Raw genomic sequence first — 144,179 nt, forward strand, 5'->3', positions numbered from 1 at the left:
CTATTACCTCTTCAGTTTCTAGGTAATCCAAATTTATTACAATCTCACTCTCTACTCTATTTTGCATAGTCCTCTTGCTTCAAGTGGAAAAATGATTAGTTCTTTTAGTGCTCACTATTTGAAGTTGAACTTGAAGTTGAACTAGAGGAACATATATACTTCTACTTCAGCTTCATTTTGACCTTTAACCGAATCACCAATAGCAAAATTAGAGGGCACAATCAACTTTCTTGAAGGCTTCTTTTTTTTAGCTCTTGAATTCTTTTTGGGCTTTTCTTGAATTGATGCTTGATTCATCTTTTGAGCTAACCAATTTTTTGTTCCCTTAAAAACTCTTGTCATGCAAGAATACAAATCATCCTCTTCTCTTTTGTTCTAGTCTAGCTCAGGTTTAGGGAGACATTCAATTTGTTCAATATACAGAGGATCAACCACTTCCTCATTATCATTTTATTTTATATGACTGATGTCAAGTTGAACTTCGAATGCTTGTATTTGGCCTATGGTCAATCTTGACCACAATCTTTTTCTCACTTCAAGCTCATCAGAGCAATTGGCCCAGTAGTCTTCTAAGTAAGGGACGTGAGTAATGGATGATGTATATTTTAGATTTTTCCTAGAAAATCCCACATAATCGAAGTTCTTTCTGGCAAGGTAGGCCTCTAGGAAGAATTTAGACATTGTTGAATCTATCAACATAGCTTGTTTGACATTAGGACACCTATAGTGGTTAATTTCTATAGGAAATAGGGTAATGTGAGTCTTTTTATTATTTTCAGAGAAATAAGTGACATGCAGGACTTGCCTATAGATTTTAGAAAGGACAATATCATCAAGACAATAGAAAGGCAACTTAAGAGGTTCTCCAATGAAACCCTTGACTCTGATGTAGGTGAATCTAGAGAATTGTATGTAAAAACAACCATAAACCTTAATAGCTTGAATAGAATCTTTAGAGATACTACAATTCTCTTGACCTCGGAGTTCAAAAACTAGTCTCCCTAAGTAAACATCATTAACCCTCTGAAACTCCTTGTAGGGTTCTTTTGCTTGTAGACTACCATAATACTAATATATGGTCACATCTTCTATCCAGGGTTCATGTGGTAGCCCTTCCCATTCTTTTGACATAGCCAGGATGTAAACCAAAAAGGAGGACATGAAGAAAGGATTGAAGTTATTCAAACCTACAAGACCTGAGTGCAAACCTTCAACTATCAAATTTTCCTAATCAATGAACTTTTTTCCCTCAACAAATTTCTAAATGAACAAATACATCCATTCATCCCAATGAAAGGCATGCTCATTTTTTTTTACTCTGTTGAGTAGAAATACTATGTCAGCAATTTCTTTGATGAAATGCTCTATAGTTAGTGGTTTGGGTAACCTTGAGTCTCCTAGTGTTGGTTTTAAAAGCTAGGCTTGTGCCATGATAGAATCATAATCTTTCTTTCTATTTTCATACAAGCTCCCAAATTCTTCAAAAGTCCATGGCTCATAGGGTTCTTTGTGCAGTATCCTTAACAAGGAATTGACTATGACTCTATCAATTCTGACCAGAACTTCACCTATGACCTTTTTTTATTTAGTATAAGGATCATAATGATGAGTTTCTAGTAAATAGGTCCATCCTATGCATTCTTTGCTCTCTCTAGTAGTCAGGTTAGGTTTACATTGACTAGATATGTATCCCATATCTCAGACATAGAGCTTAACAAACAAGGTTTCTTAGGTTTAGGAAGCTTAGGTCAGAAAAGAGTCATGGTCACCTTTATAGGAAATAAAGAACTTAAATGCTTAAAAAGAAAACTATAAACCAGAGAAATAGGAGTAAGAAAGCAAAAATAGATAGAGGAAACTAAAATGTGCACTCACTGATTTCTGTTAAGTCAAGCACATCTAGTTTTGTTCTTACCAGATTGACATTTTGGGGTTTGAAATAGCAAGATAGGTAATTAAACTAGAAAAATAAGGATTTTAAAGCACAAGACTTCAAAAAATCAAGGACATATATGGAGTGTGCAAAATCATTAATACTAGCATACAAATTTATTTGACAAGACTTTCAACCATTCATCATTGCTTATCTCCATCACATCAACATGCAAACTCATTTTAATGATGTCAAATAATCATTACCTTTACTTTCCCAAAAATAACTGGTACTTTTGACACATGCCACTTAACTATCATATTTATTGCCTTTTCCATCTTCAACACATGGCAAGGAAGTGGGAGCTCCTTCAAGTAAAACATACATGCTTTGTTTAAATAAATTCATACGAGAAGAAAACAATAGCAATCATTAGAAATAAAAGAGACAAAGTTGAATTTGAAACTACCTTTTCTTACTTCAACTTCAACTCCCTCTTTGCATGAGATCTATTGGACTGACGAGGACTTGGAAAATAAGGATTTAGTATTTGAACAAAAGACACCGACTTGAAGTAGAAGTTGAAATAAATAGGAACTAGGTTCAAGTTCAACTTCATTTTACCAAAATTTTAGGTATCAATATCTACGATCAGCAAAACAAGTGTGGGGCTAACAAGTGAAGAGTTGAGTGTAAGGAGTTGAAGAAGCAAGTTTTGCTTCTGTGTAAATGCCATAATCACAAGGCTCGTTCCCTTGTAGAAGCCTCTACCAAAATAAAATTACCTCTAAACCATGCAAAGGATGTTGAAGTGGTTTCCAACCTTGAAGCACTCTTATAAGAATTTGATACTTGGGATCATCAGAGGGAGACTGTGGTAATACCTGAAACACTCTTATAATCATTTGATATTTGGACTATAAATTCTCAAAGACACTTGCAAGCTATGATTACAATTTCATAGTACCTATCACAAGACTTTATTGGATTCTATCTAGTGGCTCCCATAATATCCTCAATGTTGTCTAGATGTTGTTTTTGCCGTGTAGTCTTCTTTCTAAAGCCGCTCCTTCTCCTTCACTCTTGTGCCTTAAATTTTGATTATCAAACTTCTTAATATCTGCCTCTACCTTGTCTAAAATCAACTTCAAATTGTGTTGCACCTCTAGTATAGGTGTTTGATCACTGATAAATTTCATTTCAACATTCAAGTTTCAAAGATTGGTCGACACCCTCACTTGTGGACCTCTCACGACAAGCACTTTCTGCACTATTTCAACACTATGTTCTTGCTTATGAGTTAACCATTCTTTAGGTGCATTTTTGTATCATTTTATTTTTGATGTTATTAGCTTTTGCCTTCTTTTCATCTTCTATTCTTCCATTATTCATACAGTTCTTGGCAAGATGACCAAGTTCTGTATAGATGAAACATCTTTTGCTAGTATCTCTTTTTCTCAAGTGATGCTTTACACAATTCATTCCAATGTGTCCAAATTCTCCATAGTAATGGCATCTGCATCAAGTGTTATAGTCCCAACCAAATATAGCATTCACAATGTGTTCTACTAGATTCAATATCTCAGTTTTGCATTCTGATGACTTGTGCCCATGCTTCTTACATTTGTGACATTTTCCTTCAAACTTTGGTTTCTCTTTACATTCATTTGCTTTATGACCATGTTGATTACAATTGTAGAATTTTCCATTGAATTTTGCTTTCCCATTGATCCAACATTTGTTTGAGGTATGACCTATCTTACCATAGTGGTTGCAAGTAGGCTTTTGATTCCTTTGAGCTCCTTGCTTAGATGTTTCACCTTCTTTTGTATATCCAATTCTTGTTTTCCTTTTTTTTCTAAAGTGACTTTTCTCATTTAATTGATTCATGTCTACTTGGGATTTCATCATTCTTTCATTGGTTTTTTTTTCAATGTTTGAATCATTCTGCAATCTTTCATTTTCTGATCTTAGGTTCATGCTTTCTTCATTTGCATTGGTGAGCTGATCAATGAAGTCTGCTTGCTGAAGGGACAGGTGCTAAATTTCATTGTTCTTTCCTTCTATCTCTTCTCTTATCTTGTTTTTCTCTTCCAAGACTTCACACAATCTTACTGACTAAATTTATTGCTGTCTTCTTAGTTTTCTTACTTCTTCTTGAAGAGTATTATTCTTCTCTAATATTTCTTTGATTTCTTCATCAGCTTCATTTGAATTGCATGAATAGATGTCTTCAATTCTTTCTTCAATGTAGAGTGAATCATTCATCTAGATTGCAAGATCTTTTCTTCTTTTTAGGGATTGAGAGAGTTGCTCTTTTTCATTTTTCAGTTGTCCAATGGTCAATTCCAAATCTAGCTTCTCATTGTCAATAGCCTTGTCAAGTATGAATACCTCCATTGCCTTTGATCTTTGCTCAACCTTGTTAAACTTTTCTCTGAGAACCATAATGCTCTGATACCAATTGTTGGAAATATTATGACAAGCTAAGTTATTGAGAGGGGAGTGGTAAATCAGTAACTTTTAAAACTTTTATAATACTTTATCCTTGATTAGCAATTTATCCTTTATATGAATTTTGATCTAACTGCATTCATGAGAAACTAAAAACGTGAAAGCATACATAATACTTTAACACAAGATTTTGTGACCTAGAAACCTTTCAAATAGAAAGTAAAACTGGGGTGGGGATGATACCAACAAGCTTTAGTATTGCAATATAAAGTTGGCCTATTGAGGCTTACAATGATCACTTTTGATGATCTACCCTGTTAGGAGCAATAAGGACTGCTAGGTCCATGTTGCTAAAGGATTTACAAACATACAATGAAGTATGAACTCTGTAAAGAGATTTACATAAGACTGTTAGGTTTAGCTTATTAAAAGATTTAATTGATCCACCTATTAGGATGAAACAATAGTTGAACTCTAATCTGCAACTTGGTTTGCTAAATGAGATTCCTTGATAGATGAATCTTTGCTACTCCTTATACTATTGTAGCATTTGTAATTTTCTCTTCTGCTTTTCTCTAATGATTACATTACTTCCTTATATGATTTGGATGTGATACAATACATTACATATATATATCAATCCAATTACACAATTACAAAGTCAACCACAATAAAAGTTTACACAAATATTACAAAGTCTGCCAATTTGTAGAAACTCGATCTCTAAAGACAAACTAAGTGAGGTTCTGATACTAGGCATCCACTGTCAATGCTCGGCATCATCATGCACTCAGTAGACGTAGAAGTTTAGTCCATACTAATCACTTCCAAGTAGTCTTGAACTCATTCTACATTGGTGACATGATGAATACTATGAAACTTGATATATAAACTAAATCATTTGATTCACACTATATAGCTCGGTAAACATTGTCACTATGAGCTCAATAAAAATTGAGTCTCTTGGTTAACATTGAGTAGCTCAGTTAACACTAGACTTGCATCACATCAACTGCAAACTCAATAAGCACTTCACAACTCGGTTTACAATTGTAAACTCAACATACACTAAGATGCTTGGTTTATATTACTAATCGTCACCTTTGTAGTAACTGCTCGGTGCAAACTAAAATCTATTCATGGGACTCGGTAGCAACTGTAGAACACGGTAACAACTAAAATGCTTGGTTAACACTATTAACTATACAATATGCTTAGTATAGGCTTACAATATGAATAAGTGTATGTCACTAATAAAAAACATCACTAGAATGTCAACAATCTCCCCCTTTGGCATTAGTGATAAAAACACTTATCAGTCAAAACTGAATTATCCATCATGGTATGTCTCCAACTCGGTAGAGTATACTATTTTTGAGATTTTTCAAAATTGGTTTTGTAAAGGATACATATTTGTACATGGTAATGCTCCCCCATACATAATATACAATAAACTATACATACAATATATATTTCTTCTACAATTTGCAATTTTCTTCCAAATTTTTCTCATCATCTCCCCCTTTTATCTCCTTATTACATCTCGTTATAGCTTCTCCTTATAACTTCTATAGTTTCTCCCCCCTTTTGACATTAATGCCAAAGATTTATGCTTATATTTACATAGTAATGCCAAAATCAGACAAGAAGTCTAAATGAACCTTCAGTATGAGCGCCAAAGTCTTGTCCTAATTTTCTTGCAAGACCATGCATGTGTGTAATGCAACCTACACTTCTGCTAATAGTTCAATCATGTGGTCTACAATAGAGAAATTATTGTCATGGATGAGGGTTTTTGAATATGCAATATGCTTTTGCAGCGCATCTATGTTAGGGAGAATCATATTTTGGATATCTATTAAAGTAGATCTAATTTTTGGTTCTTCTTTGAGTAGTTTTACCTACATATCTATCATAAATCTGATTCTTTTGAAGTGAACAGAGCTAGAACTCGGGTCAAGCTACAACTGTTGTGCAATTTCCTTTAGATCTTCATCAGCTTTAGACAATTTGCCTTTTATTTCTTTTTTTAAAATTGATGTGTAACATAACTTTCCAAAAAGTAACGATACACTAATAAAAAAAGTTTCTAGAGAACCCAAAATAGTAGATAACTCTACTTGGTGAATGGAAATCTTTTGAGCAATAAGTTCTAGAACTTTATTCTCAAACTTTTTCTCAACTCTTTGCAATAGTTTATCCTATCCATGTAGATCTTCATTGTATTTTTAGACTGCCTCTGCTAACTGATACAAAATTGGTTAAGAAGTATCAACCTCTATATCTATAGCCTCTGCTAGAATGTTCTTTGCATCCTCAATGATCTTGAACTCCTTATTTCTTTCTTCTCTTAGCCTTTTCTACTTGACTTTCTTTTGTAGAAGTTCACGAAAGGGTTGTATCTGATTTGGAGTTAGTTGGAGATGCCCCATTTTGGAATGAAAATCTCCTCATCAAGATCTATATCCTCCTCCTTTTCTTTACCTTTTCCCAAAAAAATTGTGCTCGATTGAGGCTTGGTCTCAATTGTTCTTGCACTTATTTCTTGTGTACTCGGAATGGAAACAATAGTTGAAATAGTAGGACTCATTGCAAAAATTGATACTGCACTCATTGTAGAAATACTAGTGGCAAGAATACTTTTTGTAGTCAAAATTGATGTAGAGGGTAGAACTTTCAGCTCGGTAGATGAAGTGTTTGGTACTTCAGTCAATGATGTGCTGAGTTGGACTGGTGCAAAGATTGATTGAATGCTTGTGCTTGCAGTGCTAGTCACAATCAATCCTTCTGAGGTTGTCTCTAAGCTTGATGTTATCAATGATTCTCTTGGAGAGTGAGGAAGTGATGCTATAATCATTGTAGCAATCTTAACTGGGTTAGTTTCCTCAACATCTTGTGCATCTTCCTTGGTAGCCTCTTGCTCTTGTTCCTCTTCATCATCCACATTATCAAAATGTGTTTTTTCTTGATCATCTTTTTCTTGATCATCATCATCTTTTTCACTTATACTAACTAGAAAATCACTCAGTTTGTGAAGAAGATAGATATTCTTCCATGTATTTGTTTCTTTCTTCACAAGATGCTCTATTTCATTCAATAAAATAAGACAACTATTGAATCTTAAAGTCAAATTTTCTTCATTTTTCTTTAAAGATTCTTTCGCTTCCTTGTCATTCAAATTTGGCATAAGTTGCCTCAGGGTATACTCATGTATATCCTTTGCAGTTTGCATTGCATGTTCCCATCTTGGCTTGATTTTGTTCATTAATGCATCTATAATTTGTTGAGTGAGTTGATCAGGTGAGTACTTCCACTTACCCATCTTGGATATCAATATGTCTTCAATATGCTTCTCCTCATCAACTATTATGGTCTCATATTTTAATGCCTTGAAGTTTTTTATTCTGGAACTTGATTCCAATACTTCATTCTCTCCTCAAATGTGAGTGGAGAGCTCTTGAAAATTATGTCTCCTCCTTCTTTGTCTGCTATCTTCCTAGAGGGTCTCCTAATGAATATTGTAGTGGTTATACTGGCAGGCTTAGTAATGATTACCTTGCCCTTTTACTTAAGTGGCTCATCTTCCTCTAATTCTTCATCCTCTACTTCTTCATCTTCACATTTTCCCTCAGTCAATAGGAGAGTGGAACTTGTTTTCAACTTGGTAATCCTCTTCTTGCCTATGTTAACCACCTGAGGGAGCTTAATCTCTAGTTCAATTATGGTCTTAGCCTCATCACATGTGCCAAAATAAGCTTCTTTGGGATCAACTAGTTCATTTATTAATGCCTCAATTATAAGCTTTGTTTCATCAATATTTACCTCATATCCTAGAGGTTTCACCCATGCAAATCTAGGCCTAATTGCATGAATGTATACCTTATCACTATCTACCATATAACAAACACCATCTTTATAATCCTCAACTAGTTTCTTGGGGATTCAAAATTTCTTATTCATTTTCTCATTGAATGCATCAAAATAATTTTCCATGATATTAGTGTAATTTTCTCCCATTTCAACAATGTCTTCATTTATCTGATAAAGTGATTGAACATCTTTCCTCCAAACAATAGTACTTTTTGATGGAAAGAATTTTTGAACATAGAAGAATAAACATGTCAATAGTGAGCCAAACTTACATGGATTTTTCTTTGATGTCCTAATGCTCTCCATGTTCTTGTTGAATTGATTCAATAGCAGCTTGACAAGGTCAAGAGAAAGGTTATTCTTGACTACCTTGTATGCCAAGTCAACAGTTTCACATGACACACTATTCAACTTGCTTGAACTGTAGATTTTGTGTGCAATGAAATGAATACTAAATTTTGATTCCATGTCAGTGGCACTTATTTTTTCATTCCCTTACCATCCCATTCGGCTAGGGTTTTCTTCTCCAGTTCGACTTGACCTAAGGTTTTAGTCATTTTAGCTTTTTACAACACTAGGAGACCATTGATCTTGTGGATCATCTTCTTGGTTATCAGAATTGGTTGCTCTAGCTATAAAAGACCATTGTGCACATAACTAAGGATAAACCTAACCTATTTCATGTGGAACCTAGTGGCATCTGAGGAATATGAATTAAACCTTTAGCCTCGAGATGTTGATGCTTAGGTTTCAATACACCATCAATACATAACTCCTTTAAACATTCATCCATTTCTAGTGTACCAATATCTTGAATTGTACATTTAAAATGAGAATGGATATCGTTGATCAATCGTACCTTGGGAGGGATTTGTGGTTTTGCTCCACTTGGATCTAGGGTTTCAATGATGGTAGGTGTTAGCTTGAAATTTGGTGCTTTCCATTCCACACCATGAACCTCATTTTTCCTCATTGTTGGTAGCTACCATCTTCACTTGATAGGGTTTGAGAGAATTCAAAAAAAATTGGTAATAATACTCTCAAATAGCTCTAAAGCTCTTGAAGATCGCTCTGGGAAAATAGCTCTTGAAAATTCATGATGAAATTGACTTTGATTTTGTTCCTTTTATCAAATTTTATCATAAATTCCTAGTATGAATGTTAGATCAAATTGACAGACTGTCATCCACTTCGCTAGCATTGATTACTCGGTGGAGTCTTTTGTGACTCAGTAGAGTTTGTAACCCAACCTCACTCAGTAAGGAAGGTAACTTGGTAGAAACTAATACTTTTTACTCGGTGATCCCTTTGCATGTTGAATGCTAATATGGATCTTTTGTCCAATCAACTAGAACTTATTTAGATGTCTACTTTAGTAGCCTAGTTCTAGTCTTCTTCTAAGAAATCAAGTGGAAATGGTGGAGTCACCCAATTCTTGAGTGACTTGATCATCATTGCTTGGACTTGCATTCTTAGTAGACTTTGGAACCCATTGTTGTCTCATTTGATTTCTGATGTTATCATCTTTTTCCTTCTTTTCATATTCTATTCTTCCAATATTCATACAGTTCTAGGAAAGATGACCAAATTCTATACAGATAAAATGTTTTTTGGTAGTATCTCTTTTCCTCAAGTGATGCTTTACACAATTCATTCCAATGTGTCCAAATTCTCCACAGTAATGACATCCACACCAAGTTTTATAGTCCCAACCAAATATAGCCTCACAATTTGTTCTGCTAGATTCAATATCTTGGTTTTGCATTCTAATGACTTGTGCCCATGCTTCTTACATTTGTGACACTTGCCTTCAAATTTTGGTTTCTATTTGCATTCATTTTCTCTATGAGCATGCTGATTACAATTGTAGCATTTTCCATTGAATTTTTCTTTCCCATTGCTCCAACATTTTTTTCAGGTATAACCTATCTTGCAACAGTCGTTGCAAGTAGGTTTTTGATTCCTTTGAGCTCCTTGCTTAGATGTTTCACCTTCTTCTATATATCCAATTCCTACTTTCCCTTTTTGTTTGAAGTGACTTTTCTCGTTTAACTGATTCATGTCTACTTTGGATTTCATCATTCTTTCATTGGTTTGTTTTTCAATGTTTAGATCATTCTACAATCTTTCATTTTCTGATCTCAGGTTCATGATTTCTTCATTTGCATTGGTGAGTTGATCAATGAAGTCTGCTTGTTGAAGGGATAGGTGTTGAATTTCATTGTTCTTTCCTTCTATCTCTTCTCTTATCTTATTTTTCTCTTCCAAGACTTCACACAATCTTACTGACTAAATTTCTTGCTCTCTTCTTAGTTTTCTTACTTCTTCTTGAAGAGTACTATTCTTCTCTAGTAGTTCTTTGATTTCTTTATTAGCTTCATATGAATTGCATGAATAGATGTCTTTAATTCTTTTTTCAATGTAGAGTGAACCATTCATCTGGATTGTAAGATCTTTTCTTCTTTTTAGGGATTGAGAGAGTTTCTCTTTTGCTTTCTTTGGTTGTCCAATGGTAAATTCCAAATCTAGCTTCTCATTGTCAATAGCCTTGTCAAGTATGAATACCTCCATTGCCTTTGATGTTTGCTCAAGCTTGTTAAAGTTTTCACTGAGAACTGTAATATTCTGATACCAACTGTTGAAAATATTTTGAAAAGCTAAGATAATGAAAAGGGAGGGGTGAATTAGTAACTTCTAAAACTTTTATAATAATTTATCCTTGATTAGCAATTTATCCTTTATATTAATTCTGATCTAACTGCATGCATGAGAAGCTGAAAACATGAAAGCATACATAATACTTTAACACAAGATTTGGTGACCCAAAAAACTTCCAAATAGAAAGTAAAATTGGGATGGGGATGATACCCACAAGCTTTAGTATTGCAATATAAAGTTGGCCTATTAAGGCTTACAATGATCACTTCTAATGATCTGCCTTGTTAGGAGCAATAAAGACTACTAGATCCACCTTGCTAAAGGATTTACAAACATATAATGAAGTATGCACTTGGTAAAGAAATTTACATAAGACTGTTAGGTCTACCTTGTTAAAGGATTTGATTGATCCACCTATTAGGATGAAATAGTAGTTGATCTCTGGTCTACAACTTGATTTGCTGAATGAGATTCCTATGAGTGTACAAATCACTTTCTGTGATAGATGAATCTTTATTACTCCTTATATTGCTATAGCCTTTGTAATTCACTCTTCTTCTTTTCTCTAATGATTACATTATTTCCTTATATGATTTGGATGTGATACAATACATTACATATATATTAATCTAATTACACAATTAAAAAGTTGGCCACGATACAAGTTTACACAAATATTACAAAGTCGGCCAAAGTGTAGAAACTTGGGGTCTAAAGACTGACTTGATGAGGTTCTAATACTTGACATCCACTGTCAATGCTCGGCATTGTCATGCACTTAATAGACATAGAAGCTCAATCCATACTGATCACTTCCAAGTAGTCTTGAACTCATTCTGAACTGGTGACTTGGTGAATACTATGAAACTTGGTATATAAATTGAATCATTTGATTCACACTATATAGCTCGATAAACACTATCATTGTGAGCTCGGTATAAACTAAGTCTCTTGGTTAACATGGAGTATCTTGGTCAACACTAGGCTCACATCACATCAACTGCAAACTTGGTAAGCACTTCACAACTTGGTTTGCAATAGTAAACTCAACATACACTGAGATGCTCAGTTTACACTACTAATCATCAACTTTGTAGTTACTACTTGGTGCAAACTAAAATCTATTCATAGGACTTAGTAGCAATTGTAGAAGATGGTAACAACTGAAATGCTTGGTTAACACTATTAACTATACAATATGCTTAGTATAAGCTTACAATCTAAATAAGTGTATGTCACTAGATGTCAACATATGTATGTATGTATATGTATATATACATACACACACACATATCTTTGTGTCTGTGTACATATGTATATATACAGAGAGATCTTTTGGATTGGGGATTATGATTATAAACAAAAAAGAAAAGAAAACATGACATTAATCCTTCCCCATTTGTTTTGATTGATTATGGAGAGCTACACATGAAAGAGGGTCGGTAGAGAGCTCTAAATGTTGGTGGAGGTTAGTGGAGATCTAGGATTTTGTTGTCATGTTATCACTGCGTTTTGTTTCCATGTTGTGCCCTTGTTATCTCTATGCTTTTGTTCATATATAATGTATGTATGTATGTATGTATGTATGCATGCATGCATGCATGCATGTATGCATATAAATAGAGAGATCTTGGTACAACAAAAAAATGATAAAACTCACTAAACAGGTAGCATGGCCACAGTTGTAATGGAAACACTTATTAGTAAGTAGATTCCTCTTTTTCTCTCTCATTTTTCATGTGTTTATTTCACTTGAACTATTATTTCTTATGGGGCATTTTGTAATATTGGATTCATTTTATGTAGGAGGTGATAAGGACATTCTTGGATGTACCCGTGTGATGAATTGCTCATGAGAAATGAAGATGGACTTCCCCTAAGAGTAGCAAGAGGTGATGACAACATTCCAAGTACTTTAAAGATTGATCTCATGATAGTCCAGGTAACTTACCATGCTTACACACATATGGATGTTTAGGTAATCAACATTACATTCAATAAAAGGAATATGTGCTTTTGAAAAAGCTTTTTTCACATTGATTATTGTCACAATATTTTTAGCATAACTATATAAGGAGTGAGTTAGGACACATATAGGTTAACCTTACATTAACTGTAAACTACAACACAAAGGTTGCACTAGGGTATTACAATATTGTAATTATAGAAAACCGCATGATTTTCCTAAGTGAGTGTATGATGGTGAAGAGTTGTATTAGGTGAGTAAAGCTCACTAGTGGTTATAGGAATACAACTACATCAAAGTAATTAGAAACTAGAACTACGTATTCATTAGAGTGAGAGGTTCAAGGGTCTTGATCTTGTGGATACAGGTATGTAGGCATCTTCATAGGTAGAGTATGCCTCCAATGTGTAGAAGCCTTGGACAAAGCTAGGTAGCACTTGACTACTTTAAGACATTATATGTTAACTCACGAGGCTCATTCCCTTGTAGAAGCCTCTACCATAATTACATTACCTCTAAACCATGCAAAGGAACGTCTGTATGTGTATGTATGCATATATGTATGTGTATATATATATATGTATGTATGTATGTATAACAAAGGTCAAACTTACTTATTTTCCTCACATACTTGGAATACAAAAATAATCCTAGATTCCAAAAAATAGAACATCTCCTATTTGATATAATACCCTCAACTGGGCTATGCCTAACTAAGTTATGTATTTACATCACAAACAAGATTAAGTAAATGGCTCTTGAATTTTAATTCAGTGTCAATTTTCCTAAAGTGCTTTTTATTTCACCAAGACTATTGTTGTTTTTTTAGTATGAGTTTGGTTTTATGAAGACTTCAGTAACAACATTATTACAAGAGTGAGAATTGACACTACTAACTACATTTTCATATTTAGTAACAACTTATAAGTAACAAGTAGTTTGACACAAAACTTTGACAAATTCGCTATTTCCTTTTAGACACATTCTAATCCAACATGAACCAACAAGAAGTTAACTTTGAATAACTTAAGAAATGGTACCACCAAAAAATGAGTGGCCCATACACTTTTCAAACAAAAATTCTTGCTGCATGATGCATTTAAGGTAAAAGTGAAGCTTCAAGTGAAGTACATTGTTGATATTAATCAAACAACCTTCTAATTATTTTCAAAATGGTGAGCCCAAAAATATTGTTTCACCAATTTACAAATAGAAATATATTTTGAAATATAACAAAAAATAAATCTATTAATTAACAAATTCTAATATATAACCCACCATACCAGATTATGAGTTAATGAAAAACTAAAATATAAAACCTTTTACTTCTTAGTAACATGTCTACAGAAAGAGAAAATAAATTTGATACAATGGAGATACTAAATTGTACAAAATAATATCACTATTGTGGTCATAATCATATTTCCGATATCCTATCAAATGATTCATTGTCTAAATCTCTTTTCTTAGCGATTTTGGTCACAAATTTTATGCCTTTTTCATTGCAATTCATTTGTCTAGTTGCTAATTAGTTGGGTTGATTATGAATTCTTTAGAACTATCATTAGATTAGGTATGATAAAATGAACAATTAGCTATTCCTAGCTAGCAAGATCAAATATATATTTCCAAGGTGATAAAATTGCATATGCAGATGCATCACTTGAATATTAGGCATGAAGTGCATTCACCAATTTATAATGAATGGTTTGATATAAAGCTCCATATGCTAGCCCAACAATGAAATCCAAGGATGTAACTGTGCATGTATTACCATGCTCTTCCTAAAAACATCCCAAGTATCTATTATTGTTATTCATTTAGGCATCACTGTATGATCCAGAATGTTATGAAAACTCCTCCGATGTCTCTAGAAAATGTAGCATAGGTTTAGGGTCCCTTGTCTCCCAGGAATTTGTAGTGGCTATTCTCATTACTTGAAGAATAACTTTAGTGAAGAGTTGAGTATAAGGAGTTGAAGAAGCAAGTTATGCTTCTATGTATATATGTATGTATATATGTGTGTGTGTGTGTGTGTGTGTGTGTGTGTGTGTAGACCAGGAAAAATCTAGTAACTTTAAATTTTGCAATTATAATAGAAAAACAAATGGAATCTATGATGTTGGAGAGAGTGATTTCTTAACAAATCTACTTCTTAGATTTAACTTTGGTTATGAACATTATAAAGAGATTGCAATGATCTTACCCCTATAACTAGTTTTCTTATTATTTTTATCTTTTGGGAGAGACCAGATGATTCTTGTGATTGTCATAACTAAACTTAAATTTTAGAAATATATTTTTTTGGAAAGCACTCTCTCCAATGTCATAGATTCCATATTCTTTTTCTATTACAATGTCATCACAATTTTGAAGGTTAGCCATTGGACTCACAAAATTTTTGTTGCATAAACGTTGCATGTGCAATGACATCTCTGACGTATAGACATCATAATTGTGGCAATGTATAATCTTGTCTGGCCTCAATTCATGAAATCTTTTGGCATCACAATTTCAATAGAAGCCCTTGCCATCACAATTTTTGATGGTAAAGTTTGATTCCCATTCAATGGGAGCCAATTCCTATTGGTTTTGCTTGGGTGATGGGTGGTCATCGTAATTGCGGCAACCTATTGTCATAATTCAAACCCAAATGTAGTAGTGTGTGATTCACACTCCCCTCTTAGTTTATCTTGGTGGACCTTACTTTCTAATAATTTCTATTAGAGAATTAGGTCCTTGAAGGAAAATACTAACAATTTAAGGAGATCAATGACATGTCATTTTAGAAAAGAAAGTCTTAACTTTGATGGAGTTAACTATGAAAAATGGAAGTAGAAGATGAAGACACAAGACCTATTATGCATGGGTCAAGGATATTGGCCATTGACTAAGAATGAGAAGACCATGGTTGAAAAAAATAAATGGCTCGTCAACTAAATACCTCAGTGACAAAGGATTGGACATCCTTTCAGAGTGACTCCATGATTAAATAAAATCATGTGTTTTCCTAAGAATAACATAGTATCTTTATTTTTATTTTGTCAACCTAGAAGTGTAAGCTTGAGAGGGTGGCTGCAAAGTATATGCTTTAATTCCTCTTTAAGTCATTATGACTAAAACAAAAAAAGGAATGTTGAAGGAAACTAAGCTAGGAACTAAAATGACGTCTTATCTTAAAGCTTAGAATATTGTTGTAAATAGTAAATCTATCTATGCACCTATGCTGTAGGAACAATTAAATGATTCTATTATCAATGGTTGCAAGAACAATATAAGTCTACTTTGCAAAGGAAATAAAATCTATTCCAACAAATCAATTCACTCACCAAGTAGGCCCCCTTGGATGAGTGAACAGAAAAGGTGATCAAGGTAGAAGATGGAAACTTGAACTTTGTATTTTTTTCATTCATAGTAAGAGATTACATCTGATTTAAAATAATATTACACACTATTGTTATGAAAAAATAATCTATTATATCTTTCTCCCATAAAAAACTTCTTTCAAAGCTACAATGGGCAGTATTTAAAGGAAAATTACAACAACTTCCTACTTCTATGATCACTCCATCAACAAGGATCAATTATAGATTCATAAAGTTTTCAAAATAAATATCATTAACGATGATCTAACTCCTCTAAGAATATAGCAGGTTGAGGAATCTATATTTGTGCACTGCCATAATAGAAATCACACAATAATCTTCTTACTATGGTGATTCATCAAACTGGTTGACTTTGACGTAGCATTGAAATGTTGACGTTGAATATGCATGGAAAGTACCTACAAAACATTGAATGCAACAACTTCTACATACATATATATTCATTTCATCATCAATGTTAGAAATGGTATAATTTTCAAACTATCACTCTTTGCAAATCCTATGGCTATAGGAAGAAATACACCCAAACATAACATGGATGAGGAAACATTTATCAACATTTACTATTCCTTCATTACACTATAGATTCCCATAGATTCAAGTAAACACAACATATCTAAACTATCTATATTTCAATCTTCATGTCTTAACATATAGCTAATATATTCATAAAAATATAAGTTCCTTTGCTTAAACCATAGACTCATAAAATGTTTCTACAAGATAATTGTCTAAAAACAAGATAAAAGGTTCCTAAAATAATGGCCTTTTAGAAGCTCATCATTCCCCCCCAATTGATCGATTGTAGGTCCCAACAATCATGAAATTCCTAATCTGAGCCTGCACTCTCTAGTAACTAGGTGTCCTTTCTCCTAGCTCATTCTTCACATAATCAAAGTAACCATAATTTGTTTTGAGCCTCTTCCAGTGTTGAACTTTAGCTTTCATGTCGTAATCTTCTGCATTATCATTTGCTACTAGTAGTGGTTGCAGGAGAACATGTGGTTGATATCTTAATGGTAACCAATGTTTGCATTGATTTCTCCCCAAGTCAATATACCAAGAAATCCTAATTGTAGCAAGAGTCAAGTTTTGTGGAGAGTGAAGTTTTCTTATTTTTAGATCATGTGGCATTCTAACCCATCATTACCTTGAGACAACAATTGTTGTCTCAACATTCTAAGATAAGTGTTGTTCCTAGTCTATAAAGGTCCATTATTTGACTATACTCATCTTACCAAGTCCTACAAGATTTCCCAAAATAAAAATCCAATCTAGATATGTTCATCTAGAATGTTGAACTTTCGATCTCATGAACAAGGGTGCTACTATTTCATTCTCCCTATAGGGTGAAACTTGATGTTCTCTTCTTATTTCATTTTGTATCCATGACATTACTAATCTTAATTGAACATCCCCTCCATGCAGGACTAGGTTCTACTTAGTGTCATTAGGCATGGCCAGGTTATGAAGATAAAATTCACACAGTAAATTTTTCAAAGCCATGGGAATAGATCGAAATGCATCATAAAACTCATGTGGAGTAGAGATAGATGAATTAAGATCTTCCACAATTCTAGTCAATTTATAATTTGTAAATTGTTCTTTAAGAGATAAAGCATATACTGGTGATGGCAACCTACATTCCATTAACTCAGGAATCAATCCTATGATCTACTTAATTTTTCTCTTTAGGACTTCATTTTGATCTAAACTTTGTTTCAATTGGTAACTTTGCTCATTAATAACATGCTTTAATTTTTATTTTTCCAATTTCTATTAAGCTTTCTCCCATAACAATTGTTAAAAAAAATTAATTCATGTAGACAAAGCTGTAGATAGATCAAGTGGTGGCAATGGCTTTTGATTAAAGAGGTCTATCCATTCAGGTGCCAAATGGGGAGTTTTGTTGACACTCTATAGTGTGGAGCACTTTCCTTTTCTTATGACAAATGTTGTCTCCACATTTTCTTTCCTACTGGATTTAGTGGCTATTCTAGCTAATATGTCTAACCCTTCTTGATCCATTTTTTCTAGTACTTTCCTAACAGTTTCAGGTCTAAATTATGGATAGTTCTTTGAAAGGAGTTCTACATAATTTTTGCTAATATCTTGCACATCAGGGTTTTATTCAAACTCCTCATATAATTCAAGCTCACCAAACTCCATATCACTATCAATAAGAATATAATTGACACTACAATTAGCTTCCAATTGTAGATTCTAGGTTTTTCTCTAATTTTCACTAGCTTGAGTTTGTTGCAATTTTTCCTTCTGAGAGGACTACTTTTCACATTCAAAAAACTCAAGGGTAATTATGAGAATAGAGGCTTTAGGAGCCCTACTCTTGAAGAGTCTCATACATCACCTCATGGGTGGTGTTGACAAGCATGGAGGATTCTCTCATTTCCTCTTACTTATAGGTATTTCCACCATAGGCACTTCAGGAGATTTTTCTAGATCGTCCTCCTCTTGAGAGTGCAAGGGTTCATTAAGGTTACTTTCCTCATCTAGTTGTTGTTCTAACCTTTCTGCTTTAGGTTCCAAAATTTTACCTTTGTCTTTCCCAATAGGAGACCTATTGTTAGTAGATGATGGGGCCTTAGGAACACTAGCAACTTGTACATTTTTAATTCTCCTTTTGTTAACAATGGAGGGTTTAGCTTTGTAAATACTCTTCTTAGTTAGTATAGGACTAGAGGGAGGGGCTTTAGGAGGATTTTCAGCTCTGGGAACAACTTTATAAAAACCAATGGATGTTCTTTTCCTTTGTCCAACACCCTAGTCTCTAGGGCCGACCAACCTAGGCTCTACCTCTTTTAACTACAAGAACTCTTCCCATGACCCAATTTATTTCTTATTCAATTCCCTTTCTATGACTAATTTTATTAAGCAATGGTCAGAGATAGATTGATCTTTTCTTGACTACACTAGAGAAGCTTGCTTCTTAACAATTTTAAACAAGCAATTCGGAAAGTTTACCTATTTGTAATCATGTTGTAGGTGAGCCAACATTTTTAAATGTAGGGAATGTAGGTATGTATAACATCATTCACACATGAAGTAATAGATGATAAACATGGCTAGTTGAATAAACTCCATTGGAAAAAATAACCTAGAAGTACCTTGTTTCTTATCAATGTCTTGTGGATGATCCTGGTGTATACTAAATTGTGCCCTAGCTATCTTTAGGTCAAACTCTTTCTCTCATTTTTTTCCTTCCTAGGGCAACCCAGTGACCTCGACTACCACCTCCTTTGAGAACTCAATTCTTAGGCCTTTAACTATTGCAATGCCATAGTCATGAATTAACAAGAGACCTATTCATCAAATCCCTTTAAACTAAGGCAATAATCCAACCATCCCCTTATAAACATTTTGCAATTGACTACATCACTTAAAAGAACTTGATGATCAACTAGTTTGTTCCTTTGTATACCTCCACCCATGGTTAATTCTAGTTGAATTGTGGAAAAATTGTGACTTTTTAGAGCTTGGTGAATCAAAGTTTACAATATTACAGTATTGGCCCTGGTTATTTTACAAAAATGGCGTGTTCTTGGAAATGTAATATACAATATCTCATAATATCCTTCTTGCATCAAATTTCATAATTTCTTCTTGTGTACATGTCTGTCACTCGAACATGTTGTAAATCATCATTAAAAGTTAAGTAACTATTTTTAATGTCCTTAATTTCATAATGACGCAATCAAAAAAGGACAAGTCATCAACATGAGACATTAAGCATGCAATTATTTCCAGACATCTCAATGAACTTTTGAAGTTACATGTGATTTGAAAGAAAATATTAAATATTTCCCTCCCCAAACTTAATAAAGGCATGGGTCCCACCAGCCTAGGATATGCAATAGTGAATAATTATAAACAATACTAAATTCAAAAAAAAAATGAATAAAATAAAATAATATGCATGCAAAGTTATGCAGTAGGGACCTAGAAACTACTGGAGGAAGATGTTCTAGAAAAGATCATCAGAATTGACAAAGTAATGGGATGGAATGGTAAGATGGAAGAGAGAGAAGGTGAAGTGGAATGGATGTGAAGAAAGTGTTTATTATGAATGCCTTGAATGAAGTCAAGAAGTATTAGGAGTCAGGGTAGGAGACCCAGACTCTTTGGCTACAAGAATGAAATATCCTCATTGTGCTAGAATTTCTGTAGGAACTCTTCATGACTAACTAGTTTATTGTAAAGCTTGAGATGATGCCCATTGACAAGTAACTTGAAGCAAACAAGATCAATGGTAGATAGCTAAACTACACCATTTGGAAATATGACAACAATCTCATACAATCCTAACCAACATGTTTGGAACTTCCCTAGGTTATGTTGGCACTTTGAATCTTAAAGGAGTGCCCAATCGCCTACAACAATTTTTTTCTATTTGATAAACCTATTATGCCATTGTTTTCTCTGGTTTTGAATGAACTTAGTATTGTTCAATGCAGATTTCCTCCATTCATCAAGACCATTTAAACTCAAGATTCAATCTTGTTGGGCAATACTGAATTCTATCTTGTGCTCCAAGATAGTCCTCAATGTTTTATATTAAAATTCTATAGACATTGATGCTGACTTAACATAAACAAGCTCGAAAGGAGTAAAACTAGTTGTGGACTTCCAAGTGGTTCTATAAGCCCAAAGAGCTTCAAGAAGGTGGGTGGTTTAATCCTTCCTATGGAGTGCTATAGTCTTGGTGAGAATGGATTCTAGCTCCCTATTAGTAACTTCTACTTGACCATTAGCCTGGGGATGATAAGGTGATGATTTACCATGTCTGATAGTATACTCCTTCATAAGAGCAGTTATCAAATTTGATATAAATTGAGTCCCCTGATCAAATGTCAATTTCCTAGGAATGCCAAATCATGTAAAGATGGATTCATACAAAAAAATTTCCATTTTGACATCCCTTGGGTGTTTCATGGGTTTAGCCTCTACCCATTTGGTTATAGTTAGTGCACACTAGAATATAGGATTTGCCTTATGAAGTAGGTTCAATGGGTCCTACAAAGTCAATATCCCATTTGTTAAAGGGTGTGACAACTTGAGGCTATAGGGGTATTTCATCTAATTTAGTGGGTCTTCCCATTTGTTGACATTTGTCACATTTCTTTGTATATTTGGCTACATCCTTGTGCAAGTTTGGCCAATAATTGCTAGTTGTCAAGATTTTGAAGGTTGTTCTTTTGGCTACAAAGTGTCCTCCACGAGGCTTATCATGACATTCCTTCAAGACATCATATGTTTCATCCTCTCTTAGACACCTACACATAACTTTATTAGGTCTAGTATAGAACATAAATCCAACAATCAATGAATAATTAAAGCTCTTCTTTGCTAACTTTATTTCATGGGTAGAGAAGTGAACTAGCATTTTACCTGTGGTGAGGTAGTTAGCAATATTTTCATACCATGGACTTTGTGTAGACAACAAAAAAAGGTGATAATCTAGAAAACTATCATCAATGACTATAGGATCATTAAAGACATGTAACTTAGAGAGAAAGTCAAATACCACATTGACCTTACCAAGTTTATCAACTATGGTGATGTCAATTTCTTGCATGAGAAAAAACCAACGAGCTAATCTTCCTAAAATTGCAGGTATGTTCGCCAAATATTTTATAGAAAAATGGTCAATGTGAACAAATATTTCATATCCAATAATGTAGTGTCTAAACTTATTGAGGGCATAGATGCTTGAAATTAATTCCTTTTTAGTGATTGTGTAATTAAATTATGCACCTTGCAAATTCTTATTGATGAAATAAATGGCATGTTCAACTGAGTCTATTTTATGTCCTAGCACAAGACCAATAGCATAGTCTAAGGCATCTCTACAAATGTGAAAAGGAAGGCCCCAATTGGGTCCTCTCAAGACAAGCACTATCGTAAGAATTTCCTTAAGCTGCAGGAAGGATGTTGCACAATCAAAGTCCTAAGAAAATTTAGAATCCTTTTTAAGCAGGTTGTAGAGAGGTGTTGCAAGTTGACTGGAGTTTTTAATAAATCTTCTATAATATCCAACATGTTCCAAAAAACTATGTACATTCTTATACTTCTCTGGCACATGCAAGGTACTAATTACTTCAACCTTTGCTAGATCTACTTGGATGCTCTTAGATGAAATGAAATGGTCTAGCACTACCTCTTCCTCCATCATCATTAAACATTTATCACTATGTAGGGAAACATTATAATCCCCACATCTTTTGAGTACCATTTCTAAATTTTCTTTTGCTTCTTCAAAAGTAGCACCATAAATAGTAAAATCATCCATGTAGATCTCCATACAATCAATAGAATTATCTAAAAAGATACTGATGATAGCTCATTAAAATGTGGCTAGGGCATTACACAAACCAAAAGGAAAGACTGAGTAGGAAAACATTCCCCATGGGTAGGCAAAAGTTTTTTTTCTTGATCTTATGGGGCTATTTGGATTTGATTGTAACCACTGAAACCATCTAGAAAAGAAAAACACTTTTTTCTAGCTAGGTTGTCAAGGACTTGGTCTATAAATGGAAAGGGAAAATGGTCCTTCTTAGTGGCTAAATTGAGCTCCCTATAATCTACACAAACTCATCATTTCTACCATTCTTGGGTACTATAACTAGGGGTGAGACCCATTGACTATTAGAGATGGGGTATATAAAACCAACACTTAATAGTTTCTGCAATTCAGTCTTAACTATATCTTTTAAGACATGGATAACTCTCCTTTGAGGCCGTTGAATAGGTTTGAAATTAGGGCTAATGTAAATCTTGTGAGTTTAGAGAATAGGGTCTAATTCTTTCATGTCCATGTAATCCCAAGCAAATGTGCTTTGATTCTCCTATAGTAACTGCAACATAGATTTCTATTGAGAGGGTGATAAGGTATTGTTTATATTTAGTTCTTTACTTGGACCAATTTCCATCTTAATAACCTTATCTGCCATTAATAATTGGGTAATAGGAGAAGAATCCATCCCATGAGGTAATAATGAATGGAGAAACTATGAAGCTTTTGAATGATGTGGTGAATTCAAGGATGGTAAAATGGATTCTAAGATACATGCAGCTTGAGGACATATTTGAGATTCTATTCCATATTCATTCCAAATAATGGATGAAATTATTTCATCTTCTTCTTAAGTAGCTATAAATGATTCTCTACCTATCATCATCAACTGATGGATGAAATTGACTTCTAGATCATCATCACTCAAGTTTGGCCAAATTACTTGGTCATCTAGTAAAAATGATTAAGCAAGGGAGTATAAAGTCAGGTTCTTGGTATGAATACCATTGGATATTATCATCTTCCTAGATTGGCAAGCTATATAGGCATCTACAGTGGCCAACCATGGTCTTCCTAAAATTAAAGGATATCCTCCTATATTAGCCTTTGGGGAGAGAACAACAAAATCAACTGGATAGTCCCAGGAATTTAAGGTGAGTATAACATATTTTATTATCCCATCTAGTTTAAGGGTAGAGCTATCAATAAGTTGAAGTATGGTGGGTATCTCTCTAAGGCCAATGATGTGCAAATAAGACAATAATTCATTTTTCATTACATTAATAGATGCTCCTAGGTCAACCAAAGTATTTTGAACTTGGATCCTGTGAATAGTGACTATAACTATAGGACTCCTAGGGTCAGATAATTTAGGTACAATTAATTTTTCTAGCACTAAGTTAGACAATTGTCCTAGGACATGAATGGTTTTTGGATCTTTCTTCTTCCTTTGTGGATGCTTAATGCATGATTCCTAATATCTTTAGTATAGGTAGGGACTTCCTTAATTGCATCCAACAATGGTATTTTTACTATCATCTACTTCAATTGATTAAGAAAATCAATGACTCCATGGTTCTTTGTGAGCTAGTATTTTCCTATCAACCTATGGGGAAATGAAGGTTCTTTGGCTATAGGAGTGGTTTTCTAATTTGACTTATCAATATGCTCAATCAAAAGATCTTCAACTTTAGTTATTATAGGCTTTTGGGGTTTAGGAGGAGTGGCGCTTGAAATTAAGTTAATATCATTCAATGAGATGGAATAGCTTTGCTATTAAGCCTATTGTTTAGTATTGTTTGGATTAGGATTAGGTTGAACTGGTAGTTGGGTTTGCTTGGGAGGAGTATTAGTGGCTGTAGGAGGAGGCATTAGAGCTTGCTACTAAGATGGTGATAATAGGGTTTGCTGACTAGATTGGGTATTCCAATTTTGAGGTTGTTGCCAACCTTGTTGAGGTTGTTACTAACCTTGTTGAGGTTGTTGCCAACTATTATTTCCACTAAAACTAGTATTTTGAAAATTTTACCATTGATTATTATCATTATAACTTTGAAGAGGATCTTGTGGCATGCCTTGTCTTTGAGCCCATGGTCTTCTTTGAGTGACATAAAGTACCTCTCCATTTTCATCAATGGCTTTGAACTCAGTTGGTATTGGTTGTGTCTCCACACTTGCTATAGACTTACATCTAAAGTGTCTTTTCTTTTCTCTACAATGTGGATAGTATTCAATCAACATGGCATCAAATTCATCATTCTTTCTTCTAGCTTGCATGGTGTCTAGCTGAGTGGCTACATCATTAATGATGCTTTTCTTGAAATCTAACAATGAATTAGATAATTCCATCTTGGATACTCTTGAACTACCATTGGACTTATTTGGTAGATCTCTAAGTCCCCTACCTTTCTTCATAGTAGCTGTGGAATAATTTAGGAATATACTATGTATATAAGTCCAAATCTTTTGAGTGATATCTCCTCCTACCATAAGGTCGGAGCTTCAATGCTTCCAACATTTACACCTCTCAGAAAAAGATGTTTCTTTGATTCCTCATTCAATTCATGGTGTTTATTACGCTACAGGTTGAACATGAGCCAGGAAACATAATCTTCCAAGGTTTCATCATCCTTTTGGGAAATTTTGAAAATGTCATCCCATTTTAAATCTTGACCCTTGTAATATTCCTTATACTTTGTGAGAAACAAATTTCTCATTATAGGCCAATTCACTATAGCATTGGCACCCAATCCCATGAACCATCTCAAAGTGGCTTCTTTAAGAGTAGAAGGAAACAACTTCAGTTTGTCAGTATTAGTTGTATAGTCATAACTTTTATATAGTAGGTCAAACTCAAAGAGAAAGGTTTCGAGGCCTTTAGTGATCAAGCCATCAAACTTGGGAAGTGCAATAGTAGGTATGTTTTTCAAATTTTGGTTACCTTGCTAAGGAGGGATAAGAAAAATAAATGTTGGTTGAGATTGAGGTTGAGCCATTCCTGGAGGGGGTGTTGGCAGTGGTGCTTGATAGATGACAAGGGAAAGTGGATTTCTTGGTATTCAAGTTTAGAAAAGGGATCATTTAGATGTGAGGATTCATCAAAGGGTGAGGGTATTCATTCTTGAGAAATAATGAATGGATTTTCAAAAGGTTCTTTGTTTTTTATGTGAGTTTCTTCAAGTTTAGGATTAAAAATGTCTTCCTAAACATTATGGGGAAGAAATCTTCCAAGGAGGTCTCTTCTTCTATGCATGCTAAATAATGAAAAATCTAAACTAACATAATGACTTTAGGGTTGACTTAGATTGGCACCTTTCCTGACAACAATGCCAAAAATTACCGGTCAACTAAATACCTTTGTAAAAAAGGATTGGACATCCTTTCACATTAACTCCATGATTAGATAGAATCATGTGTTTTCCTAAGAGTAACACACTGACTTCATTTTATTTTGTAAACCTGGGAGCATATGCTTGAGAGGTTGGCTACAAGGTATATGGCCTAGTTCCTCTTTAAGTCATTATAGCTAAAACAAAAAAGGAATGTTGAAGGAAACTAAGCTAGGAACTGAAAAAACATCTTATCTTAATGCTTAGAGTATTGCTACAAATGATAAATCTATCTATACACCTATGCTATAGGAAAAATTCAATGATTCTGTTATCAATGGTTGTAGGAATACAAGAAGTCTACTTTGTAAAGAAATAGACAAGCAAATGAAATTTATTCTAACAAAGCGGTTCACCCACCAAATGGGTCCCCTTGGATGATCACTCCATCAACAAGGATCAATTACAAATTCATAAAGTTTTCAATAGAAATATCATGAAATGTGATTTAACTCCTCCAAGAATATAATAGGTTGAGGAAGCTATATTTGTGTGTTGCCATAACAAAAATCACACAATAATCTGCTTGTTGCAGTGATTCATCAATCTGGTCAGCTTTGACTTAGCATTAAAATGTTGAATTTGAATATGCATGCTAAATACTTACAAAACATTTAATGCAACAAATTTCACATACATATATATTCATTTCATCATCAATGTTAGAAAAGGTACAATGTTCAAACTATCACTCTTTGCAAATCCTATTGGTATAGGAAGGAATATACCCAAACATAGCATGGATGAGGAAACATTTATTATCATGTAATATTCATTTATTATACAATAGAAGTCAATAGATTCAAGAAAACACGACATATTTGAACTATCTATATTTCAATCTTCATGTCTTAACTTATGGTAATATATTCATAAAAACATAAGTTCCTTTGCTCAAACCATAGAGTCATAAAATGTTTCTACAAGATAATGGTCTAAAAACAAGATAAAAGGTTCTAAAAATAATGGCCTTTTAGGGGTTCATCACTCTTGATATTCAAGAAGAATTAGAGAAAACTAAAGGTAATCGGTTGTGGACTTTGGAATTTGATGGTAGTTGTGCTAATGTTAGTTCAGGTGTAGGAGTAGTACTGATATCACCTAGTGGAGAAATGACTTGTTTGGCATACAAGTTAGGTTTGAAGAATACTAACAATACTAAAAAGTATGAAGCCCTTCTCCTTGGTATTATGGAAACAAAATAAAAAGGGGTCAAGTTACTCAGGGCTCAAAGAGATGCGGAATTGGTGGTAAGACAAGTCAGAAATAAAGAAGTCAAGTTTGAGGAATTATTATAATGGAGTGTGGGGTGAAATTGAGAGTTTGGATGCTTTCTCAATTATATTAGTATTAAGAGAATATGATTCAAGATTTGATTCTTTGTTAGTCTCTACATCATTGCTTTTACCACATCCAAATTTTAAAGATCAAATTACAAAGTAGAAGTTCTTTTTAGATCAAATGTTCCTAATAATGAAGAATCTTGGTAGGTTTTTGAAGATGACAAACATATACAACAATTCATTAATGGAGAAGTACCTTTTGAAGGCTTGTATATTGAAGGAAGCACTAATTCAAGTGGCAATCCAGTGATAGATGATAAAAAGAAAATAGAACTTGATTTGATTCAATTGAAAGGTAATAAGATTCCACCTCATTTAATTTCTCTAACAAAGATTTTTGATAGGCATGATGCATACATTAAGAGAGAAAGAGATTAAAAAAATGAAAAGCCTGTGGTGAGTTTGATGGAATCAATATAAGGACAAAAATCAGTCCAAAAATGATAAATATAGGAAAGTGTTGCACACAAGAAGAGAGGGAAGAAATTCAAGAAATACTCATTGAATTTCAAGATGTATTTTCTTGGAGCTATGAAGACCCTTAAATTTTCATGGGTGGGACATTCAAACATGAAACCCCTCTTAAGATAGAAGCAACACCATTCAGATAGAAGCAAAGAAATTATAATCCTATAGTTGAAGGGGCAATCCTCAAAGAGATTGACAAAATGTTGTAGGCTAGGATTATATATCCTATTCATCACTCTACTTGGGTTGCTAATAATGTGCTAGTGAGTAAGAAGAATGGAGAGACAAGGATTTTTGTAGATTTTAGAAATATAAATCAAGCCTCACTCAAAGATAATTTTTCTCTTCCTAATATGGATCATCTATTACAAACTATTGCAAGATAAAAAATGATGTCCATGTTAGATGGTTTTTCAAGATACAATTAGATTCAAGTGAATGAAGTAGATCAGTTCAAATCTATATTTACCACACCATGGGGTGCTTTTTCTTACAATAGGATTCCTTTTGTCTTAATCAATGTTAGTGCAACCTTTCAATGTGGCATGAACCTGGCTTTTGGTGACTTGAAAGATAAAATTATTATCGTATATCTTGATGATTTGATAGTCTTTTTTAAGAAGAGAAAAGATCATATCAAAGATCTAGAAAGTGTGCTACAAAGATGTAGAGATCACGGTGTCTCATTGAATCCAAAGAAATCATTATTATGTGTGATAGAAGGTAAATTACTTGGTCATAATGTATCCAAAGGAGTGAATATTGATCAAAATAGGGTTAAAGTCATTCAACAATTAAGTCCACCATTGAGCAAAACTAGAGTGAAATCTTTCTTTGGCCAGGTAAATTTCTTGAGGAGATTTGTGCCTGATTTCTCTAAAATAGTCAAATGTATAGTTGATATGATGAAAGGTAACAATAATTTCAAATGGAGTGATACTGGGCAAAAGGATTTTGAAGATATTAAAGGTTCCATTGCCAAAGTCCCTATGCTTTTTCATCTTGATTACACTAAAGAGTTCATCATTTACTGTTATGCCTTAAAAAATACTATGTCAGCTATATTGATGCAAGAAAATAAAGAGAGAATACAAGCTCCAATGTCTTTTATGAGTATAACATTGAAGAATCAAGAACTGATATACTCATAGATGGAAAAATATGCATATGTAAAGGTGAGAGCCCTTAAAATTTTTAGGTTTTATGTGTTACATTTTCATTCAGTAATATATGTGCTAGATCCTATAGTAAAAATTATTTTGACACAACAAGTGGTTGGTTGTACTAATAGAGGAGTTTGGATAGAAAAGGTTCAAGAATATGATATAGAAATTAAGCTAACCAAACTTGTAAGAGGTAATGCACTCTGTAAAGCTTTAGTAGAGGATCAATGATTCAAAGAAGAAGATACTCCAAATGTTCTTATTTCTTAAAAATTTCTTATTTTATGACATATGGTGAATGCTCTGATGGATTGACTACTAAGAAAAGAAGAGATCTAAAAGTAAAAGCCTTGAAGTATCTGATTCATGATGATGTCTTCTACAACAGAGAAATTGATGGAACATTTCTTAGATGTATGGATAAGGAGTAGCAGGTAAAATTGTTAACATCTTTTCATAATAAGACATGTGGAGGACACTTCTCTTCTACTATCACTACATTAAATTTTTTGTGACAATGCTATTATTGGCCTGGCATGTTTAAAGATGCATATAAGTGGGTTGCTAATTGTCAAAAATGCAAGATGTTTACTAGTAAACCTTAGCTTGCTGCCCTACCTCTTAGGCCAGTGATAATTGAAGCTTATTTTCATCAATGGGGTTTAAATTTTATAGTCCTAATCAATCCTCCTTCTAGTAAAGGACATTCTTATATACTGACCACCACAAATTATTTTAATAAATGGGTAGAAGCCAAGCCAATGAAGATGACTTCATCAGAAGTGGTATGTGAGTTTCTTAAAGAACATATATTGATCAGGTTTGGAATTCCTATAAAGTTGAGAATGAATAATGCATCTTATTTCTCTTCTTTATAAATTATTGAATTTTTCTATGATAGTATTCAAGTTGGTCATTCCTTTGATTATTTTCCTCAAGGAAATGGACAGGCAGAATCTAGTAACAAGAATTTGATTAACGTTTTGAAGAAATTGGTCTTAGATAATCATAAAAGTCGGTATAAGAAGATTCATGATGATTTATGGAATAATAGAGACACACCTAAAAGAGTTATAGGTATCTCACTTATTGAATTAGTCTATAAAGTGGAAGCTAATTTCCCACTACCTTTGAAATTTGTTGCTTGTAAATTAAAGACTGTAATTGAAGAAGAAGTTTTCAAAGATGGATTAAAGAAGAGAATCATGTATCTCACCAAGATGCAAGAAGAAAGGGAAGAAATGGTTAATAAAATCATTGAACACCAAGGAAGAGTAAATAATTTTTTTGATAGAAGGAAAAAGCCTAGAAAATTCATGAAAGGTGATTTGGTACTGCTATGAGATAAGGGACATGAACCAAGAGGTATGCATTCAAAGTTTCAGTCTTTGTGGAAAGGACCACATTCAGATCATACATGCAAACTAGAATATCTCTTTCAAATTGGCATATCCCACTGGAGAAACCCTACCATGTTCTTATAATGGGTAGGATTTGAAGTTGTATCAAATGCAAAATTAGAAGTAGTTAACCCCTTCATAGTAGTTAGATAGGTAGGTTTTCCTTTCATGCAATTTTCTTTAGCTTAGTTTCTTGCTTTCATAGGCAGTTTGTTGTTATTTTCCTAGTTTAGTATATCCTTTTTGTTTCCAAGTTGTCACCTTTTGTGTAGAACTAGAGATTGCTAGAGTTTTTTCAAGCATTATCATGCTTAAATCCCTAGACAAAGACATTTTTTTCCCAAGTTTCAATTCATATCTTTCTTCTCTAGGGTTTTGAGTCCAGTCAAGTATTAATGTCTCGAATCTGAGTCTAGATTTTCCATAGAATGATCTTTCTTCTCATCATTCCTTTGAGCTAACTTGATGTAGGAAATCATATGAGAAATGCATCAACCCAATGGCTAGGTGATTAGGTTTTGGAGGGTTTGTTATGTGTTCCTCTGATGAGAAGAAGGTTTGGATATATTTTTCATGGATGTTATTGTAGATGATCAAGATAGAATGCAAGAGAAGCAAATAAATCATTAGAAATGGTGAAAGAATCTAGTCAAAGGGGGTATAACTCTTGTTGCAATGAAATCAATGACTTGTATTTAATCTACACATTTACATTGCAAAGTTAACAAGTCAAATGGCTCATAGACTAAATGTAGATTGTCAGATGAAGACTAGATTGATGCATGATCTTTTAAGATGAAATTATAAGTATTTAATGATGCATCTCCCCAAGCTATCAGATCTAAGCAGATCAATGAGACTTATATTCTCACTTTTCAAAGATGCTCGAGGTTTAACTAATGCAAGAATATGAGAACTCAAAACATGGAATGGATTGAACCACACTACAAAGAAAAATGATATATTAAAGTCTTCTTAATCTCAGCCATCACATATATGAAATCAATAATCATTGCATCATCGTGGGCTAGTCAAAGTAAATCATGGTTAAAGTCACAATTGAGTGAAAGGAAGAAATCATACTATTGTAGAGTTAGATGTAGGGTTAAAGATCAAGCTTACAACACAACAAAAACAAAGAGATCACATGGTCACTGGTGGTTAGAGATAACTCATAGTTAAGGTAGTAAGTGAGTGAAGAAAAGGAATCATGTTGTCACAAGAGGTTTAAAGTAACCTATAGTTAAAGATGTAAAACTGCAAGAGTTAGTCATCACATGGTCATGGGTTAGAAAAAAATAGTTAAGTTTAATGTTGTGAAATCAAAATCACAGCTAATGAGTAACTATCACCAAGTAATTGCGGTTAATGGAATAAAGACATGTTAAGCTACGAGCTAGCAAAAAAAGTTAAAGTCAATCATGTTAGAAGGTTTATTAGGATTTGATCTATACCGTTGATCTTAGATTGACAATGATAATTCAAAAGTGTAGTAACATTGGAATTTGAATTGTATGGACTTGGCACCAATAGTGGAATATGAAGAGAATTTTGATTTCTATATGATTTTCAAAATTGCATGAAGTTGAATAGTCATGGTATATTTTTCAGGAAGATCACAGACTCAAAATAATTGATAGAAAAGATGTCATGTGTTAATATCATTTCATATTATTACTTTTATTTTTTATTTTGTGATTGTTACTCTACTGAACTGAGGGAGGATATGAAACTATAAATTTAATTTCTTTTGATAATACAAAGGTCAACAAACGTGATGGTGAATTGGTTCCATAATTCCATTTATCCTATTTTCTTGTCATGTTTTGTTGCCCATGCATAGATTAGTTCTACATTGAGAGTTGATGAACAATGATATATGATCCTATGATAAATAGGTAGATTCCATTTCACTTTGATGTTTGTAGTATAGCTAATTCTATTTACTTTCTTCATGTATGATTCGACTTCATCTCTTGTTGATTTTATAACATGATAGATAACTTCATTTGGAATTTAAGGAAAGATGTGTATGAATCTATTAGTAACTTGTTGAATTCCATTTCATTCAAGTCTAGTAGTCAAAGTAATCCTATTTTTCCTCATGTGTATTTCCTAGATTCCATTCCTCTTTGCATTTAGATAAGTTAAATTTGCATTTAGAATACAAGTAAGAGTCAAAAAATCTCAAGATAATCAACTGCAGTAATTCCATTGAGTGTGATAGATTATTCAAATCCATGTTGCTTGAATTATTTGTGTCTAGAGCAATTTGGTTATCCTTTTTTGCTCTCAGGTTAAGGGCTTAATTTTGTTGCCAATAGTGGCATGTTGTGATGGTTAAGTTGTTATGTTTTTATCCTTGCCATCAAGGTTCAAATCTCATGGGGATGAGGTCCCCCATTTGTGGCCTCACTGGTTCATAGCTCCAGGTCAAAGCGTTTACCCCTCTTTAAAAAAAGAGAGTTTAATTTTGTCAAAACTTCTAATCTAATAAAGAGATATTCATTGCATATTATTGAAAGTCTTATGGGAGTTATACCATGTAATTTAGAAGGTCATAATAGAACACATACACTGACCCATTTTTTGGTAACATCCTTTTATATCTCCAAAACATTGGGTAATAAAGAGTCAAGATTAAAAAATCTAATAGGAGAACAAACTGTCAACAAAAATAATAATAATGATCAAGTGAACTCTTACAGCATCCCAGTCAAAGCAAGAAGGGAAAATTTTAGATGATATATAACTTGCCATTTTCTATGTATACAGTGAATATGCATTTGAATTTATTAGAAGAAAATTAATTTAAGGAAGCAGATATAAATGGATAGTATACCACAATTTTGTCTTAGCATGTTAATTTTTTGTTGTGCTAAAAATTGTTTTACATTTTCCCATGAAGTTTTCTTTTTTTCTAGTGTGTCATATTTGTGGAGCCTACATCCTTTCACTTTAATCGATACTATAGTCTTTTTCAAAAAAAAGTTTTTTCTTCTTGCTTCTCACTTAGATGTGCATTTCCCTATCCCACAATAACATTCAAAGCATTTTCCATGCAAAGAAACACTTTAGCATATGAGAAACTACTAGAAAAGTTTAAAACATCTATGAAATCTCTTAAGTTTAGAAAGTACTCTCTTGGTACCTCTTGAAATCTCACAAAGAAAAAGATAGTAAAACCAAACATAATCATCTCATTAACATCAAATGTTGGTTTGATTTTATTGTAGTGATAAGAACATCTACAAGCAATAAAAGTTAAGGCAATAGTGAACTAACCTGAAATGCCCCAGTGAAAGATTAGCTTAGCAAATTAGTCATAAGCCACGGAATGACAACAACCAATATAGGCATAGATGGCCTATATTTCACAGTTAGCCTAAAAAAAATATTGAAAGTCAAAATTATGTTTGATATACAAAGAAAAGGAGATATATTATTGAAATTATGCCCAATTTCTGAGAAAAAATTATAGCAATCATTCAAAAAGTAGAAAATTATGGGTACCTCGCAACCTGTCTTGATGATGTGAATACTACAATAATAGATGTCTTCACTTCAATTATTGCATGTACTTGAAAATCATATATTCCAAAATTCATATCCTTGGATTAGTGATTAAGGTCTCAAAGATAATAAGAAACAAAATATTGAGAGCAAATAACCTGCCACACTATAATTTGCATAAAAGAAAAACTCATTTCTCTATAGCGAGCAACTTGATGATGGAAAATTAGATAATAATGAAACAAAATCATACTACTAATGATGCTATAGATTCCAAATAAGTCATCAGATCACCAATATATATGATAGTTATTTTAAAATAAATAGCTTGTTTGAAAACTTTCTCTGCCAATATTCATTTGAAAATTCAACTATTTCTACAGTTCATTAGAAGAAATTTAATGGAATTTATTTGTAATAGAAAAGATTACAAGTTCAAATTTTCATTATGAAAACCCACAAAGATATTCTCTTTCATTCTGATTTTTGTTGTGGGTTTCATTTTGATTTCACACTCTCTTAGATAACTTCTTGGTTTTTAAGTCATTCTCAACAAAATTAATTAAGTTATTTTCATCCAAAGGAATCCATAATAGCTAAAAATTGATAAATGTGATAAATTAATTCTACAAAAATTCTACCCTCTATTTTTATGGTCTCAACAGGGTACAAATCTTGAAGAGTTTATGCTCCTAATAAGATTACATTTGTGCCTGTGATAATCAGGGTCTCTAACTAGTTAACCAAATATAAAAACAGAAAGAATCCAATTAACTTAAAAAAATAATGTCAAAAACTTCTTGCAAAAAAAGTGAACAATGTAACTACATTCCCTAACAAATAAAGTCAAAACATGGAATTGGAATATTTGAAAGCCAACACTCATCCATACATACCATCAAGGATAACATTTGCCACATTAGTTGCTTCAGCACAAGTTGGTCTTAGATTATCAGTCATATTCTCAACCATGCAAGTGATAATTGAAGGCTTCCCATCCATGTTACACTTGTAAATAAAAACTTTTTGAAAACAAAAAGACTTGATATGCACACATAAATGTTTAGAAATTTTATTTAGCTTAGTTATTAACTTAAAATAATTTAGAGAAATAGTATTATTTTACAATGTAACTTTTAGTTTTATTCCTTTTCTCCTTTGCCTCAAGATTGTAACCATATTTAACTTAAAATGGCATCACGATAATGTTAATTTACAAATTTTTTTGATTACATTAAACCTTTTACAGTTTTTGTATTCTCACAGATCATTTCAATGAAAAATGAAGATGGTTTTCTCACAACTTCAGGTCTTGATTCCAAAGAGAGTGATTGATTCCAAAGAAAAGAATATTCTTTCCTAATTGATTAAGCTTGAGATTGATCTTGGTGATCTCAAAAAATCTTGGATTCAATGAATCATGAAAAGAGGGATTTTGTTGTTTTGGAGAAGTCACCTAGATTTATATTGCGAGTGCACTTGCTTACAAGGACTTATCAAGATAGATGAAGAATCCATCGTATTTTCTTTATTGGGGTTAGGTGTCTTTGACCTCTAAAGAACAAATAATGCCCAAATTATGTACCACATAGATTATAGGGAATTAGTTGATTTATAGCTAACTATTTTGGTCTTTGTATGCATGTGGGTGAATATCATTATTTTTTGGAAATTAGCTTGAACAGTGTATGTTGTGGAGGATAAGTGTTATGGTTTGAAGGGACTAAAGAAAATCTTTCAACTCACTTATGGGAAGGATAGTATTGCCTTGTTTCTTACTATCATGGGCTTACCAAGTCTGAGCTTGCAAACTTTACTATTTAGACTACTTACCATTGTGATCTGAACAACAAGAATGAAAACTAAAAATCCCAGTACTTGTCAAAATCTATCTATCATACACCAAATTAGGAGAGGACCCATTTACTTATCATTGATCAAAATTTCATCTTTACAAAATTGGCCTAAACAATTGAAAATAATATGGATTCATGAGAACTACATTCAAAATAGATATATAATGAGAAACTAAGCAGAAGTTGCCCACCAAGAGGAGTCCAAATTGAAAAAAGAATACAAACCAATTATGTAAATTTTACCTGGGAATGGTACAACCATCTGGCTTCCATCTCCATTTATTTTGGTACGTGATTCCCAAAAGGAAGCCTATAACATTAGGAGTTTGCAAGCACAAAAACGTTAAAAATGGAAATATACCAAGGAAAAGAATCTTTCTTTAAACTTTAGGAAATCAACGGATTACAAATGTGGTATTACAACAATTAAGAAGTCTTTCCTTAGGACACCATAGGTCATCCACAAAGTATTGGTGAGGAAGCAAAAGAATGATAAGTGGAATGGCATGAACTCCACACTTTTTTTTCCTAATCACCACCTTCTGCAATATATCAAAACAATATATGTTGACGTTAAACATCAAAACAAAAAAAAATATGATTGAGTATTAAACACATCTAGTATGCAAAACAAGTAGAGAAAGGTAAAATGGTTAGTCTAAATACCATAGCAAGAAGTGGATAACCATAGAGTACAATGGTTGTAATGATCCCCACAATACCCACTAAGAAATTTTGAGTCTTATGCTCATGAAGACCAAAAGTAGACACCATTGCCATTATTGTGAACAACATTACAACAACTACAACCATCTTCCCTATTTTAAGCTAAAAGTGGCACAAAATAAAGTTTGGCATATGAGAAATACATAGAATTCAGCTATAGTGATACCCTTGTAATAATTGAAGGGAAAATAGTGCATACCTTGGCCTTGGAAGGAGCAAAGGATAAGTATGTGCAAATGACAAAGCATTTAGGAATAATGCTAGTGCCATTGACAATGGAAACCAAAATGTTTTCCCACCCTTTACTCACAATAGGCATTCCATACCAAGTATATGTAAAACAATTGAAGAGAGAAATCACATATGGGGTGCTTGAGTATTGCCCCACTAATTTCTCTCTTATCACCTTCACAAATGTAAACCTGCCCAAAAAAGATCAAACCTTGCCTTATGTTTTAGGACAATTACACTATGAGAGCTCATCAGGGCTAGAATTAAATTCAAAGCTAGATTTGATAGAGCCAATTTTGACAAGCATTCAAACACTCATTTTCTTCCCAATATTGTAATTTCAAAAACCTAGACAAAGGTAATGATGAGGAATTCACCGGCACTGACACCAATAAGCCCAAACACATGACATAGTACATGGACTACTTGATCAACATAGAAGAGGATGTTGCCCTACTATGATGTAGTGTGGTCATAAGTTAGGAAAACATCATCTTCTATGTCACAATAACAAATGTGGGATGGGGCATGGCCAAGCATCTATCTTTTGCAAGGTTTTTGGAGCCTACTTACGATCTAAAAGCTAGAATTAGGGGAACCCTAATCATGAATTTTTATAAAAGAAATATAAAAAAAGTATTTGGGTGGAGTAGTTATTTCATGCCTCCCTCTAATTATGTGTGCATTCCTCATTCTATTTCTAGACATAAGAGTGCAAGTAACATAAAAATTAGCAGCGCTTTTTCCTTCTTGCAATCTTCTTGCATGCCTCTCATGCATTACACATTGATGATTTCTATGTGAATGAATATAGGTATTCCTTCAGCATAGTAAATATTAAAAAGAAAGAGGTCCATCCCAAAATATGAATTTTACACTAAAATTGCAAAAAAAATTACTTTGTTTGATGCAAATGCAAAAATAAAATGAATGAAAAGAAGATTTAATGGGAGCACACCAAAATTTTTATAAAATATATCCTAAAAATAATCTTTAAAAAAATTAGGTCCTACGTACAAATTTCTAATAACCTCATTACGATTCACCATTATTTTTTGAAGTTCCATTTAGGGCAACTTTGAGAAGAAAGAGAAATAACAAACCAATGGTTTCCCCACTCACCCTTCTTCCTTAGAACCAAAAATCACTAACCATGGTGCCAAACACTTAAAAATCTAGCTCAATCTCAGAAAACACTTCCTCCTAAAATAAAATCATTTATTTGCCAACATAGACCGAACAACAAACACTTGCTGCCAAACAAACTTGCCAAATAACAAATGATGTTACAATTTTCTTTTCTTTTTTCATTATGAATCCATTTTGGTCAAAATTTTGACTAACTTGGGTATACAAACCCTAATTTGGTCAAAATTTTGACAAAATTAGGCATAAAAAAAAGAAATCATAGGCCAATATAGCCTTGGTCAACAAACAAAAGGAAATGTACTAGTGATACATCATGTGATGAGTTACAATTTTTATTTTTAAAGACTAGTAGTAGAGTATTGAATAGGGAATAATGACAAATATATTTGACATATTTTTTGTATCTTAGGGTGAGATGGAATTAATGCTAGTGAGCTTGCGATATGATAAAAGAATTGTTTTGTGCATCTATGTTTGTACTTGGGAGTTATTTAGATTATTTTGGAAAGGCCATTGTTGTGTAACGTGTGGTATATTTTATTGGTAGAAGATTGTGTTGAGGAAGAATATATTTATCATTGGAAAATATGATATTAATATTTTAAAATGTGGGACTGATATTCTAATAAATTTTTGTGATTCTTATAAGGGCATGTATGCCATAATCTCGACCTATATAATTTGATGTGCACATTAGGGAAACTCTAACAAGACACCATAATTAATTATTTGTAAAGGGGTATAAAGGAAAGATATTTTTGTTGGTTGGAAATCATCATGTATGTTATGTAAATGTGATTAGTGGTTGAAAAGTTTAATGTTGGATGATGTTTGATGATTGAGTATATCTTCAAAGGTACCATTTTGGCAAGGTAAGGTGCAAACTATTTAGTTCATGATTTTGGATATGTTATCTTGAAAGATTGTATTTCACACTTACTATCCAATATTTAGGAAGTGGGTCTACTTGTTTCATTTTAGCCTTTAACATGTTTTAAACCTTCTAACTAGGGTTCAAGGTTTCATAATAGGGATCTTCCCTCTAACAATGAAAATTGTACTAAATTCATTGTGTATGGCTCCTAACAACATCACATCCTTTCACAAGGAACATAAATATTAGTAAATTATCATGTGGGTGCCATATCCACCAGATATTTCCCTCTAATCAAGGATTTCCCTAGTTAAAAAATAATTTTGTAATAATTTATTATTTTATTTTATTTTTGTTCCTCATTATTTTAATTGTTGGAGATTAGATTTATAAGTATGTCTTTAATTATATTTTGTCACAACTAATTCACCCCCTTCCCCACCCCACCTAGTTGTGTGCATACTTTACTTCTTAATAATTGGCATCAAAGCATTAGGTCCTCTTCGAGAAGTAATATTAGCATCTTGAGGAAATTTATGGATTATAGGAAGGAGATTCCTATATTTGATGGTGATGATTATGAATGGTGGAATCTAACAAGATGAAAATATAGTTGATCTACATGATAATTATTTTTTGGTTGGTTAGAAAGACTTGTGATCATTTCAAAATAGAGAATGGGGTATCTTCAAGAATACATGAGGAGAAAAACATTTTTCAATGTAATATGATTGCAAGGGAGGCACTAATCAGTACCTTATCCAAATTAGAATTCTTTGAGGTAAAGGAACTTGACCTAGCATATGATATCTAGATTAAGTTAGAAATGTTATATGAAGGAGAGTATTTTACAAAGAAAGTGAATTTGCAAAATTGGAAAAATATGCTTGAAAATTCCAGAATGCAAGAATATGAAAGTGTTATGGCACATTTGTAGAGGACTACTAAAAATTACTATAGGGATTAAAAGCTCAAAATGAGCCATAACAAAAGATGATGTTTTATAGAAGATTCTCAAATCCTTGATACCAGCTTATGATAACAAGGTAAATGTAATTAAAGAAGTTATTTCTCTTATTAAAGGTTTTAATGGGGAAACCTTTATTAGTAAATTGCAAGATTTTGAAACTGGAAGATTGAAAGATGTTTTTCCTAGTACTAAGGCTATGTTCAAAGCTAGTGCAAATAAATATAAGAGAATACTAACCAAAAGTGCAAGTACAAGTAGTAGGAATCTTGGAGATTATGTGAACGATTGGAAGGAACTACAAGAAGAAGAAAGAAGGAAAGAAATATGAATTCATATCTCTTTTTGCAAGAAGGGAACCTTAAGGTAAGGGAATATTTAAAAATAAGGAACCTTTTGTTTGTTGGCATTGTAACAAGATTGGTCTTTTATGCTAGATGTCCTACAAGAGAATATAAGCTAAAACCTAGACCCTAAAAATAAAAAAGAGCTAAATACTGTCTCTATGTTAGTGATAGAGAGATTAAGGTTAGGGATATCAATTCCATAGATAGTGAAGATGAAGATGATATTGGATTTATTTCTATTAAAGATGAAAGTCTTGTTAAAGAAGAAAAAGAACTTATTTTTCATGTTGAGAAAAAGAAAATAGAATGGATTATAGATAGTGGATGTTCACATCACATCTATAAGTTTTTAAAATTTAACAACTAGGTTGGAGACTTTGTTAGAGTTTGTAACAATGCACCTTGTCCTATAAAAAGAAAAAGGATATATAACTCTGATGATAAGACTAATGCATAAGATGTACATTTTTTTGATGGATTGAAACATAACTTATTAAGTATTGGATAACTTGTTGAAAAAGGCTATCATTTACAATTCACCGACAAGAAATGTTCAATTAAGGATAAACATGGAAATGAGATTTCTGTTAGAAATGCTTTAAAATAACTGAGAGGCAAGGGGGTGAATCAGTTATTTAAGGTCCAAATGTCCTATTAAAACTTTTTCACTAAGTGTAGTGAGCCCATTCAACCATTCATTCATCCAAGCTTTAAATTTTCTATTCAACAAGTTACTGTAAATCAACATGAAAGCATAACACATAATAGATCAACACATAACATAGTGATTTATGTGGAAACCCAATTTAGGAAAAACCACCAGTAACATGCTACTCAATTCTCACTCTTATGAAGTGATGCCCTGTGAAAGGTTTTCCCTATTTAAGGCTTACAAAAAACTATTAAATGTGACCTTGTCAGAGGATTTGACCACCCTATTAGAAGTGGGCCTAGTTAGAGGACTTTAGAACATTCACTTGGAACACCACCCTATTAAAGGATTTACAAATGACTATTAAACCAACCTAAGTACATATGATTTCCATAGCTAATACAATTTCTCAAGAGTATTAGAAGATCTTTGATATGATTACAACATACAACATAACTTGTAGATTTTAGATCACTTCTCAGCTCATACCATTGCTTGGCTTTCAGTCTCCGCAACCCTTGACAACTTGCCCTCCTTTCAAGCTTACTTTTCTTAAGTCTCCATGCTCAATGTACTAGTGCAACAATATCTTCTTGACCACTTGTAGAAGTAGAGCCTCTGTGCTTCTTCCTTCTCCTAGATGTCTTCTCCTTGACACCCTTCTAACCACTTCGCAATTTGACACTTCAACAGTATCAACATTAGCAACATTTTCTTCTCGGTCTATGAATCCTTAAATAGAAGTCTAGAACTCCTCTCCCTACTTGATTCTTCCTTTGATTTCAATTCGTATGGATTAGGTAGGATTCATTGTATCTAACCCATATTTTGTTTCCTCTAGAAACTTCTTGAATAATCCTTTTGAATTTGCCCAAAAATGGTTTATATAGAATTCTCTGCCACTAGCTCATCATCCTTATCCTCCAACTATTTCAAAAAATTCAAGACTACAACTATGTCAGCTCAGATTTGGCAAATCTTCATCATTCAAAATTATGCAACAACTCAGCACTATTGAAATCCTAATGCTTGGTACATATTGTGTTACTTGGCATTAACTATGTTTTTATTGATGCTCGACACCTGATACTTTGCTTGGCACTTAAACTTCACTCGGCACCTAAAGATCACTCGACAAACACTAGATTTTCCTGTTGCTTGACTCTAGCTAAGAATTTTTTTGGCTTCAACTAGCTTGCTCGTCACCCACTAATGAACTTAGTTTAAGCTTTGTAGTCAACCTTGTTACAACTTATTCCTCCAATGTTTCTAAGTGTGACCAACCTTTGTATCTTTGAATATGTTATCAATGCATCATTTAACCATTGTCTTAACTAATCCTTGCACTTCATTATAACATCATAACTCAACCTTTCCCTTAGGTGCTTTTGTTACATCTTGTTGATCAAATCCTCTTCATCAATCAACTAAGTGATAGTACTTGGATCTTATAAGAAAATGTCATCCCTACAAATAGCAGGTTTGACATAAATGATAAAACAATGATTGAAAATATTCTTTTAACAATAATCGCCCTCTTCAACAATGAGCTTTTAAATCAGATTTCCAACAATCTCCCTCTTTGGCATTGATGGCAAACCAAACTGATCAACCATCAGATTAAACTATTCAACCACAAGCTAACTAGGTTAGAATAGTAAGTCAAATGCCAAAAAGAAATTGTGTAACCATTAGTTCTCACATCTCCCTCTACTATCTTGATTGCTTCATTTTTGCTTCTCCCTCTTAGCTGTTGTATCCTTTCTTTATTCTCTCCCTCTATATGCATTGTTCTTCTTTTTCTATTTTCTATTCTAATCAACTTCTTCATCTTCTCTTTTTCTTCCTTTGGATTTGAAAATCTCCCTCTTTCTTTGGATTTGATCAGTTTCTGCATTTTCTTTACATATCTCCCTCTTACTTTTGATCAAATGCTATTGATCGGTTTCTATTGATCAATTTCTCAATACTTCTCCCTCTTTGACAACAATGCCAAAGACATATTAGCATCTTACCATGTAAGTGTAGCATTTTTAGATTCATTTAATTTCTCCCTCTATCAGCTTGCTTGTGACTGATTTGGAACTTCACCACTTCAATTACTTCAAACATGAATCCTAAAGTAAATATCCTCTGCATCAATGTGTAAAATCTTCAAGAATCAGCTCATTTGATATAGGGCAATCTTGCTTATTCTTACGTAGCCTTGACTAGGGGTATCACCCCTAACTTACCTCTAAGATACTCAAAAGCATCTTTAGGTAGTGCTTTTGTGAGGATGTCAACAATCTATTCCTTTGAGCTTACATATTCCATCTTCACTTGTTTGTCTTCCACCAATTCTCTTACATAGTGATACTTAGTTGCAATATGCTTGGTTTTGGCATGCATTACAAGATTATTTGAAAGATTGATAGCACTTGTATTATCATAATAAAGTATCACTGGCTCATTTACCTCTTCCTTCATACCTTGCAGTAAATGTTTGATCCATATAATACTGTGCAATTGATAGTAGCTACAACATATTCAGCTTCTATAGTGGATTGTGAGGTACAACTTTACTTTTTTCTAGTCCATGTAACCAACCTTTCTCCCAAGAAAAGTTCTCCTCCACTGGTGGTTTTTCTATCATCAATGTTACCTGTCCAATCTACATCAATGTAGGCTCTCAGCTCAAACTTTTCACTTTCCTTGTAGTACAAACCAAAGTTAGCAGTTCCTTTTAGATACCTCAATATTATCTTTACTTCCATTAGATGATTTTCTCTTGGATTTGTAGAAAATCTTGCCACTATTATAATAGCTAATGTAATGTCTGGCCTACTATGTATAACATATTGTAGCTTTCTAATCATTGATCTATACAATGTCTAGTTCACTTCAGCTGATTCATAATTCTTGGATAACTTATGTCCTATAGCCATTGGTGTGCTAACTAGTTTTGACTCTTCTAATCCAAATGTCTTGGGTATATCCTTAATATATTTGGATTGGGTCACAAATATGCCACACTTCAATTGATGTACTTGCAATCTAACAAAGAATTTGATTTCTCTAAACATTGACATATCAAGTTCATGCTTCATTTGATCAGCAAACTCTTTGCATAGAGCATCTTTACCTCCAAATATTATATCATCAACAAAGATTTATGATATCAAAATATCTTTACCTTTTTCAACTTTGATATACAAGTTGTTTTTGTCATCTATTCTTCCAAATCCTATCTTCACAAGATATTTGTGCAATCTCTCATACCATACTCTAGGTGCTTTCTTTGGACCATAAAGTGCCTTGTGTAGTTTGCAGACCATGTCCTTGTTCTTGTCATCAACAAATCCCTCTACTTGTTCTATGTAGACTTCCTCTTCCAGTATACCCTTTAGAAAAGTAGACTTGATATCCATTTGGTAGACTTTGAAACCTTTGTATGTAGCATATGCAAGCAATGTTCTTACTCCTTCCATTCTCGCAAAAGGGGAAAATGTTTGTGCATAATCTAGTCCTTCTTCTTATGCATAGCCTTTGCAAACTAATCTAGCTTTTTTTCTTGTTATCTCACCATTCTCATCAAGTTTGTTTCTAAACACCCATTTGGTACCAATTACATTCTTGTCAGCTGGTCTAGGAACTAGGATCCATGTTTTGTTCTTTTGAATCCGGTCTATCTCTTCTTTTATAGCTTTATACTAGTCATCATCTTGTAGTACATATTTCACTATTTTAGGTTCAACCTTACTTAGCAGACATGATTCATTTCTGAGTCTATTCCTTGTCATTGGTCTGGCATCCTTGTCATTAATGACTTGATCTGTGGGGTGATGTCTTCTTCCATACTTGGCTAATCTTGGTTTTGTCCTTCTTCCCATGTTTGATCCTTCAGCTTCAGAGTCATTTTGATCTTCTCCATTTGATATTTCATTATCTCTTTCATGTGCACTAATTTCACAGCTAGAATGTGCATTTTCTACATTTTGCAACCTAGCTTTTGAATGTAGCTCAACATTCACTGGCTGTGACTAAAATTTGTTGCTGATTCCCAACTTGATTTATAGCATTTTCTTCAACAATCATTCCTTTATATAAGTATACGAAGGATCTATAATCTACTAATTGCTTAGTTTCATCAACCTAAACTTCTGCATGCTTATCAAAATTTACATTTGTACTCTCCATAATTTTGTTAGTGTTAGTATTCAAAATTTACTTCTGCTTTGCTTCTAGTGGAGTATCCAAGGAATATTCCTTCATCATTCTTTGCATCAAACTTGCCATTTCTAGTATCTTTAAGAATATAGCATTTACAACAATGTTTTAAATTAGGCCAGTGACCATACCATGGTTCAAAAGGTGTTGCATTTGTACCTTTCTATACTTGGACTCTATTCAAGGTGTAAACAGTAGTACTTATAGCTTCTCTTTAGTACTTTAGAGCAACATTTTTCTCCATCATCAAGGTTCTAGCACAGTCTATCACTAATCTATTCCTTCTTTCAGCAATACTATTCTATGGTGGAGTTCTTGGTGCTGATGTTTGCCTTTTGGTAGCTTTTTCATTGAAGAATATTTCAAATTCTTTTGATGTAAACTCACCTCCTCTGTTTGATCTTAGGCATTTCAGATTCTTCCCTATTTCCTTCTCAACTCTGGCCAAATACCACTTGAACATTTGAAATGCATCAAATTTTTGCTTCAAGAACATAGAACTCATTATCCTTGAATAGTCATCTACAAATAGAATTATGTGTCTATCTCCTAGGTAGCTTTGCACTTCTATTGGACCACATAAGTCTTTATGAACTAGCTCTAGTACTTCTTTGGAAGTTTGTTTTTTCCTTTTGAAGCTAGACATATTCATCTTCCCTAGTTGACATTGTTTGCACATTGTGTTTTTAGGTTTCTTCAATTTGGGAAAACCTCTGACTTTCTTCTTCTTACTAATGCTAATCAAATTGTCAAAATTAACATGACATAAGCTGTGATATTGCTATCAGGATTTTAACTGTGTAATTTTGAGTCAAACTCATTGACCCATATTTCATGAGGGAAACTCCATAGTTAAGCACACTTAGGCTGGAGTAGTACTGAGATGGGTGACCTCTTTGGGGAAGTCCTAGTGCTTCACCCCTATGAGCATCACCTATATCCAATGAGTGCTAAGTGTTCCATTTATTCTCATGAGAGATGGATTCATGTTGAATCACTACTCATGAAATATGGTTCAATGAGTTTGACTCAAAATTACACAGTTAAAATCCTGATAGCAATATCACAATTTGACTTGCTATGGAAATTATCTCCTACTTATCATGACACAAGTTTTTATGCCACAACCACACATCATCAAGTCTAACAACAAGATAGGTTGCATCTTCCATTTCTAGATAAATAGATTACTCCTAGTTTGTTCACCTTTTCCTATCAAATTTTTGTCAATGTCATAGATCTTGGCAGTTTTGTTTCCAAATTCTACTTTGCAACCTACATTGCCTAATTGTGATACACTCAATAGGTTGTAATTCAATTATTCAACATAGTATGCATTATCACATGAAATCTTCTTAGTAAGTTTAATGGAACCTTTCCCTTTTATTTGACATGGAGCATGATTACCAAATCTAACACTATTTCCATCATATTGAGTAAAGGTAATGAACTTACTTTTATCTCCTATCATGTGATGTGAGCAACCACTGTCTATGATCCACTTGTCATTCTTGTTCACATAGGTTACCAATGTTGTTGCTTCATCTTCATCTTTATTTGATTCATCCTTCATGGCCACATAGACTACTTCATCATCATTCTCATCAAAATCTTCTTCAACAATGTAGCATCTTTTACCTTTGTCCTTGTAGTCTTTGCTATCATCTTCTCTCTTGTTTCTGTATTTGTTTCCTTCTTTGTAGTTCTTTTTCTTTGTACACCTTGCAGCAATATGACCTACTTCATTGCAATTAAAACAAATGATAGGGAGCTTACCTTTGAGTTTACCTTTACCACTATGGAACCTTCTAGCCAGTAATGCTTCTATTTGTTCCACGTCTTCCTCATCTATGTTGCTATCACTGGATGCATGTTTTCCTTTTCTTCTATTCTTTCTTGATGTCTCCTCCTTAGTGTCTTTTATTTTCATCTTGGCCTTGAAAGAATATTCAGGGTTCTTAGGTCTGTAGTTATCAAAGTTAGATAGTTCAAATGTAGTAAGTCTTCCCACTATTCCTTCTAAGGTTAGTGTGTTCCCTTGTACACACCTTAGCTCTTGGATGGTTGAAACTCTAATAGCATAAATAGAGAGTAGAGTTCTTAAATATTTGTTTTTGACAATCTCTTCTTCCAATTGATCACCTAGACTTCTTATTGCACTTACTACTTCTTTCATTCTAGCAACATATTAAACAACATTTTCACCTTCCTCCATTTTCATGTCATCGAACTTTCCTCTTAGGCTTTCTCTCTTTTCTCTCTAGACATTTTGATCTTCTCCATATATATTTTTTAGGGCTTTCCACATCTTAAATTTAGTATCACAATCTTTGATGTCATCATATTCTACATAGCTGAGTGTAGAGGCAAGCTCCAACATTGCTTGATTGTGCTCCTTCCTTTTGCTCAAATCACCTATAGTAAGAGGTCCAGCTGGATTCATATGTTCTATTCCAATTGAGGTTTGTGCATAGTCACCTATTGATCCAAGGTGCAATTTCATCAAACTCTACCACACAAAAAAGTTGTCTTTGTTGAGCTTGGGAACTTCTCTCTTGGACATCTTGATCTTCCTGCTTCTAGTACCTTGAAACTAAATCAGTAGATGGCTCTAATACCAATTGTTATAAATTCTTTAGAATAATTGAGAGGGGGGGTGAATCAGTTATTCAAGGTCCAAATGTCCTATTCAAACTTCTTCACTAAGTGTAGTGAGCCCATTCAACCATTCATTCATCCAAGATTTAACTTGTCTAATTAGAAAGCTACTGTAAATCAATATGCAAGAATAACACATAAGATCAACACATAACATAGTGATTTATGTGGAAACCCAATTTGGGAAAAACCACCAGTAACATGCTACTCAATTCTCACTCTTCTAAAGTGATGCCCTATGAAAGGCCTACCCTATTAAAGGCTTACAAAACACTGTTAAATGTGACCTTGTTAGAGGATTTAACCACCCTGTTAGACGTGGGCCTGGTTAGAGGACTTTAGAACATTCACTTGGAATGTCACCCTTTAAAGGATTTACAAATGGCTATTAAACCAACCTAAGTCCATAGGATTTCCATATCTTATACAATTGCTAGAGAGTATTAGAAAATCTTTGATCTGATTACAACATATAACTTAACTTGTAGATTTTAGATCACTTCTCAGCTCATACCATTGCCTAGCTTTCAATCTCTGCAAACCTTGACAACTTTCCCTCCTTTCAAGATTAGTCTTCTTGAGTCTCCATGCTTAATGTACCAGTACAACCATCTATTCTTGACCACTTGTAGAAGCAAAGCCTCTATGCTTCTTTCTTCTCCTAGATGTCTTCTCCTTAACACCCTTCTAACCGCTTCACACTTTGACACTTCAGCAATAGCATCATCAACAACATTTGCTTCTTGGTTTATGACTCCTTAAATAGAAGTCTAGAACTCCTCTTTATACTTGATTCTTCCTTCCTTTGATTTCAATTCATATGGATTAGGTAGGATTCATTGTATCCAACCCATATTTTGTTTCCTCTAGAAACTTCTTGAATAATCCTTTTGAATTTGCCCAAAAATGGTATATATAGAATTCTGTGCCTCTAGGTCATCATCCTTGTCTTCCAACTAGTTCAAAAAATTCAAGACAACAAATATGTCGGCTTAGATTTGGTGAATCTTCATCATTTAAAATTATGCAATAGCTTAGCACTATTGAAATCCTAATGCTTGATACATATTGTGTTACTCGGCATTAACTATGTTTTTACTAATGCTCGACACCTGATACTTTTCTCGACACTTGAACTTCACTCGGCACCTAAAGATCACCTGGCATAGGCTAGATTTTCCTATTTCTCGGCTCCAACTAAGAATTTTCTTGGCTTCAACTAGCTTGGTCATCACCCACTAATGAACTTAGTTTAAGCTTTGCAGTCAACCTTGTTACAACTTATTCCTCCAATGTTTCTACATGTGACCAACCTCTGTATCTTTGAATATGTTATCAATACATCATTTAGCCATTGTCTTAATTGATCCTTGCACTTTATTACAACATCATAACTCAACCTTTCCCTTAGGTGCTCTTGTTACATCTTGTTGATCAAATCCTCTTCATCAATCAACTAAGTGATAGTACTTGGATCTTATAAGCAAATGTCATCCCTACAAATAATAAGTTTGACATCAATGAAAAAACAATGATTGAAAATATTCTTTTAACAACAATCTCCCTCTTTGATCTTCAACAATGAGATTTTCAATCAAATTTCCACAAATTTTTATGGGAACAAGGACTAGAGGTAATGTATTTGAGTTGAACACTATTGAGATAAGTTGTCTTGTTGTAAGAGTTGATGATATTTGAATATAGAAGACTTTTTTGTATAAATTTTGATAATGTATTAAAGGTGAGTAATTCTAATGTAGTTAGAGATTTACCTAAAATTGTGAAACCTTTTAACATCACGTATAAGGAATGTGTGATGGCTAAATAGAAAAGGAGTACATTTCAAAAAAAAAAAATTTACTACGGAAAACTTGAAGATTGTTCACACAAATTATGTGAACCTACAAAGAGAAGATAATTCTATGGTAAAATTTACTTTATTATTTTCATTGATGATTCATCTAGGATGACATGGGTTGCTTTCTTGAGAAAAATTAGAAACATTTGATAAATTCATGATATTCAAAGAAAAAGTTGAGAATGAATCAGGTATGAGAATAAAATGTTTAAGGTTTCATAGAGGTAGATAATTTACTTCTAATGATCTCAATGCATGTTGTGAGGATCATGTAATTTTTAGGAAACTTTTAGCACCTAAACCACCATAATATAACAATATAATAATATAACATAAAGAAGAAACATAATAGTGCATAAAGCAACAAAGAGTGACATTGCTAGAAGATAAGGTATCACATGTACATTGGTGAGAAGTAGTTAATATTATAGTATACACGATGATAAAATTTAGATTAGGACCAAGTAAAAAACTTTATGATCTATGATTTAGTCATTCATCTATATTTAAGTATTTCAAAATTTTTGGAAGCAAATATCATATCAAATGAGAAGATGAAATAGGGAAATTTGATCCTAGAAGTGATGAAGGTATATATTCCTTGGATATTCAACTAAGAGAAAGTTTTATAGATGATATAAATTGGGACTAAAGAAAATTATTGAAAGTTTAAATGGTAGAGTTGAAGAAAGATTCTAAGTAAAAAAAGATAACTATTGAGTACAATTCTAATGATGATTCAAATCAAGTAAGTACAAATTAGATAACAACTCAAAATTAGAATGCAAAACATGAATTATTCACTGAGATTGATAATAAAATTCAAGTTTAGATTAAATAACGTAGATAAGAATAGAGAAAACCCAAGTATGATACACAGAATCTTCATAATTCTCAGATTATTGGTGACACATGCATATGAGTATTGACAAGAAGAAATATAAGAGATGTAAATTTTTGATATCATAGATTGAACCTAAGAATTCTAATGAAGCATGAAAAGATGAATCTTGGATCAATGCTATGAAAGAATAGCTTGAGCATGAGAAGGAAAATACATGAGAATCAAGTAAGTACAAATTAGATAAAAACTCAAAATTAGAATGAAAAACATGAATTATTCTTTGAGATTGATGATAAAATTAAAGTTTGGATTAAATAACCTAGATAATAATAGAGAACACCCAAGTATGATACAAGAAATCTCCATAGTTCTCAGATTATTGGTGACACAAGCATATGAGTATTGATAAGAAGAAATGTAAGAGATGTAAATTTTTTGATATTGCAGATTGAACCTAAGAATACTAATGAAGCATGAAAAGATGAATCTTGGATTAATGTTATGAAAGAATAGCTTGAGCATGAGAAGGAAAATACATGAGAATCAGTCACTATTCCTAATGAAAAAAAGGTTATAGGATCAAAATTAAGGAGCTATTTAAAGTCATAAGGAACAAAGAAAGACTGATATATGAAGGCTATTCACAATAGGAAGGTATAGACTTTGAGGAAATATTTTCTCTAATAGCCAGATTAAAGATAGAAAGATTATTTTTGGCTTATGTGGCTAACCAAAATTTCAAAGTATTTTAGATGGATGTTAAATCAACCATTTTGAATGGAAAACTTAAAGAATAAGTATATATTGAGTATGATCTCCATGGGTCTTCTTTAGAAAAAAAAAAAAAACACATGGTATGAAAAATAAAGAAAGCATTATACGGATTGAAGTAATCACCTAGATCTTGGTAAGCAAGATTGGATAAAAACTTGTTGATTTTGTGTTTCAAGAAAGATAATGTACACAATAACTCATAATTAAGATTCAATTCAGATGCTTTATTAAATATTGAAGTATTTGTAGATGATATCATTTTTGGAGGTAATAATGAAGTAACCAAGAAGTTTTTAGATGAAATGAAAAGTGAATAGGAGATGTCCATGATTGGTGAAATGAAGTACTTTTTGGGATTGAAAATAACTCAAATAAAGGATGGTATCTTTATATATCAAATTGGGTATCTTAAAAATCTATTAGAGAAAAATGTCTTGGAAAATTGTAAACAATTTAAGACACCTATGATTATAGGAAGCAAGATGATTGAAAATGAAAATACACCTAGTAATATGAAAACAAGATACAAATCAATGATTGGTAGATTGTAGAATTTGATTCATATAAGACCCAGTATACTAGTGTAGTTGGAGTTATAGCAAGGTGTCAAGAAGATCCTAAGCAAACACATGTTTCAATAGTAAAAAGGATATTCATACATTTAAAGGGAATATTGGAATTTGGCTTGTGGTATGAAAGAACTAATTATTTTTTATTGTATGCATGCACTAATGCTGATTGGTGAGGAAATGTAGATGAAAAAAAAGAACAAGTGGAGGAGAATTTTTCCTTGGAGGAAGGTTAGAATCTTGGTTAAGAAAAAAGAAAGATTGTATTTCTCAGTACATAACCAAAGAAAAATATGTAGTAGCAACAAAAAATTGTAATTAGATTATGTGGACCAAGTGTATACATTGAAGGATATTCGCACTAGTAAATTTAGACCTATTTTTTGATGCGCAGTGGTTGAAAGTTTGATGATTCAACATTGAAAAACAATGTTGCTAGAATTTTGTCAAAATTTTGATGTACTCCACGACTATAAATTTATCAAAGGAGCACTCTAAAAAAAAATCATCCCCATATATGTAACATGGTGGCATCATACATCTAGTTCAAAACATCAAAATATCGATGACAACTAGAGATGATTCAATCAATTTGTCATACCATTAATGAAAGGCCATGTCAAAATATTGACTCTCAATAGAGAAGATTCATTGTGTTTGTCATATCATCAATGTATGGATGCATCAAAATATCAACAACATCTAGAGATGATTTGATGGCCTTTTCATACCATTGATGATAGGCCACGTTGAGATATTGACGACAACTAGAGTTAAAATAAATAAATCAAATAGTCTCATTGTATATGAGGCTAATAATAGTCTAATAACATAATTACTAGACATTTATGATTGTTGAATCTTTTTTTTGGTTATAATAACATCATTCTTGACATTTATCATTACAAAACCTCTTAGTTTTACAACTTTTTGAAGCTCATATTATGTTACACGTAGGTGAGAGATGGATGATTGCAGTTGAATATAGCTTGCAACTTAAGTCTCAAGCACAAAAATCAATCCCTAGAAATGAACATCCCAATAGCTTTAATTTTAAGGCCATTTTAAGTTGTTCACTTGCATAGTCTCATTGTATATGAGGCTAATAATAGTCTAATAACATAATTACTAGACATTTATGATTGTTGACTCTTTTTTTTGGTTATAATAACATCATTGTTGACATTTATCATTACAACACCTCTTAGTTTTACAAATTTTTGAAGCTCATATCATGTTACACGTAGGTGAGAGATGGATGATTGTAGTTGAATATAGCATGCAACTTAAGTCTCAAGCACAAAAATCAATCCCTAGAAATGAACATCCCAATAGCTTTAATTTTAAGGCCATTTTAAGTTGTTCATTTTAAAGTGTAGAGTTCAAATCTTGGATGAAGAATAGATTTGGAAACCTTGGTAGTTTTCATCCAAATGACTAATAAGAATAGAAACTTGAGGGTCTACCCATGTTTGAATTACAAAATTCTTGTTTTACTACTTAGAGGAGAGGAGTATACATGTCAATAGACAATGATCTTTGGATCATGTCACACAAATAGTTAAGGGGTTGAACTTTAAGTCTTGCAGTCTAAAAGAGGGCTCTATAAATTCATTTGTATCTAAATTGGCTTCAAGAAAAGTTGGGTTTTGAGTTATCATATAAAGGGGTATGAACTTAGTTGTCTATTTAAGCATGTTTGAGGGCCCATTACTCAAGTGCACACAATCTAGTCTAGTTATCTCCTCATCACTATGAATAGGAGTATTTAATTTTGAAATGAGCTATTTAAGAATATAAACAGCGTGAGGATAGGCTATGTTTAGGCATGATGTGTCTATATACCTTGATACAGAGCTTCTCGTTGGATATGGATATAGATTCTACGATGAACCAATTATGATTCTGACCACATCAATAAAACCACCAAATAGACATTTAGTGAGGTTTGTTATAGGATTATGGATAGATCCATTCAAAAGGAATCCATGGTCATATATCTTTAAAACATAGTGCATGAAATATTAACATATCCTTACTAGATATAAATATTAAAAAAGCTTTGTTGGAAAAAAAAGCATAAATATAACCAAATTCCTTTTGTTGTGTAAGAAAAAAATGTTTTGTCATATTGTGCATATGTCCAAATTAAAATGAAAATTCTCATAATTAGATTATACCGACAATGAAGGGAAGAGAAGACAATTAACCTCTTCTATATTGATTATAATTTGACCTAAATACTAAGCAACTAGCTTAATGATGAGATTTCTCTAGAACTAAAACCTAGCTTCCCAATCTGACCTTTGCCCATTAAATGCCTTAAACCTTAATGCACTTGTTATTACATCATCATCCCAATCTACCAAACAATGGTTGAACAACCACATAACTATATTGGTGAAAGAAGCTAATGAGAATTCTAATGGACTTTATAATCTATATTTTGATATTAGGTCAACACTAAAAACATAGGAACTTTAAAATAGCAACAAAACTATCATGTACAAACAATAAAAGTGATATTCAATGGAAGGGTGCATAAGAACAAAATTAATTGAATGACAATTTTAAAAATAACTTGTATCTTGAACTTAGGACCTTTATTAGGACCATCAATAGTTTTTTCATCAAGTTCTTTGATTACTTTACCAAGGTCCTATTACAAAATAGGTGATACCCATTCAACAACAAACTACAAAATATGCACCATACACACTCAACAAAGAAACCAAGCATAACAACCATTAAAAAATATGGAAAAATAAGTCAAAATAATATATCAAACCTCAAATGTGCTAAAAAATGTTGTAATTTTATATCAATCAAACTATGGCATCAAAAAAGAACAAAGCATACTTATGAAAAATTATTGTTGTGACATCTAATTTTATACTTACAACATGTGTCAAGAAGTGAATAAAGGCAACAAGCACATTACTCCTTCTAGCTATAGTAACTCTTTCTAACTACAACCACACACAAATATCTCAACAACCAATTGAGAAAATTGACCATTGTCAAATTTTCATTTTATAATAAAGAATGAAGAAAAAACTATACCTTCCCAAAAGGTTCAAACAACTTTCTTAAAAATTCTTCATTAGCATTGTTTGGAAGATTGTTGACAAAAGCAATTTTAACTTGCATTCCAAAAAGAAAATCATATCAAATTAGAAACATATGATAGTTGATATAGAATTATTTCTCTCATTCATGTATGAAAAGCATATAACCTAATACAATACCTTGAAACATATAATGCAAAGTGAAAAGCCTCTAGTTTGCTATCAGCCTAGTCCACTATAGGATGCCACTAGCTTCAAAGCTGAAAGTCTTGTTTGCTCCCAAGTCGATAGGTTTAGTTTGAGCTTCACTTGGTTTCAAGTATCCTTTCATACTCTCTACTTGACAAGGCCAACCACATGAATGTGGAAGCTCATTTGGCCTCTTCCCCCTATAATCACTCTAAATTCCCCATTAACACCTAAGTAAATATTTCATTCATTCATTCATTTTAGAAGTATATCATTGAATCTTTATAATTACATAACATTCATTAACACGACATACAATTGATTAATACGTATAAACATTCATCAATAATTTGTGAACACATCAATCATTATATTCAAATAACATTCATTAACACTACATATAATTCATTAAAACTTGTAAAACTTCATCAATAATTTGTGAACATGTCAACAATTATAATCACATAACAATATTCAATAACATGACATAAAACTCATTAATAAGAAACATTCATAAAAAATTGGCAACACATTCATCATCAAACAAGGTTTTTAACATTCATTTCTTCTTTTATTTTTCTTTTGTTGAAGATAAAGGCTAATAGGAAAAGTATGACTATCTTCTACATTCTCATGTGGCTCTTGTGGTTTTGATTTTATGACATGAGGCTTCCTCTTCTTTTTTTGAGGACAAGGTTGATGTGCCCCTACAATAAGAAATAAATGGGATTAACTCTAACCATATTTTTAATGTTATAAGTATTTCATTGATCTAAAGAACATAAAAGGAAATTTTCTTTACCTAATAGTGCCACATCATCTACTCTCACATTTTGTTTTACCCCAACCTCAACATGCTCAACACTAACATCACACTCTACATACTCAAAAATTATCACATAAAGGTTACACCAATTAAAATTTAAGATATTAAATTTTATTAATAATTACATGATTAATTTTCAATAGAAATTGAATATGTACTTGTATCATTGTGATGCACATAAAGGTCTTTGTCATGTATAGAATATGTGCCTTCATCATAATGAGTAAGATATGTGTTGGGAGTAGTATGCTATAGTGAAATGTCATGCACACATTGTTATCATTGTTCTAATTAACATCAAATATATTATTTCTCATGAGGTTCTCAATTACTATTATTATTCATAGGCCTATTTACCTATGTGTTAATTAGTGCACCAAAATCTTCTACATCTATTTGGCCACTAGAATCTGTGTAGTGGCGGGAAACCACTACTTTATAGCCTTTCCTGAAGCCAGTTTGATTTGTCTCTTCTGTGGGTGCTAGATTAAATTCAAAGCCCTACATGTTTTGCATAATATCATTAATATTGGATGTAAATATTATTTATAATTATATATATATAAAATGATATAAAATTTCATTGTTGCTACTTACAAGGCATGATTGAATTTTCATATATCTACCAAAGCCAAGATGGTGTTGACCAACCTTCTCTTTCCTAGCTTGTGTCACCTTTGATGTGTCCTGTAGCTTGTATATGCAAACTTTCAAATATGTTAAATTATATAAATCCACACTCACACTTCTATAAATATCTACCAAATTCTACAATCCAAATAAACACGACATTGTTTCCATACTATGTTGATTTTAGGGTGGTACAAATATGGTGCAAATTGCATGTTGTAGTTTGTATGTAATGCTTCAAGCATGTTGTTAGTGTCATAAAGATATTTGATGATTGATAGCATTATAGAACTTTCTAGGCAACTTGCTTGGTATTTTAACTTATGTAAATATTAGATAGTTTCTAATTTATGATTGTATCTTTATAGGAACATCATCTTTGTAACTCCTATAGATGATCTCTTTGCTCATTTATTTAATTCATTCAATTATTTTGATGTCTTCTCATTAAAAATTTAAATCAATGTTTTGCAAATGTGTTTTGATATATATATATTTTTATATGCCTTAATCCAAAATTTGTTTGAACCCACCAAATTCCTAACCACTGACTCTTATGAAGGGGTGAGGAGGTTGTTTGATTGCCACTCTCTATCAAATAGTATGAATTTTACACCAAATTCTACATGACCTATTTATCTAAATTCATGTCTTGAATTTATACTCACACCTAGCTTTCACAATCATCTTCCACATTCTTCACAATAACAATGACTAGGAGTACTTTGAATAATCAACAATCTTAGGTAATCTTAGATGAGTCCCAATGACTCACAACCTATTAGCAATGCAAAACTCATACTGCACTTTTTCTCTTCAAAATAAACACACAACTTTCATATCAGTTATTCTATAATCAATTATTATAGGAAGCATTAATAACTTTAATCCATTGTAATGTTGTTTGGCTTCCAACCTCATTTAGTTCAAAAACTACCTACACCATATGTTCTCTACATTTTAACAATATAAGTTCTTTCACTGTGACATGCTCCTAAACACATATAGGTGCTTTCACAATCATCTTCCACATTCTTCACAGGCACAATGACTAGGAGTGCTTTGAATAATAAAAAATCTTAGGTAATCATAGATGAGTCTCGATGGCTCACATCCTATTAGCAATGCAAAACTCATACTATACTTTTTATCTTCAAAATAAACACATGACTTTCCTATTAGCAGGTTATTTTGTAATCGATTATTATAGAAAGCATTAATAACTTCAATCCATCATAATGTTGTTTGGCTTCCAACCTAATCTAGTTCAAAAAATACCTACACCATATCTTCTCTACATTTTGATGACATAAGTTCTTTCATTGTGACATGCTCTTGAATACATAGAGGTGCTAAGGAGAAGACATTATTTTGCACATTTGACAACTCATAATAGTCTAATACTACATAAAGACAATGAAATCTAAAAAAAAAAAGAAATTTTACTTATTGATTCAATCAGATTCAAATGGATAATATTTTAAACTATTAAGAGGTGAACTTAAACAATGATCATATAGTTAGACAATTACTAATTGAACGATAGTTGGATGGTTACTAACTAGCAAAAACAATCTACAACATAGTCATTTGAGGGGTTGATGATATGTAATATCATTGTTTTGTGAAATTGTATCATTTAATTTCAGTCGAATGTCAACCACAACATGTACAAAATATGCTTAAAATGTGTTGCAAATGTGTATGTGTGTGTTTGAAATTTGAATGTGTAGATTCATTTTCTCTTGGTATAGTGCTTGCCCCTAAGTCGCATTTTAGTTATCATTGCCAAACTCTTTTAGGCCAATTTTATGTTTGATGATTAGTACTATTATTTTGGAAATTATTAGATATTGTTTTACACTTAGTTTATTATATGATGAGATTACTTGGTACTCTATATTTCGTGTGTGTATGATGATTATTCAGTGTTTTTAGTTACTAATGATGATTAGTTAGATGGTTTATTATCACATGAGTTTTCTTATGGATACTTACCCCATACTGCATGTGTATGGTGTGTGTGTTTGTTTTCTTTATGTATGATGTTTCTAATGTGGTTAAGGAAGGGAGTCGTAGTCACCTGCTAGTCGGGATCTACATGATGCACCACTTCCTGCCATTGCTTATTTAGCTTAGAATATTGTGTCTATACATGCGTGAATTTTATGCAAGTTGTAGGTATCGGGTATCGACTTCCCTAAATTGTCAGGATGAGCGTACCCTATCGCATTATCTCAATGGTACGAGAGGGGAGATAAATCTTAAGCCCAAATCCTAAACTCTTTAGCCATTTGTCTTAATTGATAATTAAAAAAAGTATCCAAGTTGAGTACCCTCTGAATGCGTCAAATGACATTAATTCATGATTATAACCCTTTGTTGATTTAGTATGTGTTTTGCTATGATGGGTTTTCATATGTTGTCTTTATGAGTCCTTGGTGTATTTTCTATTAATTAAGTCTAATTAAAAGATTAATTAATGATTTAATTTAATGGAAAATTATTATGACATTTTAATATTTAATTATATTTTATTAATTGAGTAATTAATTAAATAAAAAGAATTAAATTTGGAGATAAAAGTTTAAGGATAAATTTAGAACGTGATAATATTTATTTAATTTAATAATAATATTTTTAGAGTTCATTTTTAAATAAATGCTAAATATTATTGTTATTTAAGTTAATTAAATATTTTATCAATTAAGTTTCTAAAATAAATTTAAAGTAAAAAAAGATACTAAATTATTTAAAAGATTCTAGATTGCATGATGCGAGCATGAGTTGGAAATAAAAGAAATTAATTAAAAAGATAAAATAAGTGAAAATAATAATGTTATTTTAATTTCATAAAGTGCACATGGGATTAAAAGTAATAAATTAATTAAAAATAGAAGTCAAGTGGAAAATTAAATAAAGTCATTTAATAATCTGGTTAACGTGCATGAAAAGATAAAGAAAGATTAAGGAAAGTTAATTTTGAGTTTGAGACTGGTGAGCAAGGAATCCTCTTAGGTGAACACACAATTAGTGCCCCGATTTGAGGAGAAAACTCCTTATCACAACTTTGGGGTTCATTTTTGAGGACGGTGAATGTTGGAGACAATTTTTGGACACGAATTTTGGAAGTGAATTTCAGAAGGAGAATTCTAGAAAAGATTTACAGAGAAAAGTTATTAAAGGGGGGGGGGAATTCTCTCATAGTTTTTTGAGGATTTCGTATTAGCATCAGGATCAGGTAGGGTCTTGTGTTTTGATCCCTAATTATTTACGCAATTTCCCTATTTCTTGTTTTCTTCATGTCTATGGATTGTACACTTTTATGTTAAAAAATTTCAATGTTAGAATTTATTAGATGCTTATCAATTAACTTCCATATACATAAGATTTAAACGGGAAGGGTTGAATCTAAGACGAAAATTTTAAATTTGGATGGTTGAATTTAAATGGAGAAATCTTGTTTTTAAATAAATAAATAAATCCATATTGTATTATTTGATAGTGCTAGAAATTTTTTTAAATATACATACATATATATATATATATATATATATATATATATATATATATATATATATATATATATATATATATATATATATATATATATATATATATATATATATATATATATATATATAACATTATTGAAAAAAAAACATTTTAAATGATATATATATATCCAGTAAATGTTAAACAAATAAATAATAATTTATAAACATTTTTAAAAATGTTATAATGGATATTGGGAATTTTTTTTTTAAATAAATATATATATATATAACATTATTGAAAAAAACATTTTAAATGATATATATATCCAGTAAATGTTAAAAATAATAATAATAATAATTTATAAACGTTTTTAAAAATGTTATAATGGATATTGGATTTTTTTTTTAAAAATATATTAAAAAAATTATTTTAAAAAAAAAAAAATGTATATATATATATATATATACATATATATATATATACATATATATATATACATATATATATGTATATATATGTATGTATATATATATACATATGTATATATATATATATATACATATGTATATATATATATATACATATGTATATATATATATATACATATGTATATATATATATATACATATGTATATATATATACATACATATATATACATATATATATGTATATATATATATGTATATATGTATATATATATATATATATATATGTATATATGTATATATATATATATGTATATATATGTATATATATGTATATACATATGTATATATATGTATATATATATGTTGGGAGGGGTTTCACCCACCTCCCACTTACTTGTCGGCGGCTCTGCTATCACTGTCTACAAAGTACTGCGGCAGCCGCAGACCTATGGCCTGCTGCGATTTTAAATTGTAGGCAGTGCTTTTAATAAATGCATTTCCTATTAGATTTAATATTTATTAAATTTAGTTTATAAAATTTTAAATTAATTAAAATTTAGTTTAGTTTAAATATAATTTAATTAATAGTTTAATACAAATCTTAATTATTATTATTATTTTATAATTTTTAAAAGAAAATATTAATATTAAAATTTATTAAATTAATTAACTATTAATGGATATAAATTAATAAAGGGGTTTGTTAATAAGATTATTTAATTTAATGTTTTAAATATAGATAATTTTTAATTAGTAAAATTATTGATAATTTTTAATTAATAAAATTATTAATAATTGGTCATTGTTGAGATATTAATATAAGAATTTAGTTTGATATTCATTAATTAAATCAATGGAAAATTTGTTTAATTAAATTTAATCATAATGAATAAAGTTAAACAAAAATTGTAGTTTTTAAAAAAATATTGCTTACATTAGAATTACTCGCTTATCTTAAATAAGTTAAATGAATAACTTGTCCTTAGATCTTTTTTAGGAAATTGATCAATTATATATATGATTTTCCTTCCAATCACTTTGAGAGGATTGAGATGTTTTGGATGGTTTGATCTTGATGATGTCATGTTGTGACATGTTTGACTTGACCATTTTGGAGTCTTCAATCAGTATTGTGATCTATTATTGGGATACTTGTTGGTTGCTCATTGGAGAACCATTGGATATTGTGATTTATCACTGATGCCTTCAGTTGCTTATAGAGAACTGTCATGATCAATATGATTATCATTAGATGCTTTTCAGTTGCTCATGGAGGATTTATGTGATTATTGTGGATTATATTTATGATGCTTTCAGTCGCTTGTATAGGACTAAGGTGATTTTATTATGATTCTTTGATTTGTGATTTAATGAGCCTAGGGTAGGTTATCTATGTGCAGTGTCGGGAAGTGGCTTGCAATGGGGGTCGGGGCCCTAAGAGGCTGCTTGGAGAAATCCATTGTAAGTTGTTTTAATAAGTGAAAACATCTCATCTAAATACTAACTTAAATGAACCTAATAAGATAACTTTATGTTCTCTCCCATGCCTTGAGTGCTAGTATAGACTAGGATGGGGTAGAGAGAACACTTGGTTGTGACCTTGCATTCCATAGTATGCCTTGTCAGTACGAGAGGATACTAGTGGCTGCAGGATCATAGGGGACCCAAGATTCCTAAGGGATTGCTCAGGTAACTTCAAACATGACTTTTGCGATGACACTTTCCCACTTACATAGTAGGTTTCCTATGTGTCTTTGTGTGCCTCTGGGTCTAGATGTCGATCTATGTTGGAACCTTTGAGTTAGTATACTTTTAGGATTTACTGGACCTAGAGAGTATTTTTGTTATGTGATTTGATATCCTGTTTGGGACTTGAGACAATCTCCTCAGTGTGGTGGGAGTGGACCATTTAGGTTCCACGCGGTCGGGTGTTAGTGCTTTTTCACTCTTACCATTTGAGATCCATCTGTAGTCACCATGGCTGGAGCTTTCTTGGTTGGCATTTACCTTCATTCTATTCATGGATTATTATGATGGATGGTTGGATTTTATGATGGATGTTTTATCATTATGGATGTATGGATGTATCATGTATGGTGAATGATTTCATTTATTTTACTATACTTTGTATCATGGATTTGAGGATGATGTATCTTTATTTCTACGTATGTATATTCTTTTAAGCCTTTCCGAAAAGGATTGAGCATTTCGAATTAATTTTCCAAGATGCATTCAGAAAAAATGTATATTAAATGGACATTTGACTTTCTAATTATTCTTTCATGTGGATATGGTAGTTGATAGACTTAGAATTAATTAAATTTAAATGTGACTCAACATCTTGGGATCCTTAAGGAATGTAACATGTTATGTATTTTGTTGATGATTACATGTTATTGCTTCTACTACTATGTGATTGATGTGTATGTTATACTTTCTTACTTCAAAAAAAAAAATGTTTAGCAAACTTAGTAAAAATTTAGGTTATTTCTTTTGGATCCCTTGGTAGGGCGTCACACTTGGTAACAAATCAAGTAATGACTTGATATTTATTCATAGAATATAATTGTTTTCCAATGTTTATTTTTTATCTTAGAGTATCTGATTGAATGGATAATTAATAAGTGGGTGTAATGTTTGTAGCATTACAGAGCAGATCATGGATGAATCATATAACTTTATTAGAGATTCATTAGGTTTTGCATCAGATATTCTTGACACTCTGCCTCTATCAAGTCATCTAATGCTATTTGATTCTCTAGAGGTGCAATTGAGATATATTTTGGTTTTACATGGTTGTAAAAAGATGGTGTATAAAATGTCACTTTTAGTTTTCATGATTCTCATTTACATTATAGGAACTATTTACAAGTAGATTATGAACTCAAGGATATGAATACAAATTAATTGATACATTTTATTTCCACCATTGAAAAATTACTATATTATACATTTTAATATAACATAGAATCATATATATGATAGATATATAACTGTAATCTTTTTTAAAGATGAATATCTAACATAGAATATTATACATGTTAGATATATTGTTATAGTTATTGTAATCAAGTCAAGCATTTTAATGAATAACTAGATATCACTAATTTGTCCATAATTATATTAATACTACCACATACACTAGTACATTTGACCCCATTTTTGGACCAAATTTTTTGACCATCTATTAAAATGGGATCAAATTGGTTAGAATAGGCAAGGAAAAATGTCTTTTTTTTAAAAATCCATGCCCATGTTGGTCAAAATTTTGACCAAAATGGGCTTCATATGTTAAAATTTTAAAAAAAGTGACACAGGCTTCATATGTTAAAATTAAAAAAAAGTGAGAAAAACTCATTGTTGTTGTGTGATGGAAAAAATGGAGAAAGGGTTTAACAGGCTGGGGGAGGCAAAGGCATCTTTGTATAGGGGGTGCATGGAGACAGGTGTGGCAGTGATAGTGTTAATGAAATCACATGCATAAAAAATTATGGTCACAGGCATCGAATTTCTGTTATTTCATGGCATACCCTCTCCCTCTTTCCAAGGTAAAATCAAATCCAACCCACTTACAAGTTAGTTTTACAATTCAATATCTATCTCGTTTCTCTATGTCCTAACATGCACACTTTCTTTCTTAGTTTCAATGTTGCTCCGTCCTCTCAATGCCCTGGTATGTACTTTTTCTTTGTTTGTTTTACAATTGAATATTGATTAGATTTTTCAAACCCATTTCTAGATATTTACCTAGGATTATTTATACAAATTTGATCCTAACCCTATTTGGATAAATGACTATCACGTTTGGTGTTATTTATTTCTTTTTAAGCTCAATTTTAGTAGAAATCAATTGATCAATATGGGGTTTTTTTAACCTTTAAATATTTAATGTCCATATGTATTCACATATATATTTTCCAATGTATATACTCAATGATGAATAGTTTGATTTATAAAGGTGAGTGTAGTTCAAATGTGTATAATTTGTGTACAAATAGACAATGCAGATAATTGGCTATTTGATAAGTACATATGGGTATATACACACAAACATATAAGCCTAGAATATACCCAAGGATACACAACATCATGTGTATTATGCACACACAATAATAAATAAATGTCAACATATGCATGAATCCTCATATAAAAAAACTCTATTTTTCTATGTATGGTTTAGGACTAAATAAAATATGATGATTCATCATAACTTTAAGGATGGGCATTCAAAAGAATCATACAAAAAGCATCTTCTAGATCTAATAATTGGGAATGGTACAAATTAGATAAACCCTAACAAGTTCAAGGTAGGTATAAATGTTTTCTATGTCCAGTATCTATTTTTTTTTGTGGTTTGAATATTCTTTGTATTGGATGGGTATTAGAACATGGGTGAAACAACATGAACAGTATGAGCATTTACTACTTTATTCTTGTTTGGTGTGAATGATCTTTTGTAAGGATAAATAACATCATAGCAAGTAGTTTGGAGTAGTTCTCTTAAAATGAAACATTGTTTTGGTTGATTATGTCTTGAAGAACTACTACATATTTTGGGTATGCCATTTTTTGGGTACTACTTGGAAAACTGGTCTTTGAACAAACTATCTAGGTGGGAGTTTTCTAGGGTTGTTATTATGAATTCTTCTACTTCTTCTAATTTGTTTTTCGACTCCATTTTATTGGTGAATTTATAATAACATTCATTTTGTAGTTCAGAGTATTTTGTTTAGAGTATATTGTTTACTAATTATATCTTATTTGTATGTATATAGCTAACTTTTTTTTGATGGGGAAACTGGAAGCTATGGGCTTTTGCATAATGAAAATAATCAATGCAGAGCCTATTTTGTTTTCTTTGTAGCCAATTGATTTATTTAAACTTCTACCATCATTTGTTCAAACAATGGTTTTTTTTGTTTTACTTTCTCCAACTAATTAGAAAGTCTATCCAAAAGTTGGAAGCTATGAGATTTTACAAAATCAATATAGCATTTAGAGAACCTATTTTTGTTTTTCTAATGACTATTTGATTTATGTAAACTTCTTCTATCATTGCTTCAAACAATGGTTTGTTTTGTTTTACTGCATACAAGTAATTATGAAATTTATGAAAAACCATTGCTGGTACAACTTTGAGAAAAATAAAAAATCATTGATACCATGTTATTTAGAGATATGAAGTTTACACAATCCATATTGCTTATTCACTATGAGTTATTTTATTTTTCTTTTCGGTTTGAAAAATAAAAATGTTTTCAAGCCATGTAATTGGCTCAAGAAAAATGATGTAAATATAATACAATTAAGCTGTCCCATCATCTTGCATTTTAGGTTCATAGTAAAAGGGAGGCTTATTTCACAAAGGGTGTGACCAAATTCTAAAGAAAATGTACCCAACTAGAATACCATTTCTAGAAAATATTTGGGCTTCGTAGCAATCACAAAACTAATCATCTCATAACTACTAAATGAGATCTTTGGGATAAGCTATAGGCATCCATCAAAGCATAAAGAATATGGAAACTTAAATGTTTCAGTATTGAGTGGTACTTTGGGTTCTAAATCTTAACAACACTCTTCATATTTTGAGAACCTTAAAAGTAAGAGCTATGTGTTTGCACATCTTGTAGTTGCTTCATAGTAGAGCATATGATGCATCGTGCCAAGTAAATTCATTTGCATTTTGCACTTTTGTTGTTTCTCCCTTGTAGCTATTCATAGCAAACCAAGTCTTCACGACACCATGATTGACATCATTGGTGTGTATGGAAGACAAACTACTAATGATATTCAACATTCTCAATTGTTGAGGTCACCACCATATATATTGTAGGCACATTATTAAATAACACATTGATATGTTAGGATTGTGATTTTTCCCATTTGTTTACTTTTGAAGTTTATGATTTTTGGACCATTCCTTAATCTTGTGCCCAAACACTACATACTCTTAGGCATTTCCTTCATAGCTAACTATTCTAATGTTGTACTCTATAAAGTGGCCACTTTTACATGTTCTACCAAAGATTTGGTGCCTCTTGTAGCTATTTTATCTAGAAATCATAATTGAGAGTGTGAGAATTGGGGATAGAATTAAAACATTTTCATGTTCAAATTAGTGAACATCAAAGGGATTTGATGGGTGTTGCATTATCTGGTAGAATATAGAGGACTTTAGAAACTTTAGCTAAGACTAATGTCTGTCCATTGGGCTAGAGTCACCTTCTATTACCTGATTTATTATTTCCCTTTAAATCTTGAATTCGTTGCACAACTAAAATGCATCCCCTTGGGAGAATATTTAGCCAATCCTCTAATTTTATTTTATTTTGGATCGGTAAAAGTCCAAGGCCCCGTTGATTATATATATTAAAAGAATGAATAAATCAATCCTTCTCTTCTAAGTTCTTATTGTAGACTAGAAAGCTTTAAAAAAATCCCACTAGGTGGAAATGAATTTGCATTTGTTTCTAATTGACCCTGTTCTTTTTGGGAACTCTTAAGTTTTCCTTGCTGTCACTATCTTCCAAAGCTACTACTACAGAGATGAACATTTTCATGAATGCATCTTTAAATTTTTCATTCATCTTCAAAATCTCTTCAATATTATTTTGCATGAATAACTCTAAATTATTGAAGAGTTGCACTAGAATTTGGAATGAATGCTGACACCACATAGATCCAGATATGGGGCTCAGTAATACTACTGACAACATTTCTGATTTGTTAGAAGAGACACCACTAATTCTTTTGTTGAGTGGGGAGACTTTTACCATTATTTAATCAAGCTCTACTTTTCTTCATACTATCCCTTGTTTAACACAATTCTTGGATGCGCATTTAAGTAAACATGTCAAGAGATATCCCATTATTCAACATCTTGTTATAAAGCTTCCAGGCATTATCCATAATTGCATAATAACAGTAAAAATTAATAAGATTACTACATGTGAAATAATTGAATTGAAATATTATGTCTACTTTTTGGTTCAAGAGGTCATTTTCTTCTTGTTGTTTCTCTTCCTCATTTAGCATATAGATTTATAAATACATATTGTACATAAATAAATAAATATAGTTTTATAAATAAATATTGTCAAAAAATTCACATGCCTTGCCTATGCTTCCATTTTTCAAACATGTCTACCATGGCAATTGTGACTACAACATCTGACAAAATTCTTTATGCTTTAATGCATGTCCATAGCTTATTCCAAAGCTCTTGTTTTGGTACAGGCATCAATAATGTTGGAAAAGGTTGTGTGATTTAGCTTTATACCTACTATTGTGGTGTCCACAACACACACCCCATTCCTCAATAGGAATGGAGGCCCCCTACTTTTTTTGACTCCTGAACTCACAGTTTGAGAGTTGGGAGCAAATTGTTAGAGTCATCAAAAATTGAAAAAACTCAAAAACTTGAAAAATTGAAAAAATAAAAAAAATGGGAAAAAATTATCAAGTTTGGAGGAAGTGTGTGCACCCATTTTCGTGCATGCGATGCACCACAAGTGCCACACATCTATGTCATGCCACTACATGCACATCCATGCCATACTATTATGCGCACGTCCATGCCGCGTTGCTACACGCTCACCCACGATGTGTTGTGTGCCTTGCACGTGATATGTCATGTTGCACATTACATCCTGTACACACCCATGATGTGTTGTGGTCCACGACCATGTCAACCCAAATACTTTTTGTGCCACTTCACGTACATGCCATGCACCCCTACTCATTTTGCCAAAAAAAATAAAAAGTAAAAATAAAAAGAAAATAAAATAAAAGGACACACCTAGCACACCTTTAAGGTGCACAAGGTGCACTAAAATTTGTCTTTTAGAGGTGTTTTTCTTAATTAAGCATTTTCATCTCTTTGGACTAATGTTTGCTTCTTTTTGTAGGTAAGAAAGGTATCCTCAACTTGTCGGGGTCATAACTTTTGACCTAGAGCTTGAAATTTGAATCCCTTTACACTATTGGAAAGAAGAACTGAAGATCTTATTTCAATCCCTAAAATAATGAGCCTTCAGTTTCCCAATTTTAGGGACCAACGAAGGTTTTGACTTGAAATTTTGAGCAGAAGACCTCTAAAAAAGCCATTTAAAAATGCCTAGAAAAACTTGTGAAAAAATATGAAAAAGTTTCAAACATTTGATCATTTTGGATAATCTGGATCACTTGGTTTCTTGTCGAGAAGGATAGGACAGTTTGAGAGAAGACAAAGGTCGAAGATACATAGGTTGGACACATGAAGCAGAACAAGTTCCTCATCTTATGTAGCTATTAATGACAAGATTCAACACAGGTGCCCTGAGATTTTAGATTGAAGTAGGAGTTCAAGTTTATGAAAGTGATTAGCTATAAAGAGGGTATAAATCATCAAAAAGAGGCAAAGAATGTACACAAAAGGTGATCTAAAACCCCATTTAAGGAAAACCCAAAAACCATTTTCATAATTGAGAACTTTGATTTTTTGGCGAATTGAGCTTCCAAGGTGCGCAGATTCACAGCTCTATAGGTCTACATTTTCATGCAGCTCTATAGGTCCATAGGTCCACATTTTCATGCAATTTTGTAGGTGCATAGGTGCACAGGTCCACAACTCCACAATTCAGAGGTGCGCTGATAGTTAACTGCCAGTTCCAAAAATAATGCCTTCCATGCACTGGGAATGCATTCTGATGATAGTTTAAATTCGACACATGCCTAGTGAAGGACTAGCTTCCAGTTTTGACTCCTCCATGCACTTCCACTTTGACTGAAGGCTTCCTCCTACTTTCTCTCATGTTTTCTTTGTTTTTGACATGTAAAGGGCTCATGCATCCAATTAATGAATAAAATATGGATGGAGTCCCTCTAAGCACCAGACTAATTGTTAGTTTGTATATATTTAGTTTTTTTTATTAGTTAAAAGCATTTTATTGCATGAAGATATCTCTCACTCTCAACACAAATTGAAGAGACAATTTCTTTTAAATACCCCATTGTAAAATGTAATAGGGGCAACCGTTATTATGCAATAAAATTATGCTTTTGGTGCTTGCATTTGGAGTGTAGTCATTCTTTCTTGAATGTGTCATTGTTTTGTGAATTTTATTCATGAGATTGTAATTGAGCAAAAGTTTTATTGAATTGTTTTTGGTTGTGCAATCTTTTAGTCTTGGTGTTTGCTTCAGATTTATGAATTCTGCTAATGTATCTAGCTTGAGAAGAGATCATCAAATTGTGCTTGCATAGCCTTTTGTCTTGCATGAGCACACTTTTTGTGGCCTTGCAATTTGATGAAAGGTGAAATATCATATGATTATTAAAGTTTCTCACCAATGATTACATCAATGGATTCTAGGAACCACTGCTCCTATTTTCATTGGTTTCCTATCGATTTCTTTGAAAGTTTAACTCATGCATGTTGTTTTCTGTAGCTTATGTTTGTTTATGATTTCAATTTCATGTTAGTTTCTTTTAGTTTCATTATTTGCTTTGCTAACCCCTTCTTAGAATAGGAACTCATGTTAGTTGCACTATTAGATTGCATTCATTGAAAACCCAAAAAATGAGAAAATACAAAAAATATTGTTCTTTTGTGTGTTATTTTGAGATAGAAAATAGATTTACTTCATTCCAAGATCATAGTAGAACCAAAAAAGGCCTCCTCATGAACAATCACATTTATCTTCAACTGAGCAGATTTTGGTATGTCGCAAGACAAATACTAAACCTTGGAGTTGATCTTCAAAAGATTAGCTTTTCAAGAGAGAAATTGCACAATGGATTCCTACCATTGACCTCGTGTAAAATGATTGCCCAACACCAACTGATTGCATTTTCTTGAATATAAAAACGCATTTTTCTTGGAAAATTGAGTGGCTTTCTTTCTTAGTTTCAATGGTGTGAGCTCGTTCTTTACCTCTTGGTCTATGGATTGCAAAACTTTGAGCTCAATGGGCAGTCCATGGCAATCCCAACTAGGCACATAGTGCACCTTATACCCTTTAAGAAACATATATCGGTTGATAAAATCTTTCAGTATCTTGTTCAAGGTGTGCTCAATATGCAAATCTCTTGGCACAAATCCTACACATGATGAAGGCTCTGATGTGCATCATAGTGATAGAGGTACATATTCAATTTTTATTGAAAATTAATAATGTAATTATTAATAAAATTTGGCATCTTAAATTGCACTTGGTGTAACCTTTCTGTGACAATTTTTGAGTATGGAGAATGTCATTGTAATGGAGTCGAGCATGATGTTAGTGTTGAGCATGTTGAGGTTGGGGCTGAACAAAATGTGGTCGATGATGTGACACTATCAAGTAAAGAAAAATCCCTGTTATGTTCATTAGATTAATGAAATACTTATAACATTAAAAAAAATGTTTAGAATTAAACCTATTTATTTCTTATTACAGGGGCACATCATCCTTATGCTCAAAAAAAGAAGTGGAAGCCTCATGTTATAAGATTAGAACCACAAGAGCCATAGGAGAATGCTGAAGATAGTCATGATGTGCTTATTAGCATCATGACTATCTTCAACATTCTCCTATGGCTCTTGTGGAATATTGTTTTTTTTAATATAGGTTATTCAAGGATTGCAAAATTTACCTCTAGTGTCCACCATTTCTTTAACCAGACTAGAGATCTCCTCAAAATTTTGTCGCGCAAATTTCCTCCAACATTAATATTTGTAACCCTCTCAATCGCTATTATTTGTAATCCCCAATATGTTGGGAAGGGAATCTGGCTAAGACAGATTTTGATCCAACCTTATATTTGTTTTTGGAGGTTCTTCTATCAGAAATCCTCACTTTGTATAAAAGGAGGTATGCCTTCTTAAAGACCCTTATAAAGGGCATCTGTAATGTATATAGGCCTCTGGTCCTGGGCTATATCAGGGGTTTTCTTTGCCCTATTCTTTTTCCCCTAATACCTATAGTTGAATAGGGAAAAACTTTTGTAAAATATTTTGATAATATAATATAAAGTCTTGATTACTATTGCATATTAATGAATTTTATATCATATTAATAAATGTTATGTGATTGTATTGATTGAATTTTATAGTTCATAAATGGATGAATGAAATGAATGAAGTATGTAATTAGATGTTAATGGGGAATTTAGATTGATGTTAGGGGGAGGGGGGTGAGGCTAGATGAGTTTCCACCTTCATGTCGTTGGCCTTGTTAAGTAGAGAATATTATAGTATTCTTGAAACCAAGTGAAGCTCAAACTAACATACCAAGGAATCACAAAACCCAAATCCATGTACCTCTCATCTTCTCATCCCAATAAGTCATCTTTTTTACCACTTTTATTTGGAAGGGTCTAAAACCTGATCAATTCATCATCTGCATATCTTGAAATTATAATGCTCCAAAGAAAAGAATGATGTGCTTGAATAATGCACACTATTTCTTTCACCCACTTTATTTGGATGCCAATTGTTTGCATCACCAATTTGAGGTAGTGTAACTTGTAAGCTACCCAAAATATGTGCTCATATCTTGCCTCAACTGATGTAGAATCTATAGCCTTAATCCACCAAAATCTTCTTAAGTGCCTAGAAGCACCCAACCCACTACAGGATGCCAAGCAAGGTTAGTAGCCTTTACCCAATGCTAACCTCTATCTCTCCAAGTGGATTCCACTTCTCTAAGGTCTTAACCCCTTTCTAGGGCTCTTAGAAAACTTGGTTCAAATTAAGGCTTTAGGGACAGTAGCCCTCAATTAGGTCAAATATGGAAAATTAGGCAAAATACTTTCAAGGCTTCAAACAAACATAGGTTTTGTCATTCCTAGTCCTATATACCTTAGTTTTTATTAAATACAAATATAAGAACTCCACCACTTAACCTTTGATTCAGATATGGTCACTTTCCCTAATGTTGTTGATGCTATCTTGCCAAATGGATTTTTTAGTCACTATTATTATCCTCATATAGCACAGTTGTGTGAGAAAGTTGGTTTATATATGCATGCACTTCAGGTAGGTGATTCATTGGGAGTACACTTGAGCTTTAATATAGATTGAATATTTTGTATGAAATATTGTCTATATGAATTTTTGTGGAAATATTTTTTAGGTTTACTCCATTTTTCCTTATGTCAAATGGTTTCTTAGAAATATTTATGCATCACTAATATTGTAAGTTTGGTTACAACACTATATAGAGTTGTCTAATATCAAATTTGTCATTGCCAACACCCATGCTATTGAGCCATAGGTTTGTGAAACATCTTGTGCTCTTGAAATTGAATAGAAACTATCAATTCCCTTACCAATTCCAAAACTTTTTCAGGCCCTTGTCAAGTTCTTTGGGACCCTTTCTAGAGAGTGGGCATTGGAGTGCATGAAAGATCTCCTCCTTGGTAAAGTGGTGGATAGTGGCCCCAATGACCATATTTTCATCTATTACACTGACCATGGAGGCCCTGGAGTACTTGGTGAGTAACCATATTTGTTTAAAATTCTAATTACTATCTTTAATTGTCTCTAGTGGAATTTTTGGTCAATTCCTATTGTTGGGCCATTGAGGAGCCACTTGCATTTAGATTGTTTTATTTTTTCATTCCTCTAGGATAAATTTTCTTCTAAGTTACTGTCCACTTTTCTTAAAGCTTTTGGATAGCCTTTCTTTGTAAGACTTATTTTGTGATATTTAATTATCGCTTTCAAATATCTAAAAGCATATTCATTTTAACCTAAATATAAATATCTTTAGCACAAGATATTCTCAATGCGAGTTGAAAGTGAGCTTATGTTCTAGAGATTGATTTATTTGCACATTTGTTTGAGTTTTATGTGTTGTGTAAGGGTTTAATAAGGGGATTATAGTGAAGAACAATGTTGAGGTTTGTGGTCTTTCATCTTAGTAAATGTGTGTACTTCTACAGTTCATTTTTTTAAATCTTACACTATGGTTAATTCTAGAACTAGTTTTTTTTATTCAATGCATGTGAATATATATCAATTGTTCTCTATTTTTCAGCCAACTAGTTATTTTTTATTCAATTTAGTTGCAAATTTTAGATACTAAAAGCCTTGAGTGTGATTTAAGAACCTTTCAGGTCTTGTGCTCAACCTATGAGACTCAAAATGACAAGTCAAGTTTATTTTCAATTATGTCCTTTATGCAAATCCCATTGACAATCTTCCAAAGTGTGCATAGTTATATATTCATAGCTTTAGGTTGAATAATATTTAGTTCTTAAGAACCATCCTTTATAATTTTAAGATAATCTTATTCATGTGTGTTGTTCTATTTTGTGTTATTTCATTAAATATAACTTAGAATGTGAACAAGGTGTGGAGAAACTTAATTTGAAGTATCCTTGTGTGTGGAGACATCTTTGAATTAATCTCTGAGATGGGAACACAATTCCAATACATGATAGGAGTATCGTGGGTCAAAGTATGATTCTCCATGTACAAATGCCTCTAAATGATCTTGGTATTCAAGAGGATATTGACAGATTAACCCATGGACTTTCACCTGTAAGCATCAATCCAAATAGGTAAAGCCTTTTTATGCATGTAATGGCTTATATGGTTATTGATGAGCATCAGAACCCAGTTACTAGAATGCCTATGTACTTTGGTCTACAGTAGAAAATTAGTAAAATGGTTTGTGTAAGCACTCCACTCACTCTTATACATTATCTCATCTGTATTAGGGACATCCTCAAAAGCATAGGCAAACTACATATTGACTGAAGCTCCTATATCCTTTGTTCTGGATTCCAACTCAAGCCTTGGACTTCTCCAATGAAATGATTAGCAAAACATTTCTTCCTCTTACAAACATAGAACAAGTCAACCCCATGGACTCATTTCTTTGGTGGTTATTTGATTTAATTAGTTTTCTTTGTGTAGGCAACTTTCACTACAAATTTTTTTTACATTTTAATAAGTTTGTCCACTAGATCTTTAAGCCAACAAATTTTTTTTTTCAAACATAGGAAACAAAGGGAGGAAAAAGTACCAAAAGTTGTTGAAGATGGTGCAAGGATTATGTATGAAGTTGTTTCAAAAGCATATATAGATGTGAATTATATCATGTGGATTGCAATTGCATCAAATGTGAAGTTATATGTTTAGCATTTAGCATACTAGAAAAAACTTCCTGTGGTATGCAATTTCTCATACAAAACATTTGGTTTCACTTTTTTTTTTCCAATTTTGATATTCTAGTCATAGAATCCACATGTTCTCTTTGTAGGACTTTTCTATGGATAAATTTCTTTCAAGTTGTCAGATTACTTTCTCCTTGAGGTGGCTTTGCAAAATGAAGATGATATGCATCTTTCTCCTTTGAACCTGGGGATGATAGCATCTTACTACTATATTAGCTATACCACCATTGAACTCCTCACCTCAAAAGCTATATGAAATAATGTGGGGGGAGAAATAGAAAGAATATTGGATGAGGCAATGTGGGAGAAACCAATCTTGAAGCACTTGAGATGGTTCACAATACTCCTAATCTACTTCCATTAATGCATGCCATTTATAATATGTACTTCTTTGAATATTGTATCTTGCTAGGGTAGTGTCTACAACTTTATGCACTTTTTTATTGGTTTGACCCTGTAAGAGTGACCTCTTTTTGCCACCCACCCAATGGTATTCTATTAGAGCCTATGGTAGGAGGCAAAAAAACATTTATCTTGCCTTCTGAACTATGGTGCACTTCATTTTGAAACATTCTAGACATGCTTGACTTCAACACTCATGAGAGGGAATTCCCACTTGAGAAATTCCATCATCTATCATTTAGTGATAACCTTTGAGGCTACCATGGCTACTACATTCCATCAAAGTGCATGCTACTACTCGAAAAAGTTTCTCTATCCTTCATTCCTAAACCCTATCTGACTTCTACCTTCTCTAACCAAAGTCAAGGTGAACATAATATTGTTAAAGTAGAAAGATTATATCAACACAAGTATATGGTTTACTATTTCTGATACAAGTTACCATGTTTCATGTTTTCCACTAGATCCACCTAGTTTGAAAGTTTAGGTGTTTTGACTTGACAGAAGTTGGAAAGTTTTCATTTTTCTCTGACTAAAACTGCATAGGAATCATTTCAAGTCTTAGTTTCTTTACCACGGACCTTTCTTGCATTAGTATAGATAGAAAAAAATGAATTTATTAGACTACTTAAAAAATCCAAGGCATCAAATTCTATCCCTGAAATCTTAGTATTTTCTATTGATATTATTTAATTTCCCATCCCAACCCATGCTTATTCTTGATTGTCAATTTCATCATCATTGTAGTCTCAACAGATGTAATCTACACATTTTATCATTGGTCCAACTTGGAAAATAAGGTAGTAACATCTAGTTTTTCTATTAATACTCCATTATCATCTCATTTAATGAAGCATCAAACATGTCAAGTTCATTACTTTGTCATCAGGTGTATTGGGGAACAAAGTTGATTTCATAGCACCTCTTTAATTTTTCCATTGAATTTGTTTTTATTACTATCCTATCGAATGGATCATGGGACACCTTGACTATGTAAAAACCATGAAGTCATTGGGATGAGAAAGAGAACATAAGGATTGAGTCATGAAATGATGACACCATTAAAGCAATAACTGATATGTTGGATTGCACTTTTGATGTTTCTGACTACTAATATCAATGAGTAAGGTGTAATTTCTCCTTTTAGGATTAATAGGGATAATGGGACAATTACTCTTTTTACTTAGATTTACATTATATAACTTAGTAATAAAATTGTGTAATTGGTAATATGCTACTTGCTATCCAATTGACAATGCACTATACAATTGCACAAGTTGGAAGTTTTGAAGGTAAGAAGTCTTCAAGTCCAATGCTTTTTAAGTGTATTTTCTGATTGTAATGTTTACTAGATTTTTTCTTCTAAAAATTTTGAGCTAAAAATCTTAGACTCTACATCAATGAAATGATTTTTATCCCTATGAGTTGGCTGCATTTTGCCTACAATGCTCAAGTGTTGTTGTAATTGTTTCATGTTTGATAATTGCTTGCTTTTTGGTGAGACTTGCTCAACTGTGCAACACTGTGATGATTTATTTTCTAGTTTTATTGTAATATTAATCACTTTGAACTTGAAGTAGTCTTTTTTTCCCTAGAAGGTCGATGTTGCAAGAATTTCATTATGTGTGTTTTTTTTAATCACACCTTTTGAGGATATATTGCCCCTTATTCCTGTTGTAAATAAATTGTACACTTTTCTTCCTTTTAAATGGGAGAATATTTTTGCATTTAATTAGGATTGTTGTTTGAAGATTGCAGTGTGGAAGAGTGTGCCTATTACTTGGAGACAATCAAAACATACAAGAACAAGCCAGCTAATAGTATTTTGGAGCATACTAACAACGACTATCTATCATGAGTATTCTTCATACCTCTGTTGAATAAAAGTTGTGCACTATTCATGTAGATTCAAAACTTAGAAGTATTCATTTCTTTTAGCTAGGAATAATAAAGATAAAATGACTGAAAGAAGAAATAGATTTAGAAGAACCTCGTTAAATGAATATAAGACATTTGTGTTAAATTGTTTTGTGTTTTGTCTAATTTGTATTGTATTTTTGAATGATCAATGGAAAAGCTTTCTTATATTTGCATCCTTGAGTGAGGAGTGCCATTGTATGGGACATGTCTCATGTCCATTCATTTCCTTTGCTAATTGCATCTTTTCATTACAAGTCTTCTAATAATAAGATCAGTTAGTATACCATTTTTTAATAATGAAGATTGTATCCCTTAATGATCATTTCTAGATGCACCTTTTCCTTGTTAGATTTGCATCCTTTCATTCAATAATTAATCAAACTTTAGTTATTGATTATAATATTCTTCTTATTGGATGCCAATAGAAATAATCTCACTAGTCAATGTGCATGAGCTAGTTTAATAATATGGTTCATTGGTTCAATAGATCTCAAAGTTTGTCATTTTTTCACTTAGTCATTATCATAACATAATTATTGTTCCTCCATATCGGTATCAGTTATGAGTGTTGTATGCTTATTATTACTCAGTCATATGTTGATTAATGTCCTCTTGATTATTTATATTTATTGATACAACTTCTCCTAATTTGTGTATCATCCTATTACATAGTAATCATGGACCATAATTGGATATACATATGCTTATTGATCAGTTATCACTTGGTTTTTGGTCTTCATAGTAGCTATCATACTTATCAGCACTTGGGAATCGGAATACCCATTATAGATTCCTCATTTTCTATTCTATATCACTCCATATTGATTTAGTAATTGGTTCATTAACCAAATCACTTCTTCTCATTATGTTGATGTGTATTGACTATTTTTCAACTTCTTCCATGTATGATGCAGATTGATATCTTAGCTACTAGTGAAGATAGTTCTAAATGACAATTTATCCATAGTTGTGATTCTCTAATATGAGTACTTTCCTTCATCTAGAAATGATTTCTCAATACTAGATGTCATGCTGAGGATCCTTCACCATTTGCACATCCTTGGCTTCATTTCAATAATTAAGGGTTGTCTTTTGCACCAAATTCATTTGGTCCCTTTTGTTTTGGCTTCGTTGTGTCTAGGATTGGATCTTGGTTTCAAAGTTGGATTCTTGCTTAAAACGCTCAATCATTTACCATTTTTTTTCAATTAATATTTCTCTCTAAGGATCTAACACTAAACTTTTTCTATGAAAGCCTATATATGAACTACTTGAGCTCCTCCTTTCCTCTTGTTGGTAGTTGTAATGAGTTTTATACATCCATAAAAAAATCCACATCAACCTCTGATTGAAGACAACACAATTTACAGTTTAGAAACTATCATGTGTATGCCTATTTCTTGAGGTGGCTAAATGAGAATCAAAGTGCAAAAATATTATACAAGCTACTAGTTGGTAGCTTGAGAATTTGAAGAGATTCTAGTGGCAGCATTTACTATTTCATAAATTAAAGATATTAATATCTCATATGTGGGAAGGTATAAGATGCAAGATGAGTAGCACATTATTGTTTGCTTGTATTTGGAACTTTGTTATTTTTGTAGGAATTTTCATAGAATGAATCTTGTAGATAGAGGTTTTATGCATCATCTCCAAGTGCATATTAAAAGTACATTTTGGTATTATGGATCTTATGCTGATCTACAAATGTTTGCATATTCTTGCCTTTCTAGCATTTTTAATGATGGGATGTTGTTAGATCAACAAGATAAATCTAGGTTTGAACTGGTATATGGAAAACTAGAAGATTTCCTTTTTGATTGTTGCAAAATGCTTCATTATGCCCTTGATACTGTCAAAGCCTACCATTACAAAGAATGTTGAATGGTTTTCTTATGATTGAGATACAAATCAAGTTGGCATAAATGTTTCCATTATGAGATAATTATTGGTTTTTAGATTTGAGGGAAAGGCATGTCAGATCCTCTACTATAATGCCCATGTTGCTATGGAACTTAAGTGGTTTAATCTAGGCTGATTTTTGTTACGTTTTGACTATCATCAATAAAATCCTTAACCCATTACTTTGAAGATAAGTTCTTTCTTCAAAAATTAGGATATGTGTTAATTTAAGGATTAAAGTGGGAAGGTAAAGGCTACACTACACTTATTTGTTTAAAGGTTAATGCAAATGTCTATTCCAATAGAAAATAGGGAGCATGATTCTGGGGTAGACATATGGAGTTTGGGGATCTTGTGTTATGAGTTTCTTTATGGGGTTCCTCCTTTTGAAGCAAAGGAGCATTCAAACACTTACAAAACATTTGAGAAGCCATACTATGTTTTAGTTCTTAGTATATATATATATATATTTTTCAGGCCTTCTACTTGAAGGGTTCTCATATTTGCTTATTTCAAGCATGGATTTGACCATGGCTAGCTTTTTTATGCAAGATTGTGAAAGTGGATTTGAAATTTCCTTTAAAGCCACTTAGTTCTACTATAGCTAAAGATCTAATATCTCAAGTTAGTATATTTTTCCTTGATATTCTGAAGACAATTTTGGTAGATATGTCTATCTCACTACTTATATAAATTTTTAGTTATCATGGTTACATAGCTAATGTAGAAAGATTCCTCAAAGAGGTTTCCTTTACACAAGCTTTTACAACATCCATGGATTATTTAAAATACTGATCTTGATGGTATCTATAGACCATTCAATTGAACTATGTATTTGTTGTAGCCTTCCTCTAGGAGGAGGATTCAATTGAACTATTCATCTAAGATTCCACATTTTTCATGCATGTCTACAAGGGTGGTTTCAACTTAAACAAATATATTCTCTCAATATATCTATTTTGTGCATATCCAAAAACCATGGCTTTTGATGACCACATTATGTTCAAGCATCCTATCAAACAATTCACATGAGTTATCTATGCTTCCATTTTGCAAGCATGTCTCCCAAGGAAAATGCTGCTACATCTACACCATCCGACAAAATCCTTTATGCTTTTATGGATGCATATAGCTTATCCCAAAGCTCTCATTCAATAGTTATGAGATGTTCAATCAATAGGAAACAGTTGAGAGCTTAGAGTGACACAATTTTTAGATGATCATATGAAATGAAATGGCTGTTCAAGTAGAAAGAAACTAGAAAGAAATTGTGTATAGATGAAGGTATGAAATGGATGGTTTTGGAGCACTTAGCACAGACACTTAGTATTCATCACATATCATCATTCGAGATCAAATGGGTGTGTGGGATTATATGCATAGTGAATAATAAAGGAGGGAATTGAACCCTCCCTAAGGTTCACACTTGTTGAGGTCCACTTCAGCAATGGCCCTTCCTATGAAATTGTTTTCTAAAACCTTTCTAATGAGATGATGTGTTATGAGCTCTTCATTAGTGGGATGGAATGTGAATCTAGGAGGTAGTTGTGCATCACCAATATCATGATTGTAACTAAAGTCAAGAGCCTCTATTATTGAATTCTCTTCCCTATCATCCATATTCATTTCCTTTGCTATTCATAAATTTAATAAATACATCATGTGAATTATGAATAGCAAAGGAAATGAATATGGGTGATAGGGAAGATAATTCAATAATAGAGACTCTTAACTTTAGTTACAGTCATGATATGGGTGATGGACAATTGCCTCCTAGATTCACATTCCATCCCACTGATGAAGAGCTCATAACACATTATCTCATTAGAAAGGTTTTAGACAACAATTTCAGAGGAAGGGCCATTGCTGCAGTGGACCTCAACAAGTGTGAGCCTCAAAAAAAAAATTGACCAAGCATTGATCAAAATTTTGACCAACGCTTGGCAATTTTCTACCAGCATTGGGCAAAATTTTGACCAACCATAGGTTGGTCAAAATTTCAAGAAGAAAAAATTTGACCTATGGGATGTTCAAATTTGGTCAAAATTTGGGTCAAAATTTTAACCAATAATGGTTGAAAAATGACCTCAAATGTACTAGTGATACCTAATTTTATCGGGATGTGGGTTAATTCCTTTATCTCTTAGTCTCATCTCTTTTGCATCTTCAATGATTTAATTCCACTCTAGCTATGGCACCATAGGAGGACACTTGTATTTTGGGTTGAGCTTTAGAACCCTTTTGTACTAGTCTCTCACAATCTTTAGATGTTTGCAAGCTTTTTTTAGAATTTGGGCCTTGTTAAAAATATTTTGACCAAAGAACTCCTCCATAGTTTTATGAGTTGATCTTTTAATTCAAGACCTTTATCATTCCACCTTTTAACAAAAAGAAAAATTGTTAGATAAAAAAATTAGTTCAAGCTATGTATGTTAAATATATTACAACAAATGGGTGAACAGAAAAATGTAGCAACCAATTATATCATGCTATGTACTTTTTACATAATGTGGGCCTAAATATCTTCAATGTTAAAATCATAAGAAGTTTCATAAAAAATATCATTTCCTGCAAAATAATCACAAGATCATTAATAAAAAATGAATTATGACTAATTAAACTACAATTACACTCTAAATAATTACAATTTTAAAGTACCCAATAGCTTAGGAAATTTTAAGGGAATCAAATCTTTCTTGGCCATCAAAAATGATGCCTTCAACAATTTAGTACAAGTAACATAGGCTACTCCAAGAAAGGTTGGTAAATTATCACCAATACTCGTATCAGTTCTATCACCATGAGAAGGTATACTTGTCCTTGTACAAAGTTAATCAATGTCATACTATGCTCAAGTGAACAAGAAAGTATAAATCAAATGATATTTAACACATAAGAAAGTAGCAAAATAAGGATTTGCCAGCTTTAGTTGTAGCAGGTGTGGATGTTTGCAAGCTCCTTGTTGTCAATCTTACAATCAACAATCTCAGAGTGTTGTTCAACCTCATGTAAGTAGGTGTATGTAAATCATCAGCACCTAAAAAAAATCATTCATATATATATAATGTATTGTATTTTTTAAATATAGATTGAAAAAACATGACAACAGTAATATAAAACTATCAATAACAATCATGAAGAAAATAATGTCCCTTCTAATGATTGAGAATTGAAATCACATACCTATAGGACCTACATGGGTACCCTCGTCAAGTGGAACAACTTAGTGTGGTCTCAAAAATTCTTGTAACAAAACATTAATATTGCGGTTCATGATCCATAAATTATTATAAAACATAAATCTTTATTGAACTATTGTCCTTGCAAAAGACTCATTGTTGATTACTTCTAGACAATGTGCTCTATGACACAATTCATTTCTTGTGGCATGTTTCTCTTCTATTGGATTTGGATCCATCACAAGCCCAAGAATTTGTAGATTGATGTTCTTGAGGGTCTTTTTATATAGGGTTACAAGGTCACTAGTATATGTGATGTCATCATTATATAATAGTGTGGCTGCAATATAAGCATGTAATTGCTCTTATGTAAGATGTTCTTTTCCCTTTCCCTAAGAATCAAATTGTGACAAAAACATTAGTAAAAAAATCAAAACAAGTCCAAATCCTTAATGAAAGTAACATAATAATATGACATTTTGTAAAATTAAAATTGCATAAATTTTTATATAGAAGGTTTACCTGTGCTAGAGAAGGGGTAGAAGCAACATCCCTGCCTTTATCCTCCGATGGATCATCCATGTCACCCTATGACAAAGAATATATACAAAAACATCAGCGTAATGAAAGGAATAGTTGACTTAGCAAAAAAACTTATTATTAAAATGGTATATTGTATATTGGAGTTCTAATTGAAAGTAATTAGTTTAAGTATTATATATATAGTACTTAAAAGTCCCATGATACTAATTTTATTTGTATCTATGTGATTCAAATTTTAATTCATTAGCAAATCTTCCCCTAAACTTATTGATTTTATCACACATAAAAAAACATGATTTCCCTCAAACACCTTGAAAATGCAAATGGGTCGCTTATTACTTGACCTAGGATGCATACTATTTAGAAAACCTACAATGTTTCCTATTGTTTTTGGCCTTCCATTAGTTTACACAAAAAGTCTTTTACTTTGATCATTTTCTTTCTATTGTAGATAATTTTCTGACAGTGCATACCTATGCATACTTTTTTTTTATTGAACTATCTGCATCTAGTTATTATAATTGTAACAAGGCCCTACATACTCCATAAATTCAACAAAATTGTTATAATTGACCTTTATGCCATCCATGGAAAATAGGACCAAACCATGTAATGATGATGGAGCTATGCAATATATCTTCTTGTTAACACAAAAATTAGTGTTAATTGGAGGTAATTCCTTGGGTACCCATTCTTTCTTAAGATTTGTGTACCTCAAGGGAACCTTGATGTCATGCTTTTTCTCATCATCATAAGAATATGATGACCCTTGAGCAAGGAATATTGAATTTTCTCTTAATCTTTTTCCCTCTAGTTTGTCTCTCTTTCATAGACCTATTACATGTCTCACTATCCTCTTCTATTGCCACTTTTCCCTCACTTGAGGAAGATAAATCTGATAGATACCTATTTGGTGGTACTTGTAACCCATCAAATGAGAGATATAGTTGAAAGATAGAAATATTTTTCTATAAATGAGGCTAATATTGATGAATTTTATCTCAATTTAATGTTGAAGGTAAAGAAAAAGAAAGCATGTAATAAACTTATACCTCCCGATCCATGTCACTTTGTATGATCCTCATTAAAGGGGTATAGTTTCCAGCATATGTAAATCATTTATCTTAAGTTAGTTACAAAATAGATGATACTTATGCTACAAATTACATAGAACATAACATGAACAATATGCATATATCACAAAAAATATAACATTGTATATTTTTTAATTGGTTAACTCTAAAAAAAATATATTATAAGTAATTAGCACCTATAATTGAGCATAATAACAAATATTTCAACCTAATCAGCACCTAATACATTTCTATTGATAATGTCATTGATCATCTTCTTCATCCATCTCATCATCATGAACATCATCATTATCACCATCATCATCAAAATTATTAGAATGATCATCATCAACATCATGATCGTCACTATGACCATCATCATCATCAACATCTTCATCATTATCACCATCATCATCTTTTCCACCACCACCACCACCACCATCACCATCACCATCATCTTCATCATCATCAATGTCATCACAAATTTCATGAACATCTTCACCATCATCATCATCATCATCATCATCTCTTTCTTCATCTTTTCCATTATTAGCATCATCATCTCCTTCTTCATCTTTTCCATCATCATTATCTACTTAGTCTTCTACTTCTTCAGTATCTTCTTCTTCAATCACATTACACTTTACCAATCTTCCTCTTGGATTGTGTCTAATGACAAATGACCAACCTAGTTTATGTGGAATGCCAAAGTAAAACACTTTCTCATATTGGCTTGGAAGAACATAGGGCTCATTTCTAACTAGCTCAAATGACCTTTTATTAATGATTTTAAATTCATTATCATGTTCAATAATAGTTCTATCAAAACCATTTTGATTTAGTCATAGCATATACCATTTGACACTAGATAGAACTTGTTTGAAGGAATTAAAGTTGCACTCAATTATATCATCCAAAATGTCATATTATCTATTTTAAAATTGTTGAGGATGCATTTCATTTCTAGACAAAATATTGGTGACCTTGAAGACTATAGTTATCCTAGAATCACAAGTTCTGTTAGTCTCGTCAACCTTTTTTATGCAAAATTCATGACCATTGTAGTACATAGCTTTATGGTGCTTGAGCTATTGTTTTTTAAACATGTCAAAATTATGCATTCATCTATGATTGACATTAAACAAATGGGTCATGATAGATTATCTTATACACACCTTTCCACCTCTTAAACCATTTTTTAGATCAATTACCATTGGCATAACATTGGTATCTCCATTATGATGAGCTTCTTTAAGCAATGAAGAAACACCTTCCCATGTTAATGAGTGACCATTCTTTTGAGATCATTCAATCCATACCATCATCCAATCAAAGATTATTTTCAATATATAAATGAAGTGCATCCCACTCACAAGCAACTGTATAAAATAAATATACTAGTTAGAAACAACTTATATTGATGATGGATAAGAATTAGTTAACTATAATAACATCTTATAATTACCTCTCACTTTCATCAATCTACCTTTCCCCATCAAGTACTCCTCTTTGAATTCGTTAATAGAGTTGGGATCCCAAATACAATCTACATGGATCTTTGATTAAAACTTGGGAAGATATTTACTAATGTACATCATGGTCTAGTAGACCATATATCCCTTGACTTCAAAACCCTTGGGACATGCTCTCTATTGAACCAAACCCTTCAAAAATTTCAAGTGCCTCTCAACCATCCACATTGACCTAGTTGGTATCGATCCACACAATTTGATCTCATCAACTAGATGTATGAGGTAGTGTTCTTGTGCATTGAAGAAAGTTGAAGGTAGACACTTTTGCATCTCATCTCTTACAAAAGCTGAGGAATTTTTATCTTCCATTGCTTTATGTCTTTTTTATCAATTTTTTTAGATGACAACCACCTAGAAGATATTTATCATGCAAAATTATATTAATGAGACTAATAACACTTCTATGTAAAAAATATAACAAATAACAATTCTAACTTGATGTATTTCCCAAGATCATATATAATGTGTTAACTTGTGTGGGAGAGATAGAGGTAGAATGTAATGTAGTAATAATAAAATAACCTTTTCAATATATTATAAAATAAAATAATTAAAATTACATGATGATTTACAAATTTATTGTAAATAGAGAAGAACATGACTTACCTTGACGAAGGTATGCCAATCATGCATTTTGAATCCTAACCCAAATTCACCTTGCTTTGATATGAGATTTCTTATGTTTGTGGAAAATCCTATGGGAAATTCAATTTTTTTATGGCTTCATATATGGTGTCAATTTTTTATTGCATTAATAACCAAGGAATGGCACTCGTATTAGTCTAGTTTCCATTACTATTTGATTCAATGAAAAACTTCAATGCATAATTGCATTCATCAATGTCATTGCAAATTTTGATCATTTTTTCTTTGTCACCCCTTCCATCAAATATTTTCCATAGTATCTCTATTACATTCTTTCCAATATGCATAGCATCAAACAAATGCATGATTGGGAGGTGGGTGTAGTATGACTGTCATGCCAAAAATAATATCCGCAAAAAAAATGCACACAATTTTTTTTAAAAAAATAATTTATAATAAGGTTAACACGCTCTACAATGGTTTTGATGTATAAACCATGATAAGAGTTAATGTTCGAGTAGGTCAGAATTTCAGACAACCATAGGTTTCTTAGTGGAACCATTACTTAAATTTTACAACTAATCCAACAATGTGCTTTTAATAAATACTTTAAAATGAATCTGATTAACTAGCTCCTTTCATTACTTGATACGTTTACATCATTAAGATATATAACATTTAACATTAAGAAGATGCTTTAGGCGATCATAAAAAGATTACTATTCAACCAAGCTAACTAAGTGAACTTTAATCCAAAAATTTTATCGCTACAATATAGCACCCTAAAGATGGACATAATTGTCAACTATACTATCTATGATTTAATTTTAGATTACCTCCTACATTTTCATAACAACCTAATATATAATGATCGATTATTTATAATCATGCAAATAAATATGTATCTTACGCTAAAATTTATTCAACTATTTTAAATTGAGCACCCATGTTAACATCGCCAATATAATAAAGCCTAATCATCAAATAACTTATAATTATATGAAATTCATTAATACCATAGGATAATACTATATCACAGATTTTAACTACATTAAGAAAACCAACTAAATAATTACTATTTCTAACAACTATATTATCACAACCTTCTATTTATTTATTTATTTATTTGCTCATAATATATATATTTTTTTCTCTTCCATATTATTCATCCTGGTTCAAGGCTCCAACGAGAAAGAACCAGTAAGAAAACCTGATGTCATTGCCACTACCACAAAATTCAAATATAGTTCCCATAATATTACATTTCAAAAGAAATCTCTTTTTGAATCCTTCACAATGCTTTCTTCCAATACCTTTAAAAATTCAAAGAAATACAAGGGAAACAAGAGCTGATCCGAGTGAAACATCACAACATCAAGAGCAATCAAACATGCACCCAAACCCAATTTTGCACATTAGATCCAACCATAGGACCTGACTAGGGGGGAGGTGGATTTTCTCAATGGCAGATTTCAATCACCATACCATACCATAACCCTTTCGAGGCTAAAACTTCAAGAATTTCCATTCTTTTACAAGGCCCTTTCGAGGCTACTATCACAAGGATGTTCATTCCTTTCCATATTCAAGATTTCACAATATCAACAAGGTATGTGATGACCAGTAGGGGCCCATACACCCTACCCTTTTTCCCTCCTCTCACCATGAAAGGAGACTCTTCACCATTGAGGTCCAACTAAGGCCCTACCCCCATACATGGCCACTTCTTCCCTATCCAAGGGTGAGTAATGCCAAAACAATCCCCATGAAATCTCCTCAAAACAAGACATCAAAACAAGCATAAGAGTGGAACAAGAACAAGAATGAAACCCCTCCAAATCAACCCAACACACAAGCAAGCAACAAAAAAGAACCACACCATACCTTATGCAAGATTCAAACAAGAAAAATATGAAGAACAATTCCAAATGAGTGGAGAACTCTTACCTTCACAAAATGTTATGGAAAATGGTAAGTTGAGAAGAGCTTTTCCCTTGCTTCCTTCCATCTTCAACTTTTTTTTAAAACTAGAGATTGGGTAACCCCACCAAAACTACTTCAAGAAGGGCCTCTAAAATAAGCCTCAAACTCACCCACCTAAAAGGATCAATAACTTCTCCCACCCACCTACAAATCTAGAAGCTCCTAACTCGACCCACACTATGGTTAAACACTAAGTGGAGGTGAGGTAAGGCAACTCATGGTAACCACTTGCAATTTTTGCACAAAGGTAAAATGAGACTTTTTGAGTGATCTCAAAAGTCAACAAAAGGGGCTTAGGGGTTGGAAAAGACCCCCAACCCATACCCATACCCTTTGGGTATAATTATTTCATGTTTTAAAGCCTTAGAAATAGGTTTGGAACCAAACAAAAGTTAGGAAATAATTTAGGATCATCTAACAACTCTAAAATGCAGATTAAGCACTAATCTAGATTAGGGGTAACTAAACTTGATTAAAAAAATATTAGCAAAAAGGTCACTAACTTAGTTCGACTTAGGTCCAAAGGTTACATAGCTAATCCTAACTAGCACGCTGAAGAACACAACAATTCACTAGTGTCAAGCGACACTAAAAGAACATAGTTACGAACATTAACATTTACTGATCACAGAAAGATACATGCATACATCTCGCAATAAATTTGATTACGAACAACAAGGTTTCCACAATGAGCACATAGGGATCAGTTTTGTTCCTCCGTCATTTTTCTTAGCTAAAATATCTGCACACTCATTGCACACATTAGTAGTCTTGAAATCACATGTACATATGTATATACATATCAAAAATTCACATAAATTGAAACATACATCAATCAGGGTTTCTTTCATTTTACTTATATCCTTAATCGTAAAAATTCCAAAATCAAGATGTTAATCCTGTATTTACTTATTTCATCAATATACATATACATAAAACCTTAAATGACAAACATCAAATATCTAAAAGTAACATCAGACAACATAAAATAATATAATAATTTTTAGTGCATCAAATACTGTTCTAACATATTGAGTCATGAGTATCCAAATATTAATGTATCATCAATGCTAGGATGGGTCGGGGCGAGATCTCAAAAATCAAAGCATGAATCTTTCATTTAAGCAAACCTTTCTTATTTCTACACACCTTTAATCATTAACAATTACATAATCAACGTAACTTTATTCATTAGGTTATGGATATATCAACTACTCTATATTTCATTAAAACATTCACAATGTAAGCATTACTTTGTATCTATTTCTTATCTACTATAATGGTTTTAACAGAGTGTTCATAATTGATAAGTACATACAAGGAGGGTCCTTACAATGACAACCTACTTAATTGTCTAGGATAGCTTTTAAGTCCTTTTGAAAGTTGCTCATTGATGGCTTGATGACCTTCATGAACATATATTATATCATTAGTTAAAAAAGGAAAATATCTAAATTTAAATTTCATATGAAAACCTACATTAAATAAAATGACATTACCTCAACAATTCATTCTATTGTATTCCAACTTCCACATATGAGGTGTCATTCTTTGTGGCTTTGATGTTGTCTCTTCTTTTCCATTGAAAAGATGTTTTTTGGAAATTCAATACTTATGAATTTTTTGAAGAAAGTGTCTATGCTCATTGAACATCTACTTTCCTAAACTTTTTGAATGATGAGATTTCATCTTTGGACCACAAATTGGACATGCAAATTTTCCCTTTGTCTAAAGACCTACAAGATCTTGTATAATTGGATGAAATGTGTACTATAAGGTTCATATTTACAATTATCATATGCAACTTAAACATACAACAAAAATGTATTAATACTATTACATACCAAAAATATGTGTTAATAGTTTTACATACCACAAAAATGTGTTAGTATAGGGGCATCATGTATTGTCCATACAAGAATTGCATAGAATTGAAATTTCTTTTTACCAATTGGTATATAGATGTCATACATAGTGACCCCATTCCATAACTCTAACAACTCATCAATCAAGAGCTCAATATATGCATTCATATCTTTCACTTGGTACTTACCTAGTTGAACAAACATAAACATAATATAATTATTACAACCATTTTGATAATGTGTTTACAAATTTATTTAGATGACTATTAAATGGAAAAATACCCGGTACAATCATTGCCAACATTATGTGCTCCCTCTTTATGGACATCTAAGGAGGAATGTTATTGTTAATAACAAAAATAGGTCAGACCAAGTAAATAGATCTCATCTCTCCAAATGGATTGACACCATTTTCTACCAATGAAAGCTTCACATTATGATTTTTTTTTAAAAATATTGGCCACCTATATTCTATGTCCTAAAATGTAGAACCATTTGCAAGAATTCACATAATGTCATCTTGACTTTTATTGCATGCATGGCAATCCATTAATTGTGCCAAGCTAGTATGCTTGAATTATCATTGCAGACATGGAATAATGGAAATGTACCAAAGAACCTTGTGAGACACTTTTTTCATTATTTGATTTGATCGATATCTTATAATGTGAAAATCAAGGCATTTTTTTACAAATTTACATTGTTTATGATATATAATATGATCATTGGGACATGCATGTATTGTTTGATACTCCATTCCAATATCTTTCATAATGATCTATTATTCTTGGTAAGAGCGAGGTAGAATGTTTGATGGTGGTAACAAACACTCACCTATGAACCTATGGAAAAATATTGTTAATATAAAGAACATTAATGTTACACTAACATATAAGATGACAAAAATGACACTATACCTTATCATATGTGAGATTGCTACATTGGATATATAATTCATAACCTTGAAATTTACCAGCAACAATATAGTGGAGAGAAGTGTTGTTTCGGAGCCTTGGTACAAGTGCTCATATGCCTTTTCAATTATAGGTATATCAAGGTTCTCTTCATCATCATCTTCATCAGCTGCACTAGTAATATCTTCTTCAATCCTAATCTTTGGCACATTATCAACCACACCAATACCAATATCTTCAATTGTGTTCTCTACCTTAGGATCATCTTTTTCCATTGGAGCATTACCTTCTACTTCGACATTCATACTTCCATGTTCCACCAATTTGAAATACACATTCACTAAAGGATGAAAATCCTTTCCTCCTTCAATGTGATCATGTTGCCTACAATGTCTTTGAGATGTTGTGATTAGAATTGTTTGATTCTTTAAGACCTTGCATTTTTTGCAAGGACAATAACATTTTCCATCACTGTTTCTTTTGAATTGAGACCACAATCTAGCAATTGTCACCTTTTTTTTTGGGTTCATATTTTAAGGTGTGAACTTTCTTCACAAGAAAATATTTAGGCTATAAAATTACATTAAATATAAACATACAAGCATTAGTAGTATCTTGTATGTAATTGATAATAATAAAATACTTAAATACTACTATCTCTTTAGTATAGATGGGATCTAAACAAATCAAATGAATTATACAATATAAATATTGGCATTGATTTCGAACAAAAATTATTCATTTATGTATGTTGGCACTCGAAATATGCTGCTAAAACAAATGTGAGTAAAGGTATGGATGGGCAAGATCAGGTTAGGATCAAGAAACACTAGGGGGTGGGGGTGAGGGGGCATGAATAAGTGTTGTACCACTTCCAAACTAATCTAGAATTTTTAACCTAACCATAAATTATGCTACCTAAAGGTTACCATATACTATATCATCCCTACTATGCCAAGAAATTGAATTGATTAAACAATCTATAATCAAATAAATCAATGTTGAATGTTCAAAAAACAATGATGAAAATCAATAATGTTAAACAATGTTCCTCTATTTGGGAATAAGAAAAACTAAATATGTATGCAAGGTTTCTTTGCATGCCAAATTGTAAAATATGGGAAGAAAATCATAATGTATGATGTCTCAAAAATCTTCTCAAATATTATGCAAAATAATTCCATAACCAAATCATGTATAAGCCTAATTAATGAAGATGGTGACAAGGAAAAAGTGGAAGCTAATGAAAACCAAGATTAGAAATGGGCTAGCACCTATGATAGATTCATCATAAAAGAGACAAAGAATATACTTGAGTGTATCCATACTAATTACTTTCAAGTAGCTTGAACTAGGTCAATGTTGTGTGACTTGGTGAACACTGAGAAACTTTGTAGCTACTGAATCACTTAGTTGACACTACATGACTTAGTCAACACTAGATTCATATTGTTAGCACTATGAGCTCTATAGATATAGTATAACTTGGTTAACATACTAGAGCTTAGTTAAAACTATGATCTTCTTCACTTTCATTGATTAGCTTGGTAACCTTTGCTATGCTTAGTTTGCATTGTACTTTGTCTCTAAAGATTAGTAAGCACTACAAATTGACTAGTTGGCTCAGGAAAAAATGAATGACTTGGTTAACACTACAAATTGAATGATAGGCTTAGTAGTAAGTGTAGATCTTGGTAGCAATATAATCATTTGACTAAATGTTGAGTCACTAGTAGACAAATTGACCTTAATGTCAACAATCTCCCCCTTCGGCATTAGTGACAAAAACACTTATCAAACCAAAAGTCTAATCATTTAAAATTATAATTCAAAAAATTCCTTTGTCATCATCTCGTGTCTTCGACTTGGTTTTGACTTATAGCTTCTATGGCCCAGTAACATACTCAATTTTTCTAATTTTTCAAAATTATGTTTGTAAAGATATTTTTTGTTTATCTATACATGTCTCAATATAATACTATACTACTCTCCCATACATATATCTCTCCTATATACATACATTTGGAGTATAGTACACTTCTCTTCCTTTGTCAATATCTTCTCCCTTTTTATACAATATACAATGTCTACTCCCCCTTTTTGACATAAATGATGAAGGTGTATAATATCTATATGTTAATACTAAAAGGTGACAAGAAATCAGAATGTACCTTCAAGATTAGTACCATAGTCTTGTCCCAATTCTCTTGTAGTACCTTACTAGCATGCAAGGCAATATGAACTACTACTGATAATTCCATCATATGATCAGCTATGGAGAAGTTATTATCATGGATGAGTGTCTTTGCATGGGCAATGTGTTTCTATAATGCATCCATATTTGGAAGAATCATGCCCTAAATTTCTACAAGTGTGGCCCTTATTCTGGCTTCCTCCTTCAATAAATTTTCTTGCATATTTGTCAGATATTTAATCTTTGAGTAATGTGTGAAACTATGACTTGGGTCAAGTGATAGTTGGTGTACACTTGCCTTCATATCTTCATCTATCTTGGACAATTTATCCTTGATCTCCTTTGTGAAGATAGATGTGTCACTCAATTTGACAAATAATGAAGCAACATTACTAATAGATGTTTCTAGTGAAACAAGAATAGTGTATAACTCTACTTGATCTATTGCAATTCTCTGTGCAACTTGTTCCAACACTATATTCTCAAATTTTCTTTTAGCTCTTTGTAGTAGTTTATCCTATCCATTCAAGTCTTCATTATATTTGTGGACAATTTCAATTAACTGGTTCAGAGTTGGTTATTTTTCATCAACCTCAATACTGAGAGCATCAACAAATATGATCTTTATGTCTTCTAGAATTTTATTTTATTTCTTCTTTTCTTCTCTAATCTTTTGTTTCTTAGCTCTCCTCTTGAATATTTCACCCATGGCATCCATTTGATCAGGGGTGAGGGTAGATATATCCCAATTTGGAATAACTATGTCCTCATCTAGATCAATTTTTTTTGCTTCTTCTTTACCCTTTTCCTTTAGAATGGTATAAATAATTTGTTTACCCTTATCTAAGATTTTAGTACTTAATTGAGATTGGTTCTCAACTATCATTGCACTAGCTATGGATACACCTGGAGTAGAAACAATTATAGAAAGAGATGGAGTAGTAATAAATGTAGAACAACACTAAAAACAAGAATACGTTGTTGTTGCTTAGTCAAGGCTGATAATGGAAGAACTTGCTACTCAAAAGATGAAGTGTTGGGCACTTTACTCAATGTTACACTCAATAGAATAGATCCAAAGCTTGGTTGGGTGCTTGGTGTAGTAGTTGTATCCACAACCAACTCAATAGAAGCTTTCTCTAAGCCTAATTTCACTAAGGCTTTACTCAAAGAGTGAGGAAATGAGGCCATGACTACTGCTGCAATTTTCTCTACATCAATTTCCTCAATACTTTTTTATCTATAGATGGCTTCCTCTAGTAGCTTCCTATTCTTGCTCCTCATCATCCAGATTGACATTATCTATTTCATCATCTTTTATTTCTACTTCTTCTTCCTCATCTTCATCATCCTTGTCATCAACATGTACAGCAAAGTCACTGCATTGATGCAATTGATAGATTTTCTTCCATGTAGTAGTAGATGTCTTTACCATATATTCAATAACCTTAAGTAATATCATGCATGTGTTTAGCTTGAGAGTGAACTTCTTCTCATTTTTCTTCAAGGATTCCTTTACTTCCTTCTTATTGAGACTCAGTATGAGTTGGTTCAAAGTTTGTTCAAAGATGTCCATGGTAGTCTTCTTTGCATTTTCCCATCTAGGCTTTATTGCCTTCATGAGTTCATTAGGAATTTTTTGTGCAAACTCATCTTATGAATACTTTCATTTATCCAATTTAGTCATAAGAGTATCCTCAATCTGTCTTTTCTCTTCCTCATTCCTTGTCTCATATTTGAGAAAATTAAAACATTCCATATCATTCCCTTCTTCCATCTTCTTCAATCTTTCTTGAAGTTTAGGTACAGATCTTTTGAGGATAATCTTCTCGGCTTCATGTTCACTTAATTTCAAATTCTTCTTAGATTTGGTTGCCCTTCTTGTAAATACAACAAGGGCAGATTTGGCAGGTCTGGTTATGACAACCTTCCCCTTCCTCTTGAGAGGCTCTTCCTTCTTAGATTTAGATTCTTCTTCTTCATCCTCATCATCATCATCATCATCTGCATCATCTCTTTTTCCTTTTGTTAGCATGAGGGTAGAACTTTGTTTTTTTGTGCTTTTCATTAACTTTTCTATTATATTCTTTGCTTTGTTTACTACTTGAGGTAGCTTGATCTCAAGCTCAATTATTGCCTTTGTATCATTATATATTCTAAAATAGGCAATGTTAGGATCCATAGGCTCATTCAATAGAGCTTCTATGATATCCTTGGTGTCATCAATGTTAATGTCATAGTCTAGAGGCTTAACCCATACCACTCTAGGTCTGACTGCCTAAATGTATACTTTGTCATAGTCAACCATGAAATAGATATCTTTCTTATAGTATTCCACAAGACTCTTGGGTATCCTAAACCTATTTTTCATCTTCTCTTTGAATGATTCAAAATAATTATCCATGATGCTATTAAAATTCTCACCCATTTACACTATATAATCATTAATCTGATATAAAATTAGAATATCATTCCTCCATACTACAAAACCTTTGGAAGGGAAAAAATTCTAAATGTAAAAGAATAGAAATGTCAAAAGAGAACCAAACTTACATGGGTTATTCTTTGACACTCTAATGCTCTCTATGTTTTTGTTGAATTGGTTCAACAACAACTTGGCAAGGTCGAAGGATAGATTAATCTTCACCACCTTGTATACAAGATCAATAGCTTCACATGATACATTGTTCAACTAAATAGGACTATATATTTTATGTCTAATCACATGTATGCCGAGTTTTAACTCCATGTCTTTCATTCCATTTCGCTTCATGCCTCGTTTCTCCCATATGTCAAGAGTTCTCTTGGTTAGTTCAGCCTAACCTAGGGTTTTGGTCATCTTTTATTCATTTAGCATTGGAAGCCCAGTAATTTTGTGAATCATTTCCCTAGTAATCTGAACGGGTTGATCCAATCATAAATGCCCATTATGAACAAAATTTAGAATAAGACTGATCCATTTGACTTGAAAAATCCCTTGGAAAATGTGAAATATGTGTGAAACCCTTGGTTTCCAAATGTTGACGCTTTCAATGCACCATCCACACATAATTCCTTGAACCCCTCATTCATTTCTAGGGCTCTAAGTTCCTAAATAGAACAATGGTAAAATGAATGGATGTCATGCATGAGTAATACCTTGGGCAGAATTTGAGACTGTCCACCAGTTAGGTCAAGTGCTTCTATAATTGCTGGACAAAACTTGAAATTAGGTGCCTTGCAATTGACTCCACGAACCAACATTTGAGAACCTTTCTTGACTTTTCTACTTGATGATGCCATGCTCAGTAGGTTTTTTGAAAATGTGATAAATCTTCAACAACAAATACTTAAATAGCTCAGGGGCTCTAAATTCTCTCTTCACTCTATGCTTTGTAAAATTCATGGTGGAACAATGTAATTGATTTCTTCCTTTTAACAAATTTTCTCTTTTCAATCACCATTAATTCTTCATACTTCATACTTGCTCAGTGACAAGTTGTCCTTCACTCAGTTTAGTCTTTAATTCTGAGGAGACATCTACAGCTCGATAGAGTCACCATCACTTGGTAGGAACTACTAACTCTATGTCTATAACTTTTCCTTTCTTGATAAGGTCTTGCAACCCAACCTTGCTTAGTAAGGTCTCCTACTCTCATCATGCTCGGTGATCCTTGTGCATCTTGAGTGCTAATATGAATCTTTCTTCTTGCTGGTTGGAACTGATGTTAGATGACTCTTTTTGAATCATAGTTCCAGTGATCTCCATAGGGGACTAAGTTGAAATGATTAATTCACCCAATTAATTGACTTGGGTGTCATCCACTTCATAAATTTGATATGGATTCTCTGGAGATTTTGGCATCCATTGTTGCCTCATTTTCTTTTTGATACTGGGGTTAAAGTACAAACCAAATTAGTATTATTATTTTGAATTTGAAAATGAATTAAAATAATGAAATGTATAGAAATGGATGAAGTTTAGGATTATAATTTTTAATAATTATTTGGAATAAGAATCGATATATATTCCTAATTTTTATAGATAATTTTTTAGTTGCTAGAAAATGCTAAAAATTAGGGGTCTAGTTCCCACCACAAAACTATATGGAAATAAACTTATTTCGCTTTGATCTCAAACTATGTTATATATAACATATATAGCTAGAACAATAACAAACAAAAATCATCTTTAGACCTATATTTTCTTTTTTATAAGGATTCAAACTTCAACTCAACTGAAATTGATAATTTTCATCTCCTGCAACAATTTTCAAAACAAATCTATTCTAATTAGGAGAAAAATTATACATTCTAGAAGATGAATCTCTTCTCTAGAACATCATATAATATTTAAAAAAATTTGACATGATTTAATTATTTTTCTTTCTCAAAATTGACATATTTTTGAGTGTTAAAATACTTGTAGAATTTATTAATTACAATATATTATATATGATTAAAAACTTATTAAATATTTATGAGAATATTCTTGACTTTAAGCTTTATAAAATGGTGTTTATATGTTATTAGAAAAATATCATAAAAAAATATTAAGAGTTATTGAAATGCCACTTTTCTGAAATAATCTTTTTTTTTTAGTAATTGGATACAAACTAGTATAAAACATGCATTTAATATACATTTTTGATTGGAAAAGTGTAAGACCATATATAACTTAGCCAAAATTAATTTATCTAGATTGTATATTTGAAAAAAAAAATATTTTTAGATATAAATTCTCAAATTTAGTCATTTTGATAAGTCAGCTTGAAAGGTAACACAACTTTTTACTTTTACCCATTGTCATCTTTGGCTTTCTTTTCATCTTCAATTCTACCTATGTTCATATAGTTCTTGTCAAGATGTCTAGGTCCTATACAAATAAAACATCTTTTTGTAGTATCTCTTTTCATCATGTGATGCTTCACGTAGTTTTCTCCAATGTGCCCAAATTCACCACATTAGTGACATCTACTCCATGTGTTGTAATCATATCTAAATATTGCTTTCACAATTATTTTTGTTGGGTTCTACTTCTTAGTTTTGCGCTCTGAAGATTTGTGTCCTTGTCTCTTGAAATTATGATAGTTACCTTCAAAATTATGTTTCTCTTTGCATTCACTTGCTCTATGCCCATGCTTATTGCAATTGTAACACTTTCCATTGAATTTTTATTTTCCATTACTCTAGCATTTGTTTGATGTATGACCTATCTTACCACAATGATTGCAAGTAGGCCTTTTATTCTTTTGATCTCCTTGCTAAGATGATTGACCTTCTTCTATCTATCCTATTCTTGCTTTTCCTTTGTGTTTATATTGACTTTGTTCATTCAACTGATTCATGCTTTCCTGAGACTTCATCATTCTTTCATAGGTTTTCTTTTCTATGCTTAGATCATTCAACATTCTTTCATTCTCTGATCTTAGATTCATAAGATCTTTATTTGCATTAGTGAGTTGATCAATAAAATTTTTTTGTTGAAGGGATAGTTGTTGAATTTCATCGTTCTTTTCTTTTATCTCTTCTTTGGCTTTGCATTTTTCTTCCATGATTTCACATAGTTTGACTGATTTGATTTCTTGCTCTCTTTTTAGCTTTTTGACTTCTTCTTGAAGATTGGAATTCTTCTCTAATAGATTTTTGATTGCTTCATCAACTTCATCTAAATTTCTTTTTGGACATATGTCTTGAATTCTTTCTTTAATGTAGAGATTGTCATTCATTTGTACTGCAAGATCTTTCCTTCTTTTCGATGATTGAGAGAGTTACTCCTTTTCTTTCTTGAGTTGTCCAATGGCCAATTCCAGATCCAACTTTTCATTATAAATAGCCTTATCTAGCTTGTATACCTCCATTGCCTCTGATCTTATCTCAAGCTATTAAACTTCTAATGTGAGAACCAAATGCTTTGATACCAATTGTTGGAAATATAAGGCAGGAAAGGTTACTAAGAGGGGAGTGGTGAATCAGGAACCAATACAATTTAATCTAACTTCACCAATTAATCCTTCATATAATAGTCTAATCTAATTGCATGCATGAAAGAATGAAAGCAATAAAACATTCATCACACTTTGACACAAGATATGGTGACCCATAAACCTTCCAGTTAGAAAGTGAAACTGGAGTAGGGATGATACCCACATGCTTTAGTACTGTAGTATAAATTTAACCTATTAAGGCTTACAATTGACCACTTCTAGTGATCTGCCTTGTTAGGAGCAATAAGGACTATGAGGTCCACCTTTTTAAAGGATTTACAAACATACAATGAAGTATGCACTCAGTTAAGAGATTTAAAAAAAGACTACTAAGTCTACCCTATTAAAGGATTTGACTAATGTACATATTCGGATGAACTAGTGGTTGATCTCTAATCTACAACTCTAATTTTCTAAATGAGATTCTTTGAATTACAATGATCACATGATTGTGATAGATAAATCTATGCTTCCCCTTATATTGCTTGTAGCCTTCTTCAATTCACACTCCTACTCATAATATCTTTCTTTTCTTACATTTTTTTGGATATGATACAATGCATAACATACATACCAATCCAAATCACAACATACTAGAGTCGGCTATAATACCAATTTAATCATAATTCACAAAGTCAGCCCAACTGTTATAACTTGGGTTTTAAAGAAAAACTTGGTGATGTCCTGATACATGAAAAATACCATCAAAACTTGGAAATATTTGGCACTTGGTTGAACTTGAAGCTTGGTCCATACTAATCACTTTCAAGTAGTTCGAACATGGTCAACACTGTGTGACTCTGTGGATAATGAGGAACTCGGTAGTTGTTGAATCACACAGTTGACACTACATGACTTAGTCAACACTACATTCATATTGTTAACACTTTGAGCTTAGTAGATATAGTATAACTTGGTTAACATACTAGAGCTTAGTTAACACTACGATCTTCTTCACTTTCATTGATTAGCTCGGTAACCTCTTTTATGCTTGGTTTGCATTGTACTTTGTACTTGAAGCTCAATAAGCACTACAAAAAAAGTACAATAATTCTTCTCCCCTTTGACATTAATAGAAAATACACCAATATGCGAAATAGTAATTGTTCTTCTAAAATGCTCCCACTTCAATGATAATTTTCATCAAAGTACATGTATTGGATCAAGCCAATCTATAACCAAAAATATGTCAGGTTCCAACAAACACTATAATGATTATACAAGAGCTCTAGAAACATATATTCTCAATTCAACTACTCTCATTAAGGAGTAGTACCAAGAATCACATGAAGATGAATAAATACGATTTGAATAACCTAGGCTTATGCAAATTTATGCATCAAATACTTTGCACAAGGTAGGACCATTCTCATAGCATAACTATGAGGTATTCAAAGTTGTCTTTATCCAATAATTTTGTGAATTTACCTACTACTTTCTCTTTTGTGCTTACATATTCTAATCTAGTTTCCTTCTTAGTAACCTTATCTCTCAAGAAATGCTACTTAATTGCAATATGCTTAGTCTTATAATGTGATACTAGTTGAATATTTAGACATGTTAATTATACTCGTAGTATCACAATGCAAGGTATGTGCAGGATCATGGTGTGCCAAAAAGTGGCGATCTGAAAAATCTATAGTTCTGAAATATCTCAATCTATTTCAAAACCTATTCAAACTTTTTTCCCACCCACCCTGATACTAAATGAAAACAATTAATATCTTTTTAAGCTCTACTTTATCTTTTTATACCAAACCTATATGGTCAACTTATAAAAATCCTACAATGGTGCTTTTGGCCTATTTTAATGTGATTTTTACTTCAAAAATGTAGCTGACGACTTTTTTTTCACCAAAACTTGATGAAATGAAAAGGGTTTCTTAACAATTTTCTTATCATTCCATAAATATAAGGTTTGTCAAATTACAATTTTAGTAAGTAATTATTACTTATTTTCTAATGGAGTTACGTATAAAGTGCTGACTGACACAATACTTGAAAAATAACTATAACTTTCAAATGGTACAACATTTTTTAAATCTAAAAGATGCATCACATTCTATGTTTCTTCTACTATAAGGGAAAAAAATGGAAAATTAAATTTTGTAGAGTTTTGAATTAGTTAAGGTGGTCAGACACAAGAGTTTTTTTATTCTAAAAATACTAAAGTCAAAAATTTATTATTTATTATTTATTTATAATAAAAATACTCAAAAATATGTGTCACATCCATGCATGAGTCTACTACTTATATCTAGAATATTATTTAAAAATATTATCATTTGATTTTGATTAAGGTGGTCAGACATACATCTACTTCTTACTTTTGTTCTAAAATTTTGGTAATATTGCATTAAAATTCAAAATTTTGACCAATTAATTTTTATTTTTTTGAGATAAGTCCTAGTAGTTTAGAAATTAGATTCAATTTTCTAGAGATTCTTTTCTCTCAACTTTTTGATATAAAGTTAATAACAAATAGAAAGTTGCATGTCAAGTTGGCATAACCCTGATTTCCTAATTTTTTATTGCCACTTAAGAGTATAGTTTGGTTAACTATGATCCTACACATACCTTGCATGCTAGTAGGTTCAAAGAATGTAATACCACACTAGTACATTTGGGTTGCATTTTTGACCTAAATTTTTGATGGAAAACCAATTTAGCTTGTAAAATTCATTTAAAAAAAAATATTTTTATGTCAAAATTTTGACGATAGTTAAGTTTATCATCAAAATTTTGATGACTATTAAGTTTATCATCAAAATTTTGATGTTGTTGGAGATGTAAACAAAAAAAAAAAGTGAAACTTCATTTATTCAAGCAGCAAAGTGCAGGTAGGAGGCTTTAGAGATGTGACGAAGAGTCATTCAAGGTAAGGGTTTTCTTGGCTTTGATCTTGCATAATGAAACCTTTTTTTTTTGGAGCCATTCGTTGCATATACAAGATTGTAGGGTTCAACTTGGTTCATCAATAAAAGGAAATTCAAATGGTGAAACCCATGCTAAATAAATAACTAGCACAATTAAGAATGTCTCCCATGCCCTGCAATATTTAACAAAATTTAATTTTTCATATATCTTTGAGCATGAATCAACACAATCACTTTCTTGGATGGTTTTGGATTCATTTCTTATTAAATTTCTCTCATGGCCCATTGGTATTTAATGGTTTCTACAAATCCCTCTATATGAATGTTTGGAACTTTGCAGATAAGGTTCAAGATTTGAGACTCAAATTAGGGTGATAAAAAGGGGCCATTATGGGGTTTCTAATTCAAGGGCATCGGTGGCCAACCTAAGTGAATTCCCTAGCTAACAAGAAAAGAATTCTCTGGGTGTTGAATGCTCTATAATGTAATATAATATGACTAGTTGATGAAGGTTGTAAGATGAGAACAAGGCAATGTGATAGTTTGAGAAGTCTCTTCATATCTCCATTCATTCTACCCTAAAAAATTAGAAAGTGCTCAAGGCAAAAGCATATAGAAATTGGGTTATGATAGAATAAGTAATCATATACTAATTGGTGGAAAGCTATCTAGATTCAAAATAAAGAAAAACTAGAAGAAGATAGAAAAATTGATTAATAAAAAAATAGCAATTAATGTTGTACAAATTCTGATCAGTTCCAAATTGTCAAATAATAAGTGAAATTGAATAATTGTCAAAATGACAGACTGTCATTCCATGAACACCCAATTGGTAGATAATGATACACAAATACAATGAGAGATAGAAGTGAATTGTCTAGCATATTCTTACAGTTATAAATTATAACTTGAATCTAGTGTTGAACTGTCTAGGATCTTATTGCAATATCAAGGTTATTTCTAATTAGTAATTGGTGATAAATGAGCTAGTTAATTACAATTTGGAATTTAAGAAAGAAAACTAAAGTTTGAATTCTTATTTTCAAAATAACCAATCAACTCAAAACCATTGATTTGAATCTATAAGTAAATTGATACCACTGAATGGTATTGCAAATCCCATTAAGGTTTTGATACAATCTCCTAAAGATACTTAGAAAATGTCTAGAAATAACAATGTCTAGATTTTTTTAATCCTTGATATTATAGCTCCTACTTTTAAGTGTTTCACATTGTACTTTGACTATTGTATATGGTGGAATGTATATGCTACCAATTAGTTTCAAAATTTATCAATGTATTATTTCTTATTTACTAAATTTTACATTTTTCTTAATAGGGAAGTGAGATAAAAGGATAAATTCCCTTGAAGCCTCAACATTGGACCCAAAAACATAAGCCTAAATGTTACTTTACATGACTTTCTTTCTTTTACTTATCCTTTCTAATTTTTTTTTGTTGGATTAGTATCTATGTCATGAGTTTTTCATTTTTGCCCCTACAATTAACATATTGACATTATCTAAAATAACATCTAGTTACATGCATATATATGAATTTGATATGATACTTTCAAGGGTTGTATTATACAATGAGCTAGAATATCCAAGGATGCATCGCCTGTTATTTTTTTAGGCATCTCTATCCTAGAGATAGGGGTGTTGACATTAAGGTCAATTTGTCTATCAGTGACTCAAAACTTAGTCAAATAGTTACATTGCTACTGAGCTCTAAAGTTGCTACTGAGCCTATCATTTAGTTTGCATTGTTAACCAAGTGATTCAATTGTTCTTGAGCCAAGTAAAAAGTCTATAAATAAGTAAAATACTTGAGTGAAAGAGGCACCTATGTGGATAAGATTCATGTATCAAAGTTGATGAAGGATGTATATATTGAGGATATTCATAAAATTGTGTTAAGTGTTCAATAAGATGTAATTATGTTTCGATTGATGAATTTTCACAATATTCCCATCAATGCCAAAGGAGGATATTATTAGGAATTAAGGTCTTGTTGGAACATGGATGAGGATCTTATGTGGTGTATTGACTAGTTTTGTTATTCATGACAACATGTGTTTGTATGTTTATAACAAACACAAATTATCTATATCACAAGATGATTATCAGTACAAGAAATTTGGCCTATGAGAACATTTTGTACACAAGATTAGATTCATGTAGAAAAATTATTTTAGACACCAAGTAAATCTTTGTTGGATTTTATGTTATGTTCTACATGAGTTACAATGATTTTTGTAAAGATTGGTAGTAGACTAGTGAATATGGAGTATTAACAAAGATAGTTGACAACACTTTTGTTGTATCTTACTAGCAAACTAGAATTAATGTTACTAAGATTGGGATATGATAAAAGACTTATTCATGTATCTAAATTTTTAATTGGGAAGCATTTGGACTATTCTAGAAAGGTCACAGTTATCAAGCATGGGGTATATTTTACTAGTGTCGAATGTGTTGACTTAGAATATATTTTTATCATTATGGAAAATGCGATCTTAATATTGTAACTTATGGGAACTAAATTGTAATAATTGTAATGATGTTTATGAAGGCATGCATTCTTTAATTTGGACCTATGTAATTTAATGTTAATTGGGGAAGCTCTAATAGGCCAAACTAATTAATTATTTGTAAAGGGCTATAAAGGAAAGATATTTTACTTGGTCAGAAATCATCATGTATGTTATGTAAGTGATTAGTGGATGCAAACTTTTATGTTGGATTATCAAATAAAAGTGGTCATGATGTTGGATGATTCAGTTGAGATTCAAAGGAATAATTTTGGCAAGTAAGTTGCAGATCAACTAGTTCATGCTTTTGGATATGTTATCTTGAAAGATTGTCTTTCACACTTACTAAAGCATTTAGGTAGTGTCTCTACTTATTTCCTTTAACCCTTTAATAGGGTTAGAACCTTCTAACTAGGGTTCAAGGTACCCTAACAAGGATATGTACCCTCTTATCAAGGGTTTCCCTATCAAAAAATTATTTTATTGTGGTGAATACATTCTTGTTGTTGTGCACCATTATTTTAATTATTGGAGATCAGACTTATAAGTTTATTTTTAATTATATCTAGTCACAAACGATACCAATCCCCCTCCCCCTGCCAGTTGTGTGTGAACTTTACTTCTTAACATATAACTTCCATCAAATTGGTAAGAGGAAAAAGAAAATTATCATTCTCTCACTCTACCATGAAATAATTTAAGTAGGATGTTGAGTTTACTAGAGACCATACTTTCACTTGTTATATAAAAAATTAGAACAAAATCCCACACAACTTGGATGAGATTTAAAGGGTCAATAGTATGGAGGATTCAATTTACTCAAAAGAGGATTCTATTTACAAAATGCCTAATATAATGAAAGATATTATATTATTATCTCTTAATAGGGTGGTGGTTTGATGTAGTCCTAACTAAGGGGTCTTATCAAACTATCTAAACATATATCCAACTCAACACCAAGCTCATAGAAAAATGAATAAAAATCTCAATTTTATTCAATTTAAAAAATCATACACATTGTACAATACTATACAAAATATAATTTACACATTCTCTACCCATTTTTCTTCAACAACAATTATATTCCTATGCTTATTTATCAATAAAATCCTTCCTAATCCAATAAAAAATCTCCTATCAATCATCTACCCAAACCCTCCATAAAATATATTAAACGAAAATTCTTTCTTCTAACAAATAATATCCTCTAACTCTCCACTCTCCACTCTCTCCCTATAGATCTCTTCATTAAAATATAATGGCTTCCCATATGTACTATCTATGTTGGAAGTCAAAATACGATCAAGAATAAATAGTTAGGAAATTGAATTGGTTCTTATTCCATGAACCACCACAAAGGGAAAAAGTAGTTTCCCAATTAAAAAGATCTCTTGTCTTCTTTAATGTCTTTCAACGTATCAAAATAATTGTGGACTTCTTGGCCTTTCTCATTATAATCCAAAATTTTTGTGAACTTTTGAATTAAAATTTTATAGCCATTTAATCATTTTGTAAAATCAACATTATGATGAAACATTGAACTTTCAAACCTCTTTGAACTTCATATTTCTCTTTTAACAACTTGGGTTTAAAAAAGAATGAACAATGTGAACCTTTGAATCAATAGTTCATAGCCATTTCATTTTTTCAAAAAATCAACATCATGGTGAAGCATTGAATCCTCTAACTTCTTTAAACTTTCATGTTTCTCTTTTCAAAACTTTGCAATTCAATGAATGAGTGTTTTAAAAAAATTCACCTTTGGTGAACTAAGTAATTCACAAGGCAAATATTTTATTCATTTAACCTTGTTTCTCCTTTCCATACAATGAATTGACATTTAATGGGTTTAGAGACTTTAAATTATCTTTTGGTAAATCTTCTAGTCCAGGATTATTGGAATTTTTTTGAAACAAAACTTGTGGGTGTTATGTAAAGTTTGCAAGAGTTCTCAGAGTGAGAGGTCAATGAACCTCTATTTTTTCAAAATATTTTAAATGACCTTCAATAATTCAAGCTTCACCAAATTAATGATCTATACTTAAACAAATTGATTGAATAAATTTTCTTTAACAAAAAAAATCAAAACTCAATTGAAACACAATAAAAGTGAACTAAAATAGAGAGACTTTATTCTTTGGTTAATGCATACAATTATCTATAAACCTATATAGTCCTACATCAAGGTTCTACATATTGAACTTAAGGAAATAGGAGAATTTAGAATAAATCTATGAGAATGAGAAAAAAAGATAGAAATATATTAATATGAAGGATGAGTATGGGAGCATAGCTCTATGAGATGAAAAATTAGAGTCCTTATGCTAGGACTAGAAGAATCTCATTTTTCGATATGAAGTGTACACGTTTCAATGCTCCCATTTTATTATCTAGCTATAAATTTGATTTTTCGTATTTTTAATAAATCTACTGGTACATTTGTGCCTTGATTGAAAATTCTTAAGATTGACAATTTTATAAATGGTTTTGATATTATAATATATATATATACTAGACACCTATTTTTTGTTTAGTTTGTGGTTAATTGGTTAGGTATTCCTTGGTTGGTTGATGTTCTCTTTGATGGCTTCTTTTATAAGAGACATGGACCCTTGATATTTTAAAAATAAGCCATAACTTACTTTCAAGATCTATATAAAATATTAAGAGATGAATTTGTTTTACCATCCTAAGGATCACTTATGTTATGTGTAGAACATATGCTTTATAAATAAATGTCCATTTAGAGTACAATATACAAATACAAGAGCCAAATTGTTCATGAGCAACTTTCACACAAAAATAATTATTCTTAACTATCAAATAGTTTAAAATTGCTAAAATATTATTTGACTATTGAATAATTTAATATTTAAATTAATCCACATAAAATATTCCAAAAAGATTGACTCTTTATGAATTCAATATTTTAAACCTTATTGAAAAATATATATTAAAACTTTATTCTAAACAAACACATTATGTATTTTGAAAAAAATAAAATTGAAATTCACTTAGCCTTTGCCACACTCAAATCATTGAATTATCTTTCCTTCTTAACTCTAAATTATTATTTTTATCTCAATAAAACATGGTACAAAGAATAGTCTTTCTAAGTTAAGTTTACTCATTTTCAATTTTTTTTTTTACTACATCAAATATAAAATCAATAAAGAATGATTATTTATATCATAAAAATAATTCAAATTTATTAAAAAAAATATTGATCTTTTCAATTTAGATTTTATTTAAAATATTATTGCTGAGATTAATTACTATTATGTGTTAATTTCAAGTAGATTCAAACCCAAGACCTCCTTATTACAAGACTTACAATTTACTGATGCGTTGTAGGCTTTTGCATAAATTAAAATATGATTAATATTACATTAATTAAAAAATGAATAAAGAATAATGTTTTTATATATTTTAGTAAACATGAATATCATAAATCTCATTTACTTTATATATACTAGTTCTTTGAAACAAATTAACTTAATTTATAAATACCCATTTTATCAATAAATAAAAAATGACTCAACAATAATATAATAGATGTTAGAGTAAATAATTAATATCTAATTATTTATTCTATTGCTTAAGCTTACTTAGGTCATGCATTTATTTAATACTTTTGTATTTAATGCATGTAGTAGTTAGTTGTTGACAACTCGGGAGTTTGCTCCTTTTTTAGCATATTCCACTTTTTGTGGATATGTGCTGAGTTGTCAAATCTTATCTTCTACCTCCTTCCAGCTTGTTCTACAAGCTTCCTGGAGCTCTTTATATTCGGGCTCTCTCTCATTGTAAAATATCAAATCATAACATCATTTCTTATTGTAAATACATTTCTTCTTGTGTTTGCATTATGATGGCTCTCATGTCCATTTAGGGTTTTTTGCCTGTGCTCCATGCTCTTCCCTTCTATGGCTTCTCTTTGATAGGTTTCGCATGCAGGTGATCTTGGTGTCTTCGGAGTTGGCTTTCCTCAACTCCAACATGGTATTAGAGCCTTCCTGCTGCAGCTTTGTTGAAGAAATTTTGAAGCCGTGATTTGAAGTCACAAACTCTAGTTTGTTTGTGCAATTTTTCTTCAAATTAGGGGATCAGCAAATTTTCGGAGCACTTTGGGCCCAAACGGACATCACCAATGGATCCGGAAGGCCATTTGCAGTCAGGATTCATATAAAGTTTTTCGATTTTGGAGACAGAGCTCTGGGAGGCAATATTTTTTCCTTGCAGGGGTCTACCGTACGGTCGTACGGACGCAGCGACGAATTTTTAAAAAAAAATTCGGGCACCGCCGCTGCGCCACCTGCGCGCAGCCCGCAGCGCCGCCCGCGCTCCGCCGCGGCCTGACCGCCTCTCGGCCGCCGCCCTCCGCCGGCGACTCATCCTGCATCCGCCACCTCCGCCGGTAGCTCTGCTGCCTGCGGCCACCTCTGCCCAGTCCTCCACCTGCCAGCTGTGCAGCCGCGTCAGTGCCAGCAGTCCAGTTCACGCTTGACACGTGGCACGAGTGCCACATGGTACATTGCCACGTGGCCCCTGCCACGTCAGCCTTTCCTCCATGTGGCACTGCCACGTGGATCTTTTTTTGCAGCGGCGGGTGATGGGCCGTCAAATTTTTTCCCCTCGAATGCTGATATCAGCATGCATCATCCATCCTTGCATGCACCTCTCCTGATTCACTTTTGGACCTACTTGTGGTTTTTTGGCCATAACTTTTGCATACGAAGGTATTTTTCCGATCCGAAAGAAGTGTCGAAAAGCTGGTTCCGAGACGGAGATTTTGGTGTAGGTATTTTTTGGTTTTGATGCTTTTTTATTTCTTATTTTTTCTGTTGAAGTCCAAAGTCCTATTTTTGACTCCGGCATGCATTTCTTTTGCGTCCCATGTCTGTTTTTGGAAAACTTTATATTTTTGGAAAGCTAGTTTTCTCATCTTTTCAGAAATGAATTCATTTTCCTTAGTTTTTGGCCTCTACTCTTTCTATCATAGTTTTGGCGTTTTAGCTATATGTTGGATATTTTGACTGTTTTAGGCCCGAGGATCATTTTCCTGGCATGGTTTGCTTTATTTTTGGCTATACTTTCTTTTGTCATAGCTCTTTTTCCTTTTTGATCATTGTAGCTATCATTTTGAAGCACTTGTTTGTATCGCACTGAGATAAACTGTCACTTTTGCATTCTGGGAGTCATGAACGTTGTTTTGAGTCAGGTGTACTTGCACTATTTTCATAAAGCACCATGGGGGGGATTATTGTTTGCTGTTTTAGGCATTCTCCCTTTGTCAAGTGAGTGTCCCTTCCACGACATTAGCCCATGCAGAGTCAGTTAGACCGTGTCTTTATCGGTGTCTGTACCTCTTTCCCTCTCTCCTCATTCTTGGTTCGTTTGTAGGATATTTTGGCCCACCTTCTCAGTTGCTTGTTATCACACCCCATCTACATTAAGGGGGGGTATGCTGTTGTTCTAATGCATCTGTGGTTCGATGGTTCGATAGTGTGAACTATGTATTCAGTGGTTGATCCTATGTACAAGGCAATTGCAGTGGTTGGCTACCTATGCATTTCGGTGAGATGGATCATCTACCATATAGACATGCTCAGTTCGTGCCTTCTTCTTCCATGGAGGTTTCTTCAGATCAGCAGTTTGGCAGATTTGTGACTTCTTCATGCTTCAGTGATGCTGCTTCTTCATGATCACTCTTTGTTCCTGTTTTAGGGGACAATTTCCCTAGTTGGAGACTTCTTCAGCTCTTCACTAGGTTCTTACCTCTTTTTGGGGGAGGGTTTTTCCCATGTGGTTTTCTCTCTTTCCTCACTTACAGAGGTTGCATTCTTCTTGCATTGTACATGGGTACCTAACATGGCCTCGTTGCCGGGACCCATTATGCATTTCATCTTTGTTTTGTGAGCTTAAGGCATTTCCCTAAGTTGCACTTAAGGGGGGGTGTTAGAGTAAATAATTAATATCTAATTATTTATTCTATTGCTTAAGCTTACTTAGGTCATGCATTTATTTAATACTTTTGTATTTAATGCATGTAGTGGTTAGTTGTTGACAATTCGGGAGTTTGCTCCTTTTTTAGCATATTCCACTTTTTGTGGATATGTGCTGAGTTGTCAAATCTTATCTTCTACCTCCTTCCAGCTTGTTCTACAAGCTTCTTGGAGCTCTTTATATCCAGGCTCTCTCTCATTGTAAAATATCAAATCATAACATCATTTCTTATTGTAAATACATTTCTTCTTGTGTTTGCATTATGATGGCTCTCATGTCCGTTTAGGGTTTTTTTTCCCGTGCTCCATGCTCTTCCCTTCTATGGCTTCTCTTTGATAGGTTTCGCATGTAGGTGATCTTGGTGTCTTCGGAGTTGGCTTTCCTCAACTCCAACAATAGAAACGTACTTAAACTTTTCAACACTAATTTCACATAGAATTACTACATTAAAATCATTATGTGACATTTAATAATTGCACCTAATGATTAGGCCAATTGAAGAAATGTACACTTCTAAAACTCATTAAAATTCATTAAAAAGAGGAAAATAATTTCTTAAAGAAGCTAAATAATTATACTTTTGTATCATTTTATGAATTACTCATGTGTTTTATTAAGAAAATAGGTTTTGAAGGGCCCCTAAAACCATGTATAATGAGATCTTAAAGATGAGACATTAAGCCCAAAAGACCAAACACGTCAAAAAAGAACAAAGCCAACAACTGAACAAAATCCAACTACGAAAGGACAACACAATGATCACTAATTGAAAACACAAGAAAAATAGAGAGGAAAGGACACCAAATGGGAATCGGCCCATTTTCTTTATTAGCTCTGCTTCATGCTCCTTTAATTATTCCATCTTTTTTGCAGCAACCTTGAATTGGGTGATGTCCAAAGGGGTCATAATTGTCATTTTCGTTGTATTTTCTTGTCCTCCTTCCAATCCCTTCCTTGCTATCAATAGCAACACCTTGATCCTTAGGAACAAAGAAAATGGCCTTCTCCCTAGGACTACCCTCCAACTTTCTATTAAAAATTTTAACATGCTCATTAGAGGCTTTGAGAATATTATCAACAATACTTTTAGGGTGCACTAAATGTTATTTACCTTATTGTCCAACTCTAGCACTTTGGCCTCCAGCCTATAGAAAGCCATCACTTCAGTCCAAGATCCCACCATAGGATTCTCCCTCTCAATAGAATCACATGACATGTGGCCATCAATCCTTCCCTCTAAGGAGCCCATACTATGTTTCAAGTCCATGACTTGATGAAACAACCACTTAATGGATCTAAGTTATCTAGAAAATTATTCTTGGCATTATGAAGTACACCCATATTCTCCTCCTTACTATAATCACTCAGAATAATCATTGAGAGATTTATAAGCTCCTAGAGATCTACTTTTACTAGCTCCACCTCACCAACCATAAGGTCAATTTTCTCCCTAGAAATCCCAAGCCTCACCCTATCCATGTTCATATTTTTCCACACCATTTTCTTACCCCCAATAGGAGAAGGAGAATCCTCAATAGAAACCTTGGCCTAAGCAACATAGGTGGAAACAACATCCTGGTCCGACCTCTCAACATGAGAGTCATCCCCATACTGATCCTTAATAAGATTCAGTGGGGAATCTAAACTCCTGCAACCACCAAAATATCCTTTCCCAACTTGTTGCTTCTTCTTTGATGGCATAGTGATTTTACTAGTACCCTCCTTATCAATGTCAATATCTATATCATCACCCTCTTCCTCATAATATTCAAATGAGATAACAACTATAACCTTTTTTGGGCACAAGGGTCCTACCTTCAAGGCCGAGCTAGTCATCTTTTATTTCTCATTCACCCCCTTTTCTTTCTTTCTCTTACTAGAACCAACATCCTTAATATCAATATCCATATCTCCATCTTTTTCAAAGTAATCCTCATCAAAATCCAATGATTTCTTAGTCTACTTCTTAATAATAGAGGCTCTAATATTTTTCTTAGGGGAATTTAGAGTAGTTTTCAAAGGGGATTTGAAGGTGAGACCCCTTCCCATACCTTTACTTTTAGCAAACACCTCCTCCTCCTCCTCCTTCAAGTACATTCCTTCACTATCCTCAATTTCAAAAAAACCCTTAAAATCTCCTCCTCGTCTTCCTCCACACCCTTCACCCTAAGAAATTTCCCTATAGAATGACCTTTGATGTGCTCATAAATGAGTAACATTAATTCATCTTGAGGGGAGGGTTGGTAAGAATCCAATGATTTCTTAGTCTACTTCTTAATAATAGAGGCTCTAATATTTTTCTTAGGGAAATTTAGAGTAGTTTTCAAAGGGGATTTGAAGGTGAGACCCCTTCCCATACCTTTACTTTTAGCAACCACCACCTCCTCCTCCTCCTCCCAGTACATTCCTTCACTATCCTCAATTTCAAAAAAACCCTTAAAATCTCCTCCTCATCTTCCTCCACACCCTTCACCCTAAGAAATTTCCCTGTAGAATGACCTTTAATGTGCTCATAAATGAGTAACATTAATTCATCATGAGGGGAGGGTTGGCAAGAATTTTCTCCATCAGCCCATTGATACTAACATTCATGGAGGAGTAGAGGTAAAACAAAAATGGATATTTTAATGTCACGCCTGAAGTGGTTCAATTAGGAAAAATGGTGTGAAAAAACCCTTGAAAATATCTCATCTAAAGTCATATAGTAAACAATAGCATGTAGAACAAAACACCAAATATTCTTGATACAATTGGAAACAAAATAGGTTTTACCTTGTTACTTAATAAGGGCCTCACTCTCACTAGGGTCTTTGGGAAACTCCTCAATGGTGGCGTTTGAAAATTTACAATCCTTGTAGAATTTTCTAATGACATTGGAATGCCAATCACCTTGGAAATGAGCTCCTTAGTGAAGGTGATACTCTGATTGCCAACATTCAATGTGCCCTCACTCCACTTCCTTAGGAATAATTGTGTAACTTGCAGATTTCCCCCATGGAGTCTATCCATGAAAGTAGTCAAGCAACCCTATCTAGGATCTCCCAAATTTTTGTACAGTATATCCACTTTTTCACAAGTTAAAGCTTCATGACATTCTCTGCTAACCCCCACGGTCTTGTTTTGGTTACTGGTGAACATACAACTACTGCTAAAGAAACTCGTAGTAAAATGTAGAAACTAATTAAAATGAAAAACAATGGCTCTCAAATCCACCCAAAAAGTGTGTGAAAGAATGGAGAACTAAATACAAATGTCATCCTTTCTCACCTTCGTGCATCTTGAAACCAACAAACCATCACCTATAAGTACCTCTATTCCTATTAATAATAACTTACTCCTTCACGTTAATAATGTCACAATCAATGGATGATATGAATTCCTCGGTAAGCTCTCATTACCCTACAATGTCATCTTCTCATTACACCTCACCGCCACATTGGCAATAGAATTTTCCACCATATTTGATTCACGATAGACATGAGATATGTGATAATTGTCCATAGACTTAAGAATGTCCATAGTTTCCATAATGATATTGTCAATATTCCAAGAGGGACTAGAAGAACCATTTAAGTAATTGACTATATTCATTGAGTCTCTCTCTAACCACACCTTAGATATCTCATTACCCTTTTCCAATTTAGTAATCTAGAGGGCGGCCATTGTCTCAACAAAGTGATTAGTCTAGATTCCCAAGGGTTATGAATTGCTCATGTTAACAATTAAATGAGTTGTAGTTCAATAAGTAAAATTATTATTTATATTTGATCTATTGTTATAAATCTTGTGTTTACTAAAATATACTTCTCAATTTATTAACTTTATAATCTGAATATATCATTTTTCTATTTTATAATTAGATGTAGAATTGTTCTATACCGATTTATAGACTTATGAGATATGATATTTTACAAAATATATTTTAACTCTTACTCCAACTTTGTAATCATGTGTGTTATACCTAACTATAACAAACAAGTGAAATGATATCCACATTATAATTAAAAAGAAATATTAATACAATAAATTATTTCTAGTTTTATATTAATTAGATTGAATAAAATTATATTACATTTGTTCTTTTTACTTTATAATTTTCTTTATTTATTAAATTTATTAAAATTAAAATTAAAATTTTATATTATTATTTTTATCATCTTAGATTTCATATTAGAATTATATAATATAAATTGCAATTTTGATTTTATATATATATATATATATATATATATATATAATAAACATAAACTGGTTTAAAAGTGTTCTTGGAAGAAATCAGAAAGAATACTTTCATTAATGATAGGTATGAACATGCAATCACCTGCTGTGAAAACCTGAGAACATAGGAGGTGGATTCTAAATGCATTAAACATTCAGGCAAGACTCAGATAACTGATTTCAATAGAGTACCTGGCAGAGAGAACTCCTTCCTTCAGAAACAAGAAAATAGCTGTTGATGTTCTTTGACTTTATAACCGAAACAAGAGAATGTTTGATAATCACAATGTATACTACCATTACTGATAGTTACCAATAGAAGCACTCCGAAACTGAATATGTTGAATTTGAAATATCAGAATGATCTTCTCATAGATTCTACAGGACACAAGTCAGAGTGATTATAACTAATTATAACTAATTGTTTGTATTGATAATAGAGGAGATTGTTTGTATTGATAATAGAGGAGATGACTCAGTAGTCGCTTAAGCGGGTATCTAGACTATTATTGCTAATCTCTATGCTAAAATTTGCAAATTTTTTTGGTGAACTTCTGTAAGTAAGTGAAGAGTTTAAAGATAACTCTATCATTTTTTACAGGCTTTTTATGAACTCAAAGATAAGAATATAGACTTAGCAGTCATTGAAACCACTACTGAACCCTCCTCCCTATTCTCAATCACAATTTTTTTTTTTTTTTTTTTTTTTAAAATTTCATTCATTTTTCTTATTTTTTCTTTATTATAATGATTGTTTATAGAATTTCATTTAATGTTAAAATCTAGACTCGGAATTGGATATTAATAGACTATTAACTTAAAATATAAGAAATTATTGGACTGTCAAAGATTCTTAAAAGAATATAATAATATTTGAAGTGATCTTTTAAAATTTTCCATTTTACAAGTTTTCTTACATTTTTGACTATCGATGATACACTATGATGAAAATAAGATGTAAGAAAACTCACACAATCAAATTGATAGATGAAAACAAGAAACAATATAATCTATAAAAACTTAAATATTCTTCTGTAAACTAAAAAAATATTTCATATAATTGTTTTGTCAGTATATAACACAAAATGGGATTCACACCAGAGTTGTTATTGATGTATCTACTTACAAATCAAACTTCGAGACCATTGTGATTGTAGGCTTGTGCCTTAGCCGATCTAATATCCTTGCCAGTTTGGACCTCTGTCTCCTATTTGTAACCCCAAAGATTTATAGCTCTTAAAAACATTTTGCCTGTGGTATCACCATTGATATTAATAAAACAATTAACAAAAACAAAATCATTAATAATACCTATTCTAATCAGAAAACTAAGATCACATACTGTAAACAAGAGAGGAGGAAAAAGAAGGTGTATCTGATGGAAATATATAGATGTGATTGCAGCCAGGGAAGAGGCAGTGCATGAGAACCTTATAATTTTCATGCACTATCTCTTCTCGGCTGCCATTACATTCATACAATCTTTCTCCATTCCACTTCTGCCATTTCTCTTTCTTTCTGGCCAGATCAAGAAATTCTTCACGGTTTGTGTTGAAGGCCTGAGATCCTCTCTTATTAGAATGGTAGTACCAAATATGAATAGTACAGGAGAAAATAATGGAAGTAAGAATATGGTGCAGTACAGATCATGTTGAAAATACGTGTACTTGTTTGACTACCAATCTTCATGTAGTACAAATCATTGCATTGAAGTACCATACTTTTAAAAATATATATATTAATGATACTATTTTATCATATTTAAATAGAAAGATCTTAGGTTTATCCCTTTTAATCAAGTGTATATTTTAATTATGTTATATGGCAGTGCAAGAAAAAGTGGTTCAACTACAAATAGTTTTATGTTTGTTGAATGGGGTAGGTGGAATGGTATTTTAAAGTTGCTAGAATTTAGGAACATGAGTATATTGTTAAAATGTATTGACATGTTTTCAGCTAATTGGGAGAGTAGGAACATGAGTGTTTAGACGGATTTTGGGTAGTACATATAATGCATATTCAAAATAAACATTGAAAAATGGTTTATATTGGATTGTAAAATGGATAATATTTTGTGAGAAACTATTTTGGTTTGTTTATTTTATATGATAATTATAAAATGACATATAGAACACATGACCACTATCTGAAATTATAAAATGTATACTATTTTGTTGAGAATTTATTTTGATTAGTTATTTTTATAATATGCTTAGGATATTTATTGATGTATTAGTATAAGAAAGTCAACATAAAATGTATATCTATATTTATATTTAATTTTAAATTCACCGATCTATTATTTAGTCTTAATTGTCCAATTAATTTATCTAAAGATAATTCATTAAAATGGTTCTAATTATTGTAATTGATTTAATATTAAATCTTTTTTTAATGATACAAACTGTAGTGTAAAAATAAAAAATAAAATATAACCTCTTAGAATTTATTTTAATCTTATAAAATACGTAGCCAAGATTCTACATGAAAAACTTTATTATACACAAAATATCATTACAATATTCATTCTAAAGCATGTTACAAGACTACCAATTATAGTTAATTGTCATTCCAAATTCTTAAATTCATTGCCATTGGTTTGTTCATGGAAGATGTTTTGGGCTATCCTTTAGTGTTTCAAACCAACAAAATAGCTAGATTTTTCTCTATGTGATTAGTAAATGTAATTCATATAATAAATTTAAAAATGTGTAAATGTACATGCAATTTTATTTTACTTCATGAATATGAGAGCTAAGAACTCTAATTTGCGTAAATTGAGAGACTACAAAGAATAAACATTTACAAATAAAATACACATCCATGCTTGGAAAATGAAACTTTTGATCAATTGAACTAAGAATATCTAAGACAATATCTATTGGAAAAAATAGAATAGAATGAATATCGTTTTAGATATAGATTTGGCAATATTGTTAGGGATGTAGTCTCCCTATAGGGATAATAGTGGTGCTAAGGAGCATTACTATAGTGCTAGATGGGTGGAAATAACATGTAAGGGTGCTAGTGTCTTTGCCTCTAGATTTCAAAAACTTGTAGGTGCACTACATACCACTATCTTGCAAAGATCCTCTCACTCATACAATATGAGAGCTAAGCTAAATGTAGCCTACCAAGGGGAAATAATAATATATAAAGGATTTTTTATTTATGAACTCATAAATATATTTCAACCTTCATAAAGGACTATAAGAAAATTTGGGATCTATTATAACTTAGGGGAAATAACTAGGATGAAATGGTGTTTATGAATTGAAAATATCTTTTGATATTGATAGAGGGGGAGAGATGATTAAATTAGAATGTATTATAAACTAATTATTTTTTAACAAATTATTATCAATTATCTTTGTCCAACTAATTGCCAGTGAAAGATGTTGTAATGACAACAGAAATATGTGAACACTTGATTTGTACATGAAAAAAGCTATGGTGAGAATAAAAAACACTATATGAAGTGAAAATCACAAATGTTTAGGAAACGAGACAAATAATGCATACCACGTAAAAATGAATTATATTCATCATAACATATGATAATATTGATTAGGTCTACCTAATGAGATGTAGTATGTAACACATAAACTCTCAATCCTAGACATAATTTCCCAAAGGAGAAAGGAATAACCTTGCATAGTGCCTACACACCTTCCTCTATATTCAAAATATTTTCCACAACCACTACACACTAATGTAGGGACCAAAAGGTCTTGAATTAGCAATAAAAGAAGAAGTTGTAAATACATGTTCACACACACCTTAAATTATGCCTTAGTTCAATAAATTGACTTTAAGTGCACTCTTTGTGATGTGAATTATAATTTATTATTTATACATCAGTGATTGGTTTTATCTCTTCTTAACTACATGCACTTCTATGTTTGTACTTCACACTATCTTATACATACATATATGTGTTTCTTGCACTAATGTTTAAAGAGTATTCATTTCTACATATTCATCATAACATATGATAATATTGATTAGGTCTACCTAATGAGATGTAGTATGTAACACATAAACTCTCAATCCTAGACATAATTTCCCAAAGGAGAAAGGAATAACCTTGCATAGTGCCTACACACCTTCCTCTATATTCAAAATATTTTCCACAACCACTACACACTAATGTAGGGACCAAAAGGTCTTGAATTAGCAATAAAAGAAGAAGTTGTAAATACATGTCAGCTGGATCAACATAAAAGGTTATGAAAATCTACAATATTTCTCTATGTTCTCAACATAGACTCACATGATACCATCATATTTGTATCAACAAGATGCAACACTAAATCACTTAAAGGAAAACTTGAATGCAAATAATTGGTACAAATTATCACTCTATATATTAAGCAACCAAGGTGAATGTTAACTAGGTCTTTCTAGTCTCAACAATCTCAAGAATCATTAGAGCCTATCAATATGCCATCATCACCACATTTGAAGGGCATGAAAATGTAACAATCATTATCCTATTCAGTACACTTAATTTCATATGTTGCAATCATTTTGTTGCTTGTATACATGAGCTAGTTTCCAATGTAATAAATGTCTATATATATAGATGAGATTTGACGAGAAGATGAGCAGAGTGGAGTGCAGAAGCAAATTTTTGAATACGAGTTTGAGGAAGAATCTTGCAAAGAAGGGTTAGGATGGGTAGAATGTGGTCCTAGATTAGGGCAAAGAAGAAGAAAAGGAGGATGTGACAAAAGATGGGGGCCCATGGGTTTTGCAGCTAGATCCAGGAGAAAAAGAGGGTAATGCTCCAAAATCAAGAGCATCTGGAGAAGCCCAAGGACCTCGAGGATGATGGAATAATTTGTTTGGAGTCAAACCATTAGGTAAGTCCTCTTTCCCCAAGATTGTAGATATTTCAAAAAAAGAGAAGGGGACTTTTTCCTTAGAAGTTCTTGTAGAGCTTATTGACTATAATATTCTAAGTATAGTTGCAACTCTTGTTGGTAAGTTCATAGGCCCTGGACCAAACATAGATCTAGTTCATATCTTTGTGAGAAACAAGTGGGATCTGAAAGGGTAGGTTGATGTTGTGGCTATGGCCAAAGGTTTTATGTCCTTTTAGTTTTCATGCCATGAGGATTACTCAAAGATTCTTTGTGTGGGAAACTAGTTGATGGGGAAATCCACTCTCATTTTTTTGAAATGGACATCCAACCTTAACCTCAACAATGATTTCTTGACCTAGGCCTTGGTTTGGATAAGCTTGTTAGTACTTCCCCTAGAATATTGCCAAAAAGATGTGTTTGATGGCATTGCTAACTCTTTTGGGGAGATGTTACCTATTGATCTAGTCACTATTGCCAAGAAAAGACTCACCTATGCCAAAATATGTGTAGGGGTGACTAAAGGACAAGACATGCATCAAGTCATTGAATTTCAATTAAGACTGGGGAGGCAAGTGCAATAGATAGATTATGAAAATGTGCCTTTCACTTACTTCCGCTACAAAAGGCAGGACACAAGGCCAAATTGTGCCCTATTTTTCTAGAGAAGGAAAAAGCTTTCAAGGCTCATAGAAAACAAGGAAAAAGAAAAGAAACCCAAAATTAGCAAAAAGTGTTGAATTGTGTTGGGGCTTCCAGGAAGGTGTGCAAGGAGATAGCTCCCAATGGAAAGAATTTTGAGGGCGAATCTCTAGGAGAGAAAGATAAAATGGTGAAGCTTCTTGATCACCAGAGATTAGAGGTTGAGAAAGTAAATGTGGAATTAGAGAAGCAAAAGGCCTAGATGGATAAAGGAAATAGTGGTAAGGGAGACTCTGAGACCAATCCTAATATCAATGCCCTTGAAATTGGGGAGGGAGACAAAGGAGGTAAGTTTTTCTTGAGGATGGAGAGATCATAATGGAGGAAATCATTGAGGACTCCTTCGTTCTAAATTCCTAGGATTTTGGGGGAACTTTGGAGGGGCAAGTTCATTCTCAATCACATGAATTGAACCCAAGAAAATTCACTTGGATGTCTCCTATGAAAATAAACAAGATTATAGAAATTATTTCTGTCTCTACTCCTAATCAACTTTCAAGAATGGAGGCACTCTTTGATAGCTATAAAGATGAAAATACGGGTCCTTGGATAAAAGATAAGAGAAAGAAAAAGAAAAATAGTAGAGACCCATCACCAACCTCACCTGCAGCAATAAGGAGCAGAGTTAAAGCTAAGACAAGAAGTCAATCCAACACTCTAGGTAGGAAGAACAAGAATCAAATCAGAAAGGAAGAAACAATGAGGAATATAACAAATGGAACCCAGTGAATGATCTAGGAAATATGTTCCCAAAATAAATTATGAAGATTATATCTTGGAACATTCGTGGACTCAATGGAATCCACACAAAAAAATTGTTACGAATATGATAAGGGATCATAGGCCTGAAATATTTTTGATTTAGGAAACTAAAATGAAGAAGGAAAAAGTTGAAAACATTATTTTCAATAAAGGAATGAAGACTACAACTACTAATTCTAAGGGGGCTTTAGGAGGTCTATTAGTAATATGGAAGGACAACTTAGAAGCAGACATTATTTTTGATGAAGTTAACATTTTGTTTATGTAATTGAAAAATCTCAAGGATCAAGAAAGCTAGCATATTATGAATATCTATGTCCCTAACTCTAAAAATGGTAGAAGGATATATTGGAATACAATTTATAATCTGATGACCAAGTTAGGTGACCTAAAGGGAATTATCATGGGAGATTGATCAGTGATCTTGCTCTTTTGGATGTCAAGTTAGGAGGTGGCAATTTTACTTTGTCTAATAGGAGAGTTAGTACATATTGTATTTAGGTTAGGCTGGATAGAGCACTAATTACTTTGGTTTGGATGAACCATTTTCAATGCAAACTTTCTTCTTTGGTGAGACTAGGCTCATGAGATCACACACCTATTGTTCTCTCCTTAGAAATTATCAATAGGAAAAAGGCTTTCCCTTTTAGATTTGAGAAGATGTGGTCTGCTCACCCTGGTCTTTATGAAAAAATCAAGCTATGGTAGAGTATTGATGTAGATGGCACAAATATGTATAAGGTGGCTAAACAACTCAAAAACATTAGAATGGAGATCAGAAAGTGGAACAAAATGGAGTTTAGGAACATTTTTCAATCTAAAGAAAGAATTTTGGAGGATCTAACAGAGGTGCAGGAAGACATCAAACTATGGGTTATGATGAAAGTAGGTTGAATGCAGAAAAGAATATTCTATCTAACCTCCTTAACATTTTGGGAAAAGAGCAAATGTTTTGGAGATAAAGGTCAAGATTGGTATGGTTAAAGGAAGAGGATAAAAATTCTAGATTCTTTCACCTTTCTACTATGAAACACAAACCTACCAATAGAATTAGTGGTATCAAAAAGGGTGTTGATACAAGAGGGGAAGATAAAGAGATTATAGAGGAAGCAATTATGTATTTTTCTTCTATTCTATCCAAAGAGTTAAACTTGGGGGAGGATGATTGGAAGGAAATTCTTAATACCACCCCCAGTGTGATAATTGCTAATAGAATAAGGAATTGGTGGCTATTCTGGCTTTTGAGGAAATTAAGGAGGTGGTTTTCTCTTTATTTGCTAAAAAAGCTCTTGGCCTAGATGGGTTCCCAAATTTTTTGTTCTAGATGCATTGGGAAGTCATCAAAGATGACCTTGTTAAAGCAATCCAAGAATTTTTTGAAGCTTGTTATCTGCTAACAAAGACTAATTCTACCTTTCTATTTTTAATTCCTTAGGTCTTAGGTGCAGATTTTTTTTTTTTTATAATTTCAAGCCTATCAACCTCTACAATTCTTTTTACAATATCTTGTCAAAGGTTTTCACTAATGGAATTATTAAATTACTGTTAGAGATTATTGCACCTCAGTAATTAGGTTTTGTCCCTAGTAGACAAATCCTTGATTCCATCATTGTTGTGCATGAAGTGATCCATTCCTTAGATGAAGGCAAGAAGGAAGGCTTTCTTCTTAAACTTGATCTTTCAAAGGCTTATGACAAGGTGGACTGGATTTTCCTAGATAAAGTGTTGGAAGCTTTTGGCTTTAATATTAAAACTTGAAAGATTATTTCTCAACCAATCTCCACCCCCTCTTTTGTAGTGATGGTTAATGGGACCTACTTTAATTTATTTAAACCTTCTAGTGGTCTTAAATAAGGTGACCCTCTTTCACTGATCATTTTTATCATTCTGGAAGAATACCTGGAAAGACCGATTCATGACAAAAGGAGCAAAGGGGAAATTGTGGGTTTAAACCCTTCTTCTAGCCCTTTTATTTTCTCCCATCAACATTCCATAGATGACACCATTTTATGGACAGAGGCTTTGATGAAGGAAGCTAAAAATGTGAAGAGAATTCTCAGCACTTATTTGAAAGCCACTAGTCAACTCATTAACTGGAGCAAGATCTTGGTCTTCTTTATTAACATCCATGCATATAGACAGAGGAAAATTGATGGAATTTTGGGTTGTATCATTGGATCTCTTCCTTAAACTTATTTGGGGCTACCTCTAGGGACTAAACCTCCTAACCTCTTTCAGAATAACCTCGTTGATAGGTTTAATAGAAGGCTAGTAGGCTAGAAAGGCATCACCTTAAGTCAGGTGGGGAAAGTGCTTATGATCAAATCTACCTTGCAAAATTTTCCAACATATGCTTTAAGTCTTTTCTCTATTCCTACTAAAGTGACCTATTCTTTGGAATTCATTCAAAGGAATTTCCTATGGGTTGGTGCTAAAGGAAATAAGAAGTACCCACTAGTGGCTTGGGAGAATATTTGTAGACCCAAAAAGCAAGGAGGGTCAGGGATTAGGAATCTAAAATAGTTCAATAGGACACTTCAAGATAAATAGATATGGAGGATTTTCAACTCCATAGGGGAATGGAGGGAAATTTTGAAGGACAAGTATGAAACTAATATTAATTTGAAATAGTTCATTAGTAGGGACTTTGACCCAAGAGGATCTAACATCTGGAATGACATTTTGAGGACAAAGGGCTTAGCCAATGAGAAGGAAAAATGGAAATTGGGCAATGCTGAAGATATAAACTTTTGGCATGATGACTAGCTAAGACAAGGACCATTATAGAACATCGAGTGAGTGACTATAGTGAATGGGTGAATTTTACTAAGTTGTCCTTGGAGCTAAAGCCACCGATGAACATGATAAGGCATATTCCTTTGTCGCCCAACAAGGATGCCATTACTTGGGGGGTGTCAAAGAATGATAACTACACTATTGCCTTAGGATACAAAACTATTGAAAATAAGGAAATTACCCCTATTTGGGCTAAAGCCTAGTATCCTGGCCTTATTCCCAAAATCAATATTATTTTCTAGATAATGCTACAAAAGCATATCTTGATGGTGGAAAACCTTACCAAGAGGGGGAATCTGATGCCTAATAGATGCATTCTTTGTAAAACCCATAGTGAGAGTCTAGATCATACCATTATACACCACCACTTCACTAGAGTTATATGGTCCTATTTATTGTCTTTCTTCAAGATGACTTGGTGTTTTCCTGGTAACACTTTACATCTCTTTGAATAATGGCACCTTGGGGATTATGGAGACATGAATAAGGGCTTGTGGGAATGGACTCTGCCTCATGTCTATTGGTGAGTGTGGAAGGAGTGGAACAAAAGAATTTTTAGGGAGAAAGAAACTCATGCTAAATTTGTCTTCCACAAAATATTTAATGCTTTATTATAAAACTACACTATCATTAAAGGTCATAACCCTCTTCTAAACACAAAGGAATTGAAAAAAATAAGAGGGAGGATTGCATATGGACTCTCCCACCTGAGGGTTGGTGTAAAGCTAACTTTGATGGGGATGCGAAAGGCAACCCTGGCAAGACTAGGGTGGGTGGAATCATCAGAAACACCCATGGAAAAGGTATTATTGCTATCTTTCCTCCTCTAAGTATGTAAACTAACCATTATGTAGAGGCATCTACAGCTCATAAAGCTCTCAAACTAGCTTGGGACATGGGAGTCAAAAATCTATGGCTTGAAGGAGACTCCAATAATATTATAGATTGTCTTATTGAGAAGAATGAGCCTACGTGGATGATTGTGAATATTATTAAAGAGTGCATTCAGATCCTTAAGTCTTTTAAAAATATTTATGTGGCTCATGAGTATAGGGAAGCCAATCAAGTGGCTAATAGGTTGGCCAACTAGGTAGTCAAGAATGATGAATTGAAAACATCGAAGAATGGCCACAATATTCCACTGGAAATTTGTGAGTTGATAGAAAGGGAGAGGATCCTAGGTAGATCAAGAAGAATTAAAGGTTAATTATGAAAGGTTACATGTTTTAGGAAATGTACCAAAATATGATGTGTAAGTGCAATAGCCAAAGCATGAAAAACATTTTTTTTTTTCCATTGTTGCACTTTGAGGCTTGATTTTGGGTATCAAGTACACAAAGTGAAAAGGTGTTTTGTGAAAACAAATTATGTTAACAAGAAATAGGCTTTGAAGAAAATCACTACTAGAATCAAAGCTTGTAGAGTTAACAAAAGAATGGTAGGGGAAAGACATAGGAGGGAACCTGAGGATGAAGCAAGAAGTGGTTTCAGTGCTCTAAGGTGTGGAGCATTTTGAAAAAGTGATGTAACCACTTTCATTGAGTGGCTTCACAGGTGGAAAGCCTCTGTTACATTTAGTCTGGTCAAGAGATGGAATGAGGGGAATGTTAAGATTGATGGAGTGGATTTCATGGTGACTGAGAAGGTTATAATTATGGTGACTAGAATACTCATTATTGGGAAGAAATTCTATAGTGATAGATGGATTTATGGGTAAGCAGTTATTGAATTTACCAAGGATATAGTAGAAAAGAAGTCTTTAGTGAAGAGAAGCACCTACTATCTACTAAGTTCTATCAAGACACTATGGAGGTTTGTGCTAAGGGTCATCATCAAGTATATTTCCCTTGGCACAAGATTCAACCACCTCTACACTCACCAGTTCATGCTTCTTAACCACTTTAGGTATGGGGCAAAGATTTCTATTCCTTTTTTCCTATATTCCTCTATTAATGAGAATATCAACAACTATAGGGAGAAGCAATCTTGCCTTCCATGAGGGGCTTTTTCTTCTAATTTATGAATTTTTTAAGGCTAGGACTATAGGGAAAGAAGTTATGAATAGGCAAATGGGGAAGGAGGGTAAAGCTAACTCAAATGAGTTGGGAGAGGATTATACCCCTTTTGATACTAAGGATAGCCAATACATGCATTCAAATATAGAAGAGGATGCCACACCATAGCATAAAAAGGGGAAAAAGAGAATCAAAGTGTAGAAAAAAGGGAAAAAGGATAATAACAAACCTAAATAGGGCTTTAAGATTTCATTTGATAGAGAATACAATGAGAGGGCAGAGGGCATGGACACAGAGGGAGACAATGCTTATGGGGAGAAAGATAATCTCAGAGGGGAGGAATGTAAGGAGAGGACAAGTGGAAAGAAAAACATCACTACTAAGATGCTTGTGAATAGAGATGAGGATTTTGAGGGCAATCCTAACAAATATTGACTCTAAGGAGGAAAAGAAGGAGGAGGAGAAAGATAGCAATGAGGAAGATGAGAAGTAAGGGAGTGGGGAAAAGAAGGAGGAGGAATTTGAGGAATTTAGGTCTAGCTAGTACACATTTATGATTTTGGGCAAAGATAGGAAAGTGATTTGGAAGAATTTTGATAATATTTCTGTGAGGATGGGGCTTAAGGGAGAGATTATCAAAACTCTAGTTAAGGAGAATAAGGAGGGAAAAATTCAAATGGAGGAGCTGATTGACCCTACCCTCATTATTTTGAGTGACACCACAAAGGAAAAACATTAGATGGATGTGCTTAATATTGCTAAAAATAGTGTTATTAATAGTTATCAAACCACTAGATAGACTTTCCATGAAATCTAGGAGCTCAAATATAGAGTGGGCATATTGGAAAGGGATAATTGTAGCATCCAAAATAGGAAAAAGGAGGAGGAAAAGGAAATGGATAATATAGTGGAGGAAGTGAAGAGTAGAGTTCAGACTATGGAGGGCACTCTATAGAGAATTATTGAGAAAAGCCATAACATTCTAAAAGAATAAAATGACAACATAAAGGTGCTCATAAACAAACTTGAAGAACATAGGGATAGTAAGGAGGATGACCAATCTCCCAATAGTGGGAAGGATAAGACTTTGGAGGATGGTTTGAGAAAGAGAACCAGATCCAACACAAAGTAAAAGGACATCCAAGAACTTGAGAAAGATCTTTTAGACTTGAAAGAGGCAGCTAGAAGAATGATTGAGTTGGAGATTCAGGTTGTAGATATCCTCAAAGAAATTGCTTGAGCCTTTCGGCTGGCATTTTGGGCATATCTTGGTTTTTTTCTCTACCTCCCTATTTATTTATGTTATTTCTTGTTTTGTTGTGGGAGGTTGTTGTTTATGTCACTAGCTTCTATGTTGATGATACTCTAAGCACTTTACCTATGTTTTTCTTTTACTATTGTAAGGTTTTAGGGCCCCATTAAAACCTATTTCTTTAATAAATAAAAAATGTCTAAATAAGTATTTGGGTTGAGGTATGTAGTCATGACTCTACATGCTAATGGGGTATGTAGTTTTTTCATTAGTTGCAATTTATTGTAAACACTATTATTTTTTAATAAAATAAATGATTTTTTTAGATTTCTACTTCTGTATTCTCTGTGTTGTGGTCGTCCATATCATGTGCCCTAGGGAGGTTGGCCTGTACAAAAAATGTTCAACATAAATAAACCATGATCATGATTACATCATCAAGAGATTTATTATCTCCATTAACTATTAAAACGATATAATTAATAACTTACCAATGAATGATAACCAAACCCACTTCAATGTCTCTTAGTTGTTTTGATGTTAAATCTTCTAATCTTTAGGACCTTAAAATTTTTGTAGTGATAATAACATTTTTATCACCTCTTTGTGAAGTTAGACCACAATCTAGCAAGTTTCTTCTTAAGAACAAGAATATTTCCCCATTCCATATGAAACTATCAAATTTTATGCTTCTAAATTTGATTGTGTGATTATTTTTGCAGTAACATTTTGGATCACACTTTATTGATCCATCATTAGAATATGAATAGAGAAAGAGATAATCATAAGAAGGTAAGAGAAGTAGAAAACTAATCCAAATAAGAGAGAGAGAGAGAGAGAGAGAGAGAGAGAGAGAGAGAGAGAGAGAGAGAGAGAGAGAGAGAGAGAGAGAGAGAGAGGATCAACGGGAGATGTCAGGTGGTAAGAAAAAGGCAAGGATAATCAAGGAGGGAGAATATACAAAAAAAAAAAGACAAAGGGAGACTAACAATAAAATAACAAATGGAGAAGGGGTCAAGAGATATTTAATTAAGGGAACTAAATCAAAGAAGCTAAAATAGAAATGAAATGGAATAAGATATAAAAACTCAAAGATGTTTTTTAGATATATACATACACACACATAGCTAAGAGAAGATAGAAACATGAAAGAGAGAAAATAATATATACACAAACAAAGGATAAAAATAGAAGTAAAAGTAATAATTAAAATGAATAGATAAATATATAAAAATATGAACAAATAAAAATTATAACCATATATTAATAAGTATTAGATAAATTAATTGAAATAGAATATAGTAATAATAAACAATAAAGAAATAATAATAAAAGCTAGAAAATAAAAATTAAGTAAATTAAAAAGTTTAAACACCAACTCTAGAACACAATTAATCTAAAGGCATAAAAAAATTGATCAAAGAAAACAAAAATTCAATACAAATAATAAAGATGGAAGAAATGTTACACACACACAAAGCTCAATAAAAATCAATTATGTGTGTATACAATTGATTTTATTTTTATTGTTTTATCTTATATCTTAAATATTTATATATTTTTTCTTCTTCACTCATATTATGTGATACGATTCAATGGGCTATTGAAACTTTTCCCTATAATTGTCACAAACTAAGAAAAATGATGCCACAAGTGCACTAGCCATCTTAGACATAGTTATATATGAACCTTTAAATATGGGTATGTGTTGGATCATGGTGTGCCAAAAAGTGGCAATATGGAAAAAGTGGAGTTTTAAAATGTCTAAAAGCATTTCAAAATCTACTCTAACATTTTTCCACCTATCCTTATACCAAGGCAAAAAGGTTAGGCCAACCCTTATTAGGTATCTGATCCATTATATTAGGTATCCAATATGAGATTGGATATCTGAAAACTACAACTAGGAATTAAAGAAAAAAAACCTTGAGAGAAAAATAATCATTTTCAGGCAACAGTGTTTTTCCTCCTATTTCGAGTATCAGATTAAAAAATGGGTATATGATTGAGGTAAAAAATTTTTTTTAAAATTTGATAGTTTTCAATGAATTTTATTTAAAATTAGGTTTTATTTATTGGTTTTCAATTAATTATATTTAAAATTAGTTTTTTGAATTGAAATTGTTCATTTGTTTTATTTTAATTAAAAACTTAAATTGTTGTTTTACCATTTAATAGGTATTGCTGACCCGAATGATATTGATGACAATGAGCCACAAAACAATGTTCCTCAAAACCCTTCGCCAAACAATCTAGTACCCCCTCAAAATAGTCTATCAAACAATCCCCTACCGCCTCAAAAACTCATCGAATTGAAGATTCAATACAAGAAAATTTTACCAAATTGAGAGGTTCACAAACCACATATAACACTATATCTACATTGGCTCCCATGTTCTCAATGTTAAACACCATAGTAGATAATTGTCTTCAACCCATTTCATCATGACATGTGTCCCTAAGGTCCTAAGACCCCTAGGGACATATGGTAATTGATCATATGGGTCAAAGAGGGTTGTAGGATAACCTATGACCCCCTTTGACTCATTTCATCATGACATGTGTCCTTAATGGTCCTAGGACCCCTAGGGACATATGGTAATCGATCATATGGCTCGAATAGGGTCATGGGTGTAATACCCCTAAATTGGCACATTGGTATTATGAACCAATTTCGGTTTATTAAACTTACTTAAAGTCTTAGTGTATTAGAAAATCTTGATTTTGATAATATCTACTTGACCTAAGTGTCAAATGCAGGAAATCATTAATTTGTATTAATCACTTACTTTACTTAATTCCTAAATATTAATTGATTTAGCTAAATAAAAATTATTAATTTAATTAATTTAATTATAAGTCCTAATTACTTTAATTAAATTAAATCAACCCCTTTAGCTAATACACATAAAGAAGGAATTAAAATACTTTGGTTTAATTAAATATATGTCATACTTATTGAAACTAAATATTTATTCAATTAGAATATCTAATTATTACTGCATGTTTGAATGGATCAATATCCTTTCCTATTTCATCTCACATGAAAAGGGCATTAATAATATTGATTAATTCAAATATGTCCTCATAATTGTTAACACTAATTAATTAATTAATTAGAAAATCTAATAATGAGCACATATTTGAACTCCATTAAAAATGGAGGACTCAATCTTATCTTCTATCAGGACCATACACTCAAATCGATCTTGATCATTGATTAAATGCTTGGATTCTATATAAGAGACCTTCAATCTCTCATTTTGGGAGAATTCACATGAGTGGTATCAAATTAATTCAAATTGGATAACTCAAGTGCCTTGTATTGGAATTTTCTCTTGATTTCATATGCTCATCATTTAGAATAAAATGCATTCATCTAGTTACTATTTTCAATTGTTCTTAGATTAGTTTCAATTTCATTTAGATTAATTTGTGTATCTTTGCATTTGAAAAACATCAAAACCATAGATTAGATTACATTTTCATGCTTTCAAATCCTTCGTACTAGTTTGGTTTGGTTGTTGATATTTCAATTCTAAGAGTGAATAGCAAAACCTCATCTAGTTAGAAGGCAACAAATTGCTTTGTTTAGTCATATCGAATGGACAATCTCATGTTCATTTCAAGATGTTTCTGACATGTAAAGATCATTTTGAAGTGTGTGTTGATTTATAGGCCTATAATTAGCACTCATATTTCTAGCACCCACCATGGGGTAGAAAAATTAGTTTTTTGGCCTCGACTTTTAATTATTTTTTGACATTCTGATATTTATGTCTATACAATTCAGCAAGTTCTTGTGCGATATAATTAATCCTTGCATGAAGAAATTGAATCTTCAAATCTACCTCTATACTTTTTCATTTGACAAAGTGTATGCTCACACAAATAAAGCATTTTATTACATGGTACATAGTACTTCCTTGTGTGGGACCTTGCAAAGTCTCACGCAAAATTTAGCACTAGTAAAGGAAAACATGCAATTTTCAATTATATTTTTCAAAAATGTCTTTGATCTAACACTTATTTTTGAAGAAACTTAACAGTGGTTTCTAGATTGATTGTCAAAGACACCTTGTTACAAACATGCAAATAGTACTAATGGTTGATTGTAGGATATTTAGTCAAAGATTCGCTTGTCAAAGAATATATTCAAACCTACTCAAAAAAAGTGTCTTTTGTAATGTTTTCTTACACACATATTTTAATAGGGCTTATGAAATTCATAGGGCTCTAGAGAAAGAAATAGGGGAGTATGCTCTTTACTACTTGAAAGTGATGCGCAAGAATAAATTAGAAATCTAGTAGCCTTTGGAAGACAATACCCAAGGGAGGAAATAGAGTTAGTGGCTCTCCCAAACAAGGATTTTTATGAAGAGATGATGATTTCCATTTAGTAAAATCAAAATCTTGAAAAAGACAACTTGGGATTGATAAACTAAGTCTGTTATGAACATGTTCTATGTCTATGTAAGGTGACAAGGCAAAGGAGTATGCTCTTTTCACTTGAGAAAACCAAAAACTTTGACCCTTCAATCCAATCTATAGTCTAAGTCAACTGGGCTTGCCAAAGTGATCCAACCTTCAGAAATGACCCAAGTGAGTACACACCTTTCGCTAGTGGTCCCAACTCACTCTAATAAAGAAGGTTTGTAGAGTGAAAGACTCTAAATCTATGTTAATTTCTTCTTCCTGATTTTGACATCGCATATTAAGAAGAGGCTCTATCTGTTGCACTGGGCAATACCACCCCTAGTCTTGCTAGTCAATTGTGTGGACTTATAAATGTTGGTGTAGGCCACTAGCCTCAACTTTGTTCATGAAGCCACTAGGGATTAATATGAATGGAAGCTGAGTAAAAAAAATTTAGATAGTTTTTGCTTGGTTTACCTCTGAAAGAGGGTATAATCATTGTGCAAGGAGGGGGAAGAATCTCTCCTTTAGATCCTTTCCATAGGCATGTACCTGGACAATGAAAGGTGGTATACACCCTTGACCCCTGCAACAAGGGTGCTCATTGAGCATATATGTTATTGAGTCCTTGGAATAAACCAAAAACATGGGTACCCTCTAGAGGGGTGAAATGGTTGTGTGAGGTGAAAGCATGTGCATAAGTTGTGAGACAAAGATTTTGCTACCTCTACCATTTTTGGTTATAGGGATAAAAGAGTTTATTTTTGAAGTCTACAAACTATCCAAATCATCCAAACAAGTAAAGGTAAAGGATCCCCCAACCTTTTGTTGACCTCAAATTGGTTTTGACATATGAGTGTTTATACACTTAAGTTGTTTACAAGTTAGAACTTAGTTCATGTTGAACAGTCAATGCATGTCAAGCATAACATGTTAGATAGTGCATGCCGAGTGAGTTACTTAGCAAGTGCCGAGTAAATAGTTGGTGTTGAGTCACTCAAGTTCCAAGTAGTTAGTATTTACCAAGCAATTTAGATGGTGAGTGACAACATTGAAGTTGTAATTGATGGCAAGCATTAGGAACTTCAAATGTCGAGTAAGATAGTTTTGACATAGTTGTTTATAATAGCACAAACTACTATGTAAACCATTTTGTATTTGACTTAAGGATTATTTTACAATCCTAGATATAAGAATGAATCATAATTGTGAATCCCTATTTATTACATGCAACCAATCAATTAAAGGAATTATTTGAATGGCTAGATGGATGAATTACACTCGTTGATTCATACCTAAACAAAAGTAACCTAGATCTTCTTAAGGAGGAAAAACTCTAAAATTTGTTATGAATGTGGAAGGAAAAAAGAGAGAATTTTTTATGCAAAAATAAAGCATTCAAGATGGCTAAGGAGTTTTGAATTGAGATACATTGCAGAATCAGTTAGAGGAGAATAGAGGAAAGGAGTTAGGGGACAAAAGTGATACATTTGATCAAAGAAGGATCAAGGATACATGCAAAGAGGTGTTTTTTTTAATCTAGAAACAGAGTGCTAACCATAGGATCATTGGTGATACATTCTATCAAGATCAGATGTAACAATCTTATAAACCTTTAACTAGGTAGACCTTTCATAGGGTAGATCATGTTTCATGATCAAACATTGTAACCTTCATTAGATACACTTTACAACTACAGTAGTGAAGATTTGTGGGTGCCATCCCCACCCTAGTTTTACCTTCTCATTAGAGGGTTTCTAGGTAATCATATCTTGTGTTATATGTGCTAAATGTTATTTTCTCTCATGCTATGAATGAATATGTTTAGCTAGCTATCTCATTTTACATGCAAATTGTGAGATGGATGTGTGGTGAATGAATTTATGATTGAAGTTTTTAAGTATTGCTCAGAGTTTACTTTCCCTATTGTATTTCCAAAAATTGGTATCAGAGCCTAGTTCTTTGGAAAGGAAAGCTTTGCAGCTTTGAGGAAAGATCTTGAAGATGGAAGTCTACAAGTTGGGAAAGACTCTTATGAACTAGAAGATTGTAGTACAACTTGACTTACATCAGTTGAATAAAGAAAGAGATAAGTTGAAGTGATCATTGAAGAGAAAGAAAGAGATAGCTATTGAAGATAAAGACACACAATACTAAGAGACTGATAGTACTGAATTGTTTATAGATTGAAATAGAAGGGAATTTGATGCAACAGTTGCAGATTTGATGGAAAAGAATGGAGCCCTAATTGAAGAGGTTAGAAATCTAAATATAGAAGAAGAAGTTCAATTAGTATTTCTATGTGAGGTGACTGAGTAGAAAAAGAAATTTGAAGAGAAAAAAGTCATAATTGAAGATGACAAAAGGATTCTAACCAATAGAGTAGAAGAGAAGACATTAGAGGTGAATAGGATTTCTCACATGCAACAATATTGAATCAAATGATGATTTACAATCATGAATTGAATGGAAAAGATACTAAAATCACAACACTAAAGTTGCAGAATGAACAACTAAAAAATGATTTGAAAAGAGAAAAAGAATTTGTTGAAAGTTTCAATAGACCTAGTGAAACTATCAATTATTTTGACTAATTGATGAGATCTCCTAGATCCAACAGTGATACTACTAGATTGGGTTACACTAGTACTGAAGAAGGACAATCATCCAAAAGTGGTGAATAAGGAGCAACAAAGGTATGAACTCCAAACCTACTTGTCATAATTGTGAAAAATTAAAACATACTGGTAATGTTTGCAGGAGAAAGACTACAAATTAGAATCCTAAGATAAAATTCATGAATTACTACCACATGTGAAATAAGAAAGGACATCAAACACATGAATGCAAAACCAAGATCATGAGCACAAAAAGATTTAAAGGATACTCCTATAACTGTCAGAAATATGGACATAGAGCATATGAGTGTAGATCCAAGCCCAAGTGGTCATCAAACAAATAGACAAAGGTAAAGCACAATGACAATTCTTATGATTGGGATTATAATACTAGGTATAGTTGTCACTACTATTAAGAGTATGGACATGCTCCTGAGTGTTACAGGAGATGGTTAAGTCAGACTACATGTTTTAGTTGCATAAAGACTGGTCACATAAGAAGACACTATCAACAAGGGTTAAAGGCACCAAGAAATGAGTTCAACATAGGAAAAGGAAAGGTAGATGTTGAGCAAGTCAGAGTGTAGATGAACAAAACATTGAAGAAGAAGGAAGATTGCACTACATCAAGTTTAGATGGGATCACTTCACCCAATGGATTAGGTGATCACACCACTCCTAATTAAGTAATCAAGAGGTATGTGTGGGATTTATATTTAAATTATATACCATACATCAGTTCCAAGGATTTAGTTATGAAAATATTACATACGAATGAAGAAAGATGCAAAGTTTTGTTTAGAACCTAGAAGAAATCTTTAAGTTTTGTCAATTTTCATGTTGTTGTCGAGCATGAAAAGTTTCACTTAAGTTGTCAAGTGAAATCTAGTTGATGTTGAGCTATCTAACATGATAGTATTGACTAAGATCGTAGGGGTTTCTGAGCTTGAAGGAAATTATATGGAAGCTAAGTAGGTCAAAATTGCTTTTATAGCTGAGCTTATAACCTTGTAAGCACTGAACATTAATTGCAAACTTTTAGGGGCTATATGGCTGATTTTTTATTCATTTAAAATCATTTGAATTTGGAGAGAGCATGAAGAGATTAAGGTGAATTAAAGAGATTTTTCTAAGCATTTTAAAACTAGGTTCAACCACTATTTGACACCATTCAGTAGATTTGTGAAGGTATTTATCATGTTTCAAGATACGCTATTTGAATTCTTACAAATTGTAGGTAATCAATATGGTGTCTACTTCTTCTACTACTAAGGTTAAAGAGGGAAAGGGAGTTTTAAATGTTCAATTAATTAGTAATGAGATAAAGACAACTGAACTTTAGAGAAAATCCTAACATTGCATGCACACAAGACCCATCTGGTGTACTATTGATGATACCACCACAAGTTTTAATGATTCAAGATGTAAGATGTTGTTACACATGTAAGGTGGGTAGCATATGTGACATAGAGATCAAAGACCTATATGGAAAATTATGTAAAAAAGAATATTGAAGGAGGAATTTAAGATTGTAGAAAGAAAAGGGTTAACTCGTGCCCTAGATTTCCTAAATAGTTTTAAGATAGAATTGATAAAAAAATTTTGAGTAGGATTCATAACAAGTCTATGTGGTTAGAGGATGGACCTATCAAGATTACCAAGAGCATTGTGCAGAGGGTAATAGGGTATCCAACCCTAGACAAACCTAAGACCATGAGAAGTGATGCAAAAGAGTTTATTAAGAAAAACATAGGGGCGGTGTGGAATAATAAAGGAATGGCAATTAACACCATCACAAGTCCTCTAGTTGCTTTTGTAGTAAGGATAATTGCACGTAAATTATTTCAATCCATCAGATTAAGTAGTGTACCTTGCATTGATGTTGATGTAGGCTACAAGATAGTCAAGAAGGATCATACTTATGACCTTGCCAAGCTATAGTTAAAAAATTTATCATAAAACTTAGGAGCCATAAGGAAAACCTAGAGTACACAGTACAAGTTTGGGTCAATACTTGTTTATATATTTTTCTACATGTAGAACACATTTTGTTCTTTTTGTAAAGTTGCATGGAAGACAAATAGATCTATTGCATTGCAAATAGGTGAATACATTGAGAAACTTGGAGAAAATTTTGAGTCTATAATGAGTAACTACTTTGAATACTTTGAGAAGTCAATGAAACAAAGAAAGAGGATTCTAGTATCACTAGTTGAAAAACATTTCAATGATGTTTGCTTTCTAGTTGATACTAACTTTACATATGTTCAGGTTGTAGTTCCAAGGGTGAGATGACTAAAGCCTCTAGGTAATGAGATAAATGTGGATGAGGCATCTACAAAAATTACTACTTTGGTTGAAAAATAAGTAGATAAGAAGTCTATAGCTTTTGGAAATTATGATGTAGCCAAGTCCAAGATTACTATGGACTAGAAGACAACCTTTGTAATAAGGAAGAAGAACAAAATTGTTTAGAAGCTCAAAGAAAAATTTAGTGAAGGGGTAGAAGAAGATGAATAAGAAGATGAAAATAAGATGATGATGAAGAAGGTGAATATGTACCATCCCAAGCAACACTTTCCATTACTCAAGGTCAAGGAGAAGACCAAGGTGGAGAGGTAGTATAAATTGAAGAAGGTGTCAAGGGAGAAGAAACCAATGAAGCACCTATAGCTAAAGAGAAGAGAAAAAGAAAAGCTAATGCTCCAATAGTTAGAAAACCCAAGAAGGTTGTAAAAACTAGACAAACTAAGTCTAAAACTCTTGCTACTAGGGATAACACAAGAGCTACTGCTAAGAAGGTTCAAGTAGTGGACAAGTCAAAAGGAAAGAGAACCAAGTCAGCTACACAAGAAGATGAGTCTAAGAAGAGAAAAATGAGAAAATACATGGCTCCAACCGAATCAAATGAGGAGAGGACAAAATCTAATGACAACAACAAATTAAAAGTGGTAATTCATAGTCCTTCTTCTAATTTGGACGACTTGTGTGAGAATATAAAGAATAATGTTGACTTATCTAGATTCATACATATTGAGTTTGATAAAATTAAAAAGATAGAGATGAAACAAGTGGAAGAGTTAATATATGCCATGATGGAAATATTCAAGAAGACTCCAATTAAGCTTGCCATCTCTATACCCAAGAGTCTATATGATAGAGTTGAGAAAAAGTGGCAGTTTAGTCTCAATACAAGAAGGAAAATCAGAGAGACTACACTAGCAAGTATGATGCTAGAATTGGATAAGGCTAAAATGACAAAGGCCATTAAGAAATATATAGGGAGATTTTCTCCTAAATATAGGGCATTTATTATTTTGAAAAATGAAATTGAGAATATTGTTTAGAAGTCCACTTGAATACGAAAAAGATATTGCTAGACACCACCACCAAGGCACAACTATGTAGTCATCATGTATTGGTGAGTGTAGATGAAATTGAGAAGGTAGAAAATAAATCTACAGAGGAGGAAAAACAAGATATATCTAGGACCCCTCAATTTACTATTGTAAAACCTACAATGCCCATTGTAGTGTACCAAAGGAAAGAGACAACAATAGAAAATATCAACACAATGGTGCACAATGTGTCTATACAGGAAGCTACTATAGAAGATGAAGATGGGACACTAGTTCAAACAAGTTAGGAAGATAATTTTGTACCTATAGCACAAACTCAAGGTGCAACTGAGATTGAAAAGAAAGAAGAGGATAGGAATGTAGAGTCAGTATTGACTACCAAGCCTGAGGAGAAATTAGCAATACAAGCACTAGTTACTTTCCCAAAAATTGCTACTCGTCTAAGTCAAGCTCTTCATAGCTTGAGTGTAGAGATGCACCACTAAATTCATCTAGGCCTAGTCCAAGTACATCCAAGGTAGATGAAGTTACATAATTTGATGATGTCAACTTGGATGAGTTGATTGTGTTGCCAAAGTTTAATCTTGAAATAATCACTATTGAACCAATGAGCACACTTCAAGATGCTCTTGCAAAGAAAAAGCACCAAGAACTTCTTAGATGAGAGCATAGGTAGAAGTAATCATTACAAGATATCAAGGACAATTTTCTTGATGCATTCAACCTACTTGCACCTGAAGAAGACAAGCCAATCATGGAGTAGTTGGCAAATATAATGGAGAAGATTAATGATATAGACCTAGATTCAAATGTTAAACTGCTTGAATGGTCTAAGAGGAAATTTTAAGGCAAAGTCAATGAAAATATATCAAGTGCCATTGCACTTAGTCAAGTTGAATTAGAAACCAAGATTAACAATGTAAAGAAAGTATTAGAGAATATTTTCTCTCTTTACACCAAGTTGTTTGATACACCTCTATTTAAACAAGAATGTAGTGACATATTGACACTCTGTAAGGAGATATGAAGCTAATAGGTACTACCCTACCAAATTCTCCAGCTCAAAGTCAAAATCACTTCAAGAATTTAACGAACTGCCAAGGTCAATTGGCAGCCCTACATGCTCAAGATGCAAATATTTAGGCTACCCTAATTAGTATCAAGTCCATGTTGACTCCACATATGGAGATGCTACACAAAGAACTAGCCTTTGTAGAAATAGTGATGAAGAAAGATCCTGAACTTTTTATAGATGAAGGATTAGTTCACCTTACTACCAAAGTATCTATCTAAATCAAATCATTGGAAGTAGCATGTGATAACTTGGATGTAGCTTTGAAGATAACACTTGAGGTCCATAAATATTTCTTGGAAAGACACACTATATGTGTATAACCCTTTGACATAAGTGTTAGAAAGGGGGAGAAATAAGTAAGGGGAGACATAATCTTTGGGGAGAAATAAGAAGAAGAAAAAGGAGTTAAAGACAAAAACAAATCACAACACAATTCAACATATGCATATTTACTTAGCAGGAGTATTAGTTCAAATTGAGAACAACACAATCAACTCAAGGGGAGTTATAAGATTTTGAGGTATGAATGTTAAGTCAAGTTTTGTATAGTTATGATATTTTGAAATTTTATACATCTGTTAAACATAAATAGTGAGCATCTAAGTTATGCTCATAGGTTAAGATCATTTATGCATGACCACGTATTTGTGCTACTCATGTCAAAGGGGGATATTTTTAATCTTAGATTGGTTTTGACATATGAGTGTCTATACACTTAAAGTCATTTACAAGTTAGAACTTAGTTTGTGCAAAACACTAAATGCATGTTGAGCATAACATGTTAGATAGTACATGCTAAGTGAGTTAATCAGTAAGTGTTGAGTAAATAGTTAGTGCCAAGTCACTCAAGTACTAAGTAGTTAGTATGTGTTGAGTAATTCGGATGTTAAGTGACGACATTGAAGTTACAGTTGATGTCGAACATCATGGACTTTAGATGCTGAGTAAGACAATTTTGAATAGTTATTTGTAGTGGCACAAAATACTATGTAAACCATTTTGGAGTTGACAGAAGGATTTTTTTGCAATCATAGATGATAAGAACAAATCTTAATTATGAATCCCTATGCACTACATGCAACCAATCAATTAAAGGGATGATTTGAATGAGTAGATGGATGAATTGCAATCATTGATTCATACCTAACCCTAAGTCACCTAGATATTCTTAAGGAGGATAAACCCTAAATTTTTTTATGAATGTGGAAGGAGCAAAGAGAGAAGTTTTCATGCAAAAATAGAGCATTCATGGTGGCTAAGGAGTTGTGAATTGAGATACATTGCAAAATCAGCTAGAGGAGAATAGAGGAAAGGAGTTAGAGGATAGAAGTGATACATCTTATAAAAGAAGGATCAATGATACATGAAAAGAGGTGATCTATTATCTATTAGAAAAGTGCTAACCATAGGATCATTTCCAAGACATTCTAACATGGTAAGATCTAAAAATCTTGTAAGCTTTTAACTGGGTAGACTTTTCATTGGGTAGATCATGTTTCATGATCAAACATTGTAACCTTCATTAGATACACTTAAAAACTATAGTAGTGAAGATTTGTGGGTGTCATCTCCACCTCAATTTTACCTTCTCATTAGAGGGTTTCTAGGTAATCATATCTTGTGTCATATGTGTTGAATGTTATTTTCTTTCATGTTATGAATGAATATGTTTAGCTAGCTATTTCAATTTACATGCAAATTGTGAGATGGATGTGTGGTGAATGATTTTATGGTTGAAGCTTTCAAGTACTAATTCACCCACCCCCCTCCCCCCTCTTAGATTTTACTTTCCTTATTGTATTTCCAACACCTTTCAAATTTCTTTGTCCTTGGTTAGATTGTTTACGACTACTATTTGCATCCAATTTCTGAAAAAACAATTATTTACTTGCAAACCAACATGATGTCCATATCTTCCTAAAATTTACCAATAATATCAATACTTTTTTTAGAAACTACCAAAATCATTAGAATCTCTTCAAATATAGTCCAAACCTATCAGTTTTGTCATTTCCTTGCTTGCATTTTTGTAAAACTTTGCCTAAGAAAATACCTTCACAATTGTGAGTTCACATTACATCGCATGGCTCTTTGTACTTCCTTGCATGGTAAGCTAAGAATCCCCATGCGAGATTTTACCAAAACACTAAGATTTTGGTCAATAATCAATCTTTTCTATCAACTTGTCAATTCCTCATGCAACTCTATTAGAATCTTTGCACGAGAAAACACTTGTAAAATTGTTGTTTTGAATCATTGCTTGGTTTACTATACTTCCTCATGCAGGCTTGCTTGAATCTTCACACAAAATTGGTCTTAAAAGTGTTAAAATTTCTTTGACAAAGGTGTTTCCTCACTTGGTTGTTTGGATTTCCTTGCCTAGGAGTCATTTCCTCATGCGAGTCTATCCAAATTTGTCCAAAAATAGTGAGCTATTCTAAGCTCCTTTGTTGAATCAATCCAAATCTGATCTATATCTAAAAACAATTAGTCATTTCTCTATTTGAAACAATTTAAAAATCTAACTTATTTCTTAGTTGATCACTTCTAATTCACACATGAACTAGTCTCCTTACTTAGTTTTCCTATTTTTTTCTCTTGTGTTTGTTATACCTTGTGTCATGATAGTTAAAAATATTAATTTTTCTAGCCATTTCTTAGACTATTTGTACCTAGATATGAAAAATGCTTACTTAATTTGAGACAACATTCTAGTGTGATCCTCGTTCAAACTTTATTTTAAGTCATTGTCTATGACTATTACCACAAGGAGTGGAAACTTGTTTACACCCTATAGACCACAACATGGTAAAGATAGAGGAAGAAATTACAAAAGAGGTCACTGCCAAGTTTACATATAGTCATAATTTAGTGAAGGGTCCTCATGATCTCTTTCACTTGTTGGTCTGCCTACTGCTCAAAGAATATTTTCCATCGACTTGTAACAAACTAGGAATCCATTTATCAAGAACATTTGGATATTGATAGAACACCACATCTTTGAATGAAACAACTAAATTTTTGTTTCAAACACCTATAAAACATACTAAAACCTTCTACATTCATAAAATGGCTGATCAAGGTCATGAAACATGAGACAATAGTAGGAGACAATACCAAAAAGACTACCAAAGAAATGAAAGGGTGAAAGGACCTTACAGCTACACGAATGAGTATGGGGATACTAAAGAGATACCCCTAGAATACATATAGAAATTTTGTATGGATAAAAAAAATTAGAAAATGATGAAGATCTTGCTCCACGATGAGAAAGAAAAATATTTTCTCAAGCTTGCTCAAGAAGGAGAAAAACCACCTCAACATTTCAATGTTGAAACAATTGTCACATAAGAAGAAGAAATTGAAACATCCATGTTACAAAAACAACTATAGTCCATGCAAGAGAAATTAGCCTAAATGATGTTTGACAAGGATAAACCAACTAAAACATACATATTAAACACCATTTGTTCATTTTATTTTGATAAGGATTTGAGTATGTCTCCTTTTCCAAGAGGAGTTGAGGTATCCAAATACCAAAAATACTTAGGGACATCTGATTTGCAAGATCATTTGAGGGAATTCAAATCTTTGTCAATGGAATTCATGCACAATAAAACATATCTTATGCATTATTTTCATGAAATCTAGGTGGTCAAGCCATGGAATGGTTTCAAGATTTCCTAATAGTATTAAAATATTTGATGAGATTGCTAATATGTTTATTCAACAATACTCATACAATATACAAAATCTTGAAATACGATTCATCCCTAAAATAGAAAAACTCAATATCTTCATGGATAAGCTTTTGCCCAATTTTGGGTATAGAATTCAACTTCAAGGTCCACACACCTTTGAAGATAAATTACAAAAGTTGTCCAAATAGAGGAGTTCATAGTTGTTGGTGTAAATAAATATTTACTTATTACACTTACTTAAGTTTTACTTAGGTTAATGCATTATTTTATTATTTTGCATTATTTTATTATTATTTTAGGTGAGACACTTAGGAGTTTGTGAACTCTCATTGAGTTACACAACTCTCATTATGCACATGGTGTCTACAACACAGGAGTATGCATCATTCACTGAGTTGTCATGTTGACAACACAGTTATCCACACTCCTCATTTAGCACATGTTTACACCATTGATTTGTGTGCTACACCATTGTAGGCTTATCCTCACATCATTGCACTTCATCCCGTGCTTAATGGAGGATAACCCATATTTGGTGGACATGTGCCTAGTTGTATGACATATCATGATGCTGACTTCTATGCATTCTAGAAGCTCTCCTGAGGCCTTTATATTCAGGCACTCCTAGTGTACTCTCAACTAGTTATTGAATGAATATCATCATTTTGATCATACTCTATCTCTATTTTGGTCTACTGTGTGCTTGTGTTGAGTTCTTTAGTTCTTGGGTGAATTCTGGCCTAAGCCAAATTCTTACATGGTATCAGAGCTGAGGGAGATTCTCATCACGTAGTCGTTCGAGACTATTCATGCTTCAGCACCTCGACACAAATTTGTAGGATCTGTAAAAATTGGGAGCATCTAGAGCCAGATCTGACCTCACTGTTGCATTCAAAGCATCAATTCGGTGAAGATCAACTATAAATTTGCCTATATTAGGTGAAATTTGATCATGAGGCAAAATTTTTTTGCAAATTGAAACCCTGAGGCCTCGATTGCAATTCGGGTATGATCAATTTCAAATCTGTTTTATTGTTATTTTCGGATTTGAAATATTTTTCTTCTTTGCAATTTATTTTTCAAACTGGTATTTTCAGAATTATTTTTTCGTCAGTTCTATAGGCAGAGAAATTTTTTTAGCCGAACTAGGTAGTGACACCCCAGCTCAGCTCTATTATTTTGGTGGAATTTTTGGGTTTATCTATTTTTGTAGGGTTTTATATTATTTAATTGGCCAACAAGTATGTGGTCATATTCCTCAAGCCGTACTGCATAAAGCCCTCCTTGCAAATCTGATGTTCTCTTACAAAAATTTGACGAAATTCTCACAGCCAGAAAGGCCATGATTCTGATAGCCTCAACCCAACCTCCGACGTAAGATTCCACCAAGCAGCGGTCGAACCCACCAAATTTGGCAACAAGGTTTTCGTCAAACCTTGCAACCATTGCGGCAAGACTTATTTATTTTAAGTCTATGGGCTTCCATTTAAAAAGAGTGCTTGAAAGTGCTATCCCAACGTATGTGGGATTAATCAACTGCTCTAACAATAGTTTATATCTTTGATAGCGAAAAGGATATTCTAGTGACATTTTATTTGATAGTTCCCTGTTAGTCTCCTGGCTATTGTACAACCCTGCAACACGCAGCAAAAGTAGCACCAATCCACACCATCGGACACACGACGACTATTAAATTGTATTTGCAGCCACATCCGTAGTGAATCCTCTACCACGTCACAACCCATAATTGTTGAGTCAGCATTCTATATTGACATGTAGGTAGGACACACAACAAATTTGCATAGATTTTTGTACATTCCATACTACCTCACCCTCTGCCAACATCATCACTGTCCAGATTCTTGCTGACATCATCCTTTGCATGAATTAAAATTGACACTCATCTGGACGTCAAAATAGGGTAGATTATAACTACTATAATGGTCGTATGACCATCAAATTTAACCTCATATTTTGCTGATGCAACCCCTCTCCAAATTCATTTTGGTTTTTAAAGTCTAATTTCGGGAGGCCATAACTAGCACATCCAAACTCCAAATTAGTTGCAATTTTTTTTGAAATTGGGTAAAACTTTCTAAATTTTTTAGTGGTGTAGCTATTTTCTAGTTTTGGTACATGGATTGTTCAGAAATTGAGGTTTTTGGTGACTGTACCTAGATAATCCTACATTTTGCAACTTCAAATGCTCCATACGGGCACATCTAGAGTCGAAAACAAGTTTTGTTTTTTTTGAAAGTGCGTATTTTTTTGTCTAATTTCTAGATCTAGCATCAAATTGTAGTTTTGTGTGGACAAAATTGTCACTTTCAGAAATATGGCCTTTCTTTGCTTTGTAATGCTTTAGTATTGTAGCACTTTGTAAAGTTTTAGATTTGTACTCCATTAAGAATTTGTAACAAGAAAAATCAGAAGTCCATGAAGGCCTAAATTGGCAAGTGGCCCATTGTAATCACACTACTGATAAAGTGCCCAAAGCATCTATTTTGGGGGGGTTTCTTAATTTAGTGAAAAAGGGGGGTGTTCTTGATGTTGTGTTCTCTCTTTTTTGCATTTTTCTTTCATTTTCTGCATTATGGGAAACTTTAAGTTTCCTAAATTTACTCCTCATAAC

At 32.4% G+C, this 144,179-nt stretch overlaps 1 long non-coding RNA gene and 1 pseudogene across 2 annotated transcripts; both read right to left on the minus strand.

Annotated features, from left to right (window-relative positions):
* Window positions 1-35,888: 35,888 nt before the first annotated feature.
* On the minus strand, window positions 35,889-67,892 carry LOC149578771 (bidirectional sugar transporter SWEET3b-like; annotated as a pseudogene).
* A 14,326-nt stretch (window positions 67,893-82,218) lies between these two features.
* On the minus strand, window positions 82,219-115,446 carry LOC149578772 (uncharacterized). Of its 2 annotated transcripts, XR_016357517.1 has the most exons (3): window positions 115,329-115,446; window positions 115,113-115,237; window positions 82,219-82,286 (listed from the first exon to the last, which is right to left on the minus strand). It is a non-coding gene; the product is annotated as an uncharacterized LOC149578772 (long non-coding RNA). The 2 variants fall into 2 exon arrangements; XR_016357509.1 differs by lacking the exon at window positions 82,219-82,286 and having other exon boundaries at window positions 115,012-115,237.
* Between the last annotated feature and the right edge of the window lie 28,733 nt (window positions 115,447-144,179).

This window comes from Cupressus sempervirens, chromosome 1 (assembly GCF_028749045.1).
Source record: "Cupressus sempervirens isolate cs-2001-9-10 chromosome 1, ASM2874904v1, whole genome shotgun sequence".
NCBI lineage: Eukaryota > Viridiplantae > Streptophyta > Pinopsida > Cupressales > Cupressaceae > Cupressus > Cupressus sempervirens.